The sequence below is a fragment of the Suncus etruscus genome, chromosome 6, assembly GCF_024139225.1.
Source record: "Suncus etruscus isolate mSunEtr1 chromosome 6, mSunEtr1.pri.cur, whole genome shotgun sequence".
NCBI lineage: Eukaryota > Metazoa > Chordata > Mammalia > Eulipotyphla > Soricidae > Suncus > Suncus etruscus.
This window is the reverse complement of record NC_064853.1, coordinates 85,978,255-86,122,433: the sequence shown is the minus strand read 5'-3', so window position 1 is coordinate 86,122,433 and position 144,179 is coordinate 85,978,255. Positions and strand designations below refer to the sequence as shown.

Here is a 144,179-nt window from a genome sequence, read left to right as displayed (position 1 = left end):
AAGCATAGTGTCATTTTAGGCTATGCTTTTGCTGAAGGAGAAAAATATAGTACTTAAATTCCAAATACCTTTTCATTTAACACCTTTTAAACTTTGCTTTTTTCCCCTTTAAATCTCTGGAGGACAAGAATGTTACTGCCCAAATGTTTTTAAGTGTCAGGCCTTGGATGAAAAATTGAGAAGGTATATCAATGTGTGTATGCAATTGTAATAAAGATAATGCTTATTTCTGGCTTTTTTCTGTGGTTCATAGTAAGAGAGATATTACATTGCTGCCTTGTACTTCTGTGGAAGTTGAAAATTGGAGTTTTATGAAGTATTATTGACCGTCATGTGGTTATTTATACTTCATTAACAGAAAGAATCTGCCCTGCTAATTTCATTTCATGATCTACTAATTGTTTTTGAAATTTAGTTTGAAATAACCCTGAGTTAGATCCTGATCAGTTAACATATTAGGAAAATGGGAAGGGTTAGTGGATTCAAGTTTTGGGTACTGTTCTTGGGCAATTTTCTTTAAGACTTTTGTAGCTGTAAATTGGGAGGGAATACTAATGCCCTGTTAGCTTGGCTATGAGAATTAGAAATAAATACAAGGTGCCTAGCAATCCTAGGAAAGATGTTGGTATCTAGTAATTGGAATTTTAAAAACTTTTGTCAATTTTACTATAAGCTTCTTCCAAATTAGATAGGCAGAGATTTATATTTGCCTCCAGGGAAACATAACATTTTATTAAATAGAGACAGGCAACAGGGTCTCTCAGATTACCTCCAGCTCAGATGGGAGTTTCAATTAATTATTTTACATAAGGTAACAAAAACAGGAATCAATTTAAAGCTACAAAGCAAGGCATCTTCCAAGAGACTAGTGGTGCTATTGTTTTGACCAGAGCTGATTTTGACTTTATGGGTAATTGGCACATCTTTCAGGTTATAAGTTTTTAGGAACTGGACATTTTAGTATTTTCCTTTAGTAAATGGGATGCCTAGGGTTTATTTCCAAATCCAGTATTCTGCAATTATCATTCAATTTTTTCCCCTTGCTCTATGTGAGACTCCTGTGCTACTGTGGAACTTTCTTTTTGGGGGGGTCAGGGTTTGGGCCACACCCAGTGATGCTTATGAGTTACTTCTGGCTATGCACTCAGAAAATACTCCTGGCTGGGGGACCATATGGGACGCTGGGGATAGTACCCAGGTCCACTTTGAGTCAGCTGTGTGCAAGGCAAGTGCTCTACTGCTGTGCTATCGCTCCGGCCCCTGTGGAACTCTTCTTGACTCACGGCTTTTTGTTGTTGTTGTTGTTGTTGTTGTTGTTGTTGTTGTAGGCTCTAAATTACAAAAGTTAAGAGGAAGAGGGATAGTGGTAGTTAATTGAAGCAAAGAAATAATAACTGAGAATTTACTCCAGTTTTAGGATTGTTGATATTCCAACTTGGAGTGGGGGGGGGAAGAGGGGGGGAGAGAGGGGAGAGAGAGAGTGTTAGAGTTTTCAGCTGCTGCCAGTGCTCAGAACCTACTTCTGGCTCTGCTCAAGAATTACTTTTGGGGGCCGGGCGGTGGCGCTAGAGGTAAGGTGCCTGCCTTGCCTGCGCTAGCCTTGGACGGACCCCGGTTCGATCCCCCGGAGTCCCAGATGGTCCCCCAAGCCAGGAGGAACTTCTGAGCGCATAGCCAGCAGTAACCCCTGAGCGTCACCGGGTGTGGGCCCCCCCCCCCCAAAAAAAAAAAAAAGAATTACTGGCCTTCAGGAACCACACAAGTGCTGAGATTTACTTGGGGCAGCTGCATGGCAGACAAACGTCCTACCCGCTTTACTGTATTTCCTGCCCCATAACTTGCTCTTTCTATGTGGTATTCTCTCTCTCTTCTTTTGTATTGTATTTCATAAGTAAATTTCTTTTTTGCTTCATTCCCCTTTTCCCTCCAATCATGAAAAATCTAGATCTAGGTCATAGGAATATTAAGCTGATTTGGCAATTACAGCTATATATCAGATGTCTTGGAGACAATATGATTTACTTCTGAAATTGTGCCAAGAAAAGAGGACTCTAATTAAAATTCAGTTCAGAGGCTGGAGGGATTCTACAGTGGATGGATGATTGCCTTGCTGATCCCGGTTTGATCTCTGGCATATCATAATGGCCCTCTGACCACCAACAGTAATCCTTGAGTTTATATCCAGAAGTAAGTCTTGAGTGTATCCCCACCCCCAAAGAAAGATAATTTGTCTGCTGCAGAAGCTTTTCAATTCCTCTACAAAAAGTAGAGTGCTTATTTACCAGGTAGACTAGATGATGATCACCAAAAGTAACTGATCAATTGTTTTGTTTTATCTCTGTATATTTTATCAGACTTGTTAGAAGATACATGCCTGGTTCTTTGCCGTTCTGAACTATACTGTATGTTTATTAGACCATTGAAAACTGATAGGAAAATGAGCTGAATCTTGGAGCTGTACATGAAAAGAGCTTAAAGCATGCATCTCTAAATGGTTTGATCTGAGGACAGTTAATAATATAGTCTGTCCCTGTGATTTCAGGTGCATTTATTTTGAGTTATCAAATTATACGTTTGTTTTGTCTTTTAGAACTTTGACTCTGGTGTTGTTGTAAGTGTGGAATGAGGGTGAAGGATTGCGAAAGCAGATATAAAGGTAATGAGATAGGTTTTCAGGGTTAGTTGAAATCCAAATTTATGAGCCCCCCCCCTTTTTTGTTTTGTTTTTGGTTTTTGGGCCACACCCAGCAGTGCTCAGGGATTACTCCTGGCTGTCTGCTCAGAAATAGCTCCTGGCAGGCACGGGGGACCATATGGGACACCGGGATTCGAACCAACCACCTTTGGTCCTGGATCGGCTGCTTGCAAGGCAAACACTGCTGTGCTATCTCTCCGGGCCCTATGGGGCCCTCTTTGCTCAGGCCCCACCCATCTGATTTAATTTTGTTTTATTTGCCCCTCACTTACCACTTTCCAGCTACATTTTTCTATTGTTCAAGTTAAATTTGCTGACTCTTTTCTGCCTATGCGTTTGCTTGGAATTTTTTTTTGCCTTCTCTTGTGACTTGCCTGGATTTTTCTTTTTACCTCAGTGTAAGTGTCAAATAAGAATAAAAATTAAAGAAGTTCCTTTTGTGGCTATATTCTCCATCATTCATCAACTCTGGTTTTTCACTATCTAAAACATTTTTTTTGTGATCTTTCATTGCAATCTTTGTTTTTGCTTTGTGTCTAGCAGCATCAGCAATTTGATAGCTCTAGTAAAGTGTGATAACTAAAGCTGATGCATAGGATGCAAATGCCAGTGTTGATCAGCCGGTGGTTTACTGAAAAAGAAAAAAGATTCAGTTCGGCAGCTGCACTGTGGTAAGGTTAAACAATGAAAGTAAAAATTGCCTCATGGCAGTTAAAAAGAGGGAGGTTGAGTCTTTTCAGGTCTTCCTAGTGTAGGTCATAGGAACAGGCTTGATTTCACATCAGCATTACTGATGTATGCAAGAAGCACCTTAGAAGGAGAGAGCCAGAGTGAATTTCTGCTGGGACTTGTAATGTCCTATTGGTCCCATAGTCATATTTGTGCTGTGTAACCAATTCAATTGCAGAGCCCTCTGGTGCCCCACTATTATACGGTCCAAACTATCAATTTTATGGGTACCAATAAACAGTGTTGATTGTCTGCTATAATGGAAATAATGCTCATTGGACTTGAGGTTTCAAAGCAGAATTGCTAAGTTTGGGCCTTAGAACAAGTGTGAGTACCCAGCAAATATTTCTCTCTTTTTTTGACACTATATATAGAGCACCTCCTGATCCAGACCATAGAATTCTTTTAATATGCTTATTTATTTTTGTATGTTTTGTTTTGGGGCCATTCAGCAGTTACTCTTGGCAGTGTTGGCAGAAAAAAATGGGGTGCTGGGGATCGAACCTCGGTTGGTTGAGTACAAGGCAAAACATCTTACCTGCTGTACTATCACTCTAGCCCCTTTATTATCTCCCCCCACACCAGAATGTAAATGCCAGTGGAGCAGGAATTCTGTTAGTGGGTTGGTAATTGCTTTTCAGAGTGACAAAATGTATCTTTCCCATTTGCATTATCCAGTAGTATGCCTCCCCTGTTCCAGTTTTTAGATTTGGGAATTAACATATTTTGGGAAGAAGTTGATATTTCATACAATTTGAAAGGCAGGAGGAAATTGCAAATATAGATGTTTGTCAGTTTTTACCTACATTTCTGTATTATTTAGCACTGAAGGGATTTTGCGTTTTAATGACTACCACCCATTGTTCAAAATTAGAGTAAATTTTAGTATTGAAGAAAAAATACTGTACCTGAAGTATTTTCTATTTTAGGAGCCACATTTTTAAAAGCCACACTGGCACAGGTTTTGTAATTATTATGCAGCAAATTTTTAGCATTGGAAACTAGAACACTTGTCAATGAAAATACTTTCAAGTAGCTAGGATTTCATTTGCTGCATTTGGTAACGCTTGTTTTGTGTTTAGGCCAAAAGCTCTAAATAGAAATTGCAGGTAGATACATTTAAATTCTGAAGAAAGGATAAAAACTTTTAGACAGTTGTGTGAAGCTTAGTAACATGGTCAGTGTCTTTCAGAAACTTTCTTCACTGAAGCTGCTCAAGCAATTGCTCAATTATTTTTGTCACTAGACTTTCAGGATGGATTTCTACATGGAACAAAGATTGTTAAGGAATGTCATACTGTTTTTTGTTTGTTTGTTTGTTTTTGGTATTGTGTTTGGGTTTTGAGGGCATACCCAACGATGCTCAGGGGTTTACTTCTGGCTTCTTTTGCACTCAGGATATATACTCCTGGTGGTCCTCGGAGGACCATAATAGATGAGGGAATCAAATTCAGGTGTTTCTTTTATAAGGCAAAAGCCCTACATGCTGTACTATTGCTCTGGCTCCTGAATTTCTTTTCTAGATTTTTTTTTCCTAAGTAAAAGAAGCCTGAATGAAAATAGGGGTTTTATTGTCTTGCATAAGTAAATGATAATAACTGATATTCCAGATTTTTAATTCACTAACATTTTCATGTATTGTCCTGAATTTGGTCTCCTTGCCTTACCCATTTGTGTTCTTTCTTGTTGGAAGAACACCCTACACAATGGAGGTGACACTTAGCAGTAATGACAACTGAGATGAGAACTAAACAGTAAGCTATGAGTCAATACCAGATTTTGTGCATGGCTGCAATGTATAGGTTATGCTTAAAAAGAAAGGTATATAACTTGCAGGCACATCTAAATTATGGTAAATGTGAATGAAATCTCACTCCTGTTATCCTTTCAAGAAATCTAAGTTACTTTTTCTGATGAGAGAATTGTATGTACATGATTAGAAGAACATGGGTTGTTAAAAGGCTAAATGTACTATTGCATATTTATTCTGCTGTGTTTATATATATTTGAAGCAAATGATCTTAAATATATGACCAAATAATTTAATGACCTTTGAGTGATGACTTTCAAATGCTTGCTCAAAATAGAATTAAAAATAGGAAAAAAGGTGCATTTATTTATTTGTTTGTTTGCTTGTTTGTTTGTTTTGGGGCCACACCTGGCAGTGCTCAGGGATTACTCCTGGCTCTGAGCTTAAAAATTGCTCCTGGCAAAACTGGGGGACCATATGGGATGCCAGGAATCGAACCTGGGTTTGTCCTGGGTCGACTGTGTGCAAGGCAAACATCCTACTGCTGTGCTCTCTCTCTGGGCCCTGCCTTTATTTCTTTGAAGTGAGAGACCGGAATGCTCTTTAAAATAGAAAAATATCTGTGAGCTTAGATGCATTTCATGCTTTACTTTTTCTTTCTTTCTTTCTTTTTTGTTTTTGGTTTTTGGGTCACTCCTGGTGGTGCTCAGGGGCTGTCTGTCTGCTCAGAAATAGCTCCTGGCAGGCACGGAGGACCATATGGGACACCGGGATTCGAACCAACCATCTTTGGTCCTGGATCGGCTGCTTGCAAGGCAAACGCTGCTGTGCTATCTCTCCGGGCCCACTTTACTTTTTCTTAGTTTCAGATTTTGACTTTTAAAATTTTTGCTCAATTTTAGACGTTTTGCTTCATTTTAAAGATTACTCAAAAATTACACTTAGTGGATAGCTTGAATCTTGGTAGGGAATAGTTGGCTTCAGACAAACTACCTGTAATTTTGATTTAGATATGTCACAATATGTACTTGGTATAAATGGATTAAAGCGGAGAAGTTTTTATGTAATTGTAACCTTTTAATGATAAATGAAAAAATTCTTACTAGGGTATATATATTCTTCTATGTTTAGGAAGGGGAAAGATAATAATTTCTTCTGAAAGTTCTCCTGATGCTAAACATACTATGATTGTTTGCTTTTCTTTTCCTATGCCTGTTTTTGAGTGAAGCTCAAAAGATTAGATTGTTACTTTTCATAATCTCTCTGTGAAAAATTTCGCTTCTAAAATAGATAAGATATAGAATATTTCAAATATTGACTAAAATGTGAAGTAAAGTTTATATAATGTAACATTATTGTGGCTGACTTGTTCCCTGTTAATTAAATTTAGAAAGAGATTTATTACTGGTTTAAAGAGTACCTACTCCACATTCAACAGGCATTGGCTGTATTCAAGTTTTAAAAAATACTATTGAAGGGTCTGGAGAGATAGTACAGCACGTAGGGTACTATATATGGCCAACCTGGGTTCAGTCAACAGCATACTATATGGTCCCCCAAGTCTGCCAAGAGTAACTTCTTTGAGGAATGCTGGGTTGACCCGAAATAAACAAGACATGCTATTGGAGTTGGAAGATGAAGACACTATTGATGCTTAATTGTTTGATATTTTTGAATAAGCATGAGAAGACTAGTATTTGACCTCTTGTATTTTGTATGTATATGTATATATGATTTGTGCTTTTGATTTACATCTGTTAGTACTTCTTTTTTTTTTTTTTTTTTTGTGGTTTTTGGGTCACACCCGGCAGTGCTCAGGGGTTTTTCCTGGCTCCGTGCTCAGAAATTGCTCCTGGCATGCACGGGGGACCATATGGGACGCCGGGATTCGAACCGATGACCTTCTGCATGAAAGGTAAATGCCTTACCTCCATGCTATCTCTCCGGCCCCTGTTAGTACTTCTTAAACAACTCCTTGATATTTGGCAACTGCTTTACTTAGTTCTGTCAGCGAGAAGCCATTGATCTAAGACCTTTGATTCCCTCCCACCCTCAGACTTGACTATGAAAGCCACATGCTATTTAGCAAAATTGAATTCCCAGCAGTGCCATTTCACTGTTGGTGGATTTACATATTTTAGTTCTAACATTTTTAATATTTTAGGTTGGAGATCATGTCTTCTTCAAGAGAACAGATCTCATGACAATATTTTGAGCTTTAGGTCAATACTTGGTAATAATGTTAAAGAAATTGGCTCAACTTTTTGACCCCTTAGGTCTCACACATAAAAGGTATGCACTTTGCCTTAAATCTCTCCTCAGAGTATTTTTCTTTGCGTGAGTGCACGTGCCTGTGTGCGAAAACCTGCAGTACTAATGACTCCTGGTGAGGCTTAGGGGACCATGTGGGGTAGAGAGGATCAAGCTGTACTATTGCTTCAGCCCTGACGTGATTTTTTTATATAGTTTTCTAAGTTTTTTGAGAGGCTATCATAGTTTACTGCATTTGTATTTACAGCAGTTTATACATATGTTCTTACATACCTTAATTTAGATGGTGAAATAATTGTGTATATTATACAGTACCTCAGATGCATTTTACTTAGTAGATACAATATTAGGAAATGATTTTGAACAGTTATGCACAGGAGCAAAATTTTGGCTCAAAATTTAATCAACATTAGACAGATAAATAATATTTCATTAAAGCTTCTGTTAATGTTATTTTTAGTTTTCCAATATTCGTACAGTTTTGACTCACATAAATAATTGCAGTGCTGGATTACCATTTGACAGTGAGTTAATTTAATATGGATTTTAATTATTTTTTTAGCTAAGACAACTGCTGTACAATCTAACAAGTTGTGAAAAGGGAATGCAGTTTTATCAGAGTCACGCCTTCTCTATACCATACAAAACCCAAGCTTAGTAAGATGTGAGAATTTTGTTTTCCATGAGCCAGAGTCTTCAGTTCAAAGCCAGTGATGGAAATTGTTAACCACCAGATAAGATCTTTCTCCTTCAAGGAGATTAGAATTGAAAAAGAATGCTAAATGATGGGCCTGCAGTTTACACAAACCTAGTCTGGTGGTGGTGAGCACTTTGGAAAGAATAGTAGTGATTTAAAGAAGAAAATTATGGTGGCCAGGGAAGTAGTTCAGGGGTCAGGGACATGTCCAAGATCCCGAGTTTGATCTCCAGCACTTCATGGTACCATAGTATCTGTGAGGGTAGCCCTAGGGACTCCAGAATCCTTTGAACTGTCAGGTTGGCCAAGTATTGCTGGGAGAGGCTCTTCAACTCCTTGAGAAGGATGTCTGGGAAAGTGCTTTGTGGTGGGGACCCTTGAGCATCCCCCCCCCCCCCCCCACGAAGTTATGTAAAGTCATGGGATTTTTTTTTCTCCTGTAGGAGGTAGACCTTGGAATGGAGGAGAGATTGACACTTGGGAGGATTTTTCAGTGGCGGGTGTTATTTTTAGACTTTTATTATGAAAAAATTTAAAATGCATAAAAGAACTATATAATGAATTCTTATGTTCCCATTGCTTGCTTGGCTTTCAGTAGATAGTCATACATTTCCAGTCCTTTTCATTTATATCAAGCGGCAAGCATACTTATTTCTGTTTTTGTAAGTGAAGTTTTACTGGAATATAGCAAGTCCACTTATTTATATTATTGTGTATGACTGAGTTTTTTTGTTATCATGGCAGCTTTGAATATTCCTGACAAATACTGTATTGGCTCTAAAGCTTAACTATTTCTATCTGGCCTTTTATAGAAATTTTTGGTCAAACTCTAATCTACATTTCTACTCGTTCCTCTCTACAATGTATTTTTAAAAATGTTTATATATTTGAAATCTTACATACATTTTACACAGATTTTTAATAACATTTTGTATATTATTATTATTAATACTGCTTTTTTGGGGAGGGATACACCCAGTGGTACTCGGAGTTTACTTCTAACTCTAAATCTCAGATATTTCTCCTGGTGGGTTTGGGGGACACTATGGGAGTGCCAGGGATTAAACCCAGGCTTGTTGACTGCAATCTCTCTCTTGCCCCTTTTATTTTTATTTTCGTTTTATTTAAGTTTGCTGAATAAATTGTAAACATTATGACTCTTTAAATATTTGTGTGTGGACCTGGAATGTCTTTACATGTGTAGGACTAGGTTTGCCCTGCTAGTGCAGTACCTAGCTCCTGACCATTGTCGTTATTACACTATTATTTGTTTTTTTTTTTTGGGCCATACCTAGCAGTACTCAGGACTTACTCCTGCCTCTACACTCAGGGATCCATGCTTAGGGGACTGGATAGGGTGCTGTGGATTGTACCTGCTTACCTTCATGCAAGGCAACTATCTTATCTGCTGTTCTATTGTTTCAGCCTCCCCAACCATTTCTGGTTCTCAGTACCACCTGGAGAGGCCTGTTGACTCAGCATCCCAACAACAAAATAAAGTAAAATATTTTATGTATAAGTTTTATTCGATTTTTTTCCAGTCCTAATGATCTTGTGGAATATTTTGCCCTTATTTAGATTCATACATTTAATCTTTAGGCTGGCATAATTTCTCTACATTTTTTTTTTGTTTTATTTCATTGACATTCACAGTCTTAAAGAGTCTTCCTCAGTTTGGGTTTGCTTGTTTCCCCAAGAAGAGATTTTTTTTTTTTGGTTTTTGGGCCACACCTGGTGATGCTCAGGGGTTACTCCTGGCTATGCGCTCAGAAGTCACTCCTGGCTTGGGGGACCATATGGTATGCCGGGGGATCGAACTGCGATCCGTCCAAGGCTAGTGCAGGTAAGGCAGGTACCTTACCTCTAGCGCCACCGCCCGGCCCCAAGAAGAGATTCTTACTGTTGTCTGTTTATTTTTGTTTGTTTTGTTTTAAGGAAATGGAAAAAAAATCGTATAATAAGAAAACTGAAGAATTTTTGGATTATAAATCAGGAGAAATTCCTAAATTCTAGTTAATACAAAATAATTGCTTATCACTTCCTTAGCGGGGTGTGTGTATGTGTATTTGTGTGCATGTAAAAGAGAAAGAAAGGAATTTGCAGTGTGCTATATTTAAAGAGCACAGACTAGAGGAGGTAACAGTTTTAATTTGGGGAGTTCTATGGAATAACTATTATGAATACTTATAAAGCTCAAGCAAATTACTTAGAATCTTAGGGATATTTGTAAAATATGACTTAATAATCCCTTTCAAGTTTTTGAGGAATAAATGTGATAATATGCAAAGATGTTATTCTTATGTATTGATTATTTGAGAAAGGAAATTCAGGAGTTTATACTTTCAAAAGGAAATTTGAGTAGGGAATTACTCTTGTGATTTGAAGGATTGACAGTATTGCATAGAATATCAATTTTAGAATCTATTGAATTTTGAGTGTGAAGTGGATATACTCATATTAGTGTGGGAAATAATATCTGAGTAAAATCTCTTCCTGGACGAATTGTTATATTTAGGTGTTTGATTTGAAAATACAGATTTTGCCATTTGGTATTTGTATGATTCTGGACATGTTATTCAACCTATCTAGATGGTACTTTTTAGTCCTATAAAATGACTTGTAGTCTATTGCTAGTGATCTTCAGTAACAAAGTATCTCTGACAAAGCAGTGTTAAGGGAAGATTTTTAACAAAAACAATTGGATCCTGAAAGATGGGCAGTCTTTGGATGGGAGAAGGAAAGGAACGTAAGTCATAGCATAATAGTTTAGGGACAGGAGCACTTTTGTCTAGGGAAAGTGATGAGAAATCAAGGTTAAAGGTTTGAGGTCTGTAAGTTACGTAGAAGTCTTTGCAGTTCTGTAGGACTCAGTGGTGTAGGAAAATAGTCCTTTGATTTACATTAAGTTGCTGGGTGGGAAACCGTGTAGATTAATAACTAGAATCACTTTATGAAGCAGTTTGGATGATGATTTATGTGTAGTTTGCTTAAGGATCCTAAGGGCTTTCCTTCTGTTAGAATCTTGACCTAAGAAATATCAGAAAGCAAAGAACAATAGCTCTGCAATAAGAATGATTTTGAAGAAAATGGATGAGATTGAAATGAAAGTCAGCGACTCAATATACTGGTCTAGAGGTTTTTCTGAACGGTTTTGCATGTTAGTTGATTCTGCTATTTCAAACCTAGCGCCTCAATATAGAAGTTGATGTTGGAGGAATGATACATGATCATGGAAAATAAAACAAAAAAGTCAAAAAATTTGTGAAAGGCGCTGCTGCTTTGATTGACATCCAGATGAGCAGCACATCATGATATCATGATACCATGAATGGCTCATTTGGAGAACATTTTTAGCATTTTCAGTCATGGGGCAGTTCAGAGTGGCAGATTGTGGCAGATCCACCTTTTCTTTTTTTTTTGCCAATTGTTATATACCTGTAGAATTAAATAATTAACGATGGTGCTGGATGGAGGTGGATGGATTTTTCTCTGCCATCCCATGCCACTTGGCTCCGCAACCCCCATCCAGCTGGCGGGTCCCAGGTTTAGGTGAACGGCTGAATTAGACTCATCCAGAGACAGGCATCAGGAAGCATCAACTTTATTCATGCCCTATTCACCACATGTGTATGGCCTATATCATAACCTTTCAAGCACAGCCATTCTTAGCTAGCCCTGCATCTTAACTCCTTTCAACCATCTTCCCTTTGACCTCCATGCTGGCCAAAGACCAAAAGGCAGAGCCCCTAATCCCCTGGGTCAAAGGCTTTATCTACCTTTTCCAAGACCCCTCCCAGGAATGGGCGGGGTCTTGCAGATAAGGTCGTTACCTAGGGAGAAAGGGTGGGGGATGAGGCTTCATATACCTATGTATAAATAAAATCGGGACAGTGCAATTATAGGTGTTTAGTTATTGTCTGAAGAAAGAAGAGATTTAAAACCATAGTTGACTATAATCTGTTGAACAGATTTCTGGAATCAACTTGATTGGGTAATTTTGGGGACATTCTTGATATACAGATGACTGGTTATTTTCAGAACCTCACTATCTAGGTTTTCAAAACTAATGTCAGTAAAGCCAGTTATTCCCACCCCCACCCCACCCCTACCCCTGAGTAGCATGTGCTTTCACAGATTTTTAGTGAGTGACCCAAAAGAGTTTGTTACAGTACTAAAATTAGTGTGTTTTTTTTTGGGGGGGGGATTATGGTTTAATATCCTAAATGCTCAGGCACCACTCCTGTCGGTAGTTGAGATCATTGTGATACTAGGCAAAAGTCTAAACAATTGTATTATCTCACTGACCGATTTTAGTTTTATAAAAGTAACAGTTGAGAGAAGATGCTTCTCAAATACTACAAGGTACTCATTTTTCATCTTTCTTCATTGACTTTGTAAACATCGAGTTTTCTCTACTCTTTCCTTATATTAGGCATGTAGACACTGAATATAGTAATCAAGTGAGTGAAGAAATACTTATTTTATAACAAATGCTCAGTAAGTTCACAGTATTTACTTACCCCCAAATCCCTTGTCTTTAAGACTAATGAATAAAGGGAGTATGATAAGTCACATTTTAATTTTGTTTAGGAATATAGTCATACTGCATTTAGTTTGAAATATTATTTAGCAGAATAAAATGATTAAACATTAACTAGTTGTTATCTAAAATGTAATTTAATTTTGGAGGATAATCCATATTTAATATTATAACTAAAAGTTATATATATATATATTTTTTTTTTTTTTGATTTTTGGGCCACACCCGGTAATGCTCAGGGGTTACTCCTGGCTATGTGCTCAGAAGTTGCTCCTGGCTTGGGGGACCATATGGGAAGCCGGGGGATCGAACCGCGGTCCATCCGAGGCTAGCGCAGGCAAAGGCAGGCACCTTACCTCTAGCGCCACCGCCCGGCCCCTAAAAGTTATATTAAATCCTGTTAAATTCTTAAAGAGAAAATTTTAGAGGGGCCGAAGTGATGGTGCAGTGTCAGGGCATTTGCTTTGCACATGGCTGTCCCAGGATGGACTGTGGTTTGATCCTTCGGCATCCCATTTGGTACCCCCAAACCAGGAGCGATTTCTGAGCTCATAGCCAGGAGTAACCCCTGAGCGTCATCGGGTGTGGGCCCCCCCAATAGATGAAATTTTAGAAAGAAGTGTATAGAGATAAGTTTAGTTGATATTTGTTATAAACCTAAAAGAAATCTACTTCCCTGCTACAGTGATCTTGAAAACTAAGAAACTATTTAAAATGTATATGGTAAAATGGAAAGAAAAAGAGCTTTCTTTGCTAGTCCTACCCCTAAATTATACACTAAGAGAAGTTATGGCATTGAGATACAGTGCAGTGTATAAGTTGCCTTGTACATGACCGATCAGGATCCTATCCCTGGCATCTTATTTTGTCCCTGTGACCCCAAAATAAAAATAAATAATAGTATCTTTGGTTTTTTTTTTTCCTCTGTATTTTTTCATTGGTTTGATTTTAAAGATATTTATTGATATGACTTGATATTTCAGCTCCAAAATGCCTCCAAATTTTACATGAAACGTTCTTATAATGTCTTGGTGAAATATATATTCTTTGATTTCTGGAGATTAAAAAAATTGTGTTTAATGACTTAAAGAAAGAAAATGTCTGGGGGCCGGCGAGGTGGCGCTAGTGGTAAGGTGTCTGCCTTGCAAGCGCTAGCCAAGGAAGGACCACGGTTCGATCCCGCGTCCCATATGGTCTCCCCACGCCAGGGGCAATTTCTGAGCATCAAACAGATGTGGCCCGAAAAACCAAAACAAACAAACAAACAAACAAAACCCAAGAAAATGTCTGAAATGCAGTAAGGATATTCTTTTCTCCCTACTCTCCTCCTTCCCTTCCCAACTTGATCATACCTGGTGATGCTCAGGAGTTAACTCCTGGTTCTGTACTCAAGAATAATTTCTGGGGGCTGGAGAGATAGCATGGAGGTAAGGCGTTTGCCTTTCATGCAAGAGGTCATCGGTTCGAATCCCAGCGTCCCATATGGTCCCCCGTGCCTGCCAGGAGCAATTTCTGAGCATGGAGCCAGGAGTAACCCCTGAGCACTGCCGGGTGTGACCCAAAAACCACAAAAAAAAAAAAAAAAAAAAAAAAAAGAATAATTTCTGGTGGTGCTTTGGGGGGAACTATATGAGATGTTGGAACTCAAACTTTGGTCAGCCGCATGCAAGGCAAACACCCTACCTGCTGTACAATTTCTCCAGCTCCAAGTATGCAGTGAAGTTTAAGAATTATTTGGAACTTACATATTCCTTTTCTCAGTAACACACAAGACTAGTTCTCAAAAAATTCACTGCAATACTAGCATAGTGTTTACTGATTCAGATCTGACTATAGCCTGGAATTTGCTTGAGAACCCAAGAGATGAGGACTACCCTTTGTCATATGATGAGAAGATTTAGGTTGTTATCTCTAATGCTTTTGGCTTTAAATCAGGATTATTATAGCATCCTCCATGATTGTGATATACTAGAATGCTCTAGGAATTATTCAGGGAAATACTGTATGTTTACCAACTTAAATATTGATAATGGAGCCAGAAACATAGTACTGTGGGTAAGGCGCTTGCTTTGCTGTGACTGACCCTGACTTGAACTTTGGCATCCCTTGGGTCCCCCTTAGGCTGCTGGGACTTATTTCTTAGTGCATTGTCAGGAGTAATCTCTGAGCACAGCTGGGAGTACCCTGAAACAAAACATAGTCAAGCAGGCAAATAAGCAATACACAAAAGTCACAGATGAGCAATCCAATGAAAGGGTGAAGTATATGGAGGAGGCACCACCCTTCCATGTTTTGTCTGTTACTTTATTGTGACTTCCACATATTTAACAGCCAGGAATCTTATTTTTTATGAAGGTTGTATCATGTAAGCATGATCAATTACTTAGTGACCAGCTATTAAAAAAAGAGTGACACCTCTTTTTTAAAGAATATGAGAGTGTGGTAGAAATATTCAAACTTCTGATCATATCTAGCTCCTGTTCTGAAGCTATCAACAAAAGGTACCATGTCCCCTAGCATATTCCAAGTAATTTGGAGCTCTGTGTCAGAAACCAGGACCAAGACCACATAATAGAATAGATGTTCCCAGTGTATTTATTTTACTTTATTTGATTTTATTTGGATTTTTGGGCCACACCCAGCAGCACTCAGGGGTTACTCCTGGCTCACTCAGAAATCACGCCTGGCAGGCATGGGGAACCATATGAAATGCCGGGATTCGAACCACTATTGATTGGTCCTAGGTCAGTCGCTTACAGGCAAATGCCCTACTGCTGTGCTATCTTTCTGGCTCCTGCCCAGTGCTCTTAACATTAGGACATTTTACAAGGATTGTAGGAGAACTGTGCTAAGAACTGGGGCATAGACCAATTTATATACTTTCCATTATACACTTTCTATTGTATTATAACAGGATCAAACGTAACAGGAGAGTCATCCTAGGAAAACAATAGTCATGTCTTCCCCTTCTTATTTTATTTTAGTCTAGAATACATTGCCCAATAGAGGTATCCTTCTGCCTTTTGTCATCTCCTCAGGGACAGAGAATTTAAAGCAACCCTGAAGCTTATATTTCCATGTTTATGTTTTCTGCCCAGTTTTACTTTATTTGTTTAGAAGTAAAATAATAAAATCTATGATTTTTAAATAGAATCGTAAAGAATGAATGACTGTTGAATGTTTTAGAGTTTAGGAGTGATTTTTTGTTTGTTTGTTTTTGGGCCACATCTGGTGGTGCTCAGGGGTTATTCCTGGATTTGCTCTCAGGAATTATTTTTGGCTGATTGGGGTGCTAGGAAATGAACCCAGATTGACCTCATGCAAGGTAAACCATCCTACCAGCAGACCACCTTATCGCTCTAACTCCAGTAAAGTGATATTCAAACAACACACCTCCCACAGTAGCCTGGAATAGAACCATTATTTCTTTAAATAAAACAAAACTGTAAATTTCCAGTAGTCAGAGTTTAAACATTTGACAGTTGTGTCTTGAATTTCAGGTTGGTTGTAATGTGAAAAGAAAATGAGGAAAAGAGGGGGAAAGTCAGAATTTATATAGAGTTGTGTGAAAGATCTTTGATGTTTAACAATTATCATTTTTTAACAATTGCCATTTCTAATTGCTTAATACCTTTGCACTATATTAAAAATAGCAAATTGATGGCATCAGAATTAGAAATTGGTTTGTGGTTGACATTTTATCATTGTATTCATTTTGCTCTTGGATATTGCCCTCTGCCCTTTATTAAATAGCTAGTTTTGCTTTACTTCTCTGATCAATGATTTAGAAATAAAACACGATTCACGAAAGCTCCAATTGAGACTTGATTTCTTTCACATTATACAATCACTATACTAGTAGAACTCAAAATTAGATTAAATCACATTGTTACTATATCATTACACTAGAGAATATGCATATTAGTAGAGTTATATAGAGCACATAACTTTTTCAGCATTACAAACATCAAGAAGAGTTTAAAGTGTCATTAAGGAACTTCTTGAGCAGGGAAACTTCAAGGGAAACTGTTCATATTTTAAAATCATCCTAATGATGGACAGGAGGGCCACAGTAGGTAATAGGGTACGTGCCTTGTACTCCATATGGTTCCTTCAGTTTACCAGGAGTGATCACTGAATGCAGAGCCTGGAGTCAGCCTTGAGCACTTGGCTGTGCGTGGCCAAAACATCCGCACTCCAAGTAAATTACTCTTATTTAATAAGGAAATTTTATATTACACTGGTATTCAGTAATCTATCTGTTTACTCAGAACCACAACTTAAAGGTACTATTTTAAAATCCTGTATAATTATGAAAATAGCTTAAGGCAAGCTTTATTAAATTTACTCAGTTGCTATCATGGGAAATATCCTTCCCAGGAATTCAAATGTTGATTGATACAAGCAATAGTTTAATTGCTTCTCAGCTACCAGTTAGAAGCCCAAGAATAGAATTAATAGTAAATTGAATTGTATTTTGTTAAAACAAATATTTGGTCAACTTAATATCTATAACATATGCTTGATTACAATGCCAATTTAAAAATTAATATTATTAATTACCAAAATCTTGACCTACTCTGTTCACAAATTCACCTTCATTTATGTATATAATAAATACTTAACTAAGAAATGATAACTAACCCCTTTTCCAAGAGACAAACCAGTCTATTTAGAAAAGAGTTGCATTTAAAAAAAATAAAAAAATACATATAGTGTTTATGAATTGTATTTAGTTCAGCAATCTTGGTTCTGCAAAGGGACAGGATAGCTCAGTGTGTCTGAACACATATGTAAAATAATAATGATTACCATCCATTAAAGGCTTTTATACCAGTACTATTACATGTTTGATGTTATCTGGATTTTCAAAACAGTAGCTCTCTGTGGGTAGTTCTAATTTTTGTTTTACAGTTGAGACAGGTTTACAGAAGCTAAATAACCAGTATAATATCTTGTAATTCATGCATCACAATTATTCTTGAAGTTTTACTTTATGTAGTTTTCTCTAATTTCTGAGAATTTGGAAAAGAATGGGTAAAACTTTTCAAGGAAAGGCAATATAAGTATACAAATACTTGAATTATAAAAAGCAAGCACTTATTTTTGAGATGTATTTGTAAAAAATGGGAAAATGAATTCAGTATAATAGCCTTGTGTAGGATTATAAGATGAAAATAGGGTGAGTAGAGAAATTAGTAAGGCTATAACTGCACAAATTAAGTATTTCAATTTTTTAGAAGATGGAAATGTGAGAAATAAAAAGAAGACATAAGCGTATAATTTATGTATAATTTACAATTTGTAACCTACACAATAAGCTTAGAAAATTTCATATGCTTAGGTTGTTTTGTTATGCTAAATATCTAAGGGCAGGGCTAGAGCAATAGTAGGGCCCTTAAAAGGTCTTGCATGTCACAGACTTATCTTGTATCCCCAATACCTATTATAGGTCCTCAAACTCTCCAAGGAGTCAGGAGTGATCCCTGGGCACAGGGCTGGAAGTAACTCCTGAGCACAGTCACATGTGGCCACAAAACAAAACAAAACTGTCTTAGGGACATACATATACTTCAGGTATTTTGTTTTCCTCAGTGCTAGAATGCTGTAAAGGTAGAGCAAATATTTTGAGGTTTTCCCAGAACTTTGGGTCAGATATGGATGATGAAAAGGTCCTATTCTATATAGGTTCTGTCCACAAAACAGTAAGTGAAGAAAAAATTTAAACTATTGTGTTTAACAAAGTTCTTGATAGTTGGGTTAGCATTCTGAACTTCACACTGAAAATAATTTCAGAAAATTATTCTGTTCTTGGGGCCGGAGAGAGAGCATAGCATTAGGGCGTTTGCCTTGCATGCAGAAGGACTGTGGTTCGAATCCTGGCATCCCATATGGTCCCCCAACCCTGCTGAGAGCAATTTCTGAACCTAGAGCCGGGAGTAGCCCCTGAGCACTACTGGGTGTGACCCCAAAACAAACAAAAACAAAAACAAAACAAAAAAAAGAAACAAATTTATCCTGTTCTGAAATTGACTTTGAGAGTGTTGGGGGCCGGGCGGTGGCGCTAGAGGTAAGGTGCCTGCCTTGCCTGCGCTAGTCTTGGATGGACCGCGGTTCGATCCCCCGGTGTCCCATATGGTCCCCCAAGCCAGGAGCGACTTCTGAGCGCATAGCCAGGAGTAACCCCTGAGCGTCACCGGGTGTGGCCCAAAAACCAAAAACCAAAAAAAAAAAAAAAAAAGAAAAAAAAGAAAAGAAAAGAAAAGAGAGTGTGTGAAACGGTCCTAATACTTTTTGTCATTAATTTTTATACTTTTTATGCAAATAAGGCCTTTATTTTACTACTTTTCTTTTTGTGAGAGGACACATTTAGCTTTTTTTTTTTTTTTTTTTTTTTTTTTTAGCTAGGTATCTAGAATTACAAAGTTGAATAAGGCATCTATCAAGACACCTTCTAGTGAAGGGTGCTGGGCACATAAAAAGACTATCCACACAATGGTTTTAGCTCAGTGAGATGTAGACGTTCAAAAATTTGTCAGATGATATAACTTAGGGGAAAATTGTCAAAATATGTTTGTGAAGATTGTAAAGAAAGAAAGTGATGGTGTTGGGCTGGAGTCTTAGCACAGTGGGTAGGGTGTTTTTGCCTTGCATGCACTGATCCAGGTTCTATCCCTGGCAACCCACATGGTCCCCTGAGTACCACCAAGAATGACCCCTGATCACAGAGGCAGTAATAACCCCTTAGCATGTTTGCATGTGCGCGCCCCCCCCCAAGTGATGATGTAACTATAGATGAATAAAGAGCGAGCTACCTATATTTCTTCTTTTTTTTTTTTTGTTTATGGGCCATAACAGGGTTACTCCTGACTTTACATTCAGAAATTACTTCTGTTGATGCTCAGGGGACCATATGAGTTTTGAGGGATTGAAACTGGGTCAGACATGTAGGGCAAGGCTAATGCCCTATTCACTGTACTTAATGCCCTACTCACTGTACTGTCATTCCAACCCCAGAAAGAGCTATATTTCTTAGGTGCTGAGAGGATGGGTCAGTAGAGAGAGAATATGGGAAGGGGAACAGATTTGGTGGCAGGGACATAAAATAGTTAATCAGTGAGCCTATACATTTTAGTTGCATCTATGAGAAGAATGTTGTATTTGACTTCAAGTAACCAGAAATATCGTTCTAACGAAATTAAGAGGTGGGAGGTAGGAAGTTGATATTCTTTCAACTACACTCCTTTTAATGTGAAAAAATTTCAGTTTAAAATGGTTTTTGCTCTAGGATATGTTTTTAAACAGGAATGAGTTCTGCACGTGCTCTTCTATTTTCAGAACAAATCATTCCTAGCCTCTGATGTCCTGTGCTACTGGTCCCTACACTCCTTCATCTTATTAATCAACTCTTTAATATTGCTGCCTTATGAAAGACTGGGAGAAAAGTGTGGGGGGGCACCTTTATCTCTAGTTATGTTGTTGCTTTGAATACAATTGGAATTTGGAATTATGTTTGAAATGAGGTTGAAAACTAAGAAATGTTATGTAAGTGATTGGCACATTAAGCAGCAACCCAGCAAAGAAACCGGCTATTACTTCTTACACTTCCAAAATCAATAGCTTCCCCCCTCCTATAAAAAGGCAAGAAAAAACCATACACTGAATTTTCAGATTTCAACTGCTATTCAAGTTTTTGTTGAATACCCTATTTAAAATAATTTAAGCTTTAGCTTATTGTCATAGTTGTAAGAGAAGATCGAAATGCATAGCAGTGATTTAAGGAATTCAGTAGACAGTGTAAAGACAAATTGACAGCACTTAAGGCTTATGTGACTAGCAAACTAGGCAGGAGTGACTCAGAGAATTTCAGGATTTTGATTTGGGATAATGAGTATTGTGGACTGGATGGTACGCTACATAAATAGCTAAAGGTAGTACTTGTATGCCCTCTAAAATTTTCTGGTAAATTTCCCAAAGTAGGGTAGGGAGTTATGTATTTTAAAGTTTTAGGCTCTTTTGAGTACTAGCTATATAAATAAAATACAACCAAACTTACTAGTTTATGTGCCTAGGTCTATATGTATCAAGTTTTTGGTTTTGTTTTTAAGACCAAACAACATAAGCCAAATCCACATACTATCGCAAACACTTGTATAAAGTACTCTAGGTCAAAAATATTTGGAAGCTGGGTCAAGGTGACAAAAAGATAAATTTAGTGATAGAATAACACAGAGACCTGTGATCTTCATTGGATTCACATTTTAATGTTTGGAAGAGAATGTTAATAGGGATCTTATTCACCTAAATTATATTCATTAGAAAGTCTGTTGAAATAAACACTTTTTAGAGGAAAAGCTTTGAAAAAATATAGAAAAGGAGATCTAGAGTAGAGTGATTAAGAATTTAATTAGCATCTAGAGTTCATATTTTTTATCAGCATTGATATTGCATTGATACTGTTCAAATACCTTTGAACCTCAGTTAACTTGTTTTTGAAACATATTAATATTTGTTGTAAAACTTGTTTTAAGATTTAGGTGATATAAAAGGGGACACTTGTAGTGGTCCTCAAACTATGGCCCTCGTATTTGTTCCTGTTTGCCCGTGGGCCACGTTGTATTTATTTCCGTTTTGTTTCTTCGCTTCAAAATAAGATATATGCAGTGTGCAGAGGAATTTGTTCATAGTTTTTGTTTTTACTATAGTCCGGCCCTCCAACGGTTTGAGGCGACAGTGAACTGGCTGCCTGTTTAAAAAGTTTGAGGAACACTGCTTTAGAGAGTTTAATATTCGTTTTGTGACTTAAAGAACTTAATCCTTGCCTTGGTTTTTTCAACTTTTTTTTAAACATAGATATCACAACAGATTCTCTCTCTCTATGTTTTGGGTCACACCCGGCAGTGCTCAGGGGTTACTCCTGGCTCTACGCTCAGAAATGGCTCCTAGCAGGCTCGGGGACCATATGGGATGCCTGGATTTGAACCACTGTTTTTCTGCATGCAAGGCAAATGCCCCACCTCCATGCTATCTCTCCAACCCCAGATTTTCTATATATTTTAAAGATCATTTTAAAGTTTACTTTTGATCACAAATGTTTCTTTTATTCAATGTATCTTTTTTTTTTTTTTTTTTTGAGGGGGTTATTTGGTGGATGCTAAGGATCTGCACTCCTGGCTCTGTACTCAGGAATTACCTGGCAGTATGTAGCAAACCATATGCATGCAAAGGTTCGAACCTGGTTAACTTCATGCAATGCAGGCACCCTACTGGCTGTACTATCTCTCCATCACAACAGTGTATCTTTTTATGCATTTTAGAACAATTATTATTGACTATTATACTGCTATTTAAACCTATTATTATGTACCACATCAGAAGCCTTGTGCACCACTGGTGGTGGTCCAGAAACAAAGAAGACATCCAGTTCAAATGACAAGAGCTAGAGCTAGAAACTTTATTAGGTTGGAGCCCATTTACCCTTAATGCTTGTGAGGTCAAATACTGCCTGTAATACCTTAATAACCTTCATCTTCCCACCTGGAGTCTGATTTCTACAAAGTGTGGTTTCTGATGTTCTTGATATCACACATCGATGCTGAGTTTGAAGAAATTGGAAGTGCATATATCCCAATTATCTTGTTGAGAGTGATATTTGTTTGAACATTTTCATTACTTTGATGATTTCCCATTAAAATACATTTTTGTAACTTCTTTGTATTGTAATTTTATCACATAGTTGTTTCTCCTAGTTTTTGTTTATAAGTACTAGTAGTGATTTGTTTTTGAATGATACTTCCATTTTGTTTTATTTGGGGCTTTCTGAGATGTTCTTATTAGCTGTTTTTTTTTTTTAATTTGGTGAGATGGACTTTTCTTACTGTTAACCTTTAGTTTTTAATTTGCTTTTGTTTAGTATATTTTACACTCCAGTGAGAACCACTCACGTTGTGATGTTGATATTTGAAAGAAATGATTATTCTTTCTGCCTCTTTATAGATTAATTATTAGAATTTGACTAATAAATTTTACATCCTGCTTACCCTTTCTTGCCATGTAGTCCAGTGTCACACCTCATAGGAATCACCTGAGAGAGCTTTTAAATGCAATTGAAGTGCAGTTTAATATATTTATTAAATTTGAATGAGGAATGGACTGTTGTACAGTTAGCTTAGAATCTGAAAATGCTTTTCTGTAGGACACAATCAAAAAGCCTCTTTTTCTGCTAGAGCTGTTTTTATTTCTTTTGGGAATGTATTGTTTAGTGAAATGAATTTTGTGTTGTCTTAGCCTGCTTAGCTATTCAGATTATTTGTATCTTGAGTCAAATACTCAGTCCTTTGGAAGAATGAGAAGTCCGATGAGATCTAAGAATTATGTCAGCTTTTTACTGCTAATGAGTTAACTGCCAAGGTAAGGTGCCTTGTGTGGTCTTGGGCAAATTTCCATTCTCTCATTTCTTTGATCTCTGCCCTATGCATGCTGTCTCCTGCCACCCTTCTATTTGTTTCTTCCTCCTAAGCTGCTTTTTAAAAGGTCTAGCTATCAATTTTGTTGCAAAGACAATGCTGACTTATTTCTAAGATATAAATTATAAGTTGTACCATTTAGTAACTGTTTTAGAAGTGAAAAAGATATGTTGCATAGTTATAAGTTGTTGAAATACTTTATTTTTAAAAGGAACTGGCAATGGCCTTAGGGATATAGTACAGTGGATTGGGTGTTTACCTTGCTTCACAGCTGACTCCAGTTTGATCCCCAGCATCCCTTATGGTCTAGGAACCTTTCAGGAGTGATCCCTAATTACAGTGCCAGGAGTAAGTCTTAAACAGTGCTAGTTGTGACCCCAAAACAACCCAAAGGAAGTGATGTTGTTTCTTTGTTCATAATTTTTTGTATCTTTTAGATATCAAAGCAAAAGTTTGAGTCTAAGCTTTTTCTTATGCTCAAATTTTCCATTATTGAAAGTCAGTCGGCAAAACACTTTAGAGTTTAAACTGTAGAGGGTAAATATTGGTGCCTAAAATGTAACCTTTCCTACCACTGGAAATCGTTTTAATCAAACATTTAATTGTAAAAACTTTATGGATTTTATTGTCATTAATTTACAGATTTGACATGCTAATTTCAGGGTTTTTGAAAATTTTGTTTTATGCCTATGTAGTAGAGGGGTAGGGCTCTGTTAGTTGTGTGTGATAAAAGTCAAATGGATGAGATGCTACCAACAAAAGTAACTCTCAATTAGGGGTCTGGAGTAATAAATAGCACAGTGGGTAGGGCACTTGCCTTGCATGTGATTGACCCAGACAAACTGATTCGATTCAGGCATCCTGAGCTTGCTAGGAGCGATTTCTGAGCACGGAACCTAGAGTAACCCTGAGTGCTGCCAGGCGTGGCTTCAAAACAAACAAACAAACAAACAAAGTAATTCAATTTAGGGAATAATGAAATTAGATAAAGATTACCATTTTATTTTATGGATTTTTGTGGTCTTGAGTATACCTTATTTTTAGAAAATTGATCATAGTATATAGCTATTGAATCTACTTTCTTTTTCTAATTTACTTAACAAAGGGAACTCATAACAAAGGGAATTCATAGGTGATGGCCCCAAACTGACTTTGAGCCTAATTTTAGGTTTGGGTTTCTCAAGATCTCTTCTGTTACTGTGTGACAGTAATTTTTAGTAATTTTAGTAATTTTTAGTGTTTTTTGCACCTGCTCATTTGAACTAGTCCTCCCCTGGTTCTCCGACAGTTTATAACCACAGTGGTAGATCTGGTTTTTAGCCTTCTGTTGTCTACCAATGGTGCTGGATCCATGAGGAATGGTGTATAGAACATAACCTCTGTGTGTGATCCTTTGGGAAAGAATGGGGTGAGGATAAAATACATGCTTGCTGTTTGTGCAAGTTACAGTATTTTATTAGGGACTTGCTATGCTGAAGAAGACAGCTATATTTATTTTTTTTATAAATAGTATTACCAAAGTTGTGAATTTTTTATCAGAACTTGTTGATTTAAAAGATACTCAGTTTAAAGTTGTTCATATTGGAGTTAATCTTTTGTGCTTTTAGTTGTGTGCTGAACTATATAGTTTGGGCCTTGTGATTTTCATTTTTCCTGTAAGTTTAATTAGCAAAATCTTATGATTATTGGTAAAATTGTCATTTTTGTTCTTAATTCTAACTAATTCTCAAATTAAAAACTTTTCCAACTTGTTTCTTGGGGATGCCAGCAATACTTACTGCATTTATAACTAACCCCAGTAGGTTTTAATTATAAGCAAATTTTCATTTTGTATGAACGTCTTCCTGAGAAAAATGCCTAGATCTTTAAGTATAAAAAAAATCATATATTCTACTGATATTGGAGTAGTACCTTTTGAAGAACAGTCAAAGGTGGTGTTTTTTTTTTTGGGGGGTGGTGGTGGTTTTGGTTTTAGGCTATTTTTTGGCTGCAGGGATGACGGGAACTCTCAACCTTGGTCTATTGAAAGCAAGCGCCTTGACAACTGTACTCTACATAATAAAGGTTTACAGGATTTTTATATTTTGTAAAAAATTCTTTATATTTGCATGATAAGTTTAGGAAATGTCTGTCTTGTCTGCTTCTCTACTGTAATAACATACCACAATTAATATTTTTGTCATAATCTGAACTATAGTAACAAGGTTTTTTTGGAGACAAAAAACAAAGCCTACAACCATTTATTTAATCACAACAGGCAAAGCAATTAAATATAAGTTTACATAGTATACAGATAAGTGGATCATTTTATTGCTCATTTGGTATCTATACTTCACTTTTTTTTTTTTTTTTTTTTGGTTTTTGGGCCACACCCGGCGGTGCTCAGGGGTCACTCCTGGCTGTCTGCTCAGAAACAGCTCCTGGCAGGCACGGGGGACCATATGGGACACCGGGATTCGAACCAACCACCTTGGGTCCTGGATCGGCTGCTTGCAAGGCAAGCACCGCTGTGCTATGCCTCCGGGCCCATTTCACTTTTTTTTTAATGGCCACAAATCAAGCTTTGTGACCTCCTCCTAGAATTGGTATTACACCAAGGTGATTTATCTGGGCTGAGTTTTAGTCTGTTGTATTTTAAAGTTGTATTTTAAAGTATTGTGTGTGTGTGTGTGTGTGTATACATACATATATATGTATATATACATATACACACACTCACATTCAGATATTTACCAGGCAGATAATTTTAAGACTGTATATATTTAAGAAACTATATTTAGTTTAACGAATCAGTCTTAGTTCTCAAAGTCTGATAGGGAAGGCATAAGAAAAGGAGGCCTAGACACAGTTATAGTCAGGAAGGTTCATGTTTTTATTTGATTTGATAGTGGATTGAATACAGGGAGGAAGTTTGGGTTCAGCTTTGAAAGAGGTCAGCTAGGTTATGGAAGAGAAATGAGTGATGTCATGGCAAGGATAGTAGAGGCCAGAGATAATAATGTACTCTGCTGACAATAGAGGATGTGGTGCAAATGAAAATAAAGACAGATGTAAAAAATCTGCATGTTTTTTTTTAATTTTTGGCAACCATAATTGTTCTAGTAGAACAGTGCTAGAAAACTTTAATTTTGATTATTTTATATACACTATAGATTTTTGTGATTACTTTATAGAACATTATACAACAGCCTAGGAATAAGCAGATGTGTTGACTTGGAAAGCATATAACTTAGGAACCAAACTACTGATCTTATATATGCTTTTAAGAAATTCTTCAGTTGGGCCCGGAGAGATAGCACAGCGGCTTGCAAACAGCCAATTCTGGACCAAAGGTGGTTGGTTCGAATCCCGGTGTCCCATATGGTCCCCCGTGCCTGCCAGGAGCTATTTCTGAGCAGACAGCCAGGAGTAACCCCTGAGCACCGCCGGGTGTGGCCCAAAAAAAAAACCAAAAAAAAAAAAAAAAAAAGAAATTCTTCAGTTAATCAGATTGTATGGTGTATTTGGTGGGGTGTATAATTATTTACAACAGATAAATTGTTCAAATTCTAGAATGAAATATTTATTTGGCTCTTGAATTTTTTTTTTTTTTTTGGCCACACCCAGCAATGCTCAGGGTGTGCTCCTGAATGCTCAGAAGTAGCTCCTGGCAGGCATGGGGGACCATATGGGACACCGGGATTCGAACCAACCACCTTTGGTCCTGGATCGGCTGCTTGCAAGGCAAAGGCCGCTGTGCTATCTCTCCGGGCCCAATTTTTTTTTTTTTTTTTGGTTTTTGGGCCACACCTGTTTGACGCTCAGGGGTACTCCTGACTATGTGCTCAGAAATCGCCCCTGGCTTGGGGGGACCATATGGAACACCAGGGGATCGAACCCTGGTCCATCCACTTGCAAGGCAGACCTTACCTCTAGCGCCACCTTCTCGGCCCTGGCTCTTGAATATTTGATAAATCACTGTGGCCTTTTTGTTTTAAGAACCCTGGAAAAGCTTAATGCATAAAGAAAGCAAGCTAGAAAAAAATTTAGATTAAGAGTTAAGTATGAGAGTAATGGAGGGAAGATGGACAGATAATAGAAAAGTAAGAAGAGGGTGGGTCCCTAGCAAATGGGTGTGGGCTTGCATGTGGCTGAACTAGGTTCTATATCTCCGGGCCCAAGGCAACCAATCTTAAGTCGTCCTATATTATCTCTCTGGGCTGCAGCTTATATGCTTATTATGCAAAAGTTAGTGGAGCAATTTTTCAGTTGAGAAAGGTGGTAAATACAGTAGAGTGTAAAAATAATTACGTTTTGATTGAACTGTTTTAAAGCCAATCATATCTCTTATAAAGGACATTAAGCTTATACCATTCATACTTTATTATAATCACAGATTATGAACTAACTTCAATGACATTCGCACAATTTGAATCGAATGGTATGGGTTGGTGAGTGCACCCTTTCCTTTGTGCAAAATCGTCATTTTGTTTCATCGTGTCAATCTTTTAGGATTGTTTTAAAGATTCAGTACCTGTCATATTTTGTGCTTAAAGGTTACTGCTTTGTTTATAACAGTAGCTAAAGGGGATGAAAGACATTCACTGCTGGAGAACTTAAAGAGTATCTTATACCTGTAAACTTTGATATGGAAAATCTTTTAAACTGAATTTTAGGGGACACTGAATATTTTACTTTCCTTTTTCTCAGCGTCAGCATCTTGTGATTGGTGGTACCGGATATTCAGTTGTACATCCCTACATCAATGCACTGCCAATGGTAAGAATACCTCCAATGACAAATGTCAGAGTGCTTTAATTGCTCTTTTTATTATACTTTTTTTTTAAATTATTAAGATTTCTCCAGTTGACAAATATATGTGTTCCCAGTCTAATAGTTTTTTTAATAATACCATAATTAAGGCAGTTCAAATAGTTTAACATATTGAAGTAAAACATGTTCTTATTTAGAAGTTCCTGAGAAAGGATGGAGGAGTGAGAGAGAGAAAGAGGCAAATAGAGATAGACATACAGAGAGAGGGGGAAGGAGAGATTGTGAGGGAGGAAAGGAGAGAGGGTGGGAGGGAGGGAAGGAGGGAGAGAAGAGAGAGAGAACGCAAGTACAGGCTTCTTCAAGATGGGAAGAGCCCCAGGACACATCCAGAGTTAAAGTTGGGAAGTTCACTTCTTAGGGCAGATTATGTACTGGGGTACCATGTGTCCAGTTTCCTGGGCAGTACTTGGACCCAATAGTTGATTATTTATAAGGAATATTGCCATATATTTTGACTTTTAAATATTTTGACTTTAGAAATCAAATACTTTGACTTTTCTATACATTTTATAATTTGATTATGGTTACTAAGATATTAAAGGTTATTTTATATTGATGGTACTTTTACAGATAAACTATGGTTCATATGTAAAAAGTTCTTGTTAAACTTGAAGTGGCAAGTTTAATGACTCTTGAGTTATTTTGACCTTTTTTGCTCAAATAGTCTGTGGATTGCATTTATTGCAATGTTTTACTGAAGAGGCAGTTACGCTTAAAATTCTACCTGATTTTTGTTAGTGAATAAATTCAGACAGGCAAGGAGAGAGAATTTTTATGCCTTAAAGCCTTTTTAAAAACTTTTTTTTCTAAAATAAAAATCTGTCAACTGTGTTAAACAGTCATAAAAAAAATTCCACTGGGCTCTGTAGTATTTGAAAGTTGCTTTCTTTCCTGACATGTCTTGGGTGACATTTGACAGTTGCTTTTAAAAAAAATTAGGTGATGGAATTATTTTCATCCTAGAAGTTTTAAGCTGCAGGCTAAATAGTCTTATTTTTAATTATAATTCAGTTGAGTTCTCTCAAAAATTAATTTCTTACCTAAAATACTATTGCTATTTATTTTGTTATAAAAATAGCAGGGAAAGGGAAAAATTACCTGAAAGTAGTAATGGAGATCCATATAGTACAATAGATACTACAGCAGGTAGAACACTTGTCTAGCATGTACCCAAATGGGTTGATTTCTGGTACCCCATGTGGTCCCCAAGCCCATCAGGAGTGATTCCTGAGCTCAGATCTAGGAGTAAGCCTTGAGCAGCACAACAGGATGTGACCAAAAACAAGACAAAAAAAAAACCTTTTTTTTTAAATAGTGTGCCTGAGGAATAAAGTTTCTTCTGGCAAGTAGCTGATGCAGGTTTGCTCTCTAGCCAAGGTTAGGCCTAGCACACTACCAGGTGTGAACTCTCTCAAACCCCCCACCCCCAAAGTTTTAGCACAACCATGAACATGTTCTATTAAAAATTTTTTTTAGTAGATGTTACTACCTTTTTTTTTTTACTTTTACTTGACCAGATTTTAATTTTAAATGCCAAATTAGGGATATATGGACACTTTGCAATATTTATAGAATTTGGTAAAATAGCTTAATTCTGAAATTAAAACCAAAAAACTAATTTGAACCAGGATTAGTGAGTTACCTATGAAACTTACTGAAGAAGTGATTATTTCAAAAAGGAGTTAGTGTGCTAAGAGGAAGGTGCCTCTGTCAGTGTAACTTTCTTTTTCTTTTGCTAGGGGGTGGTGGGGCTCTCCTCAGCAGTGCTCAGGGACACCAGAGTTTGTTCCCAGTGACTCACAGGCTGTCAGTATAGTACTGTTCAGTGCAAGAACTTGAGCGATCTATGCTGCTTGGGCTCAGTAATACTGAGATTGGACCGTGGGCTGGGAGCCATGAAGCCAGGTACTATTACCATAGTAATATAAAAATTGGGTGACAGAGATAGTACAGCAGTAAGGAGCTTATCTTGCAAGCAGCTCACCAGGGTTCAATTTTTGGCACTTCATATATCTTTTGAGCCCTGCCATGAATGATCCCTGAGATGGAGCCAAGGAGTCATAACCTCTGAGCACCACCTATTATGGTCCCAAACAGAAACAATAACCACCACCTCCAACATTCCTCATTACCAGAGGGGAAGGGAAAACTCACTTAGTGCCAGGCAGCAAACTAGGCCCCTGCACACGCACACTCCTACAGTGCCCGCGTCTCCTCCCCCCTAGCGCTTGCAAGGCAGACACCTTACCTCTAGCGCCACCTTCCCGGCCCCTTAATTCTTTAAACTTGGGTTCTTTATAGTTCTTGGGTGACTTGTTAATATCATTCAATCTGCTTTTTCCTTTGGACCATTGTAGTTTCTCATGTGAAAAGCAGTTCCATGGTAAATCCATTTCAGTGTTTGGAGTATTTGCCTTTGCCTCTTGTTTGACTTTTTACATTTGAGTTTGTTAGTTTCTTGGTGCAGTCTTAACTATGTGGTATATGTCTCAGAGAATTGTTTCTTGTGCCTATTGGATATATGAGATATAGATGCTATATGACAAGTTCTTCCTTTCTCCCTTTTTTTCTTTTCTTTTGGTTTTTGATCCTGACCATGCTCAAGGTTTACTCTTTGTGTAACATGGTACAAAGGATTGAATACATTTTTTGCTAGACCAGCACCATGACCACTACTATCATTCAGGCTCTGAGTCCCCTTTCCTCCCCTCCTCTCCCTTCCCCTCCCTCTCCCCTCCTTCTCCCTCTCCTCTCCCTCTCCTCTTCCTCTCCTCTCCTCTTTATACGTTTGCTTGATGTGAATTATTATTGGTGAAACATACTGATTTTTCCTTCTCTCTAGGAATTTTCCTTGTTCAATATGTGTTGTATACTGTCTTAGCTTTTTTGGGAAAATGCCATAAAGGATTGGTTTATACTAGACAGTTACCTTTCCCACCCCTATAATTATCATACATTAAAGGCAGGAGAATTTACAGTTTTATTTTGTCTCATTCTTTATTTTCATAGGTAGAAATAATTTGTACAACAACTGCATTCTAAATCACTACTTTCTGTGTCTGTGTGTGTGTGTACATGCCAGCGGTGGATGGATGGATATAGTTGTACTACACCCAGCAGGACTCAGACTGTTGTTAGCTCTATCCTACTCAGGATGGCTCCAGGTGGTGCCAGTGATTTGAACTGGGGCTGGCTGACTTCAAGGCAAGCATATATTTCATTGGTCATCAGATATGATTATAATCACTTTATTCTCATGTACCTTCACCCCTCTGATTTATTAAGAACCAATACATATCACATCAGATCAGCTTATTGATTCATGCTTTAATAAGTATGTGTAGATATTACATGTTTAAAAATAATATGGCACTAAGTTCAATAAAAATTGAATTTAAATACACAAAATAAACACTCACAATATAATTATAGACTTTTAAAATAGGACATTTTTATTTGGAAGTAATTTACTTAAAAACATTTTAAGCTTTTGGAGAGGGACAATATATAGGATCAAAACCAGATTTAGTATAGGCAAATAATTGTTTTATTGCTAAGCCACATAGTAAGATACACCAGTAAATCAGTTGTTAATCTATTTACATTTTTGTGAAATAACTCTAGAGAAATTTTTTGTATTGAAAAACATACTCTGCACCCATTGGTCAAGACCTCTTATTCCTCCTCTCCTTAGCTATTGGCAGCATTAATTTATTTTTTGTTTCTGTCAGTTTGACCTTTTTAGCTGCCTTACATAAGTGGAATCATAGTAGCTTTATAATTGGCTTTAATACTATTGCATAATATTCTTTAGGTTTGTATAGCTATTTGCTACATCTCCCATGCTAACAAATACTGAGACCTAGGAATTACTTTTTCAGATTTTTTTCTTTGACTTTAATGTTTTCATCATTTCTCAGGGTAAAAATCTCTTTCTTTAATGATATTTTTTGCAACTTGTCTTATGTTATATAATACATGATAAAATATGTAAATAAAACAACTTGCAAGCAAATAGTTAAATAAAATAATTGTAAAGCATGATTTTTATATTTATACAACTTTATATGTAAGTCAGTATTAGCACTGTGCTTATTCAAAACTGCCTTTTGAAGGGCCTAGTCCCACTGGAATTTTTTATTCAAAGTATCATTTCAAAGTACTTGAGGTAAATCCAGTTGTATGAATTTTCATTTATTTATATATATACATGCATAGTTGGGTGCATTTGTTGTATTTTTGTTATTTACATTTTGTTTCATTTTGTTTTATATAAGAATGCTTCACTCAGTGCAGTGCATTCTTATTTACTTTACAACTTACAGGTTTAACTAGGTTGCTATTTTAAAGACTATAGCCATGCCTCATCTAGAACATTATGGACATCACCCCCTGGCAGTGAGCTGAATAGGAATACAAAACGTGAATGGTAGTGATTACCTTAGTGTTACAGAAATGGAAATTTTAGGGGTTAGCATAAATATGCATACTTTTTTGGGGAGGGGCACACCCTGTGACGCTCAGAGGTTACTCCTGGCTATGTGCTCAGAAATCCGCTCCTGGCTTGGGGGACCATATGGGACATGGTGGGGGGGGGTCGAACTCTGGTCTGTCCTAGGCTAGCACAAGCAAGGCAGACACCTTACCGCTTGTGCCACTGCTCCAGCCCTAAATGTGCATAACTTTTTGAAGGAATTTGCCAAGTTACCTTCTGTAGGCGTTCTACTATTTTTAACTTTTTGTAGCAGTGTTTTCTTACTTGTAAAAACAAAACCTCAGAAATCACACCTGGCAGGCTCATGGAACTGTATGAGATGCTGGGGATTGAACCCAGGTCAGCCACATGCAAGGTAAACACCCTGTCTGCTGGGCTCTGGCTCTGGCTCCTATGGTGTTTGTTTATTTTAAAGTGAAGTTTATCACATTTGCCTATCAAATAGTCCCTTCTGTTTTCTGATTACAAGTCCTATTATAATATTTTTTGTTTTGTTTTTCGGTCACACCCGGCAGCGCTCAGGGGTTAGTTACTCCTGGCTCCATGCTCAGAAATCACTCCTGGCAGGCTCAGGGGACCATATGGGATGCCGGGATTTGAACCAATGACCTTCTGCATGAAAGGCAAACACCTTACCTCCATGTCTTCGGTTCCAATTTTAAAAATTTATTTGATTTGACAAATTTTTTCTTTACACTTGAACTATGTGGAATCAGACTCTTTTTTTTTTTTATAGCCATTTTTTGTCAAAAGTGAACCCAGAAAGCTAAAGAGACACAGTAAGAAAGCAGGACAAGGGACATAAGTGTCTGGCCAGTTCAGGATAATTATAGAAAGTAGGTTACCCTTGCAGCTCTTGGGGTCTCTGGGGCTTAAAGAACATGAGTACAAAAATATCCTACATGAAGGGAAATTAGAGTTAGTGTCATTTTTACTAATGCCATTCCTTAATCTTAGAGTTACTTTGTGGGGAAAGTAGGTACCAACTACCTCACTTATGACTGCGATAGTCTTCAGCAGAAAGAAACTGAAAAAGTTGCCTTGCTATTTAGAAAAGTTGGGCAGTGGAGGGAGTAGTGATGGTTGCTGGGCATTGCCACACTCTGCACCATTAAGTCTGTTTGTCTATTACATATCTCAGTGTAAATTAGCAGTCATTTCTCACACATGTAAATTGTTCTTATTTTGTTAATATTAGTTCTCAGAACTTAATCATCCTAAGAGAAATGATAAAGTATAGCTTGTGATATTTGCGTTCCAGTCGCAGAGTTGTGTTCCTAAAGGTAGCTCCTAAAACACACTGTAGTATATTTTGAGAAAACGGTTCTTTTTATTTTGCACTATCCACTTCATCTCTAAGTTAATTTATTATATCCAGTGTACTACCATTTATCTTTCATTATTCATTATCATGCAATTTGAAGTGGCATTATTGAAAAACAAATAACACTCATTAACAGTAGTGTGTGAAGTACTCATTCATTTAGTTAAGAAAATATTTCTCTGGTGATTAAATTTTGAATCGGTAATCAAAGGATTATATTGAAAATATTCAATCCTTGAGAGTATTCCTCCTGCCTAAGGGATGGAGCAGCCAACAGCTATAATCTGAATTTCGTGTCTTAGCAAGCGTCTTTGAAAATGTTTTGTCAATTTTATATTTAAAATAAAGGTGGTAAATCATAAAAGTAAAGCACACATACGTGGGAGTTGATCAGTTACATACCAAATTCATTTGGTGGTTGCTGTGATGTGAGGATAATAAAATAAGGTTTTAATTCTTGCATGAATTTAATCCCTGTAATGTAATGGTGGAGCTTGTGAATTGCTATTACAACTAGAGCAAGGATTTATGCCGATGTAAAGGGATGTATACATTAAAGAATAAAGGTTAAAAAGATATCGTGTCACTGGTTGTTTTTTTTTTTCTGTTTTTAGCCTTTTCCAACTTTTGAAATAGTTTCTACTGTATTATAATTGGCCATAGTAAGTTCTGACACATTTACAGTTGGGCTACATGGTTTAATTTAGTAGTATTGCCATAAATTTAAAAACTACAGGCTTTTAAATTGGGGCCAGAGCAATAGTGCATCGGATAGGGTGTTTGCCTTACATGTGGCTGATACAGAACGAACTTCGATTCGATCCCTGGCATCCCATATGGTCCCCTGGTGTAGTCCAAAAACTAAAGCAAAAAACTATAGGTAAACTCCTGGCTCTACACTCAGAAATTGTCTCAGAAATTGCTCCTGGCTGGTTCTGGGGACCATATGGGATGCCGGAATTTGAACCACCATCCTTCTGCATGCAAGGCAAATGCCCCACCTCCATGCTATCTCTCTGGCCCCGATTCTTTTTTCTTTAGGGGGGTATTGGGGGCTATATCTACAGTCCTCATGGTTTACTCCTGGCTCTGCACTCTGGGATCACTTGTGGTGGTGCTTGAGGGGCCATATAGAATTCAAGGAGATTGAACATGGGTCAGCTTTGTTTGAGGCAAACTTGAACCCACTGTTCTATTGCTCCAGCCTGTTTATAAATTTTTCTTTAATAGAAAAACCTATGAATACATAATACTTAATGATATGGGGGAAGTATACTACACTTGTTTTTAAATGCTTCAAGAATGAAAATATTTATAGCTTGATAGATGTGTTAAAATCTTGGTGGTAGTTACGTGAATGTTCTCTATACAGAATGTTTTTGGAATTCAAGTTTTGTATGCTTGAAAAATTTTATGATAAAATCTGTAAAAATACAAGTGACTCATGGATATTTAGCTCGTTTCCTGTTGCTAATTTTAGTGAGTCATTAAAATCGTTAGTATTTCTTATAGTCTTAAAAATCTTTCAAAGAAATTTTTTTTTTTGCCAGTGTACTACACAATGATGTTTTTCTTCCATTGTACTGAACTCTGAACTATTAGGGATTCAGAACAAGATAGAGGTGTAAATAAACAAGAATGAGAAGATATCATATGTCAGCATATAATTTAAATACTTTAGAATAGTGGAGTAAAAACTAATTTATTATACAAAATATGAGAGAATGCATACATAATTAGTGTGCTCAGAGTCAGGTAAAATTAGTGGAAGATAGAATTTCAGGGTTTGCTTATGGAAAATCATTCTCTTTCTAGTCTTTTAATTGAACAGTTGTCTTTTATGACTGAGTATGTACTTTCTTTGGTGGATTGTATTCATGTTTCAAATGAGGGCATGGCGCATAATTTTTATGCTAGAATTGTTAGCTAGATTAAGCAATTAGAATTCATACTTTAAATTTATATTGTAGGAATATTGAAACGGTTTGTTAATGAATAGGAATTGTTTGGTTTAAAAAGTAGGTGATCATTATTCCAGTTTCTTGGAGGGGTTCTTTTTAAGTTATATATATTCCTATTAATATAATATATTATTAACCATATCATACTATGAATTCTATTAATTATATCATAATCATAATACATTAAATACATTTATTAAATATAAATATATATTATTATCTATATCACATTACATTATATCATCGAATATATTATATTTATAATATACGTTATATTATAATATAATTATTAATTACATTATCAATACAATATATTAATATTAATATATTGGTATATATTAAATATGCTGTTTAATATTAACCATAAGATTTAAAAATACGGGGCTGGGCGGTGGCGCTAAAGGTAAGGTGCCTGCCTTGCCTGCGCTAGCCTTGGATGGACTGCGGTTTGGTCCCCCAAGCCAGGAGCAACTTCTGAGCACATAGCCAGGAGTAACCCCTGAGCATTACCGGGTGTGGCCCAAAAAAACCAAAAAAAAAAAAAAAAAAAAAAAGATTTAAAAATACGGATTCAACTTTTTGTCTTTAGTTTTTTCTTCCCCCCTCAACCCCCTACTCCCCAATATTATTCCTGGTGGAGCTTGAGGCATTCTGTTACAAGGGTTTGAACCTGATTAGCTGATATAAGTCAGACTTCCTAACCTGTATTCTCTCCTACCCCAATTTAGCCTTGATACACACACACACACACACACACTCACTCACTCACTCACCCACTCACTCACTCACTCACTCACCCACTCACTCACTCACCATTTCCACCTGCAGTGGTGAAGGGATACACACATACACTTATCATTCCCCCTTGCAGTGGTGAAGGAACGGACGGACACACACACACACACACACACACACACACACACACACACACACACACACACACACACACACACACACACACACACACGTCAACATTCCCACCTGCAGTTGTGAAGGGATTCACATCCCACCCACCCACCCACCACCACCACCACCACCACCACTACTACCACCCTAACCACCCCAGGTGGCTTTGTTCTATGTGATGTGTAGATGTGTCTCTGGCTCATTTGTGTGAGATAGCTCATTGTTGTTTTGACTCATGTTTTCCTGATGATATAAGTGTTGCAGAGCATTGTTTCATGTTTCATTTGAGGATATTTCTTCCTTTTCCACACTATTTCAAAAGGCCAGCGTCTCCCCCCCCGCCCCCCAATAAAGTGGGGGGAAAAAAAAAGCCAGGTTTATTTGGAAAAGTCTGAGGAAGGGAGGGAGAAGATAAAAGAGAGCATGGACTCCTCCACAAGGCCCAGAACCCTAGTACACACGCCAGTGTGAAAGCAGGAAAGTCCACATCTCAAGAAGGAAGGTATGTGCTCTGTCAAAAGACATATTTGCAGCACTCACCAACACATGGATTCAGGGAGCACATATGCCACCTCATCATTTTTCTTTTGCAGTGTAGAAACTCCTTAGTTTGATGTTGTCTCTTGTTTACCTTTGCTTTTCACCTGCTTAGCCAGTGGCATTGAATCATTGTAAAAGCCTCTAAATTTAGTGTTGGGAAGGCTCTGCCTATGCTTTCCTCAGTATAATTTATAGTTTTAATATCAGGGTCTTTTTTTTGGTTTTTGGGTCATACCCGGCAGCGTTCAGGGGTTACTCCTGGCTCTACTCTCAGAAATCGCTCCTGGCAGGCGCAGGGGATGTTGATTTGCCTTTTCTGCATGGTGTTAGAAAGGGGTCTGAATCCCCTCCCTTTTTTTGTGGCATATGACCAATTAGTTTTCCCAGCACCTTTTGTTGAGACTTTCTTGCTCAACTTTATACATTTGCTCCTCTTGTTCATGAACAGATTAACTCTCCATAAATCAGAACCTGTCTCTGGATCTGAATTAAGTTCTATTGGTCTAAGAGGCTTGTAATGTAATTTTTTAATCATTAATTTGCTCATCTGAGTTTCTCTTTTTGATGATTTTTCTAATCCTGAAATGAACATTTCTATGAAAACTAGGTGTGTGTGTGTCTGTGTCGTGTGTGTGTCTGTGTCGTGTGTGTGTGTCTGTGTGTTAGGAAATAAAATATCATATGAAATTGCTTGATATATTCCTGGCGGATGGAAATAGATTTGAACTTTTTTGAGCCCTTCAGTTGTATTGCAGTAGCGAAAACTATGTTCACGCATTATAAGTTTCTATGAGAACGAGTTTTATCCAGCTTCAGTCATTTTTATTGTTTTAAGAATTCTATTATTGACATATGAAATGAGGTGTTTTGGTCTTTGAGAAAATTGTACTTAGGTGATGTATAAGGAAAGCTGAGAAAGAATGACATATGTATTTCTCTTACAGATATTAATTTAATGGGAACAGGTGTCTTTCATGCTGCACACCAGTTATTTAAATATCAGCTTCTCCCCTTTCTTTTGCTCACTTTGGTATCATTGCCTTTCTAGAAAATAGTTTGCATAGTAGTTCATTTCTTCCTGAGTTTTAGCAGGAACTGACAGAAATTACTATCAGTAGTATTTTATTGTTACTATTAATTCTTTTTTTAGCAAGGTTAATATCTACGTGTTTAAAAAGCCAGGAGGGCCAGAGCAGTGGCACAAGCAGTAAGGCACCTGCCCTACCCACGTTAGCCTAGGACGGACCGCTGTTTGATCCCCAGCATCCCATGTGCTCCCCCAATCCAGGAGCGATTTCTGAGTGCATAGCCAGGAGTAACCTTTGAGTGTCACTGAGTGTGGCCTCCCAAAAGCCACAGGAGTTTAGAATGAAGAAAATCGCTGAATTTTTTCCCTTAAAATTCACAAAAATTTATTTGTGATTCTGAATAATACTAGGATTTTTCAAAAAATGAAATGTTAAAGTAAATAACTGGTTGAATTATGTTTGCCAGGTTGTTTTATAAATTCTTGGTTTTTTTTTTTTTCAAAAATAAACTATTAACTTTTATACCATTTACATTTATTTTTTAAAGTTTTATGTGAAGAACCGTGGTTACAAAGTTTGTGATAGTTGAGTTTTAGACACATGATATTTCAACACCAACCTTACCATTAGTGTTCATTCCCATTACCAATGTTCCCATCCTCATCAACTCTTACCCTCTTATCTGCACTTTCTGCCTGAAGCCTTGACTGGTGTATTACAGTTTGGTGGTTGCAGCTTAGATCTCTTATTTTTTGTGCTGTTGATTCTGTGCTTTAGATTTATAGCTGTACCATTCTCCCAGTATCATTAAAGGCCAACCTCTGTTCTCCCATTACTTCCATTCTCATCTTCCTTTCAATCTTGATTTATTCTTTGTCCTTCTTCCTGAGCTCTGGGGTCAAGGGTGACCAAGGCGTCTCCTTGACTACATCACATTTTCTCATCCAGTTATTCTATATACCACAGATAATTGAGCTTTTCATATGTTTGCTTTTTTCCCCTCTGGCTTATTTCGCGCAACACAATATCTTTCAGTGCCAACTAGGTTGCAGCAAATTCATGATGTTATCTTTCCTTGCAGCTGCATAGTATTCCATTGTGCATATGTACCAATCTTCATAATCCATTCATTTGTGTACACCTAGACTGATTCAATATTGTAGCTATTGAACTAAGTGCACCAATGAATAATAGTGTACATATGTCCCTTCATATGAATGTTTTAAGTCCTGGGAGTACTGCCCCAAATGGAATTGCTGGATTATATGGCAGCTCATTTCTTTCTTTTAATATTTATTGATTGATTGGTTTTTAGGCCACACCCATCGGTGCTCAGGGGTCACTCCTGACTCTACACTCAGAAATCGTCCCTGGCAGTCTGGGGGACTACATGGGATACCTGGAATCAAAACTGGAGCCCTCCCCTGTTGGCTGCATGCAAGGCAAACTCCCTACTGCACTGTGCTATCTATCTGGCCCTAGGCAGCTCACATCTTAAGTTTACTTCGTACTCCATACAATTTTCCACAAGGGTTGAACCAGATAGCATTATCATCTGCATGGAGGACAGGTCCTTTTTACCACATAAAATAAACTTTTAAGTGTCTCCTCCCTCCCGGGGCTTAAACCTGGGTCTGCATTCAGAAATGTTCCTGGCAGGCTGGGGGACCATATGGGATGTCGGGAATTGATCTGGATCTGTCTCAACTACTCGCAAGGCAGATACCCTACTATCGTTCTGGCCCCCAAAGTTACTTTTTTTTTTTTTTATTGAATGTTTAATTGTATCATTATATCCTTTCAGAGATAGAGATTGCAGCTTCTTTAAAAGGCAGATTTTTGTTAGATTACTGATTTTAGTATTAGTTTTCATATCCTTGGAATTTTTAGTCTGCCAGGTAATATAGTAGCAACACATACATAATGAATGAATAAATATGAAGTGGAGCAGCAACTGATCTATGAGCATAATGCTAATAATTCTTTCAATTTTAGTTTACCCTAGAGGATTTATCAAGAGCAGGCAGTTAATTATATTTAAAAAATTAAAGTTAGTTGACATTTTTTAAAGCTAAGGCATTAGAACCATTCTATTATCTGTCTCTGCTAGAAGCTCGATTTCTTTCAGTATTGATCTATTTCAGGATAGAAAACAAACAAAGCCATTTTGAAAAGTATCTGTGTGTCACTGGGGGCAAAATAATTTATTTTAGTTATTAACCTTGTCAGATGAACAAGTTCTATTTTTAGAACTAACCAGACAATATTTCTTATGCGGGAAAATATGTTCATTACCAAGGAGGCTATCATGTACGTAATTATTGTTTCATTTTATATTAACATTATATTATTTAATTTACTCTAGTATATTTTTCTTGACATTTTATTCTCTGATTACTTAATTGGGTATTGTTTACCACTTGAAGTAATTACTACTCCAAATGTGTAAATCTTCTAGATGTACTTGGTCAGTCTTGACTAAAAGTGAATAGTTTGAAATTAAAAAGTAAATTGTCCTTTTGCAATTTTAAGTGTTTCAAAAAATGTTTTATCCCTAGTATCACCTGCTGTTTTCAGTGTGAACATTTAAACGTTGCTATTGACAGCAGTCCTACCTACATCTTCTCCTTTCTAAATTCGTACATATAGTCCACAGTGTTAATGCTGGAGGAACACTACCACATGATCTAATTCAGCACCCTCATTTTACAGATGAGGACACTGAGGCCTTGGACGAAAAGAGAGGTCTTCTGAGAGGAGACCAGGTCCAGGGACTTTTTCTATTTTATCCTGCTGCTTGATGTTTGTCTTTATGGAACTCAGCAACATCACATAGAGGGTGAGCCTTTTTTTTTTTTTTAAGTAAAGACAAAGTGATCTGCTACTCATAATCAATTGTTACTCGTAATTTCTAACATTTGTTTTCTGTTTTTATCCATACTTATTTTAATTAATACTATAGCCCATGTATACTTATGCTGTTATAACATTTTGCTGTTGCTGCTACTTGGTATTTGACCTTTATTTTTAAGAATAAATCTATAAAAAATATTTATTATTAACCACTGTAACCTAACCAGGTACTTAAGAAACAGGAAGCCAGAACTTAAAGCCTGGATGATTTGTAGAGTCTTAAAATTTGATTAAGAAATGAATTGCGGGGAGAAAAAAAAAAGAAATGGATTGCAAGGGAGTATCAAAGTATGGTTATGAAATATAAGAACAGATGTGATATCTATATGAGCAGTTTTTGTATGAAATAACAAAATGCCAAGAAATATTAACCAGCAGTGTGACAATTGCTATAAAATGACTTATACTGTGAACTCACAGATTTAAACAGTTTTCTGTTTGAGATGATTGAGATTTTTTTTTGCCTTCCTGTTCAAAATGTCCCATTTTACCTCCTGCAAATGTGTCCTTCAGAAGTGACATCACTTTAGATAACATTCTTGCTTTTTAGCCTGAAAGGATAATACAGACTTATGTAGTTTTCAAGGATACTGCAAGGATCTTTGAGTTCTTATACTACGTTTACGATTTGCAATGGTTTTTTTTTTTTGTTTGTTTTTTAAAAATACTAAAATGTCCTTTTGCTCCCCCGTTTTGGTGAATTTATATAAATAGTTGTGTCACTAATTTTGCTTTTGTAGGAGGAATAAAAACAACCTTATGATTTAGTGAAAGTGAACATGCTGTGTTTTCTGTCATGCCAGTCATTGAACAGCATGTCTCACCAAGGACATTCTGCAGCTGTCTTAGGTGTTTACCGGATGCCTTTAGTGTCTGTCCACTTCGTTGACTTAAATAAGGTTGATTTTTCTCAAGGGTGGTTTGAATGTTTTTCTTTTTTTTTTTTCCTGAAAGGGGGATGGATGATAGGGCAAATATGTTTGGGAACCTCTTTAGAATTTCAGGATGAGCTTAATAGTCAACTGAGTGCTGAATAAATGCTGGTCTAGATAGAGCACTACTTACCATACATATGCATACAATGTGCATTTATGTATGTACATTGTTCTGGGATTTATTTTTTTTTTTTTTGGCTATTTAGTTGTTGTTTTTGGCTATTTCACTCAAATAATCACTACATACTGGGCACTTGACCAAATATTTCAGGTGAACTAAATCTAGTGGTGAAGAACATAGCATTGCTATTATCTATCAGGAGAATGGCTTTCAGTGCTTGATTTTGATTAAGGTAGAAATGTATTTGAACTGTATTTGGGTTATGGATTTATTCTGCTGGAACATGAGAACTACATTTTACAATTTATCAAGGTTCTTTATAAACGTTTGACTAGATACTATGTGTAAGATTCTAGATATAAAGATTGTTTTCCAAACACCTTATTAAAAAAGATTGTGCAATAATAAAAGTTTGTAAAAGAACAGTGTGTAACACTTTTGGTTTTATATGGATTTCTACTTACCTATAAGTTTTGGAGGCTGGATAAAAGTATTTCTGTTTTATGGATAAGAAGCAGATTTGGACTTGTTATGATACGGCCCAACGGGCTTGAATGCATGCTTTGGCTATGGGGAACCGGAGTTTGATTTCTAGCACTGCATGGTCACCCAAGCACTGCCAGGAATGGCCCCTAAATTAAAATCTGGCTATGCTGTCACTCTGGCCCCTGTATAGATTTCTTAAGGAGATGAAAGAGAATAGCAAATTTCAGCATCTGTAACTGGAAGAGCTAAAAAGCATGAATTTAGAATATATTACATATCAGAACAAAACAAATGTTACCTGAAAGGTAGAATAAATTTAAGGGGAGGGTGCTATATAGATCATTGGACACCACAGAATGAAGACTTATAGTTCCTGATTAGAAGGTTTAGAATGTGAAGGTTAATAAAAACTGTTATTTTGAATCTAATAGCAACTGAATATGGAAGCTGACTGGTAATGGTAAAATATAGATGTCATAATTATGAGTTCAGAAGATGATAGGAAGAGAGTGGGGACAGAGTGTGATTGGTGATAGGTGTTGTATGTAAAAAAAGTCATGCCTGAAAAAATTAAAGGATTATTTTTATTAAAGATTGTAATTTTTAAAGAACTTGAGAGAGATTATAAAAGCTGAGATAGTTAAATTCAACATGATAGCAAACTTTGCAGTGAATGCTAGAATCCCTGCTCATTGAAGGCTTTGGACTTTTTGGGATATAGGGCATACTTTGCATCCAGTAAGACTGAGTTATGAAAATCTTGCAGTTATGTAAATAAACTGTGCAGCAGTCAGTTGGAATTCCAGTGCTGGAGTAGGAAAGACCAGGGGCTGTGATGGACAAGACTATAGGACTGACAGTGAGTAGTTTCTGCTTTTTCAGAATAGAGGGGATTTTTCAGTGGGAAAGTAGTGTGAAGACCAGAGGACTAAAAGAATGCAGTTATCTATATTTCAGGGCAAACAGAAAAAGAGAAGGAGGGAGAGTGGGGACAAAAGTAGAGAGGAAGAGAGGCGAGTGGGGGGATTTCAAATGCCAGAAATGGCATGAAGTACGTGCTAAGGAATTCGAAGACCCGTTGAATTTGGAGTTAACTTAGAGTTAACAAACTTAGAGTCAGACAAAACTTAAATAATGCATTTTTTCTGTATTTTTATTGTTACTTGAATGCATCATTGTTTATAACTTTTGTGGTGTACTTCATCCTGTGTGCTCTCACCATAGTAGTTTATTGTTTTTAATGACTATTCCATGGATATTATAAATATTTTACATTCCTATTTTAGGACTCTCCTATTAATGTTCATTGACTTTTTTTTTTAACCATAAAAATGTTGCTCAACTAAAAATTATTTAGGATCTTGTGTTATGTTTTTTGGTTATAGGGTGCATATACACATACATATACATATATACACACACATAAACATACCTACACACAAAGATGTACTGGGGGAACATAAGAGATGCTGGGGATCAAACCTAGGTCAGCAGTGTGCAAGGCAAGTGCCTCTTCCTGCTGTACACTATGCTCAGTCCCCCACGGGACATATATTTGTTGAACGATAGTGTGACTCTGTAGTAGTTGATCATTTTAACTAAAAACACAGAGCAAATTCTTAGGTTCAATCTAATATGTTTACTTTGAAATCGAGAATGCTAAATAGTTTTCCAAAAGGACTTTACATTCCTGACAGAAATGGCACATAGATCTGTTAAAGGTTTTACCTAGTTTAATGATGTAATTTTACTTCTTGTTACTTTAATATATATTTCCTTGGTAAGTAGTGAATCTTATGTACTTAGATACATCATCAGTCTTTAGATTTTTGAATTAGAATCTAGTTTTGGTTACCACCCCCCAACCCCAATGACGGTAGTAAGCTTGGTGTTTGGTTTTGGTTTTTGGGCTACACCTAGTGCCGCTCAGGGTAATTTCTGGTTCTGAGCTGAGAAATCGCTCCTGGCAGGATCAGAGGATCACATGGGATGCCAGGGATCAAACCTGCACCAGCCAAGTGCAAGGCAAATACTTTACTGTCTGTGCTATTGCTCTGGCCCCTTAAGTTTGGTATTTTGCTAAGATTTGTGTGTGTGGACATAGACTTATTTTAAAGACTTCATTATTAAGTCCATCTGGAATTCAGTTTTGTTAATAATAAGGCAGTTAGACCCATTTTTATTACTTTCAAATGGTTGATTACTGTGGCAATATAAGTCTGTACAAGTCCATCCCCCCAGATTTTTGAATCATTAGAATATTGTTTAATCACAAAATGCCCTGTTTTTGTTAAATATTTTTGTAAATGATTACTAGTTTATTCTTCTTGGAAGTACAATATTTTTGCATTTGTGTGTTTATGGGCACTTATTATTGGATCATAGAAAAGCTATTGTTTTTGGCTGTTTAAGTGCCTATATAAAGGGCTAGTAATTTTGTTAATGATATGATAGTATATTTAGAAGGCTCAACAGATTCTGTGGCTTAGACAATTTAGTCTCTTTTAGATCTTTTCAGTACTTAAGAGTTCAACAAAAACATAATAGGATGAATAAAATTAAAGGTTCTTGGTGTTTTGTGGAACTAGGGATGGAAGCAAAGTGTTTTATTAGTAAACTACACCTCTGGACTAAAAAATAAAGAGTTTTATAGTGAACAGAAAGAGTTATAAAGTGAACAGAAAGCCCCAGAAATCATATACTTTAAAGAAGCAAATGCCCTGAGATGGAGAAACTTTTGAGGTAAGTGTACTAAAAGGAATTTTTTTAAAGTACTATTTGATAGTAAATTTCAGAACATATAAAATAATTACCAAATGGCCTAAAGGAGACGTTTAATGTTAGACATTACCATTTGAGGTTTATATACAAGACTAGAACTTATATTTGGCAGTTTGACTTGAAGCTGAATGTAAGCATCACAAATTTTGTTAAATTGAAATGTTCATATTGATAGATTTCCTTGTAAATGGAAGATGAACATGTAGAGCCCAGAATCTGATTTTGGATTGGAGGAAGCTGTGAAATCACTGATGATGTAAAATAGCAAATACTAAAGAAATTTTTCCTCCAGGCCTTTGAACAAAAAAGGTTATTTTATTAAGAGTTGTTCACGGGGCCAGCGAGGTGGCGCTAGAGGTAAGGTGTCTGCCTTGCAAGCGCTAGCCAAGGAAGGACCACGGCGTCCCATATGGTCCCCCCAAACCAAGGGCAATTTCTGAGCGTTTAGCCAAGAGGTAACCCCTGAACATCAAATGGATGTGGCCCGAAAAACCAAAAAAAAAAAAAAAGTTGTTCTCAAAAACAATAAATTGGGATGCAAACCTGTTCATCTTGGAGCTGAGTAAGAAAACTATTGATTTTTATAATTAGAGCTTTTAAAGACAGCAGCACTGATTTTTGTATTGAAAAAATACAATAAATGCTTATATTACCTGAGGATTTTTTAAACTATAAATGCTCTGGATTGCACTCTAACTTCTAAAATATAAGACTTTTTGGACTTGTACCACAGTTTGTAATATCACTTTGAAATGCTGTCACAGGTTAATTAGATTGCACTAAAGAAGGAACCACTGATGGGCTAGAAATGAGTGTGGACCTTTTATCTTTTCTTTTTAAATAGGAGTTGCAACCTGTAGTATATGGGAGCTACTAGGGGATGAAATTCAGGTTCTGGCACATGCTGGGTGCCACTACAATCACAGGGAGGTAATCTCTGGAAGGCAGACCTTGCTTCTTTGGATTTAGGTTTTGACACCCCCAAATACCAGTTACAAGTGACTGGGATTGAGGGTGTAATGGAGATTTGATTTTGGAGTGGATGAGAAGGAACACTGAGTTTCAGTCATCATTGAAGATTTTTGGGGTCCATATTGTGTTCTTTTTGATTACTATTAAAGAGTTTTATTCATTTTTAACAATAAATAACTTTGTGATCGTGTTCTAGGCACACGTATAATACACAAGTATCAAGTATCTTATGTAATTTGCATTTTTTCAAATGAATGTAAATAGATTGTCATTTCTAGAGTATTTAATTGAGTCATAATGGTGTTTGAAAAATCTTACTTATCCCAGACACGGTGTAAAGCTTTTCCTTCCCTCCCCTCACCCTTTCCTCCCCGCTGTGCCAGGGCTGCTCCCATTACTCCTTGAACTCCCTGTATTTTGCCAGGTTGCAGAACCTAGGGCCCTAGCCTGGGGAACGGTCTCTGAACTCAATCTGGTATTTCTTTATAAAATTCTGCAAATGTGTTTTAAAAGGAGTGCTTTTATTGGCTTCCATATGTCTAACTACTTTTTTTGTTGTACATTGCCCTGAGACCTCCTTTGTCACTAATAGAAGGAGAGGACCCCTTTCTCTGAAGAAGTAGACCCATTTCTACTAAGGGAAGTGAAATGAGAGTGCTCTTTTAGTTTTTACCTATCTTAAATTTTAGGAAGTAATTCCAAATTTCTGCTCAGTTTTTGTGAATAAATTAAAATATTTATGTTGTAAATCCAGTGCTCTTGTATGACTTCTAGCAATCTTCAAAAAAATCCTCTAAAAATCAGAGGGCGAGAGTTGTTTTGTCCTCTCTTCTCTCCCAGCTCATACAGTATAGCAGATGCTTTGTCCTGTTTTACACTGCAGCCACTATTTCTTTTTGTTTCAGTTTGGTGTGATATTCATTTCTTAGTGCTATAGTAAATCACTGTATTATTTTAGTATTTTTCCCCCAAAGAAGAAAGTGTACATGTAAATGTTTTGAGGTTTTAATTTATCTGAATAAGAGAAAACATAACTTGTTCCTTTCAGCTCTATAAATATAAAAATATATTATAGGCCAGTGTTCTCCAATCTTTTTACACTTGCATACCAGCACATGTCCTGCATATTCGTTTACTTGTCAACACAGTTGGTTTTCGACATTCCTGACCCTTGGACGGTCCCCAGCTCATGGACTGGTGGTTGAGACCACTGTTAAAGTTATACCAGTTAACAGTTAATTAACGTAGCAGGGCTGAAGAAAATGGTCCTTTCCTCCTGATTTATTTTCTACAAGGGTAGAGTATCTAAAATGTTGAAACACTTGTTAGTTGAGTCAAAATTGGTATGACTTGTGAATTTTAGTCTTAAAATTTATATGATCATGCCTAGTTTAATATGTATTTCTGCTATGAATTTTTTATATATTATTTGTAGCAATTTCTACATTTATGTATTTATTTTTGAGGGGTAGACATGGTTTTGCTCAGGGCTCTCTCCTGGCTCTGTGCTCAGTGATCACTCCTAGCATTGTTCCTGGGATCAAATGGTGGTTGGTTGATTATGTGCAGGACAGGTACCTTATCTTCTTTCTACTATCTCTCTGGCCTGCCTGTTTATTTTTTGTTTTGTTTTGTTTTGTTTATTTTCTTTTAAAATTAGAATAATTTTATTTAGGAAAGATGACAGAGAATCTCATAAAGTAGAGAAATCATCTCCCTCAAGTTGGGATGCAGTCAGCTCCAAAATGGAGTGTATACCTACTTATCTATCAATAAATATCATAGTACTAGGGATTGGTGAGCCTAGTTCTCTTTCTCATAAGTTTTACTCTTTACTTCTGAGCCACTGCCCCACCCTATGCCAGTAAGTCTTACTATAACATTACATTTAATGTGCTTGAGATTTGTTGCCTAAATAGAAGTTCATTTTAAAAATGTATTTTATTTTGTTTTTTTTGGGCCATACCTTGCAATGCTGCTTAGAAGTTACTCCTGGCTTTGTACTCAGGAGTAACTTCTGGTAAGTCTTAGGAAACCATATGGAACGCCAGGGATTGAACCTAAGCAGAGCATGCAAGAAAAACACCCACCTCTCTGTACTGTCATGCGGGCCTAGAACTTTTCTTTGTATTTCTTTTTTATTTTAATTTTATTTTATTGAAACAATTGTGATCAATATAATCCTTTATAGTTGATTCTTTTTATTTCTTAAAAAAAAGTGCAAATTGCATAGCTAGTCCAAATGTTTTTTTTTCTCCCATATTTTCATAGGCTGTCACTATATATCATCTGTGGGATTCCCTTTCTAATATGAAATTTTGCTATATATTTTTGGATAGTTTTGAAGTATATCTGATTCTTAAGTATTTTGATGGATACAATATTCTCTATTTTATAAATGCCCTTTTATCTTTTTTCAAGAAAGGAATGAGATAGCAATGAGAAGGAAAATTCTCTCCCTTTATGGGTTTGCTTCTTGAAAACTACCTAAAGATGGAGCTGAAGCCTTGCGCCTGAGTATTTGATCCCCAGCACCACATAGGGTCCCCAGAGCATCAGCCAGTGTGGTTCACAGCCCCCCACCCCAAGAAAAGAATCTTCCTAAAAAATATCTTAAAATTGTTATTATATATATTATATATAACTTACATTGAAGGGGGAAAAACTGTAAAATATTTACACTTGAAGTGGTAAGTTGATTTAGTTTTTAAACAATAAGAATTAGAGAACTATGATGCATGCTGAGTGTAAAATAAGTCCTTATATTTTCTCAATTGTATTTTCTCACTCTTGTATGTCTCCTACCTACACTAGTTATTAGTAGAGAAAAATAAAGAGGCTTTGTATGCTATAGTGATCCATAAAAGGTACAAGCCATTTTGAAACTGGAAGAGAGACAAAGTCGATCCAAAAAAATTTTTTTGTCTCCTAACCTTCATTTTCAGATAGTTTTAATCAAATCCAAGTAATTTTTTTTTTTTTACAATGCTTTGGTTACCTAAAGTGTCATTCACCCTTACTGTTAGAAGAAATGGCTTCATTTCTATGTCAACTTTCCCATGTTGCATATTTAGTTAATGCATCTTTGTAGTATTATATATTCCATTTCTGTAGCATCTGTAAAGGGCTTGATGAAATGCCCTTCTCTTTTGTTCACTTTGATTTATCTCGTTATTGATGCTGATATTGATCAGTTCTGGTACATCCATTTTAAAATCTTTAACAGCTATTTATAATCATATCTTTTTCCTTCTTACATTATTTTCTTTCTTTTTTTTTTTTTTTTTTGGTTTTTGGGCCACACCCGGTGATGCTCAGGGGTTACTCCTGGCTATGCGCTCAGAAGTCGCTCCTGGCTTGGGGGACCATATGGGACGCCGGGGGATCGAACGCAGTCCGTCCGAGGCTAGCGCAGGCAAGGCAGGCACCTTACCATTAGCGCCACCGCCCGGCCCCCTTACATTATTTTCTAATTACTGTTTTTTAAATTCATTTGGTAGAATACTATCTGAATAAATATCAGGTATTCTAAATTAATACCTCATTGGATTATGATGATTATTTTAGATATTTTAATTAATTGGGGTATCTTGTCTCTTTGGCTATGTTGTCAGTGGTCTCTGGTAGTTTTCGTGCTCTTTTGCATAATAGGTTTTAGCAGCCTTTTTTATAACAAACTTTGAAAAACTGATGATTTCTCCAAGGAATTTTAATTCCTTTTAATCGGAAATATTTACATGAAGACTGTAATCAAAGTTTGGAGTGTTCATAGTTACTGGGCTTTTATTAATTTATTTTAGGACATTTTAGAAATGGAGTGTGCATTCTTTAGTAAAATAAAATCATGATTTTCTATTCTAGTTTCAACTCTTAAGTTTCAGTTCAGTGAAATTCCAATAAATGAATATACAGTTAAGTGGTAAATACAGAATAATAACTGTTGTATTTCTAGAGTAAAAAAAAAAACAGGAAAATGATACCAATCGTGGTCAAATCAATAGTATTGAAATACTTTAGAAAGATCAGTATACCAAAAAGAATAAGATACTGTTTAAAGAAATGGAAGATGCAAAAGAGGAAAAGGTATTTTGTGCACATTGAACTGAAAAGCAGTTGCACAGTGAAAGAAATTTGGCTTCCAAGTAAAAAGCCTTACTGAGTGTGGAAAGAATGAGTGTACATCATGCATATAATGAGAATGAGGGATTTATATGAAAATAATAATAGCTCAGCAAGACAACAGACACACCTTTTAAAAATATGCTGATGTGTTGTCAGAGATTATGTTTGCTATGTTCAAGGCTCTGTGTTCTACTTCTAGCACTATAGGCCCAACACCCATCACCGCATCATCAGCACAAATTGGATAGAGCACTGGTGTTCTCTAGGGCTGATCTGCCAGACACACACACAATTTAGAAATACTGTTCATTACATATATGATATACATATATATATATATATATATAGACATTATAGAAACATGAGAGCAGTAAGTTGAAAGACATTTGTACCACTGTGTTCATGGCAGCATTATTCATGAGACCCCAAACATGGAGACAATCTAAATGTTGTCCATTGATAAATGACTAGAGTAAGAAGTAGGAAACATTATGCAGTGGAATGATAATATCTTGTGATTTAGGGATAAAATGAATGAAACTTGAGATGATTCTGGTAAGTAAAATTAGCTTTTTACTCTTGTGTGGAATATAAATGTAACTAAATGAGATGCTGTGGTAAAAAGCAGACAAAAAAAAAAACTTAAGGGGCCAGAGAGATAGCATGGAGGTAGGTCATTTGCCTTGCATGCAGAAGGACAGTGGTTCAAGTCCCAGCATCCCATATGATTTCTGAGCATAGAGCCAGGAATAATCCCTGAGCGCTGCTGGGTGTGACCCAAAAACCAAATAAATAAATAAAAAAACCCTTAAAGATCTAACACCTAGACTGGGTGAAGCAATGATGGGCTTTAGAGAGATGCTCCTGGAATGAATAGTTGAAGGATGGGATGTCATTGGAATTTTGGTGGTAGTTGCTATGTCCTGTGCATAGAGTGATTCAAAAGCTCTCCCCTGAACATAAATAGTATTTTAAACCAATGATGAATTGTATTTATTAATTTTTTAGCAATTAAAATTTTTAAAAAATAGTAGGAATGTGATTTTATGTATTTTAATGGAATGAATTAGTTTTAGTTATTTTATGACATCTCTTTGTGCTGAAACACATCACATTTTAAACAAAAAGTTATTTGGGGGTAGAGTTACAGTCACTTCTTTTTTTTTTTTTCATTGGAGCACCCCACCTGCGCCAGGGTGCCTCTCTGGCTTCGGCTCCAGCTGCCTCCACACCCCTGCATGCCCCTCTCTGGCACTCTTGGCGGTGGCGTAATGAGAACTCCGACCTGCCCTTAGCAGCGGGGACACCGCGCAACTGGCAGCACCCATTTGTCGGACCGCTTGACGCCCAAATATCTGTTCAAGAACCCGAATAATCTTGCTGATGTTCCAGTGGAGCAACGGACTGTTCTGCCTGCTGTAAGGGGATCATACTGGCAGAAACCATACCCACAGCACCAGACACTGGGAACACGTCCCTGAGCTTGGTGGTCCTTCCAGTATTCACCAAAAGTACAATAGATTTGGAACTCTCCAGGCCACGTGGGAGCAGAAGTACTTCCGGGAAAGAAGTAGGGTGCGTGTCCCCTATTTCCCACTGTGGGTGGATCTGTCTCACCCACAAACCTCAAGACCAACAGGAACCTCTAGCCATACTCCACAGATTAATATTAATATTAATATTAATATTAATATTCAGTTAATAAGCATTTATTGAGTACTACTCAGGGTCAGGCCCTGAGCTGGTCACTCAGCACACTCTGATAATCAAAACAAATTCAGGGACCAGTGGTAGGGCACTGCTTGCACATGGACAATCCAGGTGAGATCGTTGGCATTCCATATGGTTCCCAGGTTTACCAGGCACTATTCCTAAGCACAGAGTCAGGAATAAGCCAGTCATTCATATTTTTTAATTAGTATAGACTGTATAAGTTGCGAGGAAATGAAAAACCAATTTGTAATAAAAATAGATTTATATTTGACGGAATTCAAAAATTATTTTTAAGTTAATTATTGAGGATTCTCCTACAACGGACTCATTTTACCTGGGGGCCGCAAGAGGCAAAGTTGGGGTGAGGCAGGGCCGCATAAGGGATTTCACTTACCGAATATACCCAATAAAAAATTGCGTTAGTAAGAAAAAAAAATCACATTAAACATTTGCATACACCGAACGGAACTGCTGGGGTATGCGAATGTTTAATGCGATTTTTCTTACTAATGCGATTTTTATTGCGATTATTTGGTAAGCGAATAATTGCGAATGCTGCGGTATTTGAAGGCTGGGGGCCACAAAATGTTGTCCGGGCCGGGAGTTTGAGACCCCTGTCCTACAAGATTGTATTAGAATTGATTGAACAGGAAACATTGTTTCAAACGGTTCTTGTCTTGTCTCACCTATTATAGTACTTTTTCACATTACTCACAACATGAGGGAAGGGTTGGTTTATTTTGTTGTTGTTTTATGTTTGGGGCCATACCCTGTGATGCTCAGGGATACTCCTGGCTATGCACTCAGAAATCACTCCTGGCTTGGGAGACCTTACGGGACCCTGGGATCGAACCGAGGTCCGTCCTAGGCTAGCGCTTGCAAGGCAGACACCTTACCGCTCTGTGCCACTGCTCAGCCCGGAGTGAAGTATTTTTTAGGGAGTTAGCATGTGATGGTATAAAAATAATACAAACACCACATTTTAGATCATCTGGTGGTCACATTCTAACAAACTATATTTTTATGTTAATTATGTAGTTGACATTAGATATTGGTTAGTAGGTTATACTTCTATTAATATAATTTTTTTGTTTTTTGGGCCATACTCGGTGACGCCCCGGTTACTCCTGGCTATGCGCTCAGAAAACGCCCCTGGTTTGGGGGGGACCATCTATATGGGAGGCCGGGGGATTGAACTACAGCCCTTCCTAGGTTAGCAAGAGCAAGGTGGCCCCACTATTAATATAATTTCTATAATTCTATAAAGAAAAATTTTATAGACCTTTTAAAGTGCTATCATATGCGAACTATGCTCTTTTATATATTGCATCATCAAGTTTTATAAAGTAATAATTGCTTAGACTTGTGTTATTTTCTAGAAGTTATGCGGTATTCAAATTCCAGAGACATGAAATTAACTTATTTGTGCTTTTGTTCTAATAAAAATTCTCCAGAATGCAGAATATTAAGCTAGATATAAAAGAACATGTATATGTTAATATACATATAATTTTTTTTGTTAACCTTTTTTTTTTTCCATTTGACTTCAGATGGTACAATGAGTTTATTAGTGGCAAAGTTTTGGGGAGTAGTGTCAAAAAAAAATCTTGAACACGTGTTCCAAAACTTTATTTGGCCTACTTTCACCTGTTCAGGAAAATAAAATCTCTCAGGGTCCCTTCGGAGGCTACAGTTGCCCTCTGCCACATTATTCCTGTGTGCAATGGTGGGGTTTAATATCCCTACTTTTAGGAAATTTTGAAGAGTATGTAAACATAACAATAGGTGGCATGATGCAGTGACAGCTGCTTTACTTGGTTTTATAGCAGAGGCTTAGAGAAGGGCTTAGGAGATGATGAGGGAAGAGATCAAGAGGAATAGAATCTTGGGTACAGTAGTGCTAAGTGTTAAGTAGTCTGTGGAAAGGGAGATCTTAACAACTGTGTTTACTGAGTATTTTTTGTCAAGACCTAGCTTTCTCTGTCTTCAGCTGGGTGATAAGGGTATCAAAAGGAGTTATAAGGATTTCAGAAAGAAAGGAAGTTCCTCTTATTTTATAGTTGAATTTCCTTCAGTATAACTGATATTTACTGATAGGATTGCTGAGTGGGTGAAGACTATTTTTTTTTTAACCACTATTAGTTCCATAAATATCCACTTGCTAACTCTCCTTCATTGCTTCTTTATGGTCAAGTCTGCTGGGACAAGTTAGGAAATTGTAAAAAGGCTGCCTTTGCTTATTAAGGGGTCTCAAACTCAATTTGCCTGGGGGTCGCAGGAGGCAAAATAGGGGTGATCCTTGAGTGCAAAGTAAGTAGTAAGCCTTGAACATTGGGGGGGTGTGACCCAACAACTAAAACAAAACAAAACAAAACAAAACAAAACAAAACAAGATTCCTCTAGGGCAGGGCCACAAAATGTACGGAGGGCCGTTTGTGTGTGTGTGTGTGTGTGTGAGTGTGAGTGTGAGTGTGAGTGGGTGTGTGTGTGTGTGTGTGTGTGTGTGTGTGTGTGTGAGAGAGAGAGAGAGAGAGAGAGAGAGAGAGAGAGAGAGAGAGAGACTTTTTGACAGTTTTTTATGTAATGGAACTTGGGGAAAAATGACATGCTGTAGAGAATTAGCCAAGTAGTTTATTCTTTTTTTTTTGGATTTTGGTTTTTGGGCTACACCCGGTGATGCTCAGGGGTTACTCCTGGCTGTCTGCTCAGAAATAGCTCCTGGCAGGCACGGGGGACCATATGGGACACCAGGATTTGAACCAACCACCTTTGGTCCTGGATCGGCTGCTTGCAAGGCAAACACCGCTGTGCTATCTCTCCGGGCCCCAAGTAGTTAATTCTTTATAATTTCATTCTTTACTTAAAAGATTTTAGGAGCTGGAGCGTTGACGCAAGCTGTAAGGTGCCTGTCTGCCTTGCATTCGCTAGCCTAGGATGGACCGCGGTTCATAAAATAAAAGATGGAATTACCTCTATCCTGTGGGAAAAAACAATCGAAGATTCTCAAGAGTCTAAAAATAACCTTCCAAATAACACCTACTAAGCTGAACTAATACTAAAGGCAAAAAATATTTACTAATATTCAGCATGTATACAGTAGCTTTGGGAGGAGTGTGTCCTCTCTAAATGCTTAGGGCCATCCCTCGTGCTCAGGGCTTATTCCTGGCTCTCTACTCTGTATAGAAATGCATCTGTTGCTGGGGATTGATCCAGGTCAGCCACATGCAAGAAAAGTGCATACCTTTTGTACTGTTGTTGCAGTTCCTAAAATGACTCATTTTAACTATATGCACTTAAATTTTTTTTTAAATATCTGTAACTTCCCCCCCTCCAATTTCCTTTATAGACATACTGTCTCAGAAAATCTATAATTTTTACAACTTTGATTTTAGTTGACCAAATGATGTTTCCTCATTTTGCTTAAAGAAAGTTTCAAGTTTTCCCCCACCTTTTTATTTATTTATGATTCTTTTTCTGTTTTGTGCTGGGCATGGCATTGCTTTTCCTCTGAGCTCTATCTCTGGTCTTCAAATAACATTTTGCAATGTAATGCTTAGCTGTTGGTGATTGTTGCATCAGAAATTAAAACTGACAGTTTTGCTGACCTTTATTAAGCCTAATAGTAATCATCCCATCCATAATATGTTAGCATAGATAACCTGAATTACTGAATGTAAGCATTTTTGAGACAAAATTTTCATGAAAAATGTCAGTTTTTGCATTTTTGAAATTACTATTTCTCTCTGGCTTAATAAAAGACAACTGGATTCTCATACCTGATTCTGCATTCTTTTTCCTTTTTGGTTTTTGGGCTATGCCCTTGGGAATGAGCCCTGGTCAGTTGGGTGTGAGTTTGAGGGTTGAAGAGATGAGACCAGAGGAGATAAGGCACTTGACTTGCACTTGGTAGACCTAATGAATATCCCTGGCCCTGCCTAAGGTTCCTCTGAGCAGTGCCAAGTTCAGTTCTGAGTTCAGAGCCTCTGCATACCACTAGATGTTCCCCCTGATTCCCCAAGCAAAAAACAAAACAAAACAAAGCAAAACAAAATCCTTTAAATGAATGGTGTTCCATTAAAAATAAAGTGGCTCATTGAACTTTGAATTCAAACAGTTATTTTTTAATTAAAAAAATTTTTAGAGGGACTTCTAGCAACGCTTAGGGGCTTACATCTCCTGGCTCTGTGCTCAGGGATCATACCTAGTGGTACTCTGGGGACCAAACATGATGCCAAGGATTAAAACCAAGTTGACATATGCAAGACAAATGTTCTACCTGCTGTAGAGCATGATCCTTTTGGCCCGAGGATCATTATTTTAATATTTATGTGAATTTTTTTAAGTATGTTTAATGATGATTTTAATGAAAATAAGCATTTTTGCTGCTTTAAGGCAATTCTTTAGTAAAGAGGAATTTGTGTGTGGGGGTATTGTGTTTATGATTAAGAAGACTATAAAGAGTACTAATGCATTTGTCTTTACCTTGATTTGTACTAAGATGTCAAGTAGTTTTATGACCATCACTGCTTTATGACATCACAAATGATAATTTAGTGCTGGGGCAAGGAACATCTTAGTAATAACACAAAAATGATTTGACCTCAGAGTATAGTGAGAAGTGTTTTGAGGGTGGATCTGACTCAGAAGATAGAACGACAGTCTCGCCATCAGTGGAACTTTTAGAAGCCTTTGAGAAACTCTCTCATTTTGTCATACTGCACACAACACTGATCAAATTTTCTCAGGCACATTACGAAGTGACAGCTGTGGGCTTTAGTTTCGAACAATTTGGACTGTATTGGCAGCATATATTTTACTATAAAATTTTACAAATCAATATCTTTAGGTCTTTAGGTAGCACTCAGGCGTCACTCGGGTCTGATGTGCTGTACTATCTGTTGCACTCAGAAAGAAATATCTTTTTTGTTTAGTAAGATACAACTTGATTTTTTGGGGGGGAGAGGGGACCATATGGGATGCCAGTAACTGTGGTCTGTCTTAGGTTAGCATGTAGCAAGGCAAACGCCGTACAGCCTGTGCCACCGATCCAGCCCAAGATACAACTTGAAATCTGTCTTTGCAGCTAAGAGTATATAAAACTGGTCTTACCAGAGTGTTTACGGAATTGCTACTGTGGGTCTGTGGTGGTGGAGTAATCTACTTGACCCTCCCCTTCCCCCCAATATGGCTGTTTTCTCACACCCTGTAAAATTTAACTGGTTGATCTCCCCAGTTTTCAATAAAAGTTGAAAATTCTCTTCATCTTGATCATCAGTTTCTTCTCTTGTTTTTTATCCCTCCCTCCTTCCCTCTCTTTCCTCTTGCGCACTCACTTTCTCCCATACACTCTCATTCACATGTGTATATCAGTCTGTTATCTGTTAAACTTTAAGTAATTTTCACTTGACTTGAGCAGCATATATGATCCATTGGGATCCATATACTGACTTGGTCTCTATGCTTTTCCCATTTGTTCCCAGCCTGCTCTGAGGAATCAAGGAAGGCCTTCCTCCTTTGTAGTAAATGTGTCATAAACTCTTCTAGAGCTTGTGTCCCCTATTTCTCCTTATTTTTCCTTGTACTTACTGTTTTAAACATCCATTTAGGTCTTTTTAGAATTCAATCTGTATTCAGGTCCTACAGGCTTTCATGTCTGTTGGACAGTTAGAATATTAAGCTAGCTTACTTTGAGAACTAACTTAGCATGGGTAGTTAGTTAATCTTACTATGGTTCCATTCAAGCATATTTCAAAGTTAACTTTTTTTGTTTTTGTTTTTTGTTTTTGGGTCACACCCGGCAGTGCTCAGGGGTTACTCCTGGCTGTTTGCTCAGAAATAGCTCCTGGCAGGCACGGGGGACCATATGGGACACCAGGATTCGAACCAACCACCTTTGGTCTTGGATCAGCTGCTTGCAAGGCAAACGCCACTGTACTATCTTTCTGGGGCCCCAAAATTAACTTGTTAATAGACAGGCATTTGTGTCTTGGTTTTTATTTTACTGTGTAACTTGTTTCCAGGCTTTTCTAAGATTATTGGTGGGTTGCTTTGAATCCCATGACTGATTCATGTTCAGCAACTTAAAAAATGTGTATCAGAAATGTGGCCTATCTTGTGTCGTATTTTACTTTCTTGTCTTTCATTTCTCTGTTAATGTAGACTTTACAGTGTATTTAGTTAATTGCCAGCATGCATTTTATTCTAAAATCATGTATATTTTAGAGACATCTGTATTAACAATCACATATATTTGGGAAGCTGAAGCTTCCATCTAAAGATTAAGAGGAAGCTATTAGTGCCTTTTGAATCCTTAAAAGAGAGTAGCCTATAGCTAATGTCAGTTGGGCTTCAGGCTGAAGTTGACTTCTCACATAATCAATACTAGTTTATTGTCCTTAGTCTAAAGTGCTTTGATAATACTCTTTATGATTGCTTAATTGGGACTCAAATGTAGTGTTCCCTATAACCAGATCAGTACCAAATATTTGTTTTAAAAATTCTATTAAAAAAATCTGTGTTTGATAAAAAAATAAGTGTTTAGATTTGACACTGATGTTCTAGATGGTGAACTTAGATCAAAATCAAGACAAATGATTGACAGAAATTTGTTCTAGAGAATAATGAATATCCATTTCTCTATATACTTATTAAAGTCAGTATTTATAAAGGAGAACTGGTATCAGAAAACATCATGCATAGGGCCCGGAGAGATAGCACAGCGGTGTTTGCCTTGCAAGCAGCTGATCCAGGACCTAAGGTGGTTGGTTCGAATCTCCGTGTCCCATATGGTCCCCTGTGCCTGCCAGGAGCTATTTCTGAGCAGACAGCCAGGAGTAACCCCTGAGCATTGCCGGGTGTGGCCCAAAAACCAAAAAAAAAAAAAAAGAAAACATCATGCATAGTAGTGCATGTAACAGTTTTAGTGGGGTGGACTCATTTTCCTCTCCCTTTTCTATTTCCTGAAGTTACTCTTTCTGGCAGGTTTTTTTTTTTTTTTTTTTTTTTTTTATATGTATTGAGGACACACTTGCTGGTGCTCAGGGACACTCTGGCTCTTTTCAGGAGACAGACCTTAGACAGTACTAAGGATCAAGCCAGGGTCAGTTGCATGCAAGGCAGGATGTTTAGCCCTAAACTATTTCTTCAGTTACATCTGACAGCTTTCTCAATCCCCCAGTGCAGTGATTATCTTTTTTTTTTTTTTTTTTCCTTTTCTTTTTTTTTTGGTTGGAGAATGGGGAGATGGAGAACCTTCCCTGACAGTGGTCCATTTCTGACAATACTCAGTCAGGTGGGCCAGGTGGGGCACTGCTTTTGGATGCAGAGCTGCTGGGATCCAGGTGTTTGAGGGCTTTAGTATTTCCCTTGGTGTTGCTCGAAGATCTTGTGCTGCCAGTGATCTAACTGGAGTCCTGTACATACAAAACATACTCTGACAACTATAGTCTGATGATTAAAGATCCACTCCTGTCTCTGCAGTCCCTTGGTAGTAGTTCTTGGAGAATAGAATGGGATTAAGGTGCTTTCCTGGCACAGCATCAGGTTGGCTGCCTGGTACCATGTATACAGTCCCTTGAGAATTGCTAGGGGTGCTTCCTAAGCAGAATGATAAATAAGTCCTGAACACAGTCTGCTCTGGTCTCCAAACCAATAAATAAATAATAGTAGCACCGGTGGTGCTAATTTCCCCTCAACTATCCTTATTCTTAAGTTTATTTTATTTTAAAAGTTCATTAATTTCTCTTGGGGATGAAGACTTTTCACTGTGTAATCACATTTGAATTAGTAGGTAGTACAGTAGGTAGGGCATTTGTCAGATCAAGATTCCATCCCTAACAACCCAGATGGCCTCCCAAGCTTACAAGGAATGATATGATCTCTTAGAGTAGAGCCAGGAGTAACCACTGATTACTACTAGGTGTGGCTTTGAAACCAACGACTAAATAAAAATAGAAACAATAACAATAAATAAAAGCCGTAAGTATTGCTGTTATATTGCTTCAGAGTAGGTAGAGAGTTTATATCAAATAGAATAATTTTGATAGTTTAGAAAGTGTTATAGGTAATGAACTTTTAAAAGGACATTTTCACCTTTTTGAGATGAGAATAAAGATTATTTCTTGAAATTGGGTCTTTAAATTTATAGTTTAAAAATAGCATTTATTCTCATGTTTAGAAAGATATAGGGGATATAGGGCATTTGTTTAATATGTTGCTTTGCTTCTCTTTGGACTTAAAATTACAGACATATCCTTAAAATGCTTGACATACAGAGCTAGAGAGAAACTCAACATGCTGTGTTCCCTCTTCAGCACTGCATGTTCCACCAAACATTATTATTTGATTACTATTAATAATGTCTATTTTTATTTTTTAATAATCTTTATTGCGACTAAAGTGAATTACAAATCTTTCATAGTAATATTTTAGGTACATAGTGAATAGTTTCTTTATTTTTAATTAAAAAAATTCTTTTTGTTTTTGGGCCACAGCTGGCGGCGCTCCGGTTACTTCTGGCTCTGCACTAAGAAATTACTCCTGGCAGGCTTGGGGAACCATAGGATGCCAGGAATCAAACCCAGGTTCGTCCTGGGTCCACCGCGTTCAAGGCTAATGCCCTATGTAGGCATTGTGTTATCTCTCCAGTCCCAATAATGTCTCTAAAAAAACACCTTAATAGGGGCCTTTGCGGTGGCACTAGAGGTAAGGTGCCTGTCTTGCCTGCACTAGCCTAGGACAGACCGCGGTTCCATCCCCCGGCGTCCCATATGGTCCCCCAAGCCAGGAGTGACTTCTGAGCGCATAGCCAGGAGTAACCCCTGAGCGTCACCGGGTATGGCCCAAAAACCAAAAAAAAAAAAAACCCACCTTAATAGTTGAAATAATTAAAAATAATTGAAGTAATATAATGTAATTCTGGTGTATTGGGTTTGTTTTAGTTTAATTGGCGTTATGTTAGAATAAACTGAAATATACATATTTAATTTAGTTTTGTGACTATTTGATGGTTTTCTAATAAGTTTTATAGAATGTTATTAACATGATTTTACTTAGAATGCTTTTATGAAACCTTCAGGAGTTAGCATTTTCAAAATTTGTGAATATACATTTAACATACTTCAAGTTACATTGTCAAGATTTAAAAATATTTTATGTCCCACACTACATTTTTTTTCATACACAGAGTGTTACTACATAACATTGGTAGGATGTTAATTACTATTTTTAATGAGGTAAGGAATTAGGGTTAATGCATGTCTGGTGCTTCTGAGAGTGTTTAGGGGAGTTTGGGGTGGGAATTACAGGATGTTAATGTATCCTGTTAAATCTCTCTAGTCCTTGATAATTACAGGACATGATAGAGACCCTAAAGATAAAGGCACATTTTCAGAAAGGCATATCCTAGTAATTGTGAACTTAATTAAAAATAATTGTGAAGGTCTCCAATGAGTGCTGAGTTTTTAAGGATTTGTGATTATGAGTATAGAGTAGTTTGATAGTGTTGCTATAACAAAATACCACAAACTGATTGGGTTACATCACAGTTTTAAACTTTTCCCAAACATTTATTGAAAATGAATCTTAGATTTATTTAAAACACTTTAAATACTTAATTTCTCCCTGCAACCCCCTCTTCCTCCAGTTCCTAATAAAGGGTCACAACTTGCAGTTTAAGTAATAGAAAGTGGGACCCAGGAGATGATTCAAAGGGTTGGAGTGTATGCTTTGCCTATGGGAATTCTTGGGTTTAATTCTTAGTACCCAGCACTGTTGGGTGTGGCCTTTAACTAGCAAAGATAAACAAAAATGTATTTCCTTACTGTTTTTGAAGCTGGAAATCTACAAACAAGATGCAGGCAGGTTTTTTGGTTTTCTCCTTGTCTTGCAGATAGCAGTATCTCTTTTTGTTATCACTTAAATTTCTTTCTGGTTACTTGCATCTGGGTTCCTGGTATCTTTCCCACTTACAGGGTGTCAGGTTGGGTGGGTTGGGGGAGGTATTTTGGGTTACACTCAGCAGCTCTCAGGGGTTACTGTTGACTCTCTACTTCAGAAGTTACTTCTGGCAGACTGGGGTGGGGGTGGGGACACTTGGGCTGCTGGGTATCAAACTTAGGTTGACTGCATGCAAGGTAAACACTCTACCTACTTGTACTATCACTTCAGCCTCTTGTGGTCTCATTTATTGTAATCACATCTTTAAAAGGCCTGTCTCAAAATATAATAATAATGTCACATACTGGTATTGGGCTTGGGTTTTATTACATAAATTCTAAATGGGATATAGCTCAGCTCATAAGATGGAGCTACCATGACTTCTCAAAATGATAAATGCATATAATTTTGGTCTTCAATTTTATTTCTTGGTCACACCCATACTAATTGGTGTTCGTGGTTATATTGTTTGATATTTTTGCAATATTTTGGTTTTAATATATTTAGAGTTTCCTGTTACAATCAAGTGGGTAGCGTGGTTGCTAGTTAGTATTATTTTCCTTTGTAGCAGGTCAAAGCGTCACATCCAAGCCACAATAATTTTGCTTGATAATTCACTGTGACTTAATCTGGTATTCAGCAGAGTAGTGGTGGTCTGTTACTGCAGATGCTGTCTGGTCATTTAGAAGAGTCATTTGTTGACACCAATTTCTGTTTAAACTGTTTTGATGGCCTGTACTGTAGTTCGGTTCTGGCAATATATATGGCTCAGAGTTAGCAACTCTTTCGATATTTTGTCTTTATAGTTGCTGCAAAATTTTTATTTTTTGTAGTAATTACATTTTATAGTCGTGTGTGTGTACACACTTCCAAAAGTCAGCTTAGGTGTTGAAGAACATTTCTAGATATGTAGAAAAGTTTTTTTTTTTTTTGACCACACCTGGTGGTGCTCTTGGCTCCTGCCTTCGTGCTCAGGAATTATTCTTGGTGGTTTGGGGCAGTAGGGGGAGTGGGGAGAATGATCATTTGGGATGCCAGGGAGTGAGTGAATTCAGGTTGGTCACATGTAAGACAAATGCCCTGCCTTCTGTAGAAAAGTTTTTTTTTTTAAATGTCAGTACTTTATATTACATTAGAAAGATAATAAAGAGCAGTAAACACAGGAGCCAAGGTAATTTGCCATACTTATGTTTTGAATGAAAAGTTAGAACATTGTGCCTTTTAAGAGAAAAATATATAAATTACCCACATTTTACAACTATTGCCTGCCTGAACAGGCTTATGGTACATATAACATATTTTGCCTCTTACCCAACTTGAAATTAAGTGGGTCTTTTTTTTTTTTTTTTTTGTGGGGAAGGTGGTGGGTAATTTACTTCCAAATGGTGCACAGGAGGCCCAGAGGCCTCTCCTTTCTAGTCTCTGCCAAACAGACTGGTTGTTGAGAGTAAGGGCTTGAGAAAGCTGCTGAAACTCTGCAGTGTCATATATCACCTATTACCCAGGCTACCTCAGGCTACCCTATGTAAACCAATGGGATATCATTGTCATTTCATAACAACTTGATTATATTGAGAAATGCATAGTTAGGCAATTATCTTAAAAGTGAACACATTATAGAGAATATTAACACAGACCTAGCTAGAGGAGTAACTTATTGCATACTTTGTAGAAGTTGAAGTCTTAGAATAATGAAACCATAGGAATGTACAAAAGCATATATGTAGGTGTGTGTGTGTGTGTGTGTGTGTGTGTGTGTGTGTGTGTGCGTGTGTGTGTCTGAGTAATAGCACAATGGCAGGGCATTTGCCTTGTATGTGCTGACCTGGGACAGACCCAGGTTCGATCCCTGGCATCCCATATGGTCCCTTGAGCCTGCCAGGAGCGATTTCTGAGCACAGATCCAGGAGCACTGCTGGTTGTGGCTAAATAAATAAATAAACAAATAAATAAACAAACAAATAAATAAAGCATGTATATGGTAATATGTGACAATTTTTTATAAATTATATATTATTATAAATCATTTTGGTGATTAATTTTGATTATGCATTTTACTTTGTTTCTTTTCTTGTTTTGTCTTTTATTTTTTTGGGTGGGGTGATATTTAAGGCTTACTCCTGCTTCTGTGCTCAGAAATCACTCTTGGCAGTTATTCATTCCAACCTTAACCTTAGATTATGCAAAAAGTTTCTAGATTTATTAAATATATCATAGTCAGTAGATTTAAGAATATGTTTTCTGTCCTTTTCTTAACTTCCACTTTTTTCTTTCAGCATTTCAAATACAAATAATATACTCTAGGATATTTGGGTTTGGCTTGCTCCATCCATGAATGGAAATAGAAAAAAATTTTGTTAGCAATCATCTATGAAGCTGAATTCATAAATAGTATTGGCTTTATCCCTATTGCTTTGACTTATTTCACTCAGCAAAATATTCCTCATATAAGCAAATTTCACTGTTATTCAGTATCCTTTCTTTGTAGGTATTTGATATTAGGATTTTGTTTGTTCTTTGGGGACTACACCCGGTGACGCTTAGGGGTTACTCCTGGCTATGCACTCAGAAATAGCTCCTGGCTTGGGGGGACTATATGGGATGCTGGGGGATCAAACTGAGGTCCGTCCTAGGTTAGTGCATGCAAGGCAGTTGCCCAACTGCTTGCACCACCGCTCCAGCCCTGATGTTAGAACTTTAATTAAGAGATGAATTTCATACAAGTCACAATCTACAACTGTGTCTTAGGAGATAAACTGGTCTTTTTGTGGTCTATGTAGTCTCACTGCAACTGACTGAACCACTGGCCTAAGATATTTAATCTAGCCATTTTTTAAAAAGGGCCACATAAACATTTTTCTTCACTGAATATCTGATTTCTGCAAGCTTAGTATAGCTTAATTTCCATTCTAGTTTACAGCACAATGCATTGTCCATCCTAGAGGTAAACAATGTAGAAAGAAAACAATAAGGTTCTTTTTCTCCTAGAATGTAAAGCTTGCTGAAGTAGGACTACAGTCAGCATAGCACTTCAAAAATTTGAACAAGTTATTTACTCTTTTTTCATAATTAAAATAATTGATTACAAAAACTGATGAATGAAATAAATCTGTTCATAGTAATTTGAACAGATTAGACTTTTTCTGATCTGCCTCTTTAGTATTTCTTTTGTCATTATGACTTAAAGTCATATATTAAAAGGCACCAGTGATACTAGTGACATATGGGAGTTTATGTAGGCAATTTATATCTTCTTGGTTGTATATTTCCTCCTTAGGAATATATTAGGTGATCGCTATTGTAGCTTGTGCCATTTCAAACCTTGGTCTACCAGTTATTACTGAAAGTTTTAGCATCTTATTATTTTAGTGTTGGGATTGTTACTTAAATGGCAGGCTGAGTAATATATTTAAAAAAAAGACTATTGGCCTGGAGCAATAGCACAGTGTTAGGGTGTTTGTCTTACACGTGGTAAACTCAGCACAGACCTGGGTTCAACTCCTGGCATTCCATATGGTCCCCAGAGCCTGTCAGGAGTAACCTCTGAGCGCTGCCTGATGTGGCCTAACTCCCTCTGCCCAAAAATAACCCCCTATTATTTTGCTTCCTGTGTGTCAGTCTGCTTTACTTGATTCTCGCCTAGCCTTTCTTATTTTGGGAAATTCTATCAATCAAATTACTGTTCCTTGATAAACAGCTATCTATGATTGATTAAATGATTCATTACCATTTCTTGAAAGTTTATAATAGGTTGGGTTGTTTGTTTTGCTTCAAGGATTATTTAAGTTCAACAGGCTTTTAAAATTAACTGCTGAGTACCGGCTGTATGTTCTTTTGTTAATACTGTGGATTCAGATAAAGTTGAACACTAGATAGATTCTTGATTATTAAAAAGTAGTGAATCATGAGAAATTTGCCCACAGTAAAAGATTTGTGAACACACAGTAACCAAAAATTTGATCAGACATGTAATGAATCTGAGGTATTTTCATCAATGCTTGTGGCATTTCTTGGGTGAAAAGGGGGTTAAGAATGGAAGAGTTGAAGAAATCCTAGTCTAGATCAGATGTTCATCAAATTGTGTGATGTATTGTCCCCCTTTCAAGGTAGAACCAGGCACTTCTTACCACTCCTCACCCCTGAAAACTACCTTTTTTAAACAAATAGAAAACGCTCCCTACTTGTGCCCTAGCTTATTATTGGATTAAAGCATGGTGTTTAATTCAGGAAATGCTGCAGTAGATCATGGTCGAGTAAGTGGATCTAGTTACTGGTTTAACCTTAAGTGAGGTCATGCAAGTTTATATAAACTAGTTTAAAAATAAATTCCTTTATGAATTATTCTCAGCAAATATTTGTTGATTTACCTATCTTTAATACCTGTACATATAGGTTTTATAAAAAAAAAAAAGGGACAAAAATGGAGAAAAAATAAGAAGTCCGGGTGTAATACATACAATAATGTTAAAATAAGATGTCCTGAACCAAAAATGGAATCAGAATAATATTTGCCTACATTTTATTGAGATATTGAATGTTCAGGGGATTTGATTTTACTTCCGTGTTGATTTTTGAAGGGCAACTTCTTTCTACAAAGATAATATTGCTAGTCTCTTTGGGTTTCCATCGTTGTAAAGGGCAGCTGTGACCTTTCAGCCTAATACAACAAGCGCCTTTTAATTCCTGTAATATCTTAACAACCCAATCACATTTGATTCTACTTCCTAAATGCTCTTTGAATCCAAAAATTCTCTCCAGCTTTATAAAAGTTCTCTGCAATTCTATAATACAGCCCAGATTATAATCTTCTGCTGGATTATAGCAATATTCCTTTGATTGGTCTTTTTATTCTTGTTTATTATCTTTTTTTTTTTGTTTGTTTTTTGTTTTGTTTTTTTTTTTTGGTTTTGGTTTTTGGATTTTGGTTTTTGGGCCATACCCGGCGGTGCTCAGGGGTTACTCCTGGCTGTCTGCTCAGAAATAGCTCCTGGCAGGCACGGGGGGACCATATGGGACACTGGGATTCGAACCAACCACCTTTGGTACTGGATCGGCTGCTTGCAAGGCAAACACCGCTGTGCTCTCTCTCCGGGCCCTTTATTATCTAATTTTTAAGTCAAAGCCAAGATGATCCTTTAAAAAAATTTCAAATTGGGGGGTTAGAGTGATAGTACAGTGGAATGGGTTTTTACCTTGCACCTAGTTGACCTCGTATCAATCTTTGACATCCCAACAGACCCCTAAGCACTGCCAGAGCATTTCTAAATGCACAGCCTCTACAATCCAATTTTATTTTCCTTTCTCATCTCAAAACATCAGTACTTAAATTTTCTTAAGTGATGATTTCAAAGGTTCTTTAGCACCCAACCCCCTTTTCAAGCATTTACTTTTTGTGTGTTTGTTTCTTGGGCCACACCTAGCAGTGCTCAGGGGTTATTTCTGGCTCTGCTCAAAATCTCTTCTGGCAGACTTGGGACCATATGGTATGCGGGGGATTGAACCCGTGTCTGTCCCAGGTCTGCTGTGTGCAAGGCAAGTACCCTACCGCTCTGCTATCACTCCGACTTCTCAAGCACTTTTAAATCTCTCCCCACTTAGTTAACTGTTGCCTCTTTGGTGTTCTCATTTTTCCCTTCTGACTATCCTTTTGGATGGTCATCCTTTGAATCCAAATTCCAGTAACCCTCCCTCTAAGGTTTATTCCTATAAACTAATTGGGTTAAGTGTTTAACATTTAATAAATTGTTACCACCTCTTTGTCTTTCTTCTTCCTGAGCTATAGCTTTAATGATCACTTTCTTCTGCAACTTAGGGCAGTAATATTCTTGTCATATAGCAGCCTACTCAGACGCTGGTTTGTCATTTAGAATGGAAGTCTCCTAAGTGCTGCTCCAGGGTAATTTATATCTGTATTAGGCTTCATTGGAAGGCCTAAGGAAGTGATACTGTAAAAGTATCAGGAACCATTCTGTTGTTGACTCAGGGCCACACCCAAAAATCCAGGACAGGGAAAGGGGGCAGGAATCAAACATAATTAGTGTTTTGGATGTGTCCTTAATCCTCACTCCTGTTTTGGCATTTTATTTATTTGTTTGTTTGTTTATTTATTCATTTTTACTCTCATTTTTTTTCTTCCTGACCACACCCAGGCATACTCTGGGAATGTTCCAGTATCTGCTGGTACTGGGGACCATATGGATGCTGGAGATGGAACCTGGGTTGACTGATTGCAAGTGCCTTACCCACTCCAGCCCCAAACTAACGTGTCATTATGTTGATTCTGCATCATAGAGAGAATGGCATAGGAACACACACAGCATTTGAACTAAATAGATGCTAATGCATATGTCTGTCTAAATAAGACATCAAGATACTAATGAGTGGTCCTGACTTAAAGAATTCCAAGCTGATAATATTATTTTTAATTTAATGCTTGAAAATAAATGGAAAGAATTCAAAGTTCAGTGTTTCTAAGGTTACTTGAAATGTGGTCACACTTAATTGTTAACATATAGTTAGTTGTTGCTTTTTGTGTTGTAACTGCAGAGTTGAGTGGTTGTGACAAAGAAGACACTGGCTCACAGACTCTCATATATTTACTACTGTTAAAATTTGTTGTCTAAATCATTTCCGTAACATGAGCATAGATAAATGTGTCACTGAAATATATTTATTCCTCTATTTTGAGGTTTAAGTATGTCCAGTAAGAAAATACCTGGAGTGAAAACATGTATTCGAATCATAGTCTTAAACTTATCTAGAGCTTTCGGAAAACTAAACATTTCAGATTAGATGTTGAGAAAATAGACTTCTAGTTCTGCCATATTCTGTAACTAAAACCAGTGTAAATAGATGTAAATAGATATCCCCACCCAGTGATCTAAAAAGCAGTCAGTCAGTCCTAAATAAATACTGTTTGACTCTTTAAAATTTATCACTTTTACAAGGCTAAGGAGAAGGAGGAAAGCTTTCTGTTACTTTATATAATGACAAAAATTCTAAAGCATTTTTTAACTTCGGGGGTCATTTTTGCCACTATGTTATCTTGCAAAAGAAAAATGTGTTTGTGTGATTGAATTAAGTTTAATTATCTGGATATATTATTTGGTGATAATAGTACTTTCATTTTGCATCATTTAATAAAATTGAATTGTTTTTAAAGCATTGTTTATTTTGTTTGAGAATATTTTTATTGAGAAAATAATTAACTTTGTTTTATTTTTAGGGTTATATCCTGTGTTGTGACCTCATGGTTTAAGTGGGAATAAAGATGAGTATAAGCAGTGATGAGGTCAACTTCTTGGTATATAGATACTTGCAAGAGTCAGGTGAGTACTTTCATAAAGTTAAATAGGCCTCAAATTATTTTGATCTTCTCAAAATAACCTTTTATGCATTTGAAATTTGTATCAGTCCAAACTGTTGAACTTTGTATGTTTTCTTAATGTCTGGACTGCCTTGTTAAAGCAATGTGTTTCTGCATGGTTTAACTCTCTGACTCTTTCAAATATGTTGAAGAGACATGTCAAGTAATCTCAGGCAAATATTTGTCATATGGCTTGGCTTACATTGTCCAGAAACTGGTTTTTATAATTTATTACAAAGTGAGACTTTTGCACACGGTCAGTAGGAAAATAAAAACTCTCACTAATTTGATGTGCATTCAGAATTTTTAGTTAACTGTTAGTGATGGTAGTTAGCATTTTAAAAGGTAAAACGAACAGTTTTTTTTTTTCTGAGCACTTTCATAAATATCTTAGACCTCTCTTTTATACTAAAATATTTCTAAAAGGGATTATTAAGAAAAATAGTTGACAGCCATTTGTAATGATGATAATGATAATAATAGTGATTATTAAATTTTTGTAAATAATAAGTGGTATATTTATGAAGCAGAACAAAAACTGCAAAGAGAACATGTTGGGAAGATTAAGGGAACAAAGTAAAAGCAGAAGGAAGAAAATTTGGGACGGGTGGGTTATAAGATGGTGGAAGCATTGACCACAATGCTGAATTGTTATTGTTTATATGAGATGGAATCATTTGGTAGTTGAAAATATGCCGAAGAAAGTAAGTTTTAGAAATTAAACTATTAAGATATTGGAATGTTGAATAGTAAAGTAAGATGCAGTTTAAAGAAAAATTTGTTAGTCATTTGTGAGGGAAGATTGAAGGACTACTTTTGACATTAAGCCTTCATGTATGGTTTTTATTTATTTATTTATTTATTTATTTATTTATTTATTTATTTATTTATATTTATTTTTATTTATTTTTGGTTTTTGGGCTACACCCAGCGGTGCTCAGGGGTTACTCCTGGCTGTCTGCTCAGAAATAGCTCCTGGCAGGCACGGGGGACCATATGGGACAACAGGATTCGAACCAACCACCTTTGGTCCTGGATCGGCTGCTTGCAAGACAAACGCCGCTGTGCTATCTTTCCGGGCCCTCATGTATGGTTTTTAAATTCCAGTTCTTCTAGAGCTTGTTTAGCTACTTATTCTTTTGTATACAGGGCATACCAAAACATTGACTTTATTAGATTTTACCACTTGCTCTATTTTCCCCATCATCATCGTAGTTCTGAGCTACTTTTAGTAGGTTGGTTGTTTTTTAGCCCTATCATTGTTGCTTTCTGGCCTGGACCAGCAGATGTGATAAATTGGTTTAGAAGATTGCTCCAAAATAGAACTTCTATAGATTGTTTTTAATAAGATGAAATGATGCTCTCAATAAGGTAAAATGATGAACAAATTGGGAAAGTTAACCTAATGAATTGTCACATGTATTGCATATATTATGCAAATATTTGTATATTGTCTTGATTTTTTAATTTCAATTTTTGAGTTTTATTTTAATGTTTATTTAAACACCATGGCTACAGGGTTGTTCATACTATAGTTTTATTTTCTGCAGATAAGGTTGTTCATGATTGAGCTAGTCATACAAACTACAGCCTTCACCAGTGTTCATTTCCTTCTACCACTGTTAACAGTTTTCCTCTCACCCTCCCTGATATGCCTACTTCTCTCTCTTTTTTTTTTGACATTGTGGTTTGCATAACTGTTAATGAAGGGTGCCATGCATGTCTCTTTCATAGTAGACCCTTCTCTATTCTTAACTGTACACTACTCTTTGTGGCACGCTTCCTACCAATATTGTCTCCTTTTACATTTGGTGAAAAATGAAAAAAAAAGTTACCTTAAATGTTGCTTTTTGTGATTTTTTTTTTTTAAGGGGGTGGGTGGGTTGAGGAAAGGTTTGGGCCACGCCTGGTGGCCCTCAGGGATTATTCCTGGGTCTGTGCTCAGAAATTGCTCCTGGCAGGATCTGGGGACCATATAGGATGCCAGGAATTGAACCCAGGTCCATCCTGGGTTGGCTTGCATGCAAGGCAAATGCCCACTGTGCTATCTGACCCTGTGATACTCTGGCCCTGATATTTTTTTTGCTTGTTTATGTTTTTGGGCCACACCCACAGGTTACTCCTGGCTTGGGGGACCATATGGGACGCTGGGGGATCGAACCACGGTCCCTCCAGGCTAGTGTTTGCAAGGCAGACACCTTAATTCTAGTGCCACTGGCTCTTTGTTTTTAATTTAACCATTACCTAAGTCATAAAGGATCAATGGATGGGAAAAAATCATAATAACTTTTATAAATGTGTTACAAAAGGCAGCTGTAGAAGATGAGCCATTTGAAATTATAGAAATCAGAAATAGCTGAATAGCTCACCATTGTGTAGTTCATAAGGAGGTGATTATATTAGCATAATATAATTAGCATATATATCATATTACATATTAACATATTACTAATATTAATACCAATACTATATATTATACTATATTATATATTATATGTAACATACTAATACTGTATTTTAATATAGTATTATATAAAATATTTTTAATATATGATAGATACACTACATTTATATTTGTGTGTGTACATAGTTTTTTTGTATTACCAAAGATTGAACCCAGGACTTCATTTGTGGTCCTCAAACTACAGCCCGTGTGCTACATATTATATTTGTTCCCATTTTGTTTCTTCACTTCAAAATAACATATAAGCAGTGTGCATAGGAATTTGTTTACAATTTTTACTCTTACTATAGTCCGGACCTCCAACAGAGCCTTTGAGGACCACTGATTGTAGGACTTCGTATATGTAATGCTCTACCACTGAGCTAGGTCTCCAACCTAAAGAGTTCCAAACTCAGGTTCTCAATTAAGTTGCATGTTTCCTAACATCCTTTACCAGTTGCTTCCATTTCAGGAGAGAAAAAAAACCCAAAGCAGCAAAAACACTCAGTTGTTCCCTAGTGCACCTAAAGCTCCATACTGCCCCCTGCAGGATCAGTCAGTGTCAGGCGGCCTCTCCAAAGTCTTGCCAATTTTGGGAAAGCATGACTTGTGGAGAATGACAAGTGGGATTCAGGTGTCCCATGTTTTTAAATTATAATAATGTTTGAAAGTCACTTGTCTATGTTAGCTGTAGGATAGTTTGACCTTTATTAAGTTTAATAAGTAGTATAGAGCATATTCAGAGTATTTAAATTACTATTCAGATTAAAGTAGAAAGTAAGAATGTAGAGTATGCGTAGCTTTAAAGATTGGAGCTAAAATAGCATGTATTCATAGGCAGCATTGAGCAGTAGTGAGATATGTTTATTTTGTAAGTGGCACAATGAGGCATGCTAATTTGAAATTACTTTCAGAAATAGGAATTCATAGTTCAGTATAGATTGCAGATAGAGCTCACTCAGAGCTCAGTAATGATGAACCCATCTGCACATTTGCCACTTATTCCAGAAGTTTACTCTTGGTTCTGCTCTCCAAATAAATGGTCATTTCTCTTAAAAGGTTTAGCGTTGCTATTTTCTTTATAAAAGACTACTATCATGAAGGAAAAACAGTGATCATGGATAATAAAAGCTCTTTATTTAAAAAATTAGCAAACATTCTAAGGTTTGTATTGTGACATTTTCATAAAAGGAAATAAAGGAAAATAAAATTTCCTTGCTTGTATCAGTCAGAAAGTCTAAAAAGGACCTCATTAAAAATTGTTCTGTTTTGATAACTGTGACTTAGGAATAATGGTTTTCAGGGAGAAGTCTTAATTTTCTTTTATCTTGGTAAGCAGTGTTTAATATTGACAGGACTGTATTTTTTTTTTATCTCCAAAGGGCATAAAAAGATCAAAATTGTTTAGTTTTAAGTATTTTATACTATGGGTGATTACTCTTATCATGAGATCAGATCATAAGCACTTAGAGATATTACCAATTAACAATTTTTCTACTGCACCAATGAACCAGTCCCTCTACTGCTCCCAAGTTAATTTAACTTTTCAGTTTCTATTTTTTTCTTTTTTGGGGGGGGGGTCCCAAGGCTGGCACTGCCCATGGGTTATTCCTGGTAACGCAGCATCAGGAATCAATCGGATTGCCTTTGGGCAAGGCTATTCTTCCCCCCAACCCAACCATCCCACTACATTATTTCTCTGGCCCTCAGTTTATATTTCTTTACTCATAAAATTTGTTGTTTGTTGAAAGGGAGGGACTTACATTTTAATATTCAATCTAAATGCTTATAGACATCTATCGGAAATTGGGAGTACTTCATAGCTCATTGAAACTAAGCAAAAAATTTATTTAGAAAGGTTTTTTTAAAAATATTATTTAAAATCCCCCCTCTTTTTTTTTTTGTTGGGCCATACCTGGAAGTGTTCAGGTGTTGCTTCTGGCTCCGCATTCAAGAATCACTCTTGGCAGTGTTCAGGGGACCATATGGAATCCTGAGAACTGAACACTGGTCATTTCTACCTGCTGTACCTGCGACTCTAGTCCTCATCATCCTGCACTCTTAAGAACTAGATTTCCACATTTAACAATGCTTTCTAGGGAATGCATTTTTTCTCCTCTCTTTAGCAATAACTTGAAAAATTCAGTGTATTTGACATGTTGTAATAAAATAATGTAATAATGAGTATTCACACAAGGACATTAATAATTTGATTGCCATAATAATGCATACCTAACAATCATATGCAAAATAAGTATTAAATGGTATATGCTGAGTTACATGCAACAGAGTCTGATATGATAGTTATTTAGAAGAGCTAAGATATTTGAGGCTTTGTTTTAAAAAAAATAAATCTTTATTTAAGCACATTGATTACATGTTTGTTTGTAATTGGGTTTCAGTCATAAACAGAACACCCCCCTTCACCAGTGCAACATTCCCACCACCAATGCCCCTCTTCCTCTCGCACCCCTGCCTGTATTCTGACAAGCATTTACTTCTCTCATTCTTTTGTTTGTTTTGGGTTTGTGTTTGGGGCTATATCCAGTGGGTTGGAGCTACATCAGGGGTTACTTCTGGCTCTTCGCTCAGAAATCACACCTGGCTTGGGGGACCATATGGGATGTTGGGGATTGAACCTGGGTTCATCCTGGGTCAGCCACATGCAAGGCAAACGCACTATGCTGTGCTACCACTCTGGCCTCTATTTGGAATCTTTTAAATCTTCTCTCTTTGTTTCTCATTTTGCTTCAACTTTTGACTCACTGCTTCAGTTTATTATCATGTTTTTTGTTTTGGAGCCCCACCCAGCTGTGTATAGAGCTGTTTCCGGATTTTGTGCTCAAAAATCACTCCTGTTGGGGCTCAGGGAACCATTTGAGGTGCCAGAGATTAAATCCAGGTTAGCTCTGTGCAAAGTACAAGTGCTTTAGCTGCTGCAATGTTTTCTCTTAGGCCCCTTCATTATTTTTTCTAGAGAAATTGTTCTTGCAATTATATAGGAAGGATTTTTTCTTAGTTGTTGTTTGTTTTGTTTGTGGTATTCATTGTTCTTTGTGTAAATGTAAATGTAATTTTACTTAAGTTGTGGATTTGATCTGGAGAGACTTTGTATTCAGTGGATCAATAACATTTTTATTTATGAAATACTTGAATGTTGGATGCTGTTTTGTTTTACAATTGAAGACTTAACTGAAAATGCTAAAGCACTTTGTCTTTATTAGAGTTATGTTCTGGATATAGTAGTTTTAAGAACTCTCATGTTTTCAAAAATGAATTCATCTTGCCACCTCCATTCTCTGAGAAGGCGGTGGTATATTTGAGATTAAGTATTTGGTTCTTTGCTTTGTTTTGGGGCCACACCTCACAGTACATTGGCAGTTCTCCTGGATTTCTGCACAGGGACCTCTCCCTCTCCCTGTGGTGTTTAAGGGACCATAATGTGATGCCAGGGATTGAGCCTAGGTTGACCACATGCAAGGCACTCAACCCACTGTACTATCTTCTGATTTAAGTATTTTCTATATGATAGGTTGTGTAGCTGTGCCGTCTCTCATCACTGTTTCCAAATATTTTAAAAATAGTTGATTATCTACTTATATACAGGTTTTAGAGCATATCACATTTTTCTGAGGATGTTTATTTCAGATGTTCTGTTTGTAAGATTACTTCTTTCTCTCCCCACATATCAGCCATCCAGCCTTGCACCTGGCACTGTGCTCAGGGATCACTCCCAGCAATGCTGACTGATTTAGATTAAAAAAATTTTTTTTATATTCTCCTCTGTAATGGATAATAAAATGTCAATGATCAAATGACAATATAGCTTCCTTAGTCACAGATAAAGGTAATGACAAAGTAAACATTCTAGCATACCTCCTACTATTATCACTTAATGCCCAAATTGGACAGGCCAAATTGATTACAAGTTATATATGCTTGTGGCCCTGAAGAATTGAACAAGGAGAATTTAGCATCTGGTATGTTTGTTTACTTTCACTCTTACACTTTTTTTGTAAATTAACTTTTAGGTACAAATGTTTAAGCAGGCAGATTTTAACTATAACATTTTGTTATATTCACCTCCACCAAACAATTCTAGTAAATACACTTAATTTTGCTTTATAAATAATAAATAAGAAGTGACATTGGCTTGACACTAGTTCTTGTTGTACAGATGATTAATTATGAAAAGAGTTAGCATAAATGTTGGTAATTATACTTTTATACTTCCAAGTCAGTTGCTCTCTAAGCAAAATGACCATTGTTTTGCTGATAGAGGAAATTCCTATTACACATTCCTTGCTGACATACTTGTTAAGAAACAAAGGTTCTTTGAGAGTTGCCAAACAGAGAACTTACTCAGTCTTAATAGTCATCGTTTGTTTTATTTTTCCTTTTGTAAGAATAGCCAGTGTAAGAAGGATGCAAGGAAATATAAATAGTTGATGGCTCTATAATTTACCCAAGTACTTTTAGGAAAGCAGTAATACAAACTGATTTTAAAATGATCATGTCCACTTCAAGAAGTTTTTTTTCCCTTAAGAGAATGCATGTGAGCACACACACGCAGAGGAAAAATGTCTATAGATACTTGAAATCCTTCGGGAATACTGAACATTCAGAAAAATTTCAGCAATAGAATGAATATTTTACAAGTCAAATAATTTTTTTGGCTGAATAGAATAGTGATTAAATTAGTTTAGAAAATATTAAAAAATTTCATGGTTATATATTTAGTGAGAAATTGCCACAAAAATTATATAGCAAGTATATTACATATACTAGTAAAATAGCATGCAAAGAAAAAGTAATTAAAATATTAATAGTTGCCTTGAGTTTTATATTTTTTTTCTTCCACTTCCCATAGCTTTTAGAAAAGTAAATGCTGGACTGGAGAGATAGTGCTGCAGCAGATACGGTGCTTGTCTTGCATGAGGCTGACCTAGGTTTGATCTCTGGCATATGGTCCCCTGAGCATTAACCAGTGTGATCCAAAAACCAAACAAACAAAATAGACAAATGCTCAGCCTAATTCTTCAGTGTTCAAGATCTCTTAGAGCTCCTCATCTTTACCTGCTGCTTCTTTTTAGCTTCTACGTGTGGAAGTTTTTGGAGTTTACAAAGCTCTGAATTTGGAGAATAGAAGTGAAAATAGACTAGGGGTAAGGAAATGTGTATGTTAGTGGACAGAGGGAAATGATTTTCTTCTTCCTCTCTCTCTCTCTCTCTCTCTCTCTCTCTCTCTCTCTCTCCCCCCCATTCACCTTACTCCCTCTCTCTCCCTCCCTCTCTCCCTCTCCCTCCCTCTCTCTCTCTCTCTCTCTCTCTCTCTCTCCCTCTCTCCCTCTCTCTCTCTCTCTCTCTCTCTCTCTCTCTCTCTCTCTCTCTCTCTCTCTCTCTCTCTCTCTCTCTCTCTCTCTCTCTCTCTCTCCCTCTCTCTCTCTCCAGCCACACCCGGTGATGCCCAGAGGACTCCTGGCTAGGCTCTCCCCCATATGAGATGCAGGGGAGCGAAAGACAGTCCGTTGTAGGCTAGCGCGGGCAAGGCAGATAGATGATGCCTTACCTCTGGTGTCAATGCTCTGGCCCTTTTTTAAAGCTTAAATAGGCCCTTGGATCGAACCACGGCACCTTACCTTTAGCGCCACCTTGAGGCCCTACTTTTTTTCTTAACAGCTGCATAGTATTCTATTGTGTAGATGTACCACTGTCTCTTTATCCGCTCATCTCTTTTCAGGCACTGGGGTTGTTTCCAGACTTTGGCTATTGTGTTGCAGTGAACACAGGAATGTAGAAGTTTGTTTTTTGTTTTGTTTTGTCTTTCTCTCTACATTGTGTTTTGAGGCTCCTAGGGTATATTCCTAGGAATGGTTTTACTGAGGTCCTACTATTTTCTTACTCAGATACTTGCTGTCATAAATGATGATAATCACTGTCTTTTTATATTTCTATGGTGCTGAAACCCTATTTTCTGCTCCTATATTCTCTGTTTCAAAGTAGAGTTGGATGTCTCTGGAGGGTTGCTTACTTAATGCTGAGAAAATAATTTCTGTCATCCCAAGGGAAAGCATTTCCTGAAACAGGCAATATGAAGAAAATGGTTGTTTTGTATTCTTGATTCTTACTTGGTCTCATGAGTAACCACACAAATCCCTCCTCCTGCTGATATTTTACTATCTGCTGAAGTGGTTTCAAACTGATACTTCTAGAGTCTTTTTTTCTATATTCCAAACAAATGTTAATCATACTAGTGAATATGTAGAGTGCTAGAATACAGAAATATTATTTATATCAGATTTGCTGTTACTCTTCGGAAAAAAGTGATTATTTTAAGCAATCACCATACTCTAGTTTTTCACAGATTTAGTTTCATCCTTTTCTTTTTCTGTGTAAATTGAAAATAAAAAAGATGTTTCTTATTTTTAGATAAGTGGAAATAATTTCTGGCTTTTAAACTCTAGTTCAAGTTCATTTTGCTTTTCAAGGAAGATATAGGCCTTTTCTGGATTCATTTCTGCAGATCATTCAGAATTGCATTTTGAATAAACACATGTTTAAAGTTGGGCAGGTTTTTTTTTTTTTTTTTTTTTTTTTTTTGGTTTTTGGTTTTTGGGCCACACCCGGTGGGTGCTCAGGGGTTATTCCTGGCTATCTGCTCAGAAATAGCTCCTGGCAGGCACGGGGGACCATATGGGACACCGGGATTCGAACCAACCACCTTTGGTCCTGGATCAACTGCTTGCAAGGCAAACACCGCTGTGCTATCTCTCCGAGCCCAAAGTTGGACAGGTTTAATTTTTTAGAATTAGGGGATTATAGGACATAAACCCTTACCTAAGACAGCCCAGCTAGTCATATGCATATAGATGAAAGTGAGCAGTACAGCCAGAAAATAACTACTCTCTCAGGTAAATTTATTCCTCTTTGTGCCTGTTTGTTTATCTCAAATATACAAAGTTGGAATAAGACAAAATTCTGTGATCCCTGCGTCAATGAAAAGAATGACATCACTTTTTTTTAGATTGGAGAAATGACCATAAAAACACAGAACCCAAAGAACAAGGTAGATGGTCACATAGGGTGCTGAATACATGCTTAATGAGCATTAGTACATTAGGTAGGCTTAATTTTTCCAAAATGAAAAGATCACAGGACACAAGCCCTTGCCTAAGACAGCCCTGTCTATCATATGCATATAGACAATTAGTAAATACATACAGGAGATAACCACTGTATATTTTCTCTCTCTCTCTCTCTCTCTCTCTCTCTCTCTCTCTCTCTCTCACACACACACACACACACACACACACACACACATACACATGCACACGCACGCACACAGCATAGAACAGAATTATGTGAGTCCTGGGTCAGTGAAAAGGATGACTTCACTTCTATTTAGAGAAGAGAATGAACCTAAGAACACATAGAACCAAACAAATAAGATAATGTCACATGCTCAAGTGTTAGATATAATTGGAAATGACTTGAATTTAATGTCATGGGAAGAAGGAAGGGCTATGGAATTGGTGAGATGAGTCTGGAGAAATAAGTAGGATCAAATTACAAAAATAACGTAGCCTACACAGGATAGGGGCTTTTATTATGATGACCAAAGGGATCATTGAAAATATATAGAAGACAAAAGAGGAGAATAGAGAGCATTGAACAGTATAAACCCTGGACCTTGGATTGCAAAACTAACAAGCAGTTGGGAGAAGGGTTGGGGTATAAAGATGGATCAGAGGTAACAGTGACAGTGGTGGAGGGTCATGGACACTTTGCTGGCGAGGTCAGTAATTGTACATTGATACTGTAATTTTAATAGTATTATTATCATATTACCTAGACTAATAATTTTTTCAAAGGAATGAACTTTTGGGCAAGTTTGTAGCAGTAATAAGTCATAGTGTATCAAGTGTACTGGACTCTACAAGAGAAAGGAAACTGGGGTAGACATAGTCTAGGCAAAGGATGATGGGTATTTGTTCTGGCAGAAAATGAAAACTGATGACAAAGACCCACAAGAACTGATATGATTTAGCAAAAATGGAAGGCCAGATATATCTAAGGAATAAATAGGTTTTAGGGAGGATATGAAGGTACTTAGAAACACTTTGTATTTTATAGAGTCACACCTGGAGGTGCTGGGGGTGAGTGAGGGTCTAGTGCTAGGAATCTCACTTCGTGCCTAGCATGTTAGAGGCATGTGTGGTAGCTGCTATGACTGGAAATTTTTTCAGTTTTAGTTCAAAATAACATTTATGCTAAAGAGACTTTAAGGGTTTATTCTCCTTAGCATAACATTTATGAAAAATGTCAAACGATGCTTATGATCACTTTGGAGATATTTTCTTTCTTTTGAATATACGTGAAAGAAATAGAAATGAATGCATGCACCTGTGATCACTTTTCTGGCCTGACAATAATTCAACACAAGTGTAACTTCCTTCCTACAATTCACATCTTCAACTCTTAGGATAGTTTTGGACATAAACTCTATCTTCTGGTAGGTCCAAATGTAATACTTTTGATAATACTAATTGCAGCCACAAATTACCATAGAAACCATAAATTTTGCTACAGTTTATAAGACTTCTTTCATGAACTACTGAGACTACCTTCTCAGATGGTACACAAAAAAGCATAGAGTTGAGGATATAGTAACATTTGAAACAGTAAGCAGTGATGAACTCTTATTTTCTTTTAATAAACAGACACCTTCCTCAGTTTTAACTTCAGATATATTCTATCTAGCTGTTTAATAGGAGTAGTAGAATGTAGAGGTTACATTCATTGTCTTTGAATAAATTTGAATCCCGTTTTCTCGGTTACTGTCTTATTATGCCATCTGTTTAATTTAGATAAAATAAAATGTTATGTGTTTCCTTGATCGCAGCCCCTAAATTATGGTGTCTATCTTGAAGTCTTTAATCTTGAAATCACTTGACTACGTAGTTTCTCTCTTTTTTCTATTTATGATTTACTACATAATTCACTTAGAATTCAGGAGGGGCATGCAGTTGAAAGCAGTCATCCTCAGCCTCAGTGAAGCTTATGTGATTCACTGCCACATCCTTATCTCTGATTCTTTCCATTTTTAATTCTTAGTTATCACCCTGGAAATCTGCTCATTTCCAAATTGTTGCTGTTTCCCTGGTAGGGACAATATGAAATGAACTTTATTTATTATATCTGTGCATATGTTTAATAATGATCTTGCCACTGGACAAAATCTAGAGGTTAGAATCAAAATGTTAAAAAAAAAAAAGGTTCTGTTCTCATCGATAGTAAGAGGAGGAATTATATGGTTTGGGGTCACCCTCAAGGGCAGGAAGGTACTGTGGAAAAACTTTAGCTCAGATGTCTGTTAACCATTTGAAACATTTTCTAGCCTTTCTGTTTATAAACTTGAATTTTTGGAGGTGTTTTGTTTGGGGGCCACATCGAATGGTGTGCTCTGGGCTTATTCCTGGTTCTATGCTCAGGGATCACTCCTTGTGAGCATGGGAGACTATGGGATGCTGAGGATGGAACCTAGGTTGGCCATGTGCAACATAAATGCCCCTACGCACTGTACTATTGCTCTAGCCTTATGAACCGAAGTACTTTACTTTAAAATGTTTATAAGTGAACTGGGAACTTAAGAATAGAAGAAATAGGGCCTGGAGATATAGCACAGCGGTGTTTGCCTTGCAAGCAGCTGATCCAGGGCCTCAGGTGGTTGGTTCGAATCCCGGTGTCCCATATGGTCCCCTGTGCCTGCCAGGAACTATTTCTGAGCAGACAGCCAAGAGTAACCCCTGAGCACCGCTGGGTGTGGCCCAAAAACCAAAAAAGAATAATAATAAAAAAAAAGAATAGAAGAACTAAATGCAGAAAGGAGATCTAAGCATCAAAAAAAAAAAAAAAAAAAAAGGATGGGACAGACAACACACAGATTAAATCTATTTAACCAAGACTCAAATAATTCCATTCTTAATTACTTTATGTAAAAAAATTCTTAATATTCCATATCACATATATAACGATTGTTCATATGTTATGGACAGCTAATATTTGATGATAAGTTCTGGTGTTTTACTAAGGAGTATAACTATGCTTGGGTTATCAGTTTATTTAAACTTTACTTTTGAATTTAGATTTGATTTCCATTATAAAGCTTAACTTCCAAAGATAAATGGGTGTTTTGTTTTGTTTTTGTTTATTTTTTGGGTCATAGCTGGCAGTGCCAGGGGTTACTCCTGGCTCTGCGCTCAGAAGTTGCTCCTGGCAGGCTCAGGGACCATATCCTGTGTTGGCCGCATGCAAGGCAAAAGCCTTACTGCTGTGCTGTGCTATCATTCCCGCCCCAAGTGTTTTGTTTTTAAATAGTTATGATTCAGTTGTTGTTGGACTAGATAGTTCAGTGGACTAATAAACACATGCTTAGTTAGCATGTGGGAGATCCAGGTTCAGACCAAGACACTGCCAGAAATGATCCCTGAGCATGGATTGATGTTGTCCCAAACTAAACTATGACAAAAACTAATTTCTAAGGAAGCTAAGTGCCCAAGAATGCATTTTTTATGTTTAATTTATTCATACAGTATAAGAGTACTTAAGCAAAAGGTAATAGTCAATTATTAAGATTCAATTTTCCCTTTTTGTTTATTTGTTTGTGGTCCACACCTGATGGTGCTCAGGGGTTACTCCTGGCTCTGTACTCAGAATTTACTCCTGGATTGGCCACGAGCAAGTCAAATGATTCTGGCCCCAATTTTCACCTTTTGCATTAAGTTTAACTTAGCTTACTAGAAAAGAAAACTTATAAAATATTGAATTTATAAGATGTTTATGCTTTATAAGTATACTACAATGGTTTTTTTTTTTGGGGGGGGGTCACACCCACAGCACTCAGGGGTTATTCCTAACTCTAAGCTCAGAAATCACTCCTGGCAGGCTCAGGGGAACATGTGGATGCCAGGATTTGAACCACCCTCCTTCTGCATGCAAGGCACATGCCCTGCCTCTATGCTATTTCTCCCCCCCCCCCCAATGGTTTTTTTGTTTGTTTTTGTATTTGATTTTTTTGGGTCACACCCGGCACCACTCAGGGGCTACTCCTGGCTCTATGCTCAGAAATCGCTCCTGGCAGGCACAGGGGACCAAATGGGATGCCGGGATTCGAACCACCATTCTTATGCGTGCAAGGCAAACGCCTTACCTCCATGCTATCTCTCCTGTCCCCTTCCTACAATGTTTTTTAACGTTTAGCATAAATTATTTTGAGTGGAGTAGATGAGTCACATGGTTTACTACAAAAGCTTTGCAACTTAAAAAGTTGTTGTTTTTTTTTTTTTTATTTTAATTTGGGAGGAGAGGGGCCAGGCCTAGTGGCGCTCAGGGCTTACTCTTGATTGCATTCCAGAATCAATCCTGGAAGGCTTGAGGGCCATATGTGGTACCATGGATGAGACCCAAGTCAACCACTTGTAAGACAAGTGGTTATATTATCACTGTGGCCTCATGCAACTTTTAGTTGATTTTACATGTTGGAAAAATTATGTCTCTGCTAAATTTTCTATACAGTAGTAATTTCAGTAGTATATTACATATAGTGAAGAGGAAAATATTTGGGACTGGAGTGATAGTACAGCTAATGAGACCCTTGTCTTGCATGCAGATTTTTCGGGTCTCATCCCTGCTGTCCCATATGGTTCCTCGAGCTTTGTCAGGAATGATCTCTTAGTGCAGAGCAAGGAGCATGCCCTAGGGACTGCCAGGTGTAGTCCCCCCAAAAAAGCCACCCCCACTCCCAAATAAAACAAACAAAAGAAAGAAAAGAAAAATACAACAATAACAACAACAAAAAGGTCATAGCTATAGCACAGTGGTAGGGCATTTGCCTTGTATGTGATCAACCTGGGACCAACACTGGTTTGATTTCTGGCATCCCTTATGGCCCCCTGAGCCTGCCAGGAGGAATTTCTGAGTAACCCCTTGAGCACCGTTGGGTGTGGCCCTCCAAAAAAATTACATGAAAATTAAAGTGCTTGAGTTTGTTATTTCTTTAAAGACATATTTGATTGTAATAATAGAATGGAATTTCACATAGAGGAATATGGCTTTAAAATTTGATTTGTGTTATATAGCCATGCTACCACTTGAAAGTTATTCTTAAATTTCCTTTTTTCTCTTTCAGGATTTTCTCACTCAGCGTTTACCTTTGGTATAGAAAGCCATATCAGTCAATCTAACATAAATGGTGCCCTTGTCCCACCTGCTGCATTAATTTCTATCATCCAGAAAGGTCTACAATATGTAGAGGCAGAAGTTAGTATTAATGAGGTAAGGATGGCATTTAAGATACTAATTTTCTTTGTTGGGGTTGGGGTACTTTGGGATTACACCAGGCTGTGCTGAGGGATCTGTCACAGCAGTATTTGGGAGGTCATGTGCAGTGCTTGGGACTAAACCAGGCTTAGTCACTTATAAGGCAAGCCTCTTACACCTGTATTCTCTCTGCTCCCTCAAATACTGATTCTTAGCTCTTAAATATTTTTTTAACCTGATAAATATTTATTGTCTTACTTGAAATTCACCAAAATTAAAGCACATTATTTCTAATATAGCTGTCAGTTCACGGAAGAGAGGTGTATATATCATTTGTTACGACCATTTATTATGGTTCATTTTTCTCTAGCTGGCTTTATACGTAAATAGTAAGAAATTATTGTCTTTAGAAACAACATTGCACTGTGGAGTCTGAGATCATAATTATGGTCTGAAAGTTAGAAAATCTTAGTTTGTTAACTGAATTTTGAAGGTAGTTTGTATTTGTAGACAATTCTTGATATTGGTGTCTATCTAAAGTTCAGATGTATGGCAGTTTCAACCAGGTACCCACTCACTTAAGACATGTAGACCAACTTCTGCATGCTACCTGTTTTTGTCAAGTTCAATCTGAACACAGTCATTTTTAACTCATTTAAACACTATGTAACTGCTTTTGTCTAATTATGTGAAGTTGAGTGATATGATCAGGAATTTATGGGTTACAGAACCTAAAATATTTACAATTAGTCTTTTATATTAAAAAAGTTGATATCTGGTTCCCAAGTGATAGCACAGTGAATGGTAGGGCGTTTGCCTTGCATGCGGCTGACCCAGGATGGAACTGGGTTCGATCCTGGCATCCATATGGTCCCCCAAGCCAGGTACGATTTCTGAGCGCAGAGCCAGGAGTTATACCTGAGTGTCACTGGATGTGGCCCAAAAACCAAAAAAAAAAAGTTGATATCGAATCTGTTAATTTTCATATGTTTTATGATGTTTAGATATTTTTATTTTGTTCGTGTTTTAGAGATTATTTTCATTAAAATTCTTTTATGGGGACCACTCCTCAAAGACAGTTTGTGGCAGGTATGTGTTCAAGATTCCTGACAGCTCTGTTCTCTAGCTGGTGGTGCGGCAGCAGAGTGGATATAAGAGCCCTGCCTGATCAAAGATGGACCACTAGGTCTATTGTTGGTGTTATTGGGGGGAGTGTGACACATTCAATGTCAGGAATGGAACTCATACTCTAACATGCTAGGGTGTGCTCCACCACTTGAGCTCTCTCTATCACCTTTCACAACTATTTTTAATATCAAAGTACTTACATCAGTACTTACTGTTGTCATTGTATTGTCTACAAATGATTTTGATTATTATGTTTCTCCTTTTTTAGAACTAAAAAATGGTGTCAGGCTAAAGTATGCCTTTATTGCTTTTATTGCTTTTATTTCTGAAGTCCCCTTTATTACATGATTTTCTCATTTTATCTGATTTTTAAAAAACGACTTAAAATTATTTTGTTAGAACTAACGCAGTACTCCCAGATGTATTTATTTTGACTGTAGCTGTTTTGGAGAAAAGGAATGTGGGTCTCCCTGGCAGAGTTTAGGGGGGCAGAGGAGCATTCTGTAGCAATTTTTGACCAACTAGGTCAATTCAGTGCAAAGGCCTGAACATGTGGTGGTGCTGCCTGGGCTCTGCAGTGCTGCTGTTTACCTGGGACACTGAGTCTCTACCCAGTGGTGGTAGGTAGGGCTGTAGTTTGAGGAACTGAACCAGTGTCATCTATATGTAGTAGCAAGGTACTTAATGTCTGTGCTGTCTTTGGCCCTGACTTTAAAAATATTTAGTTACTTACAAGTTCCTTTCTCTTCCTATACCAGTAACCCTTTATAATGTAAATCCAGAAATAGTGGCATATTTTTTTTTAGCTCAAGACACCATCTTACACTGTTGTAGGTGTGCTACTCAGCTAATTGATACAGCTTCTGTTTCAGATTTGATTCATGTTTGTATCTAATACTTAGTGCAAACCGTTTTAGTAAACATAAAGTTTATTTTTATCAAGTAGAGGTGGTTTTTGGTATTATAGCAACTTTTCAGAATCAGAGAGGACTAGCCTATGAGTTAGAGTGGTGCCCTTTAATATTAGTGCACAAAAAACTACCCCCCAAGAAATGGTTCGAATCAGACACACAGGCTAGCTTGGTAGTTTTCAGGGATTTTCTTTTCTCTCTGTGAATTATATAGACCAGAAGTTGAATAATATTGGGCTCGGCTACAGAAATTTTGTTTCTAAGGTAAGAATATGTGACTCCGTAGCAGTAAAGTACTTATTTGTATATACATATGTATATGTGTATAATTCAATTCCCAGCACTGCATGCACACGCACACAGTTTTTGAATGCAGATATTTTTTGGTTGGGGGTGTTGCTCTGAAGCCCGTAGTACTCAGTGCTTACTCCTGTCTTACAACTCAAGGATCTCTCCAGTTGATTTTTTTTTTTTTTTTTTTTTTTTTTGGTTTTTGGGCCACACCTGGCAGTGCTCAGGGGTTACTCCTGGCTGTCTGCTCAGAAATAGCTCCTGGCAGGCACGGGGGACCATCTGGGACACCGGGATTCGAACCAACCACCTTTGGTCCTGGATCGGCTGCTTGCAAGGCAAACGCCGCTATGCTATCTCTCCGGGCCCTCCAGTTGATTCTTAAGGGGTCATATCAGCTGCCAGCGATTGAACCTGAGTTAGCCTGATGCAAGGCAAGCATACTACCTACTGTTCTATCTGTGCTGGAAAAGCAGTTGTTTTGATTCTGTGGTTTAAAACTATTTTTTTCTAACAGCTGCCAGGGAGAGTAGTGCTGTTTTGCTATGGGTTCGTAGAACATTTCTGAATATCATGGGTTAAAAGAACCCAGCTTACTTTACTTAGCTCTGTTACTTGTCTTTTAAAATGTGTTTTGCACTTCTGCAATATTAACTGAGTGGGTCTATAGCCCGATTTATGAAGACTTTTTTCTTTAAATTTTAATTAAGTCAAAAGAATTTTGAGTCCAACAGTACAAATTTTTTTAATGATAAAAGAATTCCTGTATTATACCACCACATAACTTACTGTTGTATTAACTATTGGTCATGCTTTTAACCAACAATATTTTGCAAGTTAATTAGTTCTTTCATGATCTGTGCCTTTCAATATTTGGGCTTTAATATCTAAAATTCTTTTTTCTTAGAATGAAGATTTTTCATTGCTGCAGTTGATTTGCTTGAATACAAATTACCCCTAAATGGCATCTTTGATTTGTATTCTCTCTCAATTTCCCAAATCCAGGATGGTACCTTGTTTGATGGTCGACCAATAGAGTCTCTGTCACTGATAGATGCCGTAATGCCCGATGTAGTACAAACAAGACAACAAGCTTACAGAGATAAGCTTGCTCAGCAACAAGCAGCAGCTGCCGCAGCTGTCGCAGCTGCCACAAACCAACAAGGATCTACAAAAAATGGAGAAAACACAGCCAATGGGGAGGAGAATGGAGCACATACTATAGCAAGTGAGCTCAGATTTAAAAAAAAAAATTCCTTTTCAGAAGAAACATTTTTCTTTATAGGATTGTTTCATCTTCTAAGCTAAAATAAGGTCTACTTCATTTGTGACAGCTTTGCTCATTTCTCTAATGTAGATCCTATCATTTTAAATGTTATTCCCAAAGGCTTGAAAAAGCTAGATAACTTCATGAATTTTATAATCTAGAAATGCTTTTTCTACAGTGAAGTAAAATTTGCTTTTGATTTCTAAATAAAAATCATAACACTAGTTATTAGCAAATACAATAAGGCTCTGACACAGCTACAAAGGCTACTCTCATGTTATATGAATGGTATCAGCAACCCCTACTGGCAGAAACTCAGAATAGCATTGTCATGGATATGTTTAATTTAGATTGTTGTATCCTTTTAGTCATGTTTGGTATCTAACCTTTTATAGTTTATCTTCTAACCTCACCTTCTCCTATCCCTACCTTAACACATTCACACATGTTTATCTTTTTAAAATAGTGTGATTTGGTCTGACTTAACTAAAGATAGAAATTCATTCTTCATGTTAGAAGTACTAGTTTGACAGGTATTGTCATTTTTATCATTACTGGATCTAAGTTATGTTACACGACAAAACTGTTACAAAGATCTATTTACAGATTTGAGAACGTTTTTAGCCTGGGATACTAGCCTTACCTAATCGAATTGTCTACTTATTTCCCATGACACAGATAATCATACTGATATGATGGAAGTGGATGGGGATGTTGAAATCCCTCCTAATAAAGCAGTTGTGTTGCGGGGCCATGAATCTGAAGTCTTCATCTGTGCCTGGAACCCCGTTAGTGATCTCTTGGCATCAGGGTATGTTTCTCAAAGAAAAAGAAAGAACATGTCACTGAACTCTTTGTTACCATCATTATTTTCAGGCTTTACTGTTGGTTCTTTGTGGTCATTTTGACTTTGTAAGGCTTTATTATTCTTAGAAGTATTAAGTAAACTTACTGCTTTAGTAATACTTGGAGCCTCCAAAATGGAAACTAAGAAGTACTCAAAGCAGAAACAGCCCTTAGTCTCATCGATTCCGGAAAGACTTGAGAACTTCAAGAAAAATTTTAAACTATATTGCCTATTTTATAGGTCTGGAGACTCAACAGCAAGAATATGGAATCTTAGTGAAAATAGTACTAGTGGCTCCACACAGTTAGTACTTAGACATTGTATACGAGAAGGAGGGCAAGATGTCCCAAGCAACAAGGACGTGACATCTCTAGATTGGAACGTGAGTATCATTATAATGTCTCCGAATGAAAGACTTACTAATATCCTTAGCATAACCTCTGAGCACCAGCTAAAAACTTTTCAGCAGGATTTGTCCATTTGTCAAGACATTCTATAGTGTGCTACCTTAGAAGAACACTAGTTTTTGAGTCCTCACTTCCATATGTGGTATTAAAAACAAAAGTTGGGCTCAGGAAGATAAATCAAAAGACAGGAATACTTTTTTTGTATTAGGGAACCACAGGTCACTCCCTGACTCCACTTAGTACCTTGAGCACTAAAGGTACTAACAAACCCCTTAACCAAGGGTCTCAAACTCAATTTACCTGGGGGGGGGGGCGCAGGAGGCAAAGTCGGGGTGATCCTTGAGTGCAAAGTCAGTAGTAAGTTTTGAACATTGGGGGGTGTGACTCAAACAACTAAAACAAAACAAAACAAAAAATGATTCCTCTAGGGCAGGGCCACAAAATGTTGTACAGAGGACTGCAAATGGCCCACGGGCCCATGAGTTTGAGACCCCTGCTTAAGCAATCAGACCAAGGTTCAATGCCCAGGTTTTTAGTTTATCGGAAAGCATAGTCTTCGTTAAACTAGTAATCTCCAAGGGCCGGAGCTATAGCGCAACGGTAGGGCATTTGCCTTTCATGTGGCTAATCTAGGACAAACCTCATTTTGATCCCCTGGCGTCCTATATGGTCCTTCAAGCCAGGAGCGATTTCTGAGCACATAGCCAGGAGTAACCTCTGAGTAATCCCTGGGACGGCCCTCAAACAAAACAAAAAAGATATTTAATCTCCCATTCTTATTTCCTAAGTGTGATAATAACACTTAATAATAAATGAAATCAAGGAACATCAGGAACAGGCACATACAGAGTCATAACTTCTAAATCTTTTGCTTAAAGATTAAAAAAAATCTCTAAAATAGAGGCATTCTTTCTTGTTCTCATTTTACAGATGTAAATTGTATCCATTAAGAGCTAGAATACTACCAAGTATTGTAGTTGTAGGAATTTTTTTTATTTTTCTGATTCATCATTTTTCAGGGGGTAATTTGACTCTTGTGGCTTATCAGAAAGTTGAAAGTATGGTGGCATTGTTGATAAGGTTTCATTCTTCAATTTCATACATGACTAAGAGCTTGTTTACATCCCTATGATTGATTTATGAAAGGTGAATTTTTAAAGTTTCTATTTTTTTTTTTTTTTTAGTTTTTCCTTAAAACTGCATTCATACTTTAACATTTTCATCCCAAGCTACCTCATTCTAAGAAGTCTCTTGACTATTTCAGTTTTCCCAGAAGTTTAGGGTCAGCAATTTCAGCATGTGTCTACTCTTTCCCTCCTGTTGCCTTTGTTTAATAAGATCTTTCAAAAGATCTTCCAGGTCTCATACTCAAGAACCAGAGAGATAGTTCAATGGGTTGAGTGAATGCATTGTATGCAGAAGATCCAAGTTGATTCCAGATACTCCATGGTTCCAAGTTTTCTCCCCATCACCATATGTTCCTCAAGCACTTTCTAGGATGATGAGGAATGAACACCCACCCACCCCCCAAGAGGAGTCCCAAACAAAAAGTTGATTACTCTAGCTTAAGTTTTCAGTTTCTGTGAAAACCTCCACAACTCAAGATAGATTTTTAATTGTCCTAGTATTTCCTTCAAAATTTCCAGCACTATATTTTGGTTTTTGGGCTATACCTGGCTGTGTTCAGGAACATAATGTAGGGATTGAACTTGGATTAGCCATATTTAAGACAAGTGTCCTACTATTGTACTATCCCTACAACCCCAAGACAACACACTCTTTTATTTATTTACTTTTTTGGAGAGGGCACATCTGGTAGTGCTTAGACCTACTTATGGCTCTGAGCTCAGGGATCTCTCCTGCTGGGATCCTGAGGGACTATCTGGGGTGCTGGGATCGAACCCAGGTCAGTTGCATGCAAGGCAAGAACCCTGCCAACTGCACTGTCATTTTGCATGCACTTGTGTCTTCAGCCCCCCATCCCTTCCACCTTCATAAGGGATTTTTTTTGTTTGGGGACCACACCTTGACGTGCTAAGGATTTAGTCCTGGCTTTGTGCTCAGGGATGACCATATGGGATGCCAGAGATTGCAAAGTAGGTGCTTTGTCTGCTGTACAGGTCTGTCTGTATCTCTGGCCCCTCAGCACCATTTTTATCCACTTTAAAATAAAGTTGACAATTTTGAAAGTAAAATGTATAATCACCACATCGTAGTATTTATTGGGCACAGCAGATACCATGATAAGGTGATTTACCCAGACCAAGATTTACTAATCTTTTGTACTTTGAATCTGCTGACTCCTGAGATTTTCCCAACTGTGGGAAACTTGGCTACATAATTGGTGGTGGTGGTGGTTGGGTTGCACTTTACCACAGGGAGGTGGGAGGAAAATTTTTTTCTTTTTAGTATATTTATTGTATTTTATATCAAAAACCTTCAAGTTTAGGCAGCTTAGTTAAGAGACCATGTATTGTAATGCTATTTACAATTCATATACAAAGGAATATTGATAAATACTGGTTTGTTGAGCTTAATATATACATATGAACTTTAAGCTATAATTTTTGAAAATGTAGACTTTTAATAATTACACTACTCACTATGAACTTGGAGTCTTCAATTAAAAAAGACATTATTTTTGATAGTTATTTTAATAGCTATTTTCAGTAATGAAAGCAAGAGCTTGTGTGATAACAGACCAATGAAATATCATCTTCCACTTTAATGATCTATCAACCGAAATACTTAAGGACATTAGTTTAAAGGAAACTTTCTGCTGCATATTATCTGGAAATGGACCATTGCCATGAACTTCTTCCTTGGACAGAACTTGAGGACATTTGAAATCCATGCAGATACGAATCTGCAACCCTGTACAACCTTCATTTGTTTGTTACTTATCTTTATAGCTAAGTGGTAGGATGAATATGAAAACTATTTTCATTGTTTTTATCTTTAAAACAGTAACAAAATAATTCTAAAATCTTTGTCTCAAGTATTGTTTAATTATCCCCAGTCAGTTTAGAGTACACTTTAACTCACATCTTTACAGAAAAGTTAGATCTCGCTTTAGTGTCTTTTTCTTTTATCATTTACTAAAGCCAGAGCAAAATGGAATTGATATTGATAAGGTCAGAAAAACTGCTGTGGACTTTTACTTTTTTTCATCGTAGTATAGTCATATATGCATCATAACCTACAAGATCTTTCTCTGATTTTTTTCTGATGCATACACATGTGTGTGTGGCCATGTTGCTTTTCTGTTGGTAAGAATTTTATAATGGGAAAGAATTAATTTTACAAAGGGAAAGAACCAATAAAATGTTAAAGTTGTTGTCATGTGAACTAGCAATATTGTTTGGAATACTTGTACTCATTAACACAACGATAGAGGAAAGAGATATAGAAACTTCTCTTAGTAATGAAATAATTTGGAGAAGGGTGATGTTGACTTTGCTGCAGGGTCATTGTTGTCATTCTTAAAAGTTTGGCTATAAGACTCACATTGCTTAAGTGCTACCACAGGTGCTGCTTCTTCAAAGACATAGCAGTGCTTCATATGCCTTGAATGGCACTCACAAGACAGCAACTGAGATGTTCTGAAGCAGAATGTCAAATCATCTGCTACTGGAGTACTTACACATAAAATATTTAAAAATAAATGGCCTTTATGGATTGTCTAATTTAAAGGAATATATTTCTCTGACAGAGTGAAGGTACTCTTCTAGCAACTGGTTCATACGATGGATTTGCCAGAATATGGACTAAAGATGGTAAATGAAACATTTTTCTGTTCATTTGTTGTTGTCAAGCTAAGTTATTCTTTAAGCTTGGAATAATCATGTTTTCTTTTTAATTTAGGTAACCTTGCTAGCACCTTGGGGCAGCATAAAGGCCCTATATTTGCATTAAAATGGAATAAGAAAGGAAATTTTATTCTAAGTGCTGGAGTAGATAAGGTAACTCGATTGAGTTGTTTTTTTTTTTAAGTTGATGTGTTACAGATTATAATTAAAAATCATTATCATGCACCCACATTATAAAGCATTCACATTTTAGGAACTTAAACATGAATTTCATCATACAGAAATGCTTTCTTAGATTTTTCTGTCACCTTATTCCTAAATTTATCAGAAGTACTTAATTCTTTATCTGTACGACTACTCACTTTTACTGCAATTTGAACCACAGGGGATGTTTTTTTCAATATCCTACGTTGTTTTCGAAGTTTATAATTTATCTTATTAGTGTCTTAGTCTCTGGAGTGATTCCTTGGGAAATCTTAGAACCCTAGTGTTGGCTGAACTCCTTAGGGCTAGTAGAAAATGTAAGGAAATGCAGGACTTAAAACAGAGACAGGGGAGTAGCACTTGCCTTAGAGCACATCAGCAATATATTGTGTGCTCCCCTCAATCCCCCTTTCCACCCCAGCTTTACTACGAGAGGTCACAATAAGGATAAAACTCAACCTAATTAGATTAAGAAATGAATATAAGTTTTAAGTGGGGTTGTTTTAGGATAGATGGTACATTGGATCATATCTAGAAGTACTCAAGATTTAGTTTTTTTTTGCTTTATGTTCAGAAGACCATATTCAGTATCAGAGGTCAGCTTGATGTTTATTAAATATATTGCCATAGAGAAGTAGAAAAAAAATAAAAGAAAAATCAAGGGGACCTGAAATGGGAGAGAAAAATCTTTGTAAATAGTTGCTATCACTGAACAATACTTTATGTCCAAAGTGACAAAATTAGTGATGGGATTTAAAAAGAAATATGAATGTATTCCTTCAGATTTATGTATCAAATTCTGATATAATGTAAAGGATGTGGTTTTACATATTATAAATATGTAAGCTGTCTTTTTAGTGAAATGTGAGTTCTGAAAAATCTTAATATTGAGAATTACCTATTAGTCAAGAAGATGCCTTATAAGCTATGTTTTATAAGCTTTCGTGAGGGACCAAAGTGATAGCACAGCAGATAGGGCGTTTGCTTTGCACGTGGCTGACCTGTATTTGATTCCTTACTTCATATGATCCCTCAAACCTGCCAAAAGTAATTTCTGAGTGCTGCCAGAGTGACCCCAAAATAGACAAGCAAAACCAAAAATGGCTTACATGAAATGTTTTTGCAGTGGATTTTCTTAAGAAATATATGTGTGATATTTTGGGGGGGAATGATAATAAATGTGATTTTTTTTATGGTGATGATTGTGATTTGAAAAACATAATCCAAGTACTAAGTGACAAATTGTAATAGTAATCTCCCATCCTTTAGATAGAATAAATAGGTAACAGATAAATATAGCTTTATCTTTTGAGATAAAGTAAATATTACTGATTAAATTTGCTCTTGTTTTGCACTTTGCCTTAATATAGTTTATGTGCCTGTGATAAACTTGTCGTAATTTCTTGACAATTGTTCTGTTCTTTTCAATATCAGACTACAATTATTTGGGATGCACATACTGGTGAAGCCAAACAACAGTTCCCTTTTCATTCAGGTAAGGTTAAAGCATTTATTTAAGAATTGGAACTTCCTTCTGTTTTCCTAAGTCAGGGGTCTCACACTCAATTTACCTGGGGGCTGCAGGAGGCAAAGTCGGGGTGATCCTTGAGTGCAAAGTCAGTAGTAAGCCTTGAACATTGGGGGGTGTGACCCAAACAACTACAACAAAACAAAACAAAAAAAGATTCCTCTAGGGCAGGGCCACAAAATGTTGTATGGAGGGCCGTTTGCGGCCCGCGAGTTTGAGACCCCTGCAAGTAAACTTTGAATAACTCATTCTAACCCTTGAAATACTGTGATTGATGGATAGCATAAAGGGGGTAGAGCATTGATCTTTTCTGTACTTGATCTGGGTTACATCCCTGACTGCCAGGAGTGATCTCTGAATGCAAAGCCAGGAGAAAGCTCAAAGTGTACTTCTGAAATGGATCAATCTTTTTTTTTTTAAAGCAAAATAGTTTTTATTGAAAGAAATTTAGAGAGAAAGATAAATGATGGAGAGAAAGAAAGGAATACATATCTAGGAGAGAATGTGGGCTTTTCATAGTGGAAAATGTATGGAATAGTCCAAATCAGTGTCTTGAAATATATACTAGTTTTGTTATTAAACCTTTCAAGAGTTGTTGTTCCATGACTTTTGTTTTTCTTTTTTTGTTTGTTTGTTTGTTTGTTTGTTTTGGGTCACACCTGTTGACACTCAGGGGTTACTCCTGGCTCTTCACCCAGAAATTGCCCCTGGCAAGCTCAGTGGACCGTATGGGATGCCGAGAATCAAACCACTGTTGGTCCTGGGTTGGCCATGTGCAAAGTAAACGCCCTGCCGTTTTGCTATCTTTCTGGCTCCGGACTGTATGGCATGCCGGGAAGCGAACCATTTTTGGTCCTGAGTTGGCCATGTGCAAAGCAAACGCCCTGCCGTTTTGCTATCTTTCTGGCTCCATGTTCCATGACTATAAATTTTTACTTGTCAGAGATCACAATACATTCTTTAGAAATGTGTCATAGAAATCGTTTAAGCTTAGTGCAATTAGCGTTGGTATTAATGGTAGAAATGTTTTTAATTAGGTCTAGATTTGAATGTCATTTTCAACCAACTTAACAAGCTTTAATTTAACACATAATAAGTCAGTCATTTAACATTTTTGAGCCCAATTTTCTGTATACTAGTGATACCTATATGGCTAAAACTAGTATATCTGAAAATTTATACAAGTTACTATAAATTTAGATGCTTCCTCTCATTTATTTTTAATAATATAAGTTTGAGGGGCCGGATAGCACAGCAGTAGGGCATTTGTCTTGCATGCGCTGACCCTGATGGGACCCAGTTTGATTCCCAGCATCTCATATGTCCCCCAGCCTGCCAGAGATGATTTCTGAGTACAGAGCCAGGAGTAACCCCTGGGTGTGGCCCAACAACTAATCAATAAATAAGTTTAAAAAAACTTTAAAGAACAAGAATATAAGTATGAATATGAAATAAAGATATTTGTGGTTTTAGATCACAGTCAATCTCTAAACTATTGTATCTTTTTGTAGTGTGTTAATATTTAAATTTTTGGGAGGTGTTGGCTTCCCATTGTGCTCTGAGAATCCAAGGTCTGGTGCCAGTGATGCTTGCTTGGCCAATGGTTCCTGATATTTCAACGCTTAGAAATGTGGTGATGCACAGACCCAACAACAGTGTTACTAGCCACCGAGACTACACCTGGTTGACGTATCTTAAAACTAAGCATAATGCATAAACATTAACCAAAAACTAAAGTTAACAGCATGCTTTGGCCACCCCTAATCATCCTTACAGGTTTTGTTCTGTTTGCTTTCTTATTAATTTTTTCTCAGCTTATCTAATATTTTACAGAAAATTATTATATTAAAGAAATACACTAGGGGCAGGGAGAAAAAAGAGAAATACACTAACTTATGCATCATGACATACTTGACTTTATATCATTTGATTATAGTTTTGTCTGTTGAAACAAGCTTTTCCCCAAACTGTAAACTGTAACAATTATTTGCAAAATAAACATTTGGTTAAAATGGTTTTTGCAATGGGATCTTAAGTAATGATACTTGTGATTGGGACAGGAGAGATAGCACAATGGTAGGGTGTTTACCTTGCATGCGGCCATCCTGAGACAGACCCAGGCTCGATTCTCGGCATCCCATATGGGTCCCCCAGCCTGCCAGAAGTGATTTCTGAGTGCAGAGCCAGGAGTAACCCCTGAACACAGCTGGGTATGTCCCAAAAACCAAAAATTAAAAAAAAATACTTGCAGTAGAAAAATGAAAGTAGTAATTACTGAATGATATTCTAAACAGAGAAATGAAATCTAAACTAGATAACCTGAGAAAATGAATGAATGAATGAATGAATGAATAAAAAAATCTATTAGGAGATGTGAGTCTGATGCAAGCCCAGATGGCTGTCTTCTCAGCAGACCTGGGGGATGGAGATAAAGTGAAGCTGCTCTGTGTGGCCATCTGCCACACTTCAACAGCACAATACACAAGATATATCTTTCCTTATCACCCTCTCCTTATCACACCTGATCCAGCCCCTCCTCATTGCTTCAGGGTCCTACCACCCATGCACACTACATAACTGTCCTTTTTGTTCATTTTCCTGACATCCCAGCTTTTGTCTGTTCCCTTGTCATAAGATGCAATACTAAAACACTCTCAACACTATATAGCACACTTTGCCAAAGTGGCCTAGCATGCATGTAAATGGGGGAGGTGTGTGCAAACAAATGAAGTCTACGCATAAATAGGAAAACAAAGCAATATACTAAAGCTAGGCAAGCGAGTGAAGAAACTTAAGACTTGAGGCTTATTGATCCTTTTGGAAAGAATTCCATTCATTCCATTTTTTCCAATGAATACGATAAAATAATGGCAGGGGCATTAAAGAAGCTTGGGAAAACACTTGATAACCTGGCATTAAACAACTTTAAGCAACTTGGAAAAGAGGACAAAATTTAATTGCCCAGAGAAAATTGGAACCTCTGTGGAAGGCTCTTTGGCCAAAATAGACCCAGCCTGAGGGAAAGTGGAGAACACACTTGTCTGTTTTCTTTCTTGCCTTCTCTTGTATGAACATATTTGGAAACCGGTAGACACAGAACCCTGTTTGTTACTTTGCATGAGGCAACTCCCTGGGCTGTAGAATATATAGCAGGGCAGAATGAGATAAGAATTAATCCCATGAGCAGGTTGATGGACAGAACTCATCTCTCTAACTTGGTCTAAGAAGTTGTGATGTGCATATTAACAACAGAGATCATTCAGTGCTTATCTGTGTTTTTACTGGCTAGGTTAAGTGGATTCTTCCAGGTGCCATCATTTGAGTGGAAGTAACATTAGAAAACCCTCCCCAGGAGATAAAGATGACAGATGAGAAGCAGGATGGGAAGGAGCCAAAGAATTGTTGTGGGTTTTTTGTTTGGTTGATTGATTTTGACCACACTTGGTGATGCCCAGGGGTTACTCTGCACTCAGAAATCACTCCCAGAAAGTTTGGGAACTAGACAGGTTGTTGGGAATTGAAACAGGTCAGTCGTGTGCAAAGCAAATGCCCTATCAGCTGTGCTATTGTTCCAGCCCCACAAAGGGAATAATTTTTGGTAAAGACAGTCTCATTCTGATCAGTTACAAGAGTTTTATTTTATATATATATATTTTATTATATATAATAATATATATACACACATACATATATAATAATATATATATACACACATACACACACAAACGTGTGTATGATACATAGTGTATAGTATATAAGCATATAGTATGTATATATATATATGAGGTCATAGTAAAATTTTAGCTATGAATTAAAATTTTATTTTTTTTACAAATCTTTTTTTTCTTGATTTATGTATAAATTTTAATATTGCCTAATTTTCATGACTATAGTTCATCTTTCAATTATTTGGTCATAACAATTTGTGTCTTTTGATTTCTTCATTCTTGATTGAAAAGTAAAAATATGTTCTTGACAACTGTACCAAAATGATAGATTCCTTTTTTTAAAATCTATTGTTTCTGGTATGTTCCCATTGCTTATCCCAAATACTTGTTATCATTACCTTGATCTGCATTGTATCTTGATGCAGAAATAATGAAAGAATATTTAATTTTATCATAACTAAATTAAGTATTAAATGTCAGCCAACTGTTGGTCCTCTGAGATATTTGAATTTAGTGATGTAGATTTGAAAACAAAAATCACAAGAAACTTGCAAGTCATCTGCAGTATTCCATTACTAGTTGAGGAAGTAATCAAAATGAAACTTGTTCAGTGTTGAATTTAATTTGTAATTTCCTTCAATTACAATTTTTTCTTGTAACATCACAATTTACCAAGTTCAGAAAAGTTATTTCAGGGGCCAGATTGGTGGTGCTAGAGGTAAGCATCTGCCTTGCAAGAACTAGCTTAGGACAGACCTCGGTTCTATCCTCCACTGTCCCATATGGTCCCCTCAAGCCAGGAGTGATTTCTGAGCGCATACCTAGGAGTAACCCCTGAGCATCAAATGGATGTGGCCCAAAAAAACAAAAACAAAACAAAATGAAACAAATAAAAGTTATTTCAGGCATTAATTGTTCAAACAACAATCCCACCACCAGTGTGATCTCTCCACTAGTCTCCAGTTTCACAACCACCACCAAGCCTATCTCTCCTGTGCAGACATAAACAAACATACTGTTTGTTACAACACAAAGGGAAATTGAATTATCAAAACTTAGATCATTAAAGATCAGTTTGAATTGTTATATCACTCCATGGTTTTACTAAAGTAAATTTTTAAGGATTTACTGTTGTGGTTGGTGCTAGTTGAGTATTCTGTGTTACTCTTTCTGCACACTGAACCTAGTGGTCTTTCATGTAACTTTCCAATCAAATAGTTGGAGAGTCTACTTGGCTGACACGCTACAAAATGTTGATGTTGTCCGATAGTTTGCAGAATAGGATCTATAGATCTGGTACAAATTTGGTGGCCTGGCCAATTTAATATGATTAAGTTGTGGGTCTGGGCCATTCCTCACAGAGGGCGTTGAGTGTGGCTGTGGATGCTGTGCCTTCAGGCAGAAAGAGGAACCTGCCCCCACCTCTTCTGCGAAGGCCCCAGAGTTTTCAGCCCAATCTAGACTACCTGGGAAGAATCAGTGGCCAACATTTTCTTTTGGAGTTTAGTAATCTGGCTGCAATTTTAAAAGTAAATTCTGTATACATTTCTCTTGATTTTCATAATACCCAGGGATATTAAACTTGAAGGTTTTATTCCATAGTTTTAGATAAGAAAAATAGCATGAAAAGGCACTAGAATGATGATACAGCAGGTTGGACATTTGTCCTGTATGCAGTCTACTTGGGTTCAATTCTGGAATCCCATATGTCCCTCTGAGCCCTGTGGAATTGATTCCTGGGTTCAGAGCCAAGACCAGTGTGATGCAAAACAAAAAAATAACACGAGAATCTGAGTAACTTGCTTTTTATGGTCAATTAGTTAAGGGGTAAGGTAAACAAATATGCATTTATAAAATCATTTTAATTAATCATTTTACAAATATCAAGAATGATCATGTTGGTAATTTAAAAAAAAACTTTATATATTTATTGATTGATTGTTTTGTGGACCATACCCAGCAGTGCTCAGGGGTTAACTCCTGGCTCTGCCCTCATAAATCGCCCCTGCCAAGCTGGAGAACCATATAGGATGCCAAGAATCAAACCGGGTCCCTCCCAGGTCGGCTGCATGCAACGTCAATGCCACACTCCTGTGCTATCTCTTTGGCCCCTCATGTTGGTAATTTACAGAGCAGTCCCTTAGGAGTTTAGCTCTTTGATGACCTGACCAGTATGTTTCCTATTATAGTGATTGTCACATCGAGACAGGTTAACTAAAATCTGTCAATTTTTTTAGATACCTCTTTTTAAAATTTGTATTTTTAAAAGTATATATAAAGTAATAAAATATTATGTATGATGATTACAGTATGTGAACTAAATGCAAAGTTGTTTTTTTTCTTTTCCCAGCACCAGCATTGGATGTTGATTGGCAGAGCAACAACACCTTTGCTTCTTGTAGTACAGATATGTGCATTCATGTCTGTAAACTAGGACAAGACAGACCTATTAAAACATTCCAGGGACACACGGTGAGAATCCTCTTTTCCTCCCCACCCTGCCCCATTGAAGTTATTTGATAGTTTATGTTGTCATTTATCAGTTGTATATTTGATACTTTTCAAAAATAAAAACCTTAGTCTATATAATGAAAATATAAATGTTTGTTGTCATTTTAGAATGAAGTAAATGCTATCAAGTGGGACCCAACTGGCAATCTCTTGGCCTCCTGTTCTGATGACATGACTTTAAAGGTAATTTGGTTAGTGAAAAGTAACAGGAGACAGTAGTATCAGAGTGTGGTTGCTTTTTAATATCATTTAACAATGCTTCAGGTGATTGAATATTAAACCTACATGAGGATTTACTCTGGTTACAATTGCTAGTCATTGGTGGGTTTTTTTTTTTCTGAAATGCCTGAAATATTTAAAGGATGGCTTTATGATGCGAGAAAAATGCTGCTATAAATTGATTTTATTATTAGAAAGTCATCATATTGGTGCAATTAGCTTCCTTTGCACATGTAAAGATAGAGGTTATTAAGTAGTGAGATCTTTATGGATTTTATTGAAATTTTATGAATTGTATTGGCTTGATACAATATAAGTAGATATCTTTTTTGCTGGGCAAAAATCAATAATGGAATTGCTTTGTGAATAAGCATAGTTGACATGTCAAAGAACACATCTCACATTTTTTTGTTATGTGGCCAAAAGCAGAATTAACACTTCTTACCTAAGATAGTCAGATAACACAAAAATAAAAGCATTTTGAGATACAGAATAACCCAGTACAGCCTGAAACTTTGTTACAATAGCATTGTAAACCATAGTACCTAATTAAAAAGCAATGCTCTGGGGTTACTTCTGGCTCTGTGCTAGGAATTACTCATGGCGGTGTGTGGGGCACTAAATGGGATTTGTGCCGGGCAAATGCCCCTACCTGCTCTACTATTGCTTCACCCCAGTGGTGCCCAAATTGGACAAAAAAAGTTAAACATAATAGTAGTTTCAAAAGAATTTTTGGGCCCATTTCTATAACATAATAATTCTACTAAAAACAGTTTTATTTTTGATTTTATAGTACCAATGACTACGGGCAAAATGGCTGCTACTAATAGTATTATCATGATGGAAAATGTTAAATTTTCTTCCTGTGAACAGAGTGCAATGTTGGTAATCTAGTGGAATTTCTGCTGGGAATTTTTTTTTCAAACCTGGACTCTTACACTTAATAGAAATACTTTTTGAAAATTTTTGGCTTAATCTATTTTGCTTACTTGTATTTATATAGTTATGAGATGTTTAAGGTCTTCAAAACAAAAGATGGCATTATGAGGAAAGGAAAGAAAGCCAGTTGCTAGAGCGTGTAGTGTCATGGATTAATAAAGCTGAAGACTTAAACTTGAATTAAAAATTCTTAAGCTTTCTTTATTCTGAGAATGATGAAAGGTAATAGAATTCTAAACCAGAAACTAAGTGGATGGGTCAAGTATAGTGGAACTATTTTCTGAAAACAAGAAATGGCAGAAAATTGAGAAGATAATGGCAAGTTTGAACAGTAGATTTGAGTAATCCAAATGATGGCACTAGTTTCTGGAATTCCCAGCAAATGAGTAATCATTTAGAACTAAGACTATAGATAAAAGTATGTAGGTAGAAAGAATAGATAAGAAAGGAGGGAAACCTAAAAGATTACTCTTAAGAAATTCCACCATAGGGTTGGAGACATAATAATGAAAGCCACTTTTGCGTGTGCATACACACACACTCACACACACACACACACACACACACACTCACACTCATTCATTCACTCACTCCACTTTATTATTCCTTTTCAAGATGGGGAAGTGCTCTACAGTCATTATTGTCATGCTGAAAAGTTAAACAGATCCTTTGATATATTAAACATGTTAATTCATTATTTTTATTAGTTATCTTGCTGAAATATGAGGAGGCCCAGTGAATTTTTATTAGCAGTTAATTGTGGTATTCATATTTGACAAGATTATATTGAGACTTCTCTTTCCACATCTTTAATATAAAAATTCAGCTCAGGGAAGGCTTATTCTCTGCTTTACCATTTAACTTTAATTATTGCTTTGATACTTTCCACAAGTTGACCTGTATCAATAATTTGCTTTGGGTTTCATGATGTGAAGAATACTTAATCTGTACCAGAAAACTTTGCTTTGCATACTTTTGGCCCCAAATCCTCCCCTCTTACCACATTTTCTCATCCTCAACACTTAAACCAAAAGTAGCCCTGAGTACTACTGAGTGAGGCCCCCATACAAGCACAAGAACAGTCAATACGATGTCTACTCTTAACATCTTACGAGGCATTAATTATCTTAGAACTGAAACACTAAACTTTTTGCTTAGCTATCCCTTCATCCTGCCAGCCATCAGTTTTCTGAGTCTATTGTTCGTCTTTAGGATTGTCTCTTTTTATTTGTTTTGGAGGGAAAGTGCTCCCAAACAGTGTTCAGAAGGCTTGGGATTCCACTGGAAAATTCTTGGCCAACTGGGTCATCAATTTAGTGTAAGAGCCCAAGGAAACAATGCAGCAATGTGGTGATAATGCTGCTGGAGATGGTAGGGCAGTTATATGGTGCTGGGAATTAAACTTGGGTTAGGTGTGTGGTAAACATATGCCAAACCCGCTTACTCTATGCTGGCCTTTGCATCTTATAAAATCTCATGTAAAAGTAATTGCATGGTCTCTCTCTTTTGAGATTCATCTGTGTTGTTTATGACAGGATTTTCTTTTTCCCTTTTTTTTTTTTTTAAGAATAAGACTTTGTATTTATACAGATACTCCTCGCTTAACGACCTACCTGTTTAGTGACCACTCGCAGTTATGACCATCTCTTCACATTATTTTATTTTATTTTAAATATCCTTTTTCTATCTTGTACACTCAACAGTACAGTACTGTGGTTTTTGGTGCTTTAATGTACCTACTTTACTAACTTTATGTTCTGTAATACATTGCAGTACTGTATAATTTACACAACCTATGCAAATTAAAACAAGTGCAAGTCTTCAGTTTGATCTTACTCGTTATTTTACTTATTCAGAAAACTGTATTGTCAAGTACTATGCATATACTGTACTATACATATACTATACTATAATATACATGTACTAGTACAGTTGTATACAGTACATGCAGTTCATCACTTAATGACCAGTTCGCTTAATGACCAAGTCTTTGAAACGGAACTTGGTTGTTAAGCGAGGAGTATCTGTATATACATCACCTTATTCTTTATCCATCGAGAAACAGTAGTTTTTAATATCATGGCTTTATGACTAGTGCTACAGTTAACAATTCTTTTGGATAGAAACCCATAGGAGATTAGCTCAAGTGACCTCATCTTTTTTTCTCATTTCTATTTTTAACTATTTAAACACTATGATTCATAATAATTTATATTATATTGCTTGTTATAGCTAAATAGCTAATGGATTATCAGGAGATACTTCAGTAAAAGAATATGTTGGGTTCATTGGATGTTTATTAGGCTATTTATCACGAGTTGAGCATTCAGTTGTTTTTGTTTATTAAGCATTGTTGTCTTCTATGACTACTTACCTAATTTGGCCTGTTACTGCTGGGGTGTCAGTATAGAGGAATTTGGAAGTGTTATGTGGAAGTATTTGCAGCCATGTGCTCCAGGAAACCCAGAATCTGTAGAAAGGGACCTATCAAGTTATATTGCAGCAGCTGTAGAATGTGGCTGTGGCTGCAGAGGCTTTCAGAAGTTTTGAGGTTGGTGGTAGGATACTGTCTACCTGTACTCTGAAAAATCCCAGCGTTTTTAGCCTCCCAAAATTGATGTACATGAAGATTTTGTTGATTAAAAAGTCTCTTTAGAGATTAGTCATCTTGCAGTGAAGTTAGACCACTGGTATGGAGCAACTGTGAGCTGTGGATGTCATTGCCAGGGCTTTGCAGACAGGAACTCTGCCTATCCCCCTTCTCAAGGGAGCCACAGAGTTTTCAGCTAGAATACTAGTATATCTATAAATTTTTGCAGCTTAGATTACATCTCTTTTTGTTGTTGTTTTGGGTCACACTCAACAGTGCTGGGGGTTACTCCTGGCTCTGCGCTCAGAAATCGCTCCTGGCAGGCTTGTGGGACCGTAGGGGATGCCGGGATTCAAACCGGGGTCTATCTGGGTTGGACATGTGTAAGGCAAACACCCTGCTGCTGTACTATCGCTCTGGCCCTTGGGTTGCATCTCTTAAGATGCTACTGAGTGTGGAACTGGAAGAATGAACAGACATGAATGGCAGATGTGAGGTGTGGGTGTGGCTCTTATTTTGAATTTCTTTAATTAAACTTTACACTTTTCTATTGAGGCTACATGGCTACATGCATTTTCATTTTCTCACTACTGAAAAAGGATTCCAACATCCTCCACAGTGCTTACTATACTTAGTATGAACGAAAATGCTAATTCCATTCATACTTGAAGTATTACCCAGGGACCTTAGTGAATATCTGTACTCTATCGTACTACATACAAGAAATCTTGCAGAAAGATCTGCTTACGCCTCACAATGATGACTATGTAGAAAAAGCTTAAGTGAATTTGTCCATTTTTTAAAGAGATAAATATTAAGTATGTCCTATTACATTTCATTTCCTTGCAAATATCCCTTGATCTCTAAAAGTCACTGTTATAGCATTGTCACTTAATTTTGGGCTGGGAATATAAAGTTTTGAATTTTTTCTTTGTCAAAAATAATTAAATATTTTTCATTTCTTTTAGATATGGAGTATGAAACAAGACAATTGTGTCCATGATTTGCAAGCACATAATAAAGAAATTTATACTATTAAGTGGAGTCCAACAGGGCCAGGGACAAATAATCCAAATGCCAACCTTATGTTAGCAAGGTAATATTTCTGTTTATTTTTATGAATCATCTACAAATAAAACTTCTGTTAAATGTGACAGAAAATTTGGGTAAAATATGAAATGAGAATATCTCAACATTTTTTTTAAAAATGGGAATTTTAAAGCATGTTAGTTTAGGTCAGACTAAATTTTATATTTGGTGATAGCTACTGTTTAGTGATACCAAATATTAAAATCGAAGTAACTGAGCCATAAAATAGTAAAATTTTCTAAAGATTTAAAGAAGAGAATTAGGGTTGGGAGAGTGAGGGATTCTGGGACATTGATGGCAGGACCAAGAGGTGGCAGGTTTGAGCATGTAGTGCTAGAAATTCCTGTATGAAATCTTCTTACAAGTAGCAGTTTATAAGTCATAGTGTCCAAAATGAAAAATAGTTAAAATTAAAACATCACTCAGAGGCCACCAGTGTGGCTCACATATAAAACTAATATGTGCCTTGTATGTATGACACGTAGACTTTAGCCCAGTACAACATAGTGCTCAAACACACCTGAGCATGGACCATACAACAACAAAATGTATGTATATATCTGTATATTATCAACACAGTTCAAAATAATAAATCAATAGAAATTATTTAAAGAACAAAGAAATGTAGTAATCTCATTCTTTTTCATAAATTCAGGAATTTTGAAGATGGCCCTAAAGGCTCCCTTTTAGCTTTGTTTCAAGATTTGTTTGTCTACCCACCTTTGTTTCAAGATAGTTTCTTCCTGACAACATACAGTGCTTCTTCTTGTAAGGAATTTGTGATTAGTTATTAGGAATGGCTGAATATCAGTACATTATGTTGAACTGAGAGTATTTCAATGATTGTAAAATCGCTCTTTTTTCCTCCTTGTCAGTGCGTCCTTTGATTCTACTGTTAGATTATGGGATGTAGACCGAGGGATTTGCATCCATACTTTGACAAAACACCAAGAGCCTGTATACAGTGTAGCTTTCAGTCCTGATGGCAGATATCTGGCAAGTGGTTCTTTTGACAAATGTGTGCACATCTGGAACACACAGGTATGCATATTTAGTTATCTTACATTTAATAATAGTATATTTAACAATAAATCATGTATTTTTTATTTTAATTTTTTGAACAATTCTACAGATAAAATGTGTGTTTAAGATGTATTTATTTATTTAGATAAGTGGTATTATATCTTTTTACCTGAATAAGTTTTATCTTTGAAGGACTAAAATATGAATAGCAGAAGTATTAAATACAAGATAAGATTTCTATAACAGCACATAACTTTCAAATGTAAACTTTAAATTACTAGGCTTTTTTTTTTTAGAAGTAGAGAAAGGAAGCTGAAGAACTAGTACAGTGGTTAGGGCCCATAGCCAACCTGAGGTCAGCTTGGGTTCAGTCCCAAGTACCCTCTATATTCCTATGAGACTCACCAGGATTGATCACTGAGAACATGGTGTGGCTCCAAAATTAGAAAGAAAAAGAAAAGTGAGGTAAAGTTGCCTTAATTTTAAAAATCTTTCTGTGTGAGGCCGGAGAAATAGCATAAAGACAATGCGTTTGCCTTGCATGCAGAAGAATGGTGGTTCGAATCCTGGCATCCCATATGGTCTCCTGAGCACTGCCGGGTGTGACCCCCCCCCAAAAAATTTTTTTTCTGTGTAAGTGTAAATTTCTGATTCTACGATACAGATACTCCTCAAGGAACTTGGTCATTAATCGAGGAGTATCTATAGCAGTCTCTTACCTCCTTTTCATTATTTGATCTTAGCTGATTCTCGTACTCAAATACAACTCAGTTATGGTCTATTTTTCTTTAACTCGTTGGCCATCGTAGTTAATCACACAAATTCTTTTGAATAATTTGTTTCTTTTCAAGTATTAATTTTTAATAAGTTGCACATCAAATGATCCCATTTAGATCCCCAAACATACTTAAAATATGTACACTGAAATGTCTTGCTTTCAATTACTTCTTGATCCCCTACTGGTAAAACTACTATTTTTTCCTTCATTCTTCCTAAGATTTTTTTTGGTGTGTGTGTGTGAGATTTAAAAGCATTGGAGTTCTCTATCTTGGAAATAGGAGAAAATATTCTCCAACAGTCCAGTGTGTAGGTTTTAATTTCCTGTGTCTTTACATTTGTATTTCTGTTACGAAATTTGAGAAATTTTTTGCGGTATGTTAGTGGCCACTCTAATTTTCTATGAACTGTATAATCATGGTTTTGTTTTTCTGTTACTGGTATTTTGATTCGTAAGATATCTTTATATTTCACTTAATTTTTTTGTGCCTGGGATGCCATATGGGATGCTGGGGATTGAACCCAGGTCAACCATATACTGGCAAGTGCCTCACCCCTCCATATTATCTCTCTGGCTTTGAAATATTTATATTTAGAGAAATAAACTCTTGAATTATTATTTTTTATTTAAAGTTTTTTTTTAATTATTTGTCACTGGCTTACAATGCTATGAAATTACGGGATTCTAGCTCTGCACACACGTGTACGTGTGTATATGTGTTTGTGTGTGTGTGTGTTGTGTGATTTTTTTTTTCACTACTACTACCACTAAAGTTCCAGCAACAGTTCACCATCAAAGATCCTCTCTACTCATCCCTTCCACTCTTTGCTTTTCTCTTATAACCACCATGATTTTTATTATTTGGGAATTAGTTTTATTGATTTGGGTGTGGCTTAATTTAGTCCTATTCCACAAATGAATGAAACCATCATTTAGTTTTCTTTCACTTATTATTTCACTTGTATACTGTATTTATCTCTAGGTCCATTCATTTTGTTCCAAATGGCACAGTTTTATCTTTTCAAAATGATAGTAGTAGTTCAGTAAAAATATATATATCCCAGCATCTTTATTCAGTCATCTAATGAATATTTAGGATAAATCATGTTTTGGCTATTATGAATAATACTACTATAAACATAGGGATACAGATATTCTTTAGTATCATTGTTTTATATTTTTCATATGAAATATCTAGGAATATAGTCTGATGAAGTTGGACTCTTGAGTTGTATTTTGAATTAAAGTTCAGAGGAAAGGAATTAGAGATATAGTACATTGGGTATGACACTTGAATACAGCCAACCTAAGTTTGATCTTTTGTACCATTTATGGTATCCTGAATACCTTGACAGTAATATCCTGAGCACTGCTAGGTATATCCCAAAGAATATAACAAGAAAATAGTTCTACTTTATTATCTTAGTATTTTACCCATACCATTTTAGCTCTACTCTTTTTATCTAAATATATGCTTGTTCTAGATAATAGTCTGGAAAGCTACTATATTTACTTAAAATACTGATTTATAAAATTTTATTTAACTTTGTACTTTGCGGGAAAACACTAATTTTGAGTCCAATTGAAGTGAAAATTATAGTCAAATTAAATATAAATATAAATAATAACAAAATAAGTCTATATATTCAAGCTAATCTTTGTTTATTTTAACTTCTATTTATATTTTTTTAGTTCTGGTATTAGATATTAGTTTACAGCAGTTTTGAAGTTTTATAGTTGCAGAGCTACTATGCCAATCCATCAGTTTTTCAGAGCCTTTTATCTTTTAATGATGAATATTCAACATCTACTGTTAGGTTTTTAAACTATTCAAGGTAATTCTTGTTTGTGCTTGTCCCAGCTGGGAGGGATTGGCTCCCTACTTCTACCTGTTCTCCACCCATGGGGGTGGTCCTACTTCTCCCAAAAAAGACCTCAGGTCAGAGAGACTACTTTGGATTTTGGCCCCACAGTTAGCCTGTCTGCCTGCTGGTGTCTTTGCCTGCTTGCAGAGCTTGTGGAAGAAGTTTCTGAACCTATTGTATCTCCCTAACCTTGTGTAGAATATTTGCTGTGTCAGCATTGCTTCGAGACCCACATTCCCCAATACCCCCAGGACTGGGTCATGAGACTTTCACTATAGTCTATATCCCAAGGTCCTGACTAAATAGTAATATTTTGCCATATCTATTTGAGATATTCTTTATTTTATATATAATAAAATTTTATAGATATAGCTAAAATTCCTCCTTTATATTTCCCTTTCCTTCTTAGAGACTAACAAATATAGTATTTATTACTGAGATAAATGAGGTACTACTATTTCATGTTAAGATTTTATATAGATAATGCCATATTGGATAATTCAATTTTGTTGATGTACTTTGGATTATAACATCATATAGGCGTCATATTAAACACCATTATCCATCTGATGTAGTACCTTTTGTTTACCACTTTAAGTCTAATTTTATGCTTCACTCTACATTTGACCTGAATTATCTACACCTTTTCTTCCTTTCTGATAGCTACTACTTTGGTTTTAGAGTCTAAAAGTTTGTTTTTGTTATTATGGTTTTTTGTTTCCTTACTACACGTAAATGAAATCTTATGGTGCTTGTCTTTGTCTTACTTTACTAACCATACTACCCCTGAGGTCAGGATTAGGGCTTAGCCGGCCAGCTGGCCTTATAAGGCCATTGAAATCCTATGGTCTCTTTCTGATACAAGACAGCACTTGTGTTCTTTCTCAGCAGCCTGCAGCCTGTCTGCTTGGATTGTCTGATTTGCAAAACGATGTTAAAAATATCTCAGTGACCCTGGCCAAGAAACAGTCCTGACCCCTAGGTCATCCCTGATGTTGCTAATACCAGGGTCTTTCTTGCACATACATGCCCGTACTTGTCTTATGTAGCTGACTTGTACTTCACTGTGTATGTGTGTTTCATTTTCTTTATCCACTCAACTCTAATGAAACACTTAGTTGTTTCCAGTTTTTGATAGTGAACGATTTGATGAATAACGGAATAATGGTGTCTCATTAATTAGTTTTTTGTATTCTTTTTTTGGGGGGGGGTTTTGGGCCACACCCAGCGGTGCTCAGGGGTTACTCCTGGCTGTCTGCTCAGAAATAGCTCCTGGCAGGCACGGGGGACCATATGGGACACCGGGATTCGAACCAACCACCTTTGGTCCTGGATCAGCTGCTTGCAAGGCAAACATGCTGTGCTATCTCTCCGGGCCCAGTTTTTTGTATTCTTTAGGAAATACACAGAAGCAGATTAGCTGGGTCATATGAAATTTTTAAAGGATTGTTTATTATTGTTTTTGTCTTTTTGGAGAAATCTTCATTCAGTTTTCCATAATGACTCCCCTCAGTTTACATTTCCATCAACAGTGTACACAATTTACCTCTACATCTTTTCCAACAGATGTTAGTGCCAATGTCTTCTCAGTAGGAAGTACTTTAAGAAAAAAACTATATTTATTGATTGATTGAGTGATTGATTTTTGGGCCACATGCAGAAGCAAGCGCTCAGGGGTCATTCCTGGCTCTGCATTTAGAAATTGCCTTTGGCAGGCTGGGGTACCATATGGGATGCTGGATCTCTCCTGGTCAGCCACATGTAAGGCCCTATTGCTGTGCTATCTCTCTGGCCCCCCCTTCAATAGGATATACTTTTATTAGCTCTATTACCTCTAGTATGGCCAAGATACTTGTCTGGTTTGTCAAGCCTAAATATCAGAAGCATAAATTTCATTATTTTTTCCCTCTCAATAGAATCTCGACTATATTTGTACTAAATGAATAAAACAATTAAGTTATACTTACAATTCACCTAGTGTAATGAATGGTCATTTTTCTAGTAACCTCTATGCTTTCCCATAGGGAGCCCATACTTGGTTGGCATGCACCAGAACTCACACTTATTGTTGCCAAAAAAAAAAAAAAAAAAAAAAAAGGCAGGGGAGACCAATTAAGCAGTGCTGGGGATATCATTTGTTCATGTGGAATGTAACACATGAACAAATGAAAAGAATAAGATAACTCTTCACTTTTTTTTATACCTCCCCTAGCTTAGAGTGACTATTAACTAAGGAATGGCTAATCAATTGGAATTGTAGTTATTGGTATATTTTGTTTTTAATAGTATTATTAATTTATCTTACTAGTAATATACTACATTCTGAATTTTTTTTCATAATCTAGTTTTAACTTTATATCTCTACATGTTTTCTAATCTCATGAATACAACATTAATAACAAATTTACTCCAGGTCATAAATTGGTTATCTCTAACTAATGTTAACTGTATCAAAGAAGCTAACTATGCCTAAGATAAAAAACATTATCAGTACTGGAGAATAGTAGTGACTTCTTCATAAACAAGTTATTAAGTCAGGCTAGGTGTTACCTTGTATTTCAGAAGTTTTACTTACTTTGGAGTTGAAACTAAATTATATTTATGATTTCTAGAATGAAAGTCTTATAATTTTTGTCTCTCAACTAGAACTTACAGTAAGATACGTTAAATTTTAAAGATTTTTTCCTGTTTTGTTTGTTTGTGTGTGTGTGTGTGTGTGTTTTTGTTCTTTTTTTTTTTTAGACAGGTGCTCTAGTTCATAGCTATAGGGGAACAGGTGGAATTTTTGAAGTTTGCTGGAATGCAGCAGGAGACAAAGTTGGAGCCAGTGCATCAGATGGTTCAGTAAGTATAATAAAGTATTTTTTAGTATGTGTAAGCATCATGAATGAATTTTGCCTTTGTACTAGTGGCCTCAGAAGTATTGTAGCATTTTTTTAGTCCAAAAACTTTTATGTCTTTTTAGCTTATAATTGTCACATGGTATAATTATTTTCACTGTGCTGTTTAAAAGGCAAGAGGAAGTATATATTCACCAGTGGCAATTTGATGTACATTTCTCATTGGCTGTACTACCAGCCATTTCCCTCATGTGCACTGCCAATATATTTCTGAGAACTAACACACAGTTTATATAGTAGCATTACAGTGCCAATGGTATTGTCATTCAATCTTAGGAAGAGCTGTAGGCCCAGGGGAGGGCAGTGTGTACACCCAGCCACCATGAGTAGTTCTATGAAATGTCTTCCCTCTTCAGTTTGGTCTGTACAATGTATATTCATGAGTATTCCATGGATCCTAGTCATATACCAAAAATATGTAATAATAAGTGATTTATATAATGCATGATATATGTTATACATATAAATGACTGATTCGGATTTTTACTTTTGGTTGAGGGTGCACAACATACTCAATGCTCAAGGCAGCATATGTGATGTCAGAAATCAAACTCAAATCAGCCATATGCAAGGGAAGCACCTACTTACCCTCCAGCCCCCAAGTATTTTTTAGAGTCACATTATGATCATGCACACATACAAACACTAGTTGCAAAATTTGTCATAAAATTTGTGATGATTATACATTGAAATATGGTTAAAAATTTATGATATGGTGCTTATCTTTTAAACTGGAAGCATACTCTATGTTATTGATTCAAATAATAGAAACAACAGGCTCTTTCACAAGAGTATTTTCAGAATTAAATGAACAAATCCTTGCAGTGTAACCATTTGAGAAAGTAAATATAGTAAAATAACCACTCAGAGAGATTCAGCTTCTCAATTCCTATTTCTACCTTCTCTTCCCTACTGGAGAATGTTGGTGGGCCACGAGATGGAAGAATAGAGATTACTGCCTTCTGCTTTGAGAAACAGACTTTCAAGATGCATTTTATCAGCTCTTTATTGAATACCATAGGCATCTGTATGTTTTTACTTCCTGGTAGTTGAGTTCCAGTGCTCGGAAGGAAAATGGGGGAAGGGGAAGGATGAAAAATGAATGGCCATTAGCTGCTTGCTGAAGCAATAGCTTAGTAGGTCCTTAAAATCTGAGTTGTGTTTCTTTTGTCATATTAATATTATCCATGTTCATTTCCCCCATCTACATACATAGGTTTTCTGATTTATATTAAGTGCCTTTTTGTCATAATGGTTTTTACTTTACCAATTTTGTGAGATTGGACATATAGATTCCAAAGTGTATTACAGAGATTAATCTTAAAATGTATGTTGACATTCTTAACACAGTAGTTGATTAATATACTTTTTTTTTTCAGGTTTGTGTATTAGACCTTCGGAAATAGCGCTACTAGTTGGAAGCCATGGACCGACTATGAATGTGTACATAGCCAAAATGACTGTCCCTGACCCATGTACTGCTATAGTCCCACTTGAACCATGGCCAGTCCACTACAGCCAAATCTAAAAGAAATATATACATACAGTGTATATAAACAAAATTGCACCCTGAAGATGACAGAATTTTGTCACAGCTTGTGAATTCTGTTCACCAAGTGCTGGAATCTAATCTGCTGTGCCCCTAAAATAGCATTTAGATGTTTTGGATATGAGAAACAGAAGAGAAAAAGAAATATGCGTTATAAAAGCAGCCCATACATATACCAGTATGGATACTAATGACAGCCTTGTTTCTCCCCTTTGAATCAGCAGACACCATGGATTATATTCTTTTTTTTTTCCCTTCAATAGTTGAGCAGTTTGTATGTACAGAGAAAATGGACTTACAAAACCTTGCAGCAGTAGTTTGTTCTTGCTTTTAAACTTTGTTTTTGGTTTAGTTTATGAATGCATGAAGTAAGGGAGTGAATCAGTTTCTTGTTTATATTTTTTTCACCTTTTAAACAAACAAAAAAATTCTTAAAAATATTTTAAAGCATTCTTTTGAAGAGATAGATGTTTGGTACATTTTATGGCTCCCAGAGCATATATTCAATTGGTGCATGTTGTTGAAGGGGGAAATTGGAAGTTAAATGAAAATATATGACTTTGGTCAAGTCAATCTGTTAGACACATCAGTAAAAGGGTATTATGCTCTGTGTTTGTTTTTATTTTTGTTGTTGTTTGTTTTTTAGTCTTGTTTTTTTTGGGTTTTTTTTTTTTTTTTGGTTGTTTGTTCTGGTGATGTGGCTTAAATGCAATAGTTTCTTTTGGGGGACATATTTCTGTCAATTAAAGACTAGACGGGCACAAAAATTTTTTAATACCATAGAGAAGATGCATTAAAAAATCTTCTGATGTTTTGTAGCCATAACTAAATTATGGTTAAAATGTGCACTATTGTGAAAAGGAGCAAAGTAGGTTTGGTTTTATGTTATTCGTTTATTTGTTTTGCTTTGTTTATTAAGAGATTAAAATGTTTCTGGATAAGGATTAGCTTCTCAAAGTGTCCATCATTCTGTGTAGAAGCTTAAATATGTAATGTAACCAAACTCCAGTATTAAAAAAATCTCATGTTATTTTTCTTTATACAAAGCAAGATAACGGCATATAACACTGCCATTACATGGCAAAATGTTTGCTACCTTAGTTTAAAAAAACAATCTTTAAAACAAGACTTGCTTCAAGATGTTTTTAAATAGCAATGATTCATAATTTTTTAAAAATCTATAATTGCACTAACCTCCCTGCTGCTCTGATTCTGCATTTGTGGTACTTGTGACTACATATTTTCAAGTATAGATAGATGTAAGCTGCTATTTTTTTTCAGTAATCACTACTATATCATGTCTTTTACTCTGTTTATAATGCCAAGTATTTTCTTAAAGATATATAGATATCAAATCAAACCTTGTGCTCATGCAACTAAAAGCTAAAATATACAGAATTTACAAATGATAGCATGGGGCTGTGTTTATATGTGTGATTAACAGGGTTTGTCATGATTAATATAAGAATCCAGAAGTGTCAATTTTGAAGAGAATAGCTGTCAAATTTATGTCTAAAGATTTTAAATATGGAATCATTTATTATCAAGCTTAGTAAATTTATAACACTATTTCTGTCACTAATTAGTTTGAGGCATTTACTACTAAAATTTTAACCTATATTTTAAGTAGAAACTGATTTAACCCAAGTAATGCAGCTTTGATTTTCAGCATTTGTTGTTTTGCTATTTTCCAAAACAGCATTGATTGAAGCAAGTCTTGGTTTTACTAAGGTAGTATAGCATTTGCTATTGGTAAAGAAAATATACATAATTTCACAATACATTGTTAAATATATCCCAGTTGTTGTTAGTGGGGACTATGATACTGTAATAATATTTTTAAAAATTTACATCCAGAGAGGCAGTCATTCATGATGGTTTTGTGCCAGCTGTTTTTAGGGTTTTGGATCACATTATAGATACTTAGAACTATTACCCTGTGACTTATGTAGGAAACCTAATATGCTGAATATCTGGCACTTGAAATCCTGCTTTTATTGCTAGAGGTCCACATCTGTGGTGACCTCTGTTGTTGTTTTAAAAAATAAATAAAAATAAAAAAGTCTGTGCAATAATTTTTAAATGTGCTCCCAGGAATAGACACAAATGTTTTGAGTATGTTTAAGCTGCATTTTCCTTTAGTGATGCATTTGTCAATTGCACTGAATTTAAATCTGAAAGTCAGAGGTGATTATTGATAGTACTTTTGTATTTTGATATGGACAATTTATTCATTTGCATACAATTAACTTTTTCCCCATTTGATTGAAAGATAAACAGTTCTGCAATATAGCTGCCAAAATAGACAGCTACATTTTTATTGTATTGCCATCTTTTCTCTTTTTTTTTTTTTTAAATCTTTAGCTATTTTACTTAAGATTAAGAGTCACAATAGAACATATGAAAGATTATAAATACAGAGCTTTATTGTCCTGAAGTCTTGGGTCTTTTAAGTATAAACTTCATCTGAAAGGTATCCATTTTGTAGGCTTGGGTTCTTTATGAGCATATGATTGTTTATTTTTGCTGCTGTTCTCAACATCATCATTGCCTGCTGATGTGCCACGATGCTGCTCCAACTGACAAAAATAAGATTGCCTCTGATTTGAGCAGTAACTTGATTGTAAGAGACTGACCATGTTCCACAATCTGTAAAATTCTGTATTTGAGATTCTTGCTTATTTTCCTTCTATTTTCTTTTTTCTGGAGAACTTATTCATGAAGATCAACTGATCCAGTAGATTTTCTATGGTATTTAGCATATATCATTGTATAAGCTGTAAGAAACTTATAAGGAAAAATAGAAAGGAAAACTTGAATGAGTCTTTATTGATTTAAATAGTATAAAGAAATAGCAGCTGTCCCTATTAATTAAGCATCATAAAGGAATATCCCTTTTTCCTTATCTTTGTAGCAAGTCTACTAAGTTCTTCCATTGGTTCCAAAACCCATTTCTTATTCTTGATCAGGTACCATCATTCACTTTCACATGACTTTTAGAAGTTGTGACTTTTTTTTTAAGTAGGCATTAGGTATAAAAATCTGTTTCACTTATTCTCTGGGTAAGTATGTTTTAGGATTAAACAAACCTTTTACAGATACTGAAAGTGCCTCCTTTTGTGGTGTAAAAATTTAATTATGGTGCAAAAAAGTAATCATTAGGTTGAATTACATGAAGGTTTTTTGCTTTTTGACATATAAAGATGTCAAGAGAAAGGCCAAAGATTTGTACTTTTTCACTTATAAGCACTCCTTTTTTCCTTAAACTTCTTTCTGTCAAATTAGATTTAATGAGAGAGTACTATTTTTAAGGAGCTGTTTATGTAGAATGGTTTTGTTAAGAGTGATGTAAACTATTACTGAGTAGAGGATTAAAGAGGAGTATGCATTTTTTGCCATATAAAAGGATCACTGGTGATCATCCTTACATGAGCAAAAGTGTTTTACTAGATAAGCAGAAAAAATAAATCTCAAATGCAGTGCTATTTACTCTTTCAAAGCAGTTTTCTTTTTCTTTTTTTTTTAATCATATTGTACATTTCTATAAAACCTGCTTCTATTCTTGCATGCTAATGATGGTACTTGCATTTGGTGTATTACTATTGACAGTTTTCACAGAAATCCTATTTCATGGACCAACATTGTGGCATGGCAGCAAATGCCAACGTTTTGGGGGAATAGCAGCAAATTTACAAGAGACCCTGATTGTTTTTGTTTTTATTTGTTTTTGTTTTCCCTTCCAAAACAGCAGGGATGGAAGGAGGAGAGTACAGAAGTCATGAATCACTTCTTCCAGTAGTAGCTCTGAAGTGTCACATTCAAGATCAATATTTTAAACATGATTCTAGTTAGTAGGAGAGAGAAAAGAGGAAGTGTTCACTTTTTTAATACACTGATTTAGAAAATTGATGTCTTATCAGTAGTTCTGAAGTATTACTAGCATTCTTTACTTCTGCCTTCATGTTGACAGTGTTGAAGCAGGGTGAATAACTAGAGCATATTTTTTTTTTCCTGGAGTAAAAAAAACTGTTTCATGATGTTTTCTTTAGCATTTCTGGATAAGTTCAAGAAAACATTCTGCATGTTGTATTTAGTTTGTATTTTTCCATCTCATTGAAGACAAAACACACAGGCTGCATTATGTAGTTCTGTTCCCTAAATTCAGAAATAATTTTTCTTCTTTCCTGTCTTTGACATTGTAGCTATAATGTTCTAATTTTGATTATTACAAATCCTTTGGGTCTAATTCTGTGAGCCTACCTATAGCACTGGATTAAATGTCTGCATCATTTCTTTAGTTATCCAGTTAACTTTAAAACTGTTGTAAAAGTGTAAACCAGCCCATGACAGTTTTTTGTACATGTTGAAGAACTTTATTATTGTTCAGTTTTCATGATTATTGTGTAAGGAAGACTGATATAGATGTTCTATGCTGTCCTGGACCATGTTAATTACACTTACGATGTATTTTGGTTCCACATCACAATGATTTGTCCCCAATGACCCTTTTATCCTTTCTAGGCACATTTTTGTTGTTGTTGTTGTTGTTGTCGCAGTTTCCCTTTGCATTGTATTGCTTTGACAACTGTAATTTGAATCAGATCTGAAAGAGGTCCAGAATAAAATATATTTTGATATTATGTTGGCTGTGTACATATGTAAAACCTTTGATATCTATGTAGTTTGTATAGACTATTTACTAGTCAAGTAAAGAGAGAGGGATGCTATTTCTTGTTTACAATTTCTTGTTTACATTTTAATTGCATTTACTCCTCCAATGTTCTATTGTAGAATAAACTTTTTGCTGAGTCAGTCTTCATAACATATGTCTATTCTCTCCCATATTGGTGTTACCAACTTAAATAGCTGCCATTAGAACCCAAGCCACTGTCTTTCATAAACATTGTTTTACAAATTATATTAAAGCCCATAGGTAAAATGACAAAATTTACTATTTTATTACTGCTCACGGGAAATGAGATTTTTAAATGAAGGGATTATTTACTATTTTTATTACAGAATAATAGAGCATTTAACCAACTAAGCATAATTGTTACTTTTAAATTATTTGAAAAATCATTATTGTATTTTGGGACATTATTTCACATAAATTTAAAGAAGACTTCAGATTCCTTTGCTTAGTATGCAGTTGAGCCACAAAAAAATGATTATATTGATGAGTTTGTAGGAAAGTATGCTCTATTTTCACTTAATGGCATTTTGTTCTTTACATAGACCTATTTTGATTCAATAATTTTTCCCTGCTAGTTGGTTATGTGGCTAAAAAATGTTATAATCAAGCTATGAGGAAAGATATTAGACCTGTTTTATTTAGACCAGTTACAACTAAGTTAGAGACTTTAAAAGAATCTTTACCACCTTCCCCCATTTATTTTTTTTTAGCAAAGCATTTTGTATCTTTCTTCAAACTTACCTTTCATTTTTGTAAGAAAAACTTAACATAGGAATACCTTTGATATGCATTACTAAATGACAAGCTACTGTAGTTGCTAGAACCTTCTGGCAGCCTTTTATTTTCAAAGAGTTAATTTACTTTGCATGGCATAATGGTTAATAGTAATTCTGTATTTTATATCTTTTTAAAAAGTGTTGGACTACTAATTAAAATCCATATAGATATTAGGTAGAACTGAAATTAATTTGAGTTATCATAGGAGGATTTTTAATTTCATTATAATGAATCAACATTTTTTAAAACCCATTATATATAGCAGATCAAAGTTTACTGTTTTCCCAGTATATTCATTTGCAAAATGCAGTGGAGAAAAAGTCACTTTGGACAATAGTTTTTTGGTGCCTTTCTCTGCTGTACCAAAGCACTTTGTCAGCAATGAAATGTTAACTGTCTGCTACTCTTTTTGCATGTTTCTTCTCAAATGTCATCCCAATGCTTATTTGTCCTAACTTGTAATATTTTTGTATTAAATTTTTAGGAGTTTCTTGTAATTTCTTTATAATTTAAAATATATTAAACACAAAGTCTTTAGTAAAGTACAGAAGACAAATAATGTTTCTTGGTTGTTGGGTTTGTATGATCAATTGTGTAAGCAATTCACAATTTAAGAACCAAGACTAGTAAAGTAGAATCTACACAGGCAAAAAGGTACCAGGTCCCATCCATTGACTTGTCTCTTTAGTCAATAATGAAAAGTTTGCACACCTCTGAAGAAAAAACAGGATATCACATTTCTTTGGGGGGAAAATGCAAAGGAAATTTCATGTTATGCTAATTTAGTGTTAGAGTGGATGGTCTTGGAAGAAACCACATTTCCCGAATTCTCAAAAACATTGATTGAAAGGTACGGGACATGTCTTCTGTGGAGGAATTAAGCACTGAATAGGTATCACCAGTTGTTAAACTTGTGCTTTAAAACCATGGTTCTGTGGAAGTGAAAATGCTTTGCTTACATAAGACACTAGGTTTGATCCCCAGCACTGAAAGGAAAAGGAAATCATGTTGCACTGAAATTTTTGTGTGAGATCAGACATCTGAAAACATCATCCTGAATCTCACACCATCAAGTTAGGGGATTCTGTGTGTTCTACACATAGCTGTGTCCAACTCCTTTCTGCCAAAATATCTTACGTGGCTTTAATTTCATGCACCACTTAAGCAGATTAATCATCTGGTTTTCTCCTATGGCTAGCTGAGGAGTAATACACCTGAGGAGAAAGAGGCCAGAAAATAGTTTTGCTAGCAGAAGTGGAGAGCTGCCCTCAAGCATGTTATTATAATGACGGCTGTTTCATCAAATGATTCAACTTTAATAGGAAAAAATACAGCTGTTTTTTCTTTTTAAATTTTGGGAGATTGAAATGTTTTTAGCATATGGAAATAAACATTTGAACTTGAATAAAAGTACTTAAGTTCTTGAAGTCTTTTACTAAATAAGACAGGACTAAACTGAAGGTAAGTTTTATTTTTTAGCCAATTGTAAGACTGCTTTAAAACCTTATGATGAAATCTGCCAGACACTAAACTTAACTGAGCTAGGTAAGTGGTATCACAAGGTATGTGTGATGTCTATAAACTTGGTCTTGTGCAACAGAATGAAGAGTGGGAGGATAGGATCAATGATCACTTTATTTCTAAATTATTCTAAGGATCTATCCAGATCCTTAGAAAATAATGCATAGTTGTCTAAAGTGTTTAATTTTATTTCATTTTTTTTTATTGGCCACCACACACAGTAGTGCACAGGATTTATTCATAGTGTTTCTTGGGGTTCTAAGATTCAAATACATCAACTGGGTGGAAGACTAGTGTACTTTCTCCAGTCCTACTTCATTATTTTAAGTAATGATGTAGTAACATTTGTAAGCACAAAATCAGCCATTGATTTTCAGGCACACTTCTGTTTAATAAGTACTTTTAAAAAATCTTAAAAAGTTACCACCCACCCATTTTTTACTCTGTTATTTTAAAGTACTCATTAAGGATGGGTGATGGTGGTAAGGAATTCTTAAGGAAAGTGCTTAGTATATTCATTGTACATTCAGTAGAGAATAATATCAATAAGTTATAATGAGGCCACAAAATAATGAAAACTTTTTAATTTAAGCAATGATTTATAGCATTAATAGCATCTCAGGATTACAATATTCCAACTCCAAGCCTCAACCAGTATCAGTCTCACCAAGAACCCACCATTTTCTGGGTTTTTTTTAACAGACTTTTTGGTTTTGATTTGGGGCCATACCTAGTGATGCTTGGGTTACTCCTGGTTTTGCACTCAGGAATTACCCCCTTGCAATATTGGGGGACCATGTAGGATGCTGGAGATTGAACTGGAGATTGCAGTTGTGCAAGACAAGTGCCTTGCTGTATTTTCTGGCCAAATCTTACCAAGTTTTAAAATATTCTTATAGATTGGGACACATGTTTACAATAGTGTTTCTTGCCATGTTTAGCATATGTAGTTAACCTCACTACTGTGCCAACAGTTTTCCCAAGGGCCTTTTATCAATGCCCCTATGTTAGCACCAATCTGCCTCTTTCTATCCACTTCCTTGGCATTCTCACTTCTGTAATACAGAGCCGAGGGTTTCCCTATTCACAGTGATACTTTCCATGTCCTTGGCATTCTACTCTATACCACAGATAAATGAAAACTTGTGGTATTTGTCCTTCTGACTACTGTATATTATTTCTCCTCTTGACTTCACTATTATGACACACTGCACTTCAACATAGAACCTGTACAGAAACCAGGATCTATAACTACAGAAACCCGACAGCAACAACTGTGATGGTGAAGAACTCTTTCTGGGACCACAGAGAATGTCAAAGGGGTCAGACAACCTAGTAGGCCTGGAGACTGGAGTTGGTCTTAGGTGAAAACACTTTAGGGTTTTTAGGCCAAAGGTATCTCCTTCCAATTTCTCCCATATTTTGCTGTGCCTATGCAAACAACAACTGCCACACATACACACACATCTTCTAGTCCATTTACTTCCTGGGGGAAAAAAAGCATACTAAAGCTTCTGCTATTGTATTAATGACTTTAATTGTCACGAACATATCTGCTAATGCACTGTCCTTTTTCCAAGTTTTTTTTTTTATTTTAGGTCTATTTTCTTTAAATTTTTGGACAATCTTCCTGTCATCCTGAAACATGTATTATCAGTCAGTTATGTCAACTATGATGTGTTTTCTTTAAGTTTATTAAAAAATTTGACACACTGCAGTTCTATCCAACTTGCATTGAAGTACGTTTTTATCCCCACCAAGCCAGGATGTTGCTAGTTTCTTGTATAAACCATTCTCACTAGTGTGAGATATTTGATTTGCATCCCCCTGATTAGTAATGATTAGGACTTTTTAGCCATTCATAAATTCTTTTCTGGAAGTAGATGTTCATCTCCTTTGATTACTGGGTTTGTTTTGTTTTTGTTTTTTGTTTTGTTTTATAAGAGATTTATATTTTGTACATTCTTCATCTGATTTAGTGCGTGTAAATATCTGCCATTCAGTGGATGTGTTTTTAGACAAAGTTGCTTTTGCCATCAGAAATGTTTTAATATAGCCATGTTTTCCTTTTAATATGTTTTGCAGTCTGGCCTAACGTTGAGTTCTTTGATACCCTTTCAATTAACCTTTGTATATGGTGTGAGACACAAATCTAGTTTCTTTTATCAGCTTTCTTTTTTTCTTCGAGAACATTATTTTCATTTCATGTTTTGTTAGGAAAGCATTACTCCTTAGTCGTCTGGATCAAAATGTTCATGTCCATGCAAACAGGTCTGTAATTAAATAGAAACAGAAGATAACTTTTTCAGCTCAGTAAAAGTTTGTATTAATATTTTGAATAGGGGGCCGGAGAGATAGCATGGAAGTAGGGCATTTGCCTTATGTGCAGAAGGACGGTGGTTCAAATCCTGGCATCCCACGTGGTCGCCAGAGCCTGCCAGGAGCAATTTTTGAGCTTAGAGCCAGGAGTAACTCCTGAGCACTGCCAGGTGTGACCCAAAAACCAAAAATAAATTTTTTTTTGAATAGTGTTTCATTGAACTAGTATTTAACTAAGGGTAAAGCTAGTGTCCCTAAAGTGTTTCCTAGTCAGAAACAAGATCCCTTATGTATTCAAGTCTTTTTTTCTTCTAAGGTAAAGTAATAACATTTCCCTCCATTTATATGGTACATAATTACAAACATTTGTTCTCATATATATTTTGTAGTTTTACTGCTTTAATGAATGAGCTCTTCTATCATACATTCTAATAATGGGCTATATGTAGGAAAGCTAATGATTTTTGTACCTTGGGTTTGAACTGGACATAGTTTAGCTCTCCTGATAGTTCTAATGTTATCTGCTTTTCTAATACATGTTGAAGAAGCTTTTTCTGTATCTCTTCGTGAACCCAGCTTTGTCATAGATTAGCTGTCCATAGATCTGAGGATTTATCTCTAGGTGACTTAATTCCAATCCATTGGTCAGTCTATCCTTACTCCAGAGCCAACCTGTTTTTATTATAGCTTTGAAGTATAATTTATAGTTAGGAGATGCAGTAACTCATATTTTCTTTTTTCTCAAGATAGCTTTGACTGTTTGGGTAGAAAACAAAACTAAGGTTTTTTTTTTGTTTGTTTTTGGGTCACACCAGGCAGCGCTCAGGGGTTACTCTTTGCTTTACACTCAGAAATCACTCCTAGCAGGCTCAGGGGACCATTTGGGATGCTGGGATTCAAACCACCGTCCTTTTGCATGCAAGGTAAACACTCTACCTCCATGCTATGTCTCCAGCCCCTAAAATCAACTAACTTTTAAATCTTTTGTTTATGATTAAATGTTAATGGTAGGGGCCAGAGAGATAGCATGAAGGTAGGGCATTTGCCTTGCATGCAGAAGGACGGTGCTTTGAATCCCAGCATCCATATGGTCCCCTGAGCCAGCCAGGAGAGAGATCTGAACGTAGAGCCGGGAGTAACCCCTGCGCACTGCCGGGTGTGACCTCCAAAAAACCAAAAACAACAAAAATGTAAAGATTTTCTCAAATATGGAAGATTTCTACCACATGCAGAAATAGAGGTTAGATGGAATAATAGGCTAATTTCACAGAAATTTATCTTATAGATTATTTTATGGCATACACTAATATTTCTGGATGCTGATTTACTACCTAGTTCATGTGCTAGAGTAGCAGACTTTTTCCCACCAGAATTATTGTTAAGATGTTCTTTTTATATTTCTTAAGTTTTGAGTTCTCTTGACACTTGTGGGCAGAGATTTTAATAGCAATAGGTAGAAACATCTGAAATTGCTTTCCTAAATCAAAAATTATTTCAAAAGTTTTGAAATTTACAATAATTATAAATGTCCAGTGGTACCTAACAATTTGGAGTATTGTCTTCTTAGGAGAGTTCACCTAAATCATGTAATTGTAACCTAACATCGGAAAGCTTTTATATTTCATCTCTAATTAGTCATTCTTCAGTGATATTGAGATTTTAAATCACATCTATTTATATTCCTACTACTTACACTTGAAACATTGTCTTTTGATTCCTTACCATCAAAGTCAGGAAAACTTAAGCATCTTATTGCAATAAGTTTGACCATACCCCTATCAGGTTTTCTAAAGAAGCTGTACAGAAAACAACATGTAAATCAAATGACCTCTATTAGCTATATTAGCACTCAACTCATCCAGTTTATCTCAAAGAGACTAATCTGTAGTTCAGAACTTTACTAGGCAGTATAATACATCTCACCTGGAAATGCTAGAAGTCACCACAGCCCACCTGCATCCATTTTGTTCCAAGCTGCAGTTTAACAAGATTCTTAGGTAGTTAGAGACTAGTATGGTATCTCTATCAAAATAAAAGAACCACTTTTCACATCTGTCTTGAGTCCCTTGAGGTTTACATGTATTGAGACACCACAGGTTCCAATTAGGGTGAAGGCAGAATGAAAGAAGAGGTAGCCATTAGGAGTGGGAAAAATACTGGGATTTTAGAGTATTCTCATAAAAATGCCAATCCTTCCCCCCCCCCCCCCACTTAAGTGTGTCACAATTTCAGGCTTTGACTAGTCAAATTTACTGGATGGCCGTGACCAAGATATCTCTCTTCCTATGTTTTTATCTGTAAAATTGGGAATAATGACTATCTGCCTCTGGTTGTGAGAATTCAATGGGATGGTGCATTTATTATTTTTTGTTTGTTTGTTTTTGGGTCACACCTGGCAGCACTCAGGGGTTACTCCTGGCTCTACACTCAGAAATTGCTCCTGGCAGGCTCAGGGGACCATATGGGATACAGGATTTGAACCACCAATCTTCTGCATGAAAGGCAACCGCCTTACCTCCATGCTATCTCTCCGGCCCAGCATTTATTATTTTTTTTTATGTATAAATAAGCACCATGATTGCAAGCATGTTTGTAGTTGGGTTTCAGTTATAAATAGAATAACTCCCCTTCACTAGTGCTCTTTAACATTGTCATGCTAGTTGTCAGTGTAGTCATTTCCCCAACAGTGTTCACCACTCTGGTTAGCTTCCAGCCCTCTGAGCCCTTAACTCTATTGTCTCCTGGGCCTTAGTACAGCAATGTCTTTAATTTTTTTTTAAAACCCATAGATGAATGATACTTGTCTATATTTCTCCCTCTGACTTATTTCATTCAGCATAATAGATTCCATGTACATCCATGTATAGGAAAATGTCATGACTTTATCTCTCCTGACGACTGCATATATTCCATTGTGTATATGTACCACAGTTTCTTTAGCCATTCATTCTGTTGAAGGGCGTCTTGGTTGTTTTCAGAGTCTGGCTATTGTAAATAATGCTGCAATGAATATAGGTGTGAGGAAGAGACTTTTGTATTTTTGTGTTCCTAGGCTATAACCCTAGGAGTGGAATAGCTAGGTCAAATGAGAGCTCAATTTTCAGTTTTTTGAGGAATCTCCATATTGTTTTCCATAAAAGTTGGATTAGATGGCATTCCTACCAGCAGAGTTCCTTTCTCTCCACATCCTTGCCTGCACTTATTGTTCTTGTTCTTTGTGATGTGTGCCAGTCTCTGTGGTGTGAGATGTAGTAGTAGTTTTGATTTGCATCTCCCTGATGATTAGTGATGTGGAGATCTTTTCATGTGTCTTTTGGTCATTTGTATTTCTTTGAGGAAATGTCTATTCTTTTCTTCTCCCTATTTTTTGATGGGGTTATATGTTGTTTTTCTTTCTCATTAAAGTTCTGTCAGCACCTTGTATAGTTTTGATATTAGCCCCTTGTCTGATAGGTATTGGGTGAATAGTTTCTCCCATTCTGTGGGTTGCTTTTGTATCTTAGGCACTATTTCCTTTGAGGTGCAGAAGCTTCTCAACTCAATATAGTCCCATCTGTTTATCTCTGCTTCCACTTGTTTGAAGAGTGCTGTTTCCTCCTTGAAGATGCCTTTAGCTCCAATGTCATATAGTGTTTTACCTACGTGTTGCTCTATATGCCTTCTAGTTTTAGGCCTGATACCAAGGTCCTTAATCTATTTGCATTTGATCTTTGTGCATGGTGTTAGACAGGGTCTGAGTTCGCTTTATTTGCAAGTGGCTAATCAGTTGTGCCAACACCACTTGTTGAAGAGGCTTTCCTTGCTTAATTTTGGATTTCTTGCCCCTTTATCAAAGATTAATTGATAGTATGTCTGGGGAACAGTCTCTGAATACTCAAGTCTATTCCACTGATCTGAGGGTCTGTCTTTATTCCAATACCATGCTGTTTTGTTAACTATTGCTTTGTAGTACAGTTTAAAATTGGGAAAAGTAATGCCTCTCATTCTTTTTCCCAAGTATTACTTTAGCTATTCGTGGGTGTTTATTGTTCCAAATGAATTTCAGAAGTGTTTGATCCGCTTCTTTGAAGAATGTCATGGGTATCTTTAGAGGGATCACATTTAGTCTGTACAATGCTTTGAGGAGTATTGCCATTTTAATAATATTAATCCTGCCAATCCATGAGCAGGGTGTCTCCATTTCTTTGTTTCTATGAAGCTAGCATCATCTTGATACCAAAACCAGAGATGCTGCCAAAAAAAAAAATTACAGATAATATCCCTGATGAACACAGATGCAAAGATCCTCAACAAAATACTGACAAATAGACTTCAATACATCATCAAGAAGGTCATCCACCGCGACCAAGTAGGTTTTATCCCAGGAATACAAAGATGGTTTAACATCCATAAATCCATCAACGTAATACACCATATCAACAAGAAGAAAAATAAAAATTATATGATCATATCAGTAGATGAAGAGAAAACATTTTATAAGGTCCAACACCCATTCTTGATTTAAAAAAAACTTTTAACAAGATGTGAATGAAAGGAACTTTTCTCAATATAGTGAAGGCCATCTACCACAAGCCAATGGCAAATATTATCAATGGGGATAAACTAAAAGCCTTTCCCCTAAAATCTGGTACAAGACAGGGCTGCCCTCTTTCACCACTCCTATTCAACATAGTGCTAGAAGTACTTGCCATACTGATTAGGCAAGAAAAGATATCAAGGGCATCCAGATAAGTGAGGAAGAAATCAAGCTCTTACTGTTTGCAGATGACATGATAATATATTTAGAAAACCCTAAAGACTACCAAAAAGCTTCTAGAAACAATAGATTCATATAGAAAAGTGCCAGGCTACAAAATTAACATGCAAAAGTCAGTGGCCTTCTATACACTAATAATGATAAAGAAGAAATGGACATTAAAAAAAAAATCCCATTCACATTTGTGCCTCACAAACTCAAATATCTTGGGGTCAACTTAAAGAGGTAAAGGACCTATGCAAAGGAAACTACAAAAGTCTGCTTCAAGAAATAAGAGGACACAAGGAAAGGGATGGTGCATTTAGTTTTTGGCATATGCCCAGTACTACCATAGTAAAGTATGATAAACACAAGCATTCATGTCTATGGGGATGGTGCTGGAAGAGACTGTTCAGATGATAGAAGGAGCGCAAATTTTCATTACCTTGCATTGAGTTTTATGTAGTTTGAAAGCTCGGCTGTTTATGCTCAGTTTTATAAAACAAAAGTTCACAATTCAGCATGAGTCCATGGTATTTTTATCCCTAAGTCCATATTTAGATTCATCCTTGAGCAAATTTCATTTTTAACTAAGCTAGTAAGTTCTCATTTGTGAGATCCATGCTTGTCTTAAGAAGAAAAAAGGAATACTTGGTGATGATGTACTATTTTGGTTCTCGTGTTTGCTTATAACTCAGTCCGTAGTAGTGAAGTCATATCCCAATGAGAGAGAGGCTTTCATTGCAGCCAGGTCACTCTATAGCAGGGGTTTTCAAACTTTTTAAAGTGGGGGCCGGATTATGGTCCCTTAGAGAGCTGGAGGGCCGGACTATATGAGCTACTAATTCCTACTCACACTGCACATATCTTATATAAATAAAATGAAAACCATTTATAAATAAACAGATCACGCACCAGTATTTCAATGGGAACTGTGGGCCTGCTTTTGGCTAAAGAGATGGTCATTGTCCAGTTCCATATTTGTCACTGCCAGTCGTAACAAGTGATGCAAGTGGGCATCAGTTAATCTTGATCTGGTTGGAGAGTTCAGATGTTTCATTCTTGAAAAAGTCTGTTCACAGGCAAAAGTGCTACCAAAGATGGTTACCATTTTGAGTGCATGGTTCCTGATATTTGGATATACACTGAATGTATATGCTGGCAGGTATCTTGGCAACCAAACAGCGCTCACTGCTGGCGGGCCGGATCAGACTCCTCTGTGGGCCGCATGTGGCCCGCGGGCTGTAGTTTGAAGACCCCTGCTCTATAGGAATGCTGAGTGTGGCTCTTGAGGGTATTGCACTTTGGGCCTGCAGCATATCCTTGAGCATAATATAGACAAGCTAGATTCATCTGGTATCTGGGAAGTTTTCCATAGGGCGAGCAGTCATGTGGCTTTCTGAATCAATTCAGGGACAAGTGAGTGGCATAAGCAGGTATGAGGCATTGGTTTCCTGCTTCCTCAGAGAATCACTCAGATTTTGTGGCAGTATCTTAAGGGGGAAAGTAACTGGGTTCTAGTTGTAACAAAGTAAATGACTAAGTTTTGTCTCCTGCTTCTGAAGACATTTTTACTTAGCCAAACAGAACTAAACTCTAGAAACTAAGTAAGGAAAGTTGTAATTGCTTCTTCCTGAACTGACCTCTCATTTGCATAACCTTTTGTGAGAGTGATTCAAGCCTAGTGCTCCGGGAGAAAGACCACTCACCTATTCATTGCCCATTTCCTCCTACCTCTGTCTTCACTTTGAGATAGAGACCGAGTTCTAACTAGCTCTCTTCACAGAACAGCTTAAGCCACTCTTCAATGCTGTGTTTCGAAAGAAACAAAGACTGGATCTGTGTGGCTAAAACAGTGCCTGAAAAAGTAGCTTCTAGGAAAGCGAGGCAAGGTAGTGTAATGAAAAAGCAAAACCAGTTCCCAGTAGATGTGAGATTGAGTAAATTATTTCATATCTAAATTTATTCACTATAAGAAATATTTCTATGAAATAATTTGCTTTCAAAGTTGTTTTAGGAACCAGCAGGTATAAATATAAATTAGTAGTACTGGCATAAATTAGCTTTTTGTACATATTATCATGTTATAAACATGCCACAAAAAACACTTGACAGTATAATCTATTGTAAATAGATGTATAAAGCTCCACCATTACAGACATGAATGAAAATAATTATTGAACAAACTTTAGTTATATTTTGTAATAATACAAAATAATGTGTAAGTTGCTTTTGCTGGGATCTGGCTGTATGATAATGACGTGTGAGTGTAGGTGTAGTCAATCTATTGTATCAAATGTTACATGTACTTTTTGGTTATCTACTACAGTTTTTCCCTTTGCTTTCTCAAGAGTTGGATACTGCACCTTTAAAAGCAACTATGCCAAACATTCATTTTGTAATCTATTATTCATAGAGGAACATCAGAAACTCACCAGTAATAAAAACCATGATTCTAAAAGGCATAACATCTCACATTTCACTTTCTTTTTTTTATATTTTTTATTTAAACACCTTGATTACATACATGATTGTGTTTGGGTTTCAGTCATGTAAAGAACACCACCCATCACCAGTGCAACATTCCCATCACCAATGTCCCAAGTCTCCCTCCTCCCCACCCAATCCCCACTGTAGGGTACCTATCTGAGACCCACCCATTTCTGGGAGGGGTCTTGGGAACCGGATAATAGGTGTGACCTTACCTGCAAGACCCGGCCCATTCCTGGGAGGGGTCTTGGAATAGGTAGATAAACCCTGGAGCCAGGGGAGTCGGCCCTTTCGGCCCTGCTGAGCTCGCTGGCTTTGTGGCCTCTGTGTTCTGGTCTTGGACCAGCATGGAGCCCAAAGGGAAGATGGCTGAAAGGAGTTTAGATGCAGGGCCAAGAATAACTAGTGCTTGAAAGGTTATGAGTAGGCCACACACATGTGGTGATTAGGGCATGAATAAAAATAATGCTTCCTGATTCCTGCTTGTGAGTGAGTCTTCATTACGCCGATAACCTGGGCCTGGAACCCGCCGGTTCATGGGGGATGAAGCCACGTGGCTGGGGCCTAAGCACAAAGGCCTCCATCCTTCACCATCCAGCTCTATCGTTAATTATTTCATGCTACACCCCACCTGTACTCTAAACAGGCTCTCCATTTCCCTCATACATTCTCATTATTAGGACAGTTCAAAATGTAGTTATTTCTCTAACTAAACTCATCACTCTTTGTGGTGAGCTTCCTGAGGTGAACTGGAACTTCCAGCTCTTTTCTCTTTTGTGTCTGAAAATTATTATTGCAAGAATGTCTTTCATTTTTCTTAAAACCCATAGATGAGTGAGACCATTCTGCGTTTTTCTCTCTCTCTCTCTGACTTATTTCACTCAGCATAATAGATTCCGTGTACATCCATGTATAGGAAAATTTCAACCTTCTGCTGCCTACAAGAAACACACCTGAATAGTCAGAACAAACATAGACTCAAAATAAAAGGCTGGAGAAAAATTATCCAAGCAAACAACACCCATAAAAAAGCTGGAGTGGCCATACTAATATCAGATAATGCAAACTTTATACTCAGGAAGGTTGTAAGGGTTAAAGATGGACATTTTATATTAATCAAGGGGTATGTAGAGCAGGAAGAAATAACTCTTCTAAATATATATGCACCGAATGAGGGGCCAGCAAAATATTTAATACAACTGTTGACAAATCTGAAAAATAATATCAATAATAACACAATAATTGTGGGGGACCTTAACACAGCTTTGTCAACACTGGATAGGTCAACCAGACTGAAACCCAACAAGAATATACTAGACCTGAGGAGATAAATGGAAGAAAGAGGCCTAGTGGATATATATAGGACACTCCATCCCCAGAAACCTGGATACACATTCTTCTCCAATGTACATGGGACATTCTCCAGGATAGACTACATACTGGCACATAAAACATACCTCCATAATATCAAGAGGATAGAAATTTTGCAGACTACCTTCGCTGACCACAAGGCTCTGAAATTATTTGTGAATTCCAAAGGGACTCAGAAGAAAAACTTTAACATTTCACTTTCTTTACTTCTAATTCAGTGATCTCACTTTGACTCCCAGAAAGCACAAAAAGCATTTGTGTGTGTGTGTGTGTGTGTGTATTTATGTGGCCACCTTTGTCTTTTCAGACACTGACCTTTTCTATATAATTTTTGTTTTTCAGAACGGAGTAGTGCATGTTCATTTTAGAAAAAATTAGAATAGGAGGCAGGGGACAGCAAGTAAGGTGCTTACCTTGTATACAGCTGACATGCATTCAATTCCTGAGCACAAAGCTAGGAATAAGCCCTGAGCACAAGTGGGTGTGGCTCTCCAAAATTGATATTTTTGTGTATGAAAAGAGGAAATAAACGATGTAACTTTTATTGTACATTGAACAAGTGTATCAGGTACTGCTAAACAGACATCCTGCTGACCTATTTGGGGCCATGTAGCATTACTTTAGGGGATAGTGTTAAGTTATCAATGCTTTAGAGTCATTTGTTACTGTAGCAAACCATTCTGCTACAGTCCTGGGCACCATAATATTCTAGGCACTTTACTATATCTTTGTAAACATAAATGCATTAAATTTTGTTTTCATGCATAGGTTATTCCAGCTTGTTTTTGTGTGATTTAATTTGACTTTACTTAACATATTAAAAAACCTTTTCATGCCATTAAAAAAAAGCAGTGGCACAAGTGGTAAGGCATCTGCCTTGCCCGTCCTAGCCTAGGACGGATGGTGCTTAGATCCCCCTGCGTCCCATATGGTCTCCCAAGCCAGGAGCGATTTCTGAGTGCAGAGCCAGGAGTAACCTCTGAGCATCACTGGGTGTGGCTTAAACCTCCCCAAAAAAGGTTTTGTGGAGATCTAATTTGTATTTAAATTGTAGAAGTTTCTGACCACCCGCAAAATGAAAATGTGTTAACTTCTGGAGTTTCTTTCCCCTGGGAATCCCTCTCCCTCTTTGCTTCACCCCAACTCTGCCCCTCAATTCTGCCCCTACCGTTCTTAGGCAACCATTAATTGTTTTTACATTCCAGAACTTCCCTTTAACCTTTAAATATAGAGCTGCTATGATTTACAGTATTGTTAATAATGGTTTCCTGTGTACATATTTCCACACCACACCCATCACTGATGTATCCATTTCCTTCCAACATTTCCTAGAAAGTTATCCAAATTAAATCATTATTGGAATCAGAGAGATAGTGCAGTTGGTAGGATGCTTTTCTTGTACACTGCTTGTCTGGGTTTTATTCCTGGCATCTCATATGATCCTCAGAGTTTGCCAGGAATTATTCCTGAATGCAGAGTCAGGAGTAAGCCCTTACAAATACCAGGTATGGCCCCCAAACAAAAAATTAAATTATTCTTTTTGTTCTGGTTGTGGAGTCTAGCTTCTTTCAGTCAAAATGATTGAAGAACCATCAATAATTCATAAATGTTCATTTTTATTGCTATTTTATTATAGCTACACCATCAGTTATATAAACAATCACCTGTTGATGTTTCTGCCATTTTTGATTATTATAATAATGTAGATTCATGCTAAAGATTTAAGTGTGCAAAGAAAATACTTTCTGATGAATATAATATTCTTGATAACTGAAACAAATAAACTAAACAGGAAAGATAAAATTGAGTAAATCAGGGGCCGGAGAGGTAGCGTTAGAGGTAAGGTGTCTGCCTTGCAAGCGCTAGCCAAGGAAAGACCGCGGTTCGATCCCCCGGCATCCCATATGGTCCCCCCAAGCCAGGGGCAATTTTTGAGTGCTTAGCCAGGAGTAACCTCGGAGCATCAAACAGGTGTGGCCCCCCCAAAAAAAACAACCAAAAAATATTGAGTAAATCACCAGGGAAAATCACACAAATGAAAAGGACAGAATCTAACAAAGGAGAAATGCAATATAAACCAAAAGAAAGAATGGTAACAGATGAGCATCTTATACCAATAGTCAGCCTAATGCAAATAGACTGAACACACAAAAATATAGTTCAAACGGATTTCTAAAGAACTATATTATATTATGCATATAAAACATAGATTAGATCTAAGGATAGACTAGTGAAAAGCTGACTAGATCAAGCAAATACTAAAACCTAATATAAAAGTTTAAAACTCAAGTACAGCTGATGTTCCCATATTTGATAAGATAGAACTTTAACCAAAAGCTATGGGACTAGAATGTACATTATATAATGACTAAAGGAAAAATTCAGCAAGAGGATATTAATATATTTGCACCTAAATTTATAAAGCAGTAACAGACCTAAAGGGAGACAAAGAATACAATAGAAGTTCTTAGAATTCCACTTAGCTCATTTAGAAGAAAATTAATTAATAGATTTATATTTAGTTGATAAAATTTATTTATAGAGAAATTTCATCCACCACCATCTCAAGTTAATGCAATTATAAGTTACACAAAGTATTCTCAGAGATATGACACAAAAAACACTAACAAATGTGTGAAGATTAAAATTATATCAGCATTTCTAGGCTACAATTATATGAGGCTAGAGATCAACCACAAAAATAAAACTGAGAAGATCTACATATTATAAAAAATTTGAGTCAACATAGACATCAGAGAAGAAATTAAAAATTACCCTAAAGGGAAGGTTATAGTAATATAAGTTACCACTAAACAAATTCCAGATTAAAACATTATTTTGAAAGGACTAGAAAAATTACAAAGACACTGAAAGTGAAGGAAGCAATGCAACTTGAAGTGGAAAATAGGTTAAAAATAAAATAGTAATGAAACAGCTTGTTTTTAAAAGTATAAGCAAAATTAAAAACTCTATAGGCTTGCCAAGAAAAATGTCTAATCAAAATAATCAGAAATAAAGAGTTCCTACAGGGGGGCTGATACCTGCCGTGTGATTGGGCACCAGAGCCATTATAAAGGACTGCTGCCCTGCTCCCTGCCTTCTTTCTGTGGGAGACATCCCAGAAGACACCAACGAAAATAGTCTTTCCGGGACCCAAACCCGCCAGAAGAGCGCATCTTTAACCCCTGAACCCCAATTCAGCACTTAGTAAGAAACACACTACAAGCTTCACAATGAGGAAATATTGCAGTACAAAGCCATGTATAGAGAATCAAGAGGCTGCTCTGATGACCCAAAAAGTACCAAACAGCTAGGTATTCTCTCAGATAAGATTTTTAGAGAAGAATTACGGAAGATATTTATGGAGCTCAAAGAAAGCATAGATAGACTTGAATGGAGCACAAATAAGAATCAAGAGAATTTGAAGATTGAAATTAGAAAACTTCATACTGAAATAACAGGTTGAAAAACTCGGTTTATGAATTGAAAACCTCAATGGAAAGCCTCTCCACTGGAGTAATGGCAGCTGCAAACAGAGTCTGTGAGCCAGAGGATGAGATGCAGAAGAGATCGGAAGAGAACCTTAAAACAAATGATCTGAAAATATCTAAACTACTCAAAGACTGTGAACAGATGAAAATAGAAGTCTTTGATAAACTCAACACAAACAACAGAGGAATCAGTGAAGTCCCAGAGACCCAGAACAAGAATAATAAGAGGAGTTGGAGGAAGAGTGATAAAGAGGAAGAGGAGGAAGAATAATTGTATGACAAATAAGGTGAAGAAGAGCAAGAAATAAGGCAAAGAAGAAAAGTAAGAATAAATTGAAGAAAAGTAAGATGAATATTGTGAAGATTAAGAAGAAGGGGAAGATGAAAAGGAAGAAGAAAAAGAAGAGGAGGAAGAAAGAGTAAGAAGACAAAGAATAGTAAGAAGGGAAAGAAAAGAAAGAAGAAAAAGGAGGAAAAAGGAAAAGAAGAGAAGAAAAAAGAAGAAAAGAAAAGAAGAGGAGGCTAAGGATGTGGTTCAATTTGTAGAGTAGATAGATGATCTATATATCTCAATACCTAGATTTGATCCCAAATGATCTCATGTCCATGCTCTATTATTCTCACAACTTGTATAATTTTGTATAATCTATTATGCTGAGTGAAATAAGTCAGATAGAGAGAGATAGATGCAGAATAGTGTCACTCATTTATGGGTTTTAAGAAAAATAAAATACATTTTTACAATAATTCCCAGAGACAAAAGAGAGGAGGGCTGGACGGTCCAGCTCACAACATATAGCTCACCACAGTGATGAGTGTAGTTAGTGAAATAACTACATTTGAGAACTATCATACAATGTGATTGAATGAGGGAAGTAGAAAGCCTGTCTAGAGTGCAGGTGGAGGTGGGGTAGGGAGGAAGGAGATTGGGGACTTTGGTGATGGGAATGTTGATGGAAGGTGTTCTTTACATGACTGAAACCCAACTACAATGATATTTGTAATCAAGATGTTTAAATAAAGGTATTAATTTAAAAAAAGGAAAGAAAAGAAATAAAGAGTTGAAATTACAATAGAATTCACAGAAATAAAAAAGATAAGAGATTGCTATGGCTTCTATCTGCAAACGAAATAGAAATACTGTAAGGAACAAATGGTTAGAATCTTAACAATTGACCCAATTGCAGAGACAGAGATGAAAAGAGAGATTAAGATTCCCCCAAAACAAGCCTAGGATCACATATTTTTGGTAGTGATTTTTTACCAAATTTTCAAAGAAGATTTTACTCTCCTCAAAATTTTTTCAAAATCACCCAAAAAAAAAAGGAGAATGCTTATGAACAATTTTCAGAAAGCCAACATTACAAGATTCCCAGATTAGAAAAGGAGGTCGCAAAAAATAGAGCAATACTACCCAGAAGCTTGCCTTGGCTGCTTCCGTGTCTAAGTAAGAGAGCCCCAGTCCAGTGTTTAAAAGGATAAAGGGAAAAGATATTTTTCATCTTCACACAGATAGCATTTACAGAGGATTTATATCAATGTGCTAGGAAAATGGCAGAAACACAGCAGCAGCATTAGCAGCTGTCACAGCAGCAGTGCAGGGGAACCTGGAGATACGGAAAGCAGCTCATCCACTATAGCCCCCAAGAGTAAACCCCCTGAAGTCCCTGCGCCTTTTGACGTTGTGCCTGATTCTTGCAGAGAAAACACTGGACATCACTGATCAAAAATCAAGCGCCCAAGGTGATTGCTGGAGAAAGCGGAGGTGATGCAGAGAGTGGTGCCTGAACATTGCCTGAACTTTGACCTGGTGATCTAGAGTTCTGGAGAGCCATTGCAGGTCCATCGCCAGGTCAAGCTTGCAGGAAGCAGACATAAGAAAGTGCAGATGAAGCTTTGGAGAGCAGCACGGGTCCAACCCCATGACCAAGCTCACAGGGCATGGACATTAAAGTACTAATGACAATGGACATTAGAGCTAAGCTAGACGTGGCTTCGTGATCCGGAAGAGGCAGCATAGCTGTGAGACTGCTACAGACGACTAGCAAGCCACCAGCCCATCCCTCCTCCCTGGCAACTCAGTTAGGGACTCTGGCCCAACCAACCATGCTGCATCTTCAATTTAGGTTCCTACACCCAGAAACAAAGCATGGCCTTGAGACAGGCAGTGATCAGCAGCTGCCATGAAGGTGTGCAGCTTTTGGAATCAGAAGGGCTATTTAGAATTCAGGCTAGTCACCTAGAGAGAACAGCCACTCTGCCTTGCTCTGTGTCCTCATATTTCTTCTAGCCAAAAAGTCCCAGCACAACACATAAAACAACCCCCAAACACACTGAAAAGGTCACAATGGGAAGGCAACACAAAACCCCACCACATCTAAGAACCAAGACAGTACTTCTGAGAACACAACTAACATCAGCCACCTCTATAGCCTCTCCTATAAGGACGTTAGTGAGAGCATGTGGAGGGTGTTCAAATAATTTAAATATTAGAATGGACAGTCAATAAGATTCAAGAGGATATGAGAACACTTCAAACAGATATGACAAAAGTAAAAAATTGGTAGGCTAAGAGAAAAACTGGAAGGCCTCACCAGCACAATAAGCTGGAAGATCAGCTGCATAACAACTCCATACATCGGAAGAAGCTGAAAAAGATCCTTAAAATAAATTTACAAAAGATGGAAAAAATCCTCGAAATAAGCAAAAAAGATGGCAATAGACATTCCATAGAAACAACATAAGAATCATAGGGGTCCCAGAGAGAAGCAACAGTCAAAGAAAGCATTCCTGAGAAGTTCCCAACCTAGAAGAATGCCTGCAACCCACATCCTGAATACCTAAAAGAGACCCAAATAAAAGTACCCCAAGGCACATCCAAGTCACAATGATGATAATCACAGATAGAAAATACTGAAAGTAGCAAGTTCAAATGGGAAATTACATACAAAGAAGCATCCTTAAGACTCACAGCCCATTTATCACAAGCCACCCTCCAGGCCAGAAGACATTTCTGGGAAATAGTGAAAAACATTCAATGAAATGAATACTTCATCCAGCCAGAATTTTATTCAGGTTTGAAAGAAAGATACACAATTTTATGATAGAAATAAAATAATCTCACTTATTTGTGGGTTATAGGAATAATGAAATATGGTAATAATATGTAGAAACAATAAAGATGAGGGCCCGGAGGACAAGCACCTGATAGAAAATTTGCCACAAATAGTGGAGCAATGCAGTTAGGTTAGAGAAGGGTTCACTGTGACAATGAGAGTTGGAAATGATCACTCTGGACAAAAATGGAGTGCTAAAATTGAATAACATTACATGCATGATACAGACTCTTTCATTAACAATAGTACAAACCACAATGTCAATAAGAAGGAAAAAAAGAATAGAGAAGGAGAGAAAGAGAAAGAGAAGTAAAATGTTTGCCAAAAGGCAGGTGGGGGAAAGTATGGGAGAAATGGGAGGGAAACGAGGGACATTGATGGCTGAACATATGGCCTAATGAAGGGTTGTGTACACTGTATGACTGAAACTCAATCACGAACAACTTTGTAACCATGAAGCTTAAAACCATTATAAAAATAAATAAAATTATAATTGTAATAGTTAAAAAAAGTAGACCAATATCTCTGATGAGTATATAATCAAAATTTTTTGGCAAAATATTGGCAAATTGTATTCAAAATTACTTTAAAAGATGAACTACCAGGTGGGATTCATTTCAGGAATGCACAAAATCTTCAATGTACACAAATCAACAGATGAAATACATCACACCAATTAAAGGTTAAAAACCACATGGCCATTCAATATAATGCCTTTTAAAAAATCTATATGACAAGATTCAACATCACTTTATTGTGGGAAAACAATGAGAATAGAGGAATCATATTAACATAATATAGGTCATATATGACAAACCCACAGTTAATATACCCAATGGAAAAAAGATCTGAAAGTAAATGGTCTACTTTCACCTTCTTTTGAATAGTTTTAGAAATACTGCCGGGTGTGACCAAAAACCAAAAACCAAAAAAAAAAAAAAAAAAAAAAAAAAAGAAATAGAACTTTCACTATTAGTTAATTCCATAATTGTATATATGCATAGACATTCTAAACCTTCAATAAAAAAAACTTTTAGAGGGACGAGTAGGGCATTTGCCTTGCATTTGGCTGACCTGATTTAATCCCCAGCATCCTATATGTTCCTGCAGGCCTGCCAGGAGCAATTTCTGAGTGTTAAGCCAGGAGTAACCCCAGAGAGCCACCAGATGTGTCTCCCAAACAAACAACAAACAACAACAACAACAACAAAAACTTAGAAAAAGGAAAGTGGTATGGTAAGTAAAGTGGCAGGATATAAAATTAATAAAATTATTTGATTTTTTTTCACACCCATTTGATGCTCAGGGGTTACTCCTGGCTAAACGCTCAGAAATTGCCCCTGGCCTGGGGGACCATATGGGACGCCAGGGGATCGAATCGTGATCCTTCCTTGGCTAGTGCTTGCAAGGCAGACACCTTACCTCTAGTGCCACCTCACTGGCCCCCAATTATTTGATTTTACATATGCAAAAATAAATTTAAAATATTTCTATCAATGCAAACTTTGTTGTAATTTTAAAGGCTATCTTCACTCTGATTAAACTTTGGGAGTCTCCAAGACCACATTCAGGTTCAATAGTTTTCTTTTCTTTTCTTTTCTTTTTTTTTTTGGTTTTTGGGCCACACCCGGCGGTGCTCAGGGGTGACTCCTGGCTGTCTGCTCAGAAATAGCTCCTGGCAGGCATGGGGGACCATATGGGATACCGGGATTTGAACCAACCACCTTTGGTCCTTGATCGGCTACTTGCAAGGCAAATGCTGCTGTGCTATCTCTCCGGGCCCTCAATAGTTTTCTTAAGAATTCACAGATCAGCAATGACATTACACTTGCCATAAATTTTGATGTTAGACTGTAATATATGTTGAACACCTTTCAAAAATCAGTAAAGGGAAGAGATGCATAAGACAATGACCAGTAGACTCCAAGTACAGAATTTTTATTGTCTCCAAAAGGATTCATTACAACACCACTTCTTACAGCGACAATGTAGGGCGGGCATCTCAAACTTGCGGCCTGTGGGCCGTTTCCAGCCCTTCATACAACATTTAGTGGCCCGCGGCCGGCCTTCAAATAATCGCAGTATTCACGATTATTCGCTTACTGAATAATCACAATAAAATCACATTAGTAAGAAAAAAAATCACATTAAACATTCGCATACCCTGAGCAGTTCCGTTCTGTTTGGGGTATGCAAATGTTTAATGCGATTTTTTGCGATTTTTTTCTTACTAATGCGTTTTTTTATTGTGAATATTCAGTAAGCGAATAATTGCGAATACTTTGCGCCTAGCGCAGACATCATTTCTGCTGATTCTGCTCGCTGTCCCTTGCATTAACAGAGGCCTAAGAGAGAGAAGTTTATTACAGAATTAGATTTTGTCATACCTTCATCATGACTTCATCAAAGCCTGCAGTGAAGAGAAAGATTGATGGCGAGCACAGACAATTTCAGGAAAAGTGGGAGATGCAGTATTTTTTTGTTGAGCACAGGGGCATCCCCATATGTCTTATTTGCTCAGAGAAAGTTGCAGTGCACAAGGAATACAACTTGAAACGCCATTATTCAACTAAACATGCTGAGGAAGGTGAAAAATATCAAGGAAATAGATCCAAGCAGGTTGCCATTCTTAAAGCATGTCTAATGAGGCAACAAGATTTCTTCAAGAAAGCAACCAAAGAGAACGTTGCATCAGTAGAAGCTAGTTACCTGATTAGTGAGATGATTGCTAAGGCAGGGAAACCATTCACAGAAGGAGAGTTACAGGCTGCAAGTATTATCTGTCCGGAAAAGAAAGGTCAGTTTAGCAAAATCAGCCTTTCTGCCAACACTGTGGCAGAGCGCATTTCTGACATGTCAAGTGACATTTATCACTAACTGTGTGAGAAAGCCAAATATTTTGATGCATACTCAGTTGTTCTTGATGAGGGCACAGATATAACAGACACTGTGCAGCTCACAATTTATGTTCGTGGTGTTGATTGCAATTTTGAATTGACAGAGGAGCTGCTCACAATAATTCCAATGCATGGCCAGACCACCGCTAATGAGATATTTCGGCATCTGTGTGATGCCATTGAGAATGCAGGTTTGCCATGGAAGAGGTTTTTGGACTAATAATCGATGGAGCACCATCAATGACAGGGAGGAAAAATGGACTGGTGGCACCTGTTCAAAAAAAAACTTGAAGAGGAGGGTGTAGAGAAGGCCATTGCTCTTCATTGCATTATCTATCAGCAGGCCCTTTGCAGTAAATGCCTGCCATGTGACAATGTGATGTCTGTTGTTATGAAATGCAGCAATCAAATCAGATCCAGGGGCTTAAAGCACAGGAGGTTCTGTGCTTTTTTTTTTTTTTTTTAGAGGAAATGGAGTCAGAATATGGAGATGTGCTTTATTTCACCAAGGTACGTTGGCTCAGCAGGGGAAATGTCCTGAAAAGATTTTTTGAGTTGAGAGAAGAAGGAAAGCCTTCATGGAGAAGGATGGGAATGCTGTTTCTGAGTTGAGTGATCACAAAAGGCTCATGGACTTAGCTTTTCTTGTTGACATCACACATGAGCTGAATGTACTAAACAAGATGTCACAGGTCCGGGGCAGCTTATCAGTGCTGCCTATGACAACATGAGAGCATACTCCACAAAACTCGTGTTATGGAAATCCCAGCTCTCTCAGACAAACCTTTGCCATTTCACAGCATGCAAGGAACTTGTGGATGCAGGCATACCATTCAGTGGTGAGAAATATGTTGATGCTATTTTTAAGCTAGAGAAGGAATTTGATCACAGATTTGCAGACTTCAAAAAGCACAGAGCCACTTTCCAAATTTTTGTGGACCCCTTTTCCTTTGATGTGCAAGATGCCCCTCCTGTGCTTCAAATGGAGCTCATTGACCTGCAATGCAACTCTGATCTCAAAGCCAAGTTCAGGGAGATTAGTGGAAAAGCAGACATGCATGGGCATTTTTTGAGAGAATTGCCCCCCAGCTTTCCTGAGCTTTCCCTAATGTTCAAGTGCACCATGTGCCTTTTGGGGAGCACATATTTGTGTGAAAAGTTATTCTCCACATTGAACTTCAATAAGTCAAAGTACAGGTCTAGACTTAATGATGATCATCTTCAAGACATACTGAAGGTCTCAACTGCTTCCTCTCTAAAGTCAAATGTGGTTCAGATTTGTGAGAAGAAGTGCTGTCAAGTCTCTGGCAGCAAGGAATAGGCAAAAGATGCCATATTCAGAAGAACTGTTCATGATCTTCACTCAATGTTCTATTCATGTTCAGAAGAAATAATTAAAACTGTTAATAATGACGTTTGAGGACTTTTTTTTTGTGAAATTCCTCATGCGGCCCTGCCTCACCCCGACTTTGCCTCCTGCAGCCCGCAAGTAAATTGAGTTTGAGACCCAAGATGTAGGGTAATCCATAACCAGTACACCTAAAGAGTTGGCACCAGGGATGTTCAATGCCTTCTTGGTGTCCATATTTTATTGGGTGGTTGACCTTAGAATCTAGTTCCACTGAAGCTTAAAATTATAGTGTCTGATCCAAAGCCTCTTTTCCATAAATCATGTTTGTTTTCATAGATTATGTTTTGGTCCAAAGGCTCAAGGTAGATAAAGGCTTTCTGCAGTAAATCCAGAGTCTTAGAGGTATTTAGGGGCAAAGGCTATATTTCTATTTAAACAAGGCAATCCCTCACTGCACAACCTAAATAAATAACTACCTCTTGAGAGTAAATGTTCTTTAGGTAGGAATTTAATGCAACCATCATTTTCTTACTCCAATTATTTACCATTGAGAGATCTTTCTGGGTGGCTTCTGTATCTTTTTCTTTTGCCTATACTTTTTTTTTTTTTAATGTTTTACTTTTCCAACACTTCACAATGTTCCAAGGTCTGCTATAATTTTTCCTGCCCCAACTTTAGATAGTCATGTATTCAAAGAGTTTTTTCTCTTCAATAAAGAGTGGTATTAGGAAACCAAGATCTAAACTTTAGGCATTCTCATTGCATCTGTCACTGCTCCTAGATCGCTTCGCTTACATGTACATATGCAGAGCTGTTTACAAATATACATGGGTATATTAGCCACATCTTATTATGAGGTTTCTGTTTAAATATTTTATGTATGAATGTATGTAAGAAAATGAATGAAGGTAACCCAAGTTCATCGTTACCTCACTCTAATAAAACAGCAATTACTCCAGGTTTTCCCCTTGCTTGTTACCTCTCCCATAACATTATTTATAATTTTCATATTTCTTTAGTTCTAGTATACATATCAAGAAGTTTTAGAAGTACAATCCTGTGCTCCTATGTAAGATAAAATTGACCAATGAAACAATATGTTTTATATTCTTATTGGGTATCTCTTTACCCTTGCAGATTGAGCAATTTCTCTTCTTTCTATGGCTCCTTCAGAGATGTATTTGTAATATAATTGAATATATTTGTCACCTTGAATTTCATTGTCACATCCTACTTTAGTTGAAACCAGCCCAAAAGACATTAAGAGCTGAATTCAAAATTCAAAACCAGCCAATATTTTTGTTGAGAATGCACAGAATGTTTCTCTTATATTCTCCTCTTTCCAAAGTCTGTTACCAGAAAGACAACTTGTCAGTTGAAACCTTTCTGAGAAATACTTGCTTAGATTTGCAGGTAAAATAGATTAGGTCCCCAGAGAGTTTGACCACAGCTACATTTACTGACAGCCAGCCTTCAAATTGACCTTTCTAAAAAATATACTTTCCTGTTTCTTTCCTGTATAAGCTTCTTCTAGTGTGCATGCAGACTGAGTCACTTTCAATCTTCCCCTTTTTG

At 36.6% G+C, this 144,179-nt stretch overlaps 1 protein-coding gene across 2 annotated transcripts; it reads left to right on the top strand.

Moving 5' to 3' along the window:
• The first annotated feature begins 27,834 nt into the window (after window positions 1-27,834).
• Window positions 27,835-119,795, top strand: TBL1XR1 (TBL1X/Y related 1). 2 transcript variants are annotated; one of them, XM_049775222.1, is made up of 16 exons: window positions 27,835-27,906; window positions 40,927-41,053; window positions 69,419-69,521; window positions 84,190-84,335; window positions 87,656-87,878; window positions 88,596-88,728; window positions 89,005-89,146; window positions 92,884-92,947; window positions 93,036-93,133; window positions 94,619-94,679; window positions 100,731-100,852; window positions 101,000-101,074; window positions 105,608-105,735; window positions 106,604-106,769; window positions 112,137-112,238; window positions 113,674-119,795. In XM_049775222.1, the coding sequence occupies exons 3-16, from the start codon at window positions 69,464-69,466 to the stop codon at window positions 113,698-113,700; spliced, it is 1,545 nt and encodes a 514-aa protein (XP_049631179.1). In that variant the 5' UTR covers window positions 27,835-27,906; window positions 40,927-41,053; window positions 69,419-69,463; the 3' UTR covers window positions 113,701-119,795. The 2 variants fall into 2 exon arrangements, with proteins under 2 accessions (XP_049631179.1, XP_049631178.1); XM_049775221.1 differs by lacking the exon at window positions 40,927-41,053 and having other exon boundaries at window positions 27,841-27,906.
• The last annotated feature ends 24,384 nt before the right edge of the window (window positions 119,796-144,179 follow it).

Bases quoted from the DNA above. Each gene is read 5' to 3' on its own strand.
- TBL1XR1 (XM_049775222.1), top strand. From the start codon at position 69,464: ATGAGTATAAGCAGTGATGAGGTCAACTTCTTGGTATATAGATACTTG. The intron at 100,853-100,999 runs GTGAGAATCCTC...TTGTCATTTTAG, and splicing joins AAACATTCCAGGGACACACG to AATGAAGTAAATGCTATCAA. The intron at 101,075-105,607 runs GTAATTTGGTTA...CATTTCTTTTAG, and splicing joins CTGATGACATGACTTTAAAG to ATATGGAGTATGAAACAAGA.